Consider the following 142,430-nt stretch of genomic DNA (forward strand, 5'->3'; position numbering starts at 1 on the left):
TGCAGCTGTTTTTATTGTCAGCCCCCTTCAAAATTTGCCCACAAACAAGTGCCTTTGCAGGACGGGAGTATTATTTCGGGCAAGAATGGGCTTTTTGTTCGGCACATAATTAGCTGATTTTTTTCTCCCGGAGACAAAAAAAAAAAAAAAAAAAAAATAAAAAAAAAATCAGGCAATCCCCTGATTGTGGCAGCAGCAAGCGGAGCGTGATTGTGCCTGGGAAGTGGAGCAGGCGTGAGGGGAGCCCCACGGAGGGACCCCCACAGCCGCTGGGACACCGCAAGAGCCGTTCCCAGGGGGGCTAAACCGAAAGATGTCGTGGAAATCCATGCTCCAAAGGGTCAGGCTTGGTTAGGGGAGCACCTTTCCCCCGTGGCTGGGCCGTGGTGCGGGTACAGACCTGGTGCCACGTGGCGCCGACTTGAAATGTGGCACCAAAATGCTGCACCCGTGTCACCCGGAGTGGGGATTGGTGAGGAGCAGGTGGCTTTCTGGCAGGTTTTGTCCCCAAAAACCTTGCGAGGGGAGGAGCAGCAGGGATGTGGAGGCATCTTTAAAGCGGGCAGGTTTTGTGGGGTGGGTGTGACTCCCTCCAGAGTGCGGAGTGTGGGCTCAACAATCCCCCAAATCCAGGCAGGGAGCGGACGCAGCTTTTTGGAGCGAGAAAGTGAAAGAAGAGAGCCGGGAAGGAAGGCTGGGATGTGCTTGAGCCCTTCCAGGTGGGAATCCACAGGGCAGAGCATCCCTCCAGCCGGGCCTGGGAGCTGCCGGCTGCTCCCAGCCCTTTGGGCACCTCCAGGCTGATTTCCATGGGACACACAGGATTGGTGCCCATCCTCCCAGTGGGCACCACAGAGAGGGGACAGCTCTGTTTTCCAGCAGCTCATAAATCCCGTGCCTTTATCCAAAGCAAAAGTCGGGCTCGCAGAGGCTCTCTCGAGCTAATTCTTGCATTCGCCGGGGACATTTTAATTGCGTGGGAAACGTCACCCTACTGTGCTTTTAAAGTCTTTTTTTTTTTTTCCTCTAGGAAAGGCAGGTGAGCAAGAGAAGAGGCCCTGAGCAGAACTACCCCCCAAAAATCAGTGACTTCTTAACGATGCAGGCATCAGGTGCGAGCCAAAATCAGGGATGCAGCCGCGGCTCCCACTCCTCCAACCCGCGGGGAAGGGGGAGGCAGTTCCGTGCGTGGCTCTGGGTTTATTCCAGCGTTTTGGGAGCTGAGCGGGCAGGATTTGCCCGCTGGCTGTGCACGGAGGGATGCGCCCCCCGCGCCACGCGTGCCCGCGGGGAACTCCCTCCCTCCTTCCCCCTCCCTTCACAGGGGGGAAAAAAGAGCAAAGCAAACCAAAAAAACACCCCCCAAACCCCTCATTCGCCGCCTTATCCCATTTACTCCTTCGCGTGTTCCCATCTGAACCCCTTCCAGCCCCCCCCCCCCCCGCGGCTCAGGCTGCCCTCCCGAGGGGATCCCCCCAAATTCCACTCCTTATTATAACTCCCAACTTTTTTTTTTTTTTCTGGTTCCCCCCCCCCCCCCCGCCGTCCCCTCTCCTTTCTTCCCCCTTTCCCCTCCTTTCCCCCCCCTTTTCTAACAAATTTGAAGGCGCTTGGGATTTTCGGGTAAAGGAAAAAAAGAGGCTAAAATGGTAAAAATAACACCGTGCAGGTTAAAAAACCAACCAACCAAACCAAACCAAAACAAAACCAAAAAAACAAAAAACAAAAAAAAAAGAGAGAAAGAAATTTGGCTTCCAGAATCCCGGCTCTTATCCCGAAATTCGTTCGGAGAAGGGGAAATGGGCTATTTTAGAAATGATTTTAAATGGGCACATATTTAAACCACCGGAGTCCGAGTATTTTAAGAGCCTTACAGGAGACCTTAATCAAACACGTCGCTACGGAGAGTTTAGTGGGGGGCAAACCCCACACACTCTCTCATCCCCGGCTTTTCGTGGAACCGAGTGGAGAAATCCGCCGGTTAAAAAAAAAAAAAATTAAAAAAAAAAAAATCCCGACTAAAAGTCTAAAATATTCCCAGGTCAGAGGGGCACCGTCTCATTAAAACCAGCGCGGTCCTGAAACTGCACTGCAGACATTAAAGTGCAGTATTTTTCAATTAGAGCTGACGAATTCAATCAAAATTCCATAGATTAGGATGAAATGAGGCATGGGTCATTTACAGGGGAATTTAATTGCAGAGCCATTAGACAAATAGTATATTTGCCATTCTCACATTATCCATCATTTCAGACATCAATAGAAGGAGCAGCATCTTTACTAATACAGCAGCACTTCCCAATCTCTGCCTGTAAACACTCCCTTTCCCCATAGCTCCTGATTATATCTGATTTCATTTAAAGCCATGGGGGATTATAAATGTTCCTGCAATCAGGTTCATTAGGACTTCAAAAAAAAAAAAAAAAAAAAAAAAAATCTCATTTCTGATTCGTATCGCTTTGCGGATCACCCAGCGCAGCCCGCGCTTTAAAATAAAAAAATAAAAAAGGGGGGAAAAGATTAAATAAATAAATAAATAATAAAAATCAAACGCTCTTTCATTACCGGGGCCACTTCGGGGTTTGATTATCACCCTGACGAGCCCCTGTTCAGATTGTGAGAGGCAAACCCGGCTTCCCACTGGGATCGCCACCCCCCCCCGCCCCATCCCCATCCCTGGGGGTGGGGCTCGATCCTTCTCCAGAGGGTCCCCGGGTAAGGAAAAAACACCAGACGGGACGGCAAAACCTTTTTATTTTTGCTGTGGGAGGGGTGCGCATCACTCCTTAATTGTCCCCAGCTCCTTGCAATCAGAGAGGTGTGTGCAGCAGGGCGGGGAATTCCCATTATTTGGAAATTGTTTTGCAGCTGGACCATCGGTGGTTTAATACCGCAGGGTGGGAAAACGAGCAGGAGCAGCCTAACCACACACACACAGAGAGAAAAAAAAAATCCTCGAGGAGAGAGAAGGTCTCTGACATTTTTTTCCTTAATAGCAGCTTAATATTAAACGTCTTTCATAAAACACGCACATCCAGATCTACTTAAAAAAAAAAAAAAAGAAAAAGAGGGCGAAAAAAGAGAAAAAACACAGAGAGCCTTCATTTCCCCCAAATGTATGACGGGCGCAGCGCTGTGTTAGCTGCCTCAGTAATTTAATTGGAATGAAACGTGAAAAATGTGTCATTTTTTGAAGAATTTATGCATCGCTTCCTGGAAATCTCATTGTCTTAACTAGCAGCCTACTGTGTTCTGTTTAGCAGGCATAATCGCATTTTTATGTGTCTCCGTATTAGAAGTTAATGTGACCTCCCGTCTTTAGCTGCTGGAAAATAATAATAATAACAACAAAAAAAAATAATAATAAAAACGAGCCTTTCCCCAGAACATCTGCATCAAAACAAGGCGCCGCCAGGAAGGGGAAAAAAAATCTATATTTGGGGTGTATATATAGATATCTATTTAAATATATATAGCCAAACGCATCTTTAACCGCCCGCCAAACTTATCAACCCCAGCCCGGAGCATCATCCCACTCGAAGCATCATCATCATCATCATCATCATCATCCCGCCCGGAGCATCATCAGCATCATCCCACACGGAGCATCATCATCATCATCAGCAGCAGCACCATCACCACCATCCCGCCCGGAGCATCATCCCGCCGCCGCGCTCCCCCCGCCGCCGGCAGAACGGCGCAAACCGAGGGGAGAACAACTCCCCCACCCCACCCCCCCCCGAAACGGCTCGGAGTCGGATTTTTCGGGAACATTTTTTCCCTTGAAATCTCGTTTTCCGGGTGTTTTTGGGGCTCCCCAGTGGGGTCCCGGCTGCCCCCGACGGCCGAGCGCAGCGCGCCCCCTGCCGGCCGCGGGGCGCCGCGCACCCCCCCATCCCCACCACCACCCCACGCGTGTCCCCCTCCCACGGACACCCCTTGTCCCCTCTGTCACCCCCCAGACCCACTTATTCTGCCCCCTCTGATGTGCGTTCCACCCCCGGGGATTTGGGATTTTGGGATGAGGATGCGGTCAGCCGGCGGGACTCGCTCTCTGTGGATCCAGAGGTGAAACGCGACATTCTCGCCGCTCCGCAGGCCACACAAAAGATGAAAGGAGCGCCAAAATTTAGGTTGGGTTGCTTCAAACGAACGGGATGGCTCAGCCAGGTTGCGTTTTCCCAAAATCCCTTTCAATTCCCACCAAAACAAACCGTGGAGTCAAACAGCCACGAAAGGCACGAGGGGCCAGGTCTCAAGCGGCCACGGACATTTGGGATGGGGCATTCCCCTGAGAGGCACAAAAGATTGGGAACGTTGGGAAGGTTTGGTGATGCTCCTTCTCATCCATGTAGGGCGAGGGAAGTTGTGGAAGCAGCAGGTGGAAGCTGGGAGAGGGGAAGAATTCTTTTTCCTCCCCGTTTCCATGCTCCACGGGCAGCAGCTCTGAGAGCCAGGGATGCTGTCTGCTTTCCAAGCAAAGTCCAGCCAAACATGAAAAATGAGTTTATATATATATATATATATATATACAATAATATATAATATATATATGTATATATAAAAATATAATATATACAATTTTTTGGTGGATTTTTTTTTAAAGGAAACAACCAAAACTGAGTGTAATTCAGCACTGGAAGAATTTTGGGGAGCACTGTGGCATGAAGACAGCTGTTCTCCCAAGGGATACACGTGTGCACATCCTTTGGTTCAGCAGGAATTAATCTGGGGAACATGAGGGAAACAAATCCTCACTCCTCCTGCTACCTTTGGCCAGGTCACTGTGGGAAATGAAAGCCCCAGCTCCACCACCATTTCGGGTTTTCCAGCCCCTTCATGCGCCAGCCTGGGAACTGTGCTAGGTGCCAGGGATATGGGAGGTGCTGGTGCATCCCATGGACTGCAGGGAGCTGGAATATCATCCTCCTGTGTGGAATAACCACAACCTTCTTAGCAGCTCCTAAATAAATAAAATAAAAAAAAAAAATATTTAAAAGTTTATTTTAGGGTCTGCCACTGGACTTTGCATCCTGTTAAAGGCTTCTACACAGCACCCCTGCTTGTGCCACTCCCAGGTGAGATTTATCCCAGGGGATTTGATGCCCAGGTGGGCTGGTTTGGGTCACCTGGGCTGATTTGAGTCACCCACCCTGTCCTTCCCTTCTCACCCTGCTGCTTTGCAGGGATCCCCCGTAACAAGCACTGTTCCCACCTGCAGCCGGCTCCTTCCAGCCACCAATCATTTTATTCCTCTTTACAATCTATTTAAAGCACAATTAGAAGACAAAAAAAAAATCAAACCAAAACAAACCAAAACAAGGAAATTATACAAATTCCAGCCAAAAGCACATCTTAGTTCTGTTGTGAATCCCTGGAAAACAGCCGTCCATCATGGAAAGCGGCGCTCCTTGGCTCCCCTGGCACAAATGGATGCCGCTGTGCCCCATGGAAGGGCTGGATTTGGACCTGGATCTGCTCCTTCACAGCACAACTCCTTCAGGCTCCAGCAGCAGGAAGTCACGGAGAGCCTTGGGCACGGGCAGCAGAGGGATGAGGGAATGGCATTTGCTCCCAAAATTTGTCCGGATGGCGGAGCGGCACAAGTGCTGCAGGCACCGGGCCGTGCCCGCCAGCCCAAAAAGGGACTCGTAGAAAGACTGGTGCTGCTGCAAAGAGAGGGCAACACCAGCATCACCCACCTGGGCTTGGTCTTTTCCCGACTCCCAAAGAAGCTGGGGGTGTTTTGGGATGAAGATCTAAGGGAAGGAGGGAAGGAGCCCATGTGTGACTGTGGGTTAGGGGTCTGTGCATTGACACGGCTCCACAGGCAAAGGGTGGCTGAGGAATTCTGGAATTCTCCTGGATTCTGGAGGAAACCAGCCTTGGGGAGGGTGCAGCAGCATCCCACAGAAAGCTGGCGTAGAAGAGACCCCGTTCCTGAGACAGGGAAGCAAAGCAGGATTGGGCTGTGCAGCCTCGGCCTGTCCTCAATTTGGGGAAAAAAAAAAATCCTTTCTCCCATTCCCCAGAACAAGCTGAAGGGTTTTTTCGCATTCCAGAAGCCATTCCTCACCCTGTGGGGCCAGGAGCCATCCCAAACCATCCCAGAGAGGGCTGGCTGTACCTGTTGCACTTCTGAGAAGGAGATTTTTCCAAGCCAAAATGAGTGATGTGGGCTCCTGCTGGGAAGTGCTCTGGCTCCAGGGTCACTTCCAGAGGCTGAGTGGATTTTATGGCAGGTTGGGGCAGGGATGTGGAGTGTGAGGATGGTGGAGCCGAAGGGATGCAAACTTGGAGGGATCAGGTGTGTGGTGGTGCTCTAGGGAATATTCCTTTTGGTCTTTCTCTGTCCAAGTGAAGTCTGGGTAGGGGGAAAAAAACTCCACTCTGTGGGGAAAAGAAATCCCTGTTCTGTGGGGAAAAGAAATCTGTGTCCTGTGGGGAAATCCCCCTCCTTGGGTCTCAGCCAGCCCTGCCAAACCAGCAGCACTGTCTCACCTGGAACACCTCCTCTGGCACGGCCTTGGCCCACTCCTGGGAGACCGGGATTTGTGAGTAGGAATTGAAGAGGACTTCGATGACCTCCGGCACGGCAGCGCAGGATTTCAGCACCTGTCCAGGGACAGTGTGAGGCCTCAGACAGAGACAGGCAGGGCCAGAGGGGGACAACATCCACCTGCTGCAGCCAGGGTTTGTCCCACCCCAGCACGCTCCAGGCTGGGGATGGCTCCAGGCCGGGATCAGGCAGCTGTGGGGTTTCTCCTGGCACGTTTTGGAGCTTTTGCTCCATCTGTGGAGCAGTGGGAAGACCCCGCCCTGCTGAGGCACTTCATCCTCGGGATGCAGCCCTCACTTCTTGTTTACATTTTTGGCTTGTGCCTGACAAGGCAGGATAATATTTTCTTTATGGTTTGATGTAAAATCAATGGAACGCAGAGCCGTGAGGCGGCTGCACTGGCTGCTCTTCTGCCAAGCCTGTCTCTGACATTCCCGAGGCAGGGGAAATCCCTCTAAGCCACGCTGGCTCCATCCTGCCCTTCTGCTGGGCTTTCATTTCCATCACTCCCCAACGCCACCCAAATTCTCTCAAATTCTCTCCCAAATTCTCCCACCCCGCCACCTTTACACTTCCCAAAGCTCCCAACCGCAAGGCCCCCCGTGTGAGGGGATCTCCGGGCGCCATTTTGGGGCCGGTACCTTGACGAAGGCAGGGGGCCATATCTTTTGGGAGCCGTGGTTGAGCAGCAGCTGGATGGTGAGGTGGGGACGCAGATCCCTGTGGGAGGCAGCGCCCTGCAGGGCCCAGCCCAGCGGGGACACGCCGTCGTAGTCGATGGCGTTGGTGTCGGCCCCGCGCCGCAGCAGGAGCCGCACCAGCTCGGCGTTGGCCGCCCCGCACGCCCGGTGCAAGGGGCTCCTCCAGCTCTCATCCCGGGCACCCACGTCGGCGCCGTGGGCAACCAGCAGCCGGAAAAGCCGCAGGGAATCCTCGCCCGTGCCCGAGGCCTGCCCGCAGAGGATGCCCAGGGCCGTCTCCTCCCGCGCGTTGCGGGCGTCGACGTGCGCCCGGCGCCGCAGGTAGAGGTGAGCGTGGTCGCAGAGGCCGTGCCTGGTGGCCACGTGCAGGGCTGTGTCCCCTGCGGCCTCGCTCGGCAGATCCACGGCGGCCCCGTGTCTCAGCAGGAGCCTGGCACACCTGCAGGAAGGTGGGAAGGCTGGGGATGAAGCTCCAGGACAGGGTTTGAGGGGCGGGGTGGGCTGGAGCCATGAGGGATGATGGGGTGGGAGGTGGTGTGGGGGGAGGATGGAAGTCATGCTGGAGCTCAGTAGAGGCTGGGCAGGGTGGCACTGTGACCTGGTGCCCTCCACTGTCAGGGCAATGGTGGTTTGGGCAACGACTCCCTCCTGCCCTTGACCAGTGCCATTCACGGATGGTCGTCCTTGACTGTCCTTGACCATCTCAACCATCCTTGAGTGTCTTCAACCATCCTTGACTGTTCCTGACCATCCTTGACCACCCTGACCATCCTTGACTGTCCTCAACCATCCTTGATCATCCCTTGACTGCCCTGAGTGTCCTCGACAATCTGGACAACCTTGACTGTCCCTGACCATCCCTGGCCATCCTTGACCATTCCTGAACACCTTGACCATCCTAGGCCCACTTGCTTGGATATAAAAATGGATTTTCCTTCTCCCTTTGAGGGACCCAAACACCTGTGTTGTGCTCTTGGTCCAGAGGACACTAAAGGATTGTGTTTTCCTAGAATCATGGAATATCCTGAACTGGGAGGGACCCACGAGAATCATGGAGTCTAAGGGAGGAGCACCAATCTTTAACCCCCTCTGCCTCTTCAATCTTCCTCTAAAGGTGCTTTTCTTTCAGCTCAGGCGTCACCGGAGCCCTGTGGGAGGGTCTGGGCTAACACAGAAGCACCACAACGGGGAGAGAAGTCCCAGCCTGTTCCTTCCAGCAGCAGGGATGGGGAAGAAGAGGAGCCGCAAGGAGAAAGGACAGCACCAGGATATTGCTTGTTTTCCCTGGCTCAGGGAAAGGCTAACATATGTGGGGAAAATAATAAAATAAAGAAAGAATGAAAGAATGAAAGAATGAAAGAATGATAACAATAATAATAATGATAATAATAATTATAATGATAATAATAATAATAATAATATACTTGACTCTTCGTGGACCTGCCTCATCACCTCCCCCAGGATTTGATGGGAGGTGGGAAGATTTTCACTGTCCTTGGCAGTGCAGAATCTACAAATTCCTCCCTGGGCTGCTTTTCTCATGGATTTCAAGCCTGAGTTTGCCAGGAAAAAAATCCTGCAGGATCTTTTCCTGCAGCATGGGACGGTGTAATGCTCCCAGAGGTGCCAGCCCTCACCAGAGGCATCCACCACGGATGCTCTGCTTGGGGTCTGGTTGCATGTGAGTGGCTTTAGGTGGGGTTGTGCCATTCCCAAAACCCTCAGATCCTTCCTTTCCAATTTGCTTTTTTTTGGTCTAGGATGCTGAATCCCTTTCTCAAGGAATGTTTTATCTCCCTGAGGCTTTTCTTGGGGCTTGCTGGCTGCTGTTGGAGGGGATCACTCAGACACTCAGTCTCTTTCATTGGTCTTGTCCACCCTTGTCAGCAGGGAATCTGTAATTATTATTATAAAGATTACAAAGATTATAAAGATTCTCTTGGGACTTCTCCAGATTAACTTAGTCCTGATGTCACAAGCAGCTCTGGCACTCTAAAATAACATACTCAGGGCAAACCAAGGGATGGTTCTGCAGGGGAAAGTGGGGGAAAAAACCTGCTGACTTGGCTGCAAAAATGCAGCAGCCCAGCCTGTGAGAAAAATCCCCTTTTGTTCTGTTTTTCTTCCTTTTTTTGGGGGGGGGGGGGGGGGGGGTAGATCATGCTTAAAGCGTTCCCAGGCAAGGAGGCAGCTGTGCCTGGAGACCTTGGGCACAAACATTGCCCTGGTTTGGGAGAGAGTGCCCAGGCTGAAGCTTTCCACCCACACAGGCAGCACAGAGGGAACATTCCCCTGCCCTTAATTTCCAGGTAAAGAATGGATCGTCCAGCCCAGCATCCTTTCTGTGCCGTGGGGAATTTTCCCTCACAGAGAATTCCTTACTGGGAGCTCAGCTCCTCTTGATCTCCTGCTAGATATCCCAAATATTCTCCTGTGGAAATGCCATCCTTCCCAGCAGCTGCATCACTGGAGGGTTATTCTTTCTGGCTGGCAGGTTCAAAGGCTTGCTTGTTGGAAGAAACCCAAGCTGGTTTACATCGAATTTTCCCCCTGGGTGCTCCTCCCTTGGCAAAGAGGGAATGTTGGCAAGGAGCTATGAATAAGGGGTGATCTCTTCCAATGAATGTGAAAGGTGGAAGCCTGGGAGGAGCATTTGCCTCCTGTTTGGATGTCTGGGCATCAGCAGGTGCTGGGTAGATGCCCTTGTTAACCTTTAGAATCTCTCCTCGTGAATTCACGCACTCCAACACTTCACCAGCGTTTCTGGCTCCCTGCATTTTCATTCCCACCCTGCTTGTTGCCATCAGATTAGACTAAAATCCCATTAAACAAGGCCCAGTGCTGGCTTGCTGCTTTTTTAAGGGCTCCTCTCCAGTTTTCTGGGAATACTGAAAGAGCACGCTGCATTCAGTTTTCTGTTTAGCTCAGCAGCAATTCGGTGGCACAACAAACAGGTTGATTTTCCATCCATCCTGGTACCTAATTTTGACTAATTTAAACTCACTTCCAAGCCATTGCCAACTCATTTGCAGGTCATGGGTGATGTCTCCTTGTTTGGGCAAGTCACTTCTTAAGGTAAAAGAAATTTGGGGTGAGTGTTGTTAGTGCTCCACCCCTACCCTGCCCTGGGCTCGTGGATCCAATGAAATGGGAGAAAATTATTTGGGGTTGATTTTTTTTATTATTATTGTTTCTTCACCCATCAGAGAGTCAGGGCAGGATGTGCCCGTTGCCCTCCTGGATGCCAGGATGGCTCCCACTGGCTGGGATGAAAAGTCCCCAGGCTGGGAAAGTGGGATTTAGTTAGAAATGGGATGCGATGAACAACCAGCAGGAGGAGCAGGAGATTGGGGCAGCGGAGGCTGGAGGAAAATTCCCGTCCCGAAAACCCACTCAGGCCCCGGTTTCCTGAAGCCGAAAGCTCCTGTTTGTTTTTTCCTCCCGTCCCTGGGGTCGGAGCGAGGTTTATCAGTAAAAGCCCTCGTTTTGTCACATGTCAGAGAGCAGGGCCAGGCCTTGGGCTGTGCCCTGGGGCTGCTTTTGGCCTCTTTATTTCTCGCTCAGGACCCCTGAAGGAGCTGCTCTTCCCCAGCTTCCCAAACCGATGGCTCCAAACGCTCCGAGTGTTGCATTTAGCAAGGCTAAACAGAGCAGAGGATGAGGTTTAGCACTAGATGATGCTAAATGCTGGCTTTTCAATACCCTGGGCTTTTTTTCCCCCCTTTGCAGTGCTGCTTATTTCCCACAGCCACGAGGGCAGAGTGTCCAGGACGATGCTGGAATAGCTGGAGGGTGCCTGGGGCCGGGTCCACTGGGTCAGTACCCACCTCCCTGGCATTTGGGAGCCTTGTCTTGACCGCGGTGCCTTTTTAGGCACTGCCTTCCTGCCCAGCTCCCGTTTCCTGCTAATTCCTCCCACCCTGTCGCCGGCAGCTCTGGTGCTCGCTCCCCATCCCACTGCTCCTTGCATGCAGCCCCTTGGACGCTGCCTGAGCTCCTGCACTGACTCATCCCACCTTTCATCCCCCATCCCTCAGCTCTGGGGGCTCGGAGCAGGTGGTGCTTCCAGCTCCCAGGGTGGAGGGGAAGGCTCGGAGAAGGGAACTGCACAGCCGAGTTGCGTGGAAGTGGGGGTGACACCTCCTTGTCCCATCCCTTGGCTTCACAGAGCCCTCTTCCCTACGCGCAAGGCTGGAGAAGGGAAATTCCTCTCCAGGCAGGCTCTCCCCGGTAGCCTGGGATGTTCAGGGAGATCTGAAGGAGGACTCTACAGACGTTCAGCATCCCTTCCTCCGTGGGCACCGCGCTGGGAGGCGGGAGCCGTGTCCTGCATCCCTGCCAGGCGCCTTCCCGCCGCCCCACGCCCGCTCTCCCCTCCCCGCCGCCGCCGCCGAGACTCTTCCTCTCCCCCTCAATTATTTTTATTTTATTTTTTTTCGGGGTGCCAATAAAGGCAGGCTCCTTTAATCATCCCGGCTTTAAGAGGGAAAAGGGAGAGCGCCAGGGAGAGAGTGCAGTGAATTTAGAGACTCATCTTACCCCACCATGTTAATTATCTCGGCTGTAAAAAAGAGGTCAAGGAGAGGAACTCTACTAAATAGGCCGACGTTGGCATGAACAGCTCCTAAAGTGAAGAAGGTAAGACTGAACTTTACTGGAACTTTTTTTTTTCCATCTCTTCAAAAAGCCCCTAGATTAAAGCTCTGATATCCTTTTTGTTGAAATCTCATGGATTCTGAAGCTCAAATGGCTGGAAGGAAGCCCAGATAATTTTTTTTTATCCCAGTCACTGAGAGGCTCAAAGGTTTTAAGTCCTGCCCCCATGGTGAATTGCCGAGTATATGGGAATACAGAAGAACCTGGCACATAGGTGTTCTGGCCATTGTTATCGAGAGGGAGAAAAATAAAATAGCTCTCTATGTAGGTCAATGACCTGCTCTTTGTTGTCAGTAAAAAATTAAGGATGACCTAAAATCTACTACTCAACGAAAAAAATAATAAAATAAAAAAAAAGGAGGCGAGGTAAAGTAGTCTCCCCCTAATCAAAGAGGAAATGTTTGTGTTACCCAAAGCTTGACCTCCTCAGTCTCTAACTTTAGCAAAGTCTTTGCGATTGAAAAAGCAGTGGTCGAAACCTCAAACCCTGTCTGAAATGTCTATTAATTTTTGATCTTTCAAGGGAGTTGGCTTAGTTATTGTAGAAGCCCCCGTAGCGCCGGGCGCCGTAGTTAAGGGGCTCTCAGCATTTCCATTATAAAGCCCCAATATTCCAGGGCTTTACAACTCAGCTGTTCCCACGTTGGGGCTGTCTGATCCCCTTGGTGGCTGTGCTGCCATCCCCCTCCGCCTTCCAAGGGAATGGGACATGCAGATCGGTGAGAACAGCTCCGTTTTTACACATATATACGCATCTATAAAATCGTATTTTTTTCCAAGCTTGGAAGCAAAACCAGGGCACCTGGACCTCTGGGGTCCAGGAGATCCTCTGCACGCCCTGGGCTGGTTTGGTCACCCCATCTCTTCAGGGAATCAAGGAATCGCAGGGATTTTAGGATGGGGCTGGAGGCTGAAGCTTTAAGGTCAAAGGAGAGCTCAGGTGAAGGAATTAAAGCCAGCTCCTTGTCAATGGTAGGGCTGCTTGCAGCATCCTCCCTTTCCCCTCTTGCCCCTTCCAGCCCCCATGGCACCAAGGATGTGTTGGATTCATCCCTAGATTTTTGGCTGAACCAGAATGCCATTAATACTTGATTTTTGGACATCTTGCAGAGACTCATTTCTAAGCTGCGATCAAGTCTTTCCCTCTCTGGCTGCTTCCCTTCTCCAGAACACTCTCCCTGTGTCCATGATATGTTGGAACCTTGCTTTCACCACCTACTTCCAGTGAATCTTTCCTGCCTGGAGGGCGGAGGATGGAAGCCAGGCTGGCTTTTCACGCAAGCTGGCAGGTGATGGAATTCACTGTGGCCCTAAGCAGTTTGATCAGGATATCAAGTGGCTGAGCTCTTTATTTAAAAAAAAAGGAAAATATCCTGATTCCGTGTGTCTGATGATCCAGGCACTTAAAGTGTTACAGAAACATATTTTTCCATATTTCTCCATATTTTTTATGCTCGTCTGTGTGATGCTGATCCAGGGAGAGATGTGGATGCACATGGACGAGCCTCAGCCCTGACTACGAACCAAGGTGGATCTTGTGTGGGGTCAGGGGGTGGGAGGATTGCTCCACATCCCATAGACCCATCCTGACCATCTCCTGGGGGAAGTGAGCTGGATCTGGGATGCAGGACACACTGATTTTAGGAGAAGCAGTCAGGAAAGAGAAGGAAGGAAAAGCTGGGGCTGGGTTGCTCCTGTCCATGGGAAGAAGATTTAGGCTGTGCAATGTGCCTGGCTCCAAAATGTGCTTTTTTTTGTCTCTGCTGTGGCAGCTGGGAGATGTGGGAGCATGTGGGAAGCCTTGCCATGGATCATGGCATCTTTTTTTGCTTCCCACAGGCAAAACTCCTGGCCTCTGTGCACAGAGGATGCCCAGTGAGGTTATCACGGAATCCCACGCTGCTCAAAGCTCATTCCATTCCACCCCCTGCCACGGGCAGGGACACCTCCCACTATCCCAGGTTGCTCCAAAGCCCATCCAACCCGGCCTTGAGCACTTCCAGGGACGGCCCCAGCAGTGGGATGCTGATGGGCCCCCGTCCTTACCCCAGGGAGTCCGGGGTGGTGCAGAGGTGCAGCGGGGCCATGCCCTCATCGCTCTGCAGGTTGGGCTCGGCCCTGTACTCCAGCAGCAGCTCCACGCAGTCGCTGTGCCCAGCCCGGCAGGCCTCGTGCAGGGGTCCCTGTCCCCCCGGGGCCAGGTTGGGGTCGGCCCCGTGGCGCAGGAGGTGGCGCAGGCAGTCGGGGTGGCCGTGGCGGGCGGCGAGGCACAGCGGGGTGCTCAGCTCCCGCCTCTCCTCCAGCGCCCACAGCCCTGCGGGACACGGGAATGGGATGAGCCCCTGGATCACCATCCCCTGCCCACCGGCCTTGTGGCCGGACCAGCTCCAGACACCGCTTCTCCCGTTTTTCTCTGGCAGCTTTAGGTGTTCCAAAGGGGCTGGTTGCACTTGGTTGGCAAGAGGGGAAACAAAACTCCCTCAAAACTCCCTCGGTGTGTGCTCATGCAGGAGCAGGATTTCATGTGGGATGAGGTGGGCAAGCCAATGCCCTGCCTGCCATCAGGGCACGCAATCCTGTGGGCAAGAGGCTGGCAGGAGCTAAAAGGCAGCTCACGAATTCCCCAGGGAGGGAAAGGCTGTCTTTGCTGGGAATGAAGGCACCCAAGCCAAGTGGCAGCGTGTTGGGAGGGGGATGGAGGGCTGGGCATGGGATGTGCTGGGTTTGGGATCAGCCAGAGTGAGGAATTGCATTTCCCAACAGCTCCAGGACCTCCTGGACCATCTCCTGAGCATGATGCTCCATGAGCACCTGGGACCATGGGGAGCATCACCTCAGGAGGAGGCACCAGGTACCACTCTCCTGGGAGCCTCTTATCTCTCCCAGATAGGACCATGAGGAATTTGGGCTGTGAGCCCTCCTGCAAGCATTTCCAAACTACAGGGTGTCTAATCCTGACCTGAAAAAATCATGTAGATGCACGGATTTTACACTTCCACTGGGTTAGTACGTGCAGAAGAGAAGAAAATATGGAAAGTGATGAATATCTATGGCCAGACCTGTGGGCTAACCAGACACCATCCACCCTGGGAACACTTAAGGCACCTAAATGCACTGCACCTCTCCTGTTTAGGGTTAGTAAACGCCCATTTATTTCATTTTCCTCGCCTGGCCCTTAAAGGAAAGGTACCTGAGAGTCCAATAGAGGCTTGGCTTTTCACCTGCCACTGCAGCTCGTTTTTACTGATCTCAAAGACCAGGTTGACATCTTGGTGGTATCGCTCAGTCAGCACCTGGAGGCTCCTCAGGTCTCCCGTGACCAGGGCTGTGTAAAACCTGGCGATGGGAGCACGAGCTGCTAAGGGATGCTCCGGATCCAATTTGGAGGAAATCCTCAGCTTTCCTGTCCCAGCTCCTGGTAACTCGCTCATTCCAGTGCTTCCCGGTGTGCACGTCCTGGCTGGGGGGACAGCCAAGCTTTTACAGTTCATTGTTTCCGTCCTCTTGGCTCATTGTCTAATTATAATCCAGTCCAGGCTCTGCTGTGGCGTATTTATAACTCCAGAGGGGATGGATCACGATGGACACGGGGTACACTGAGGGTCAGGCGGTCACCAGGCCGTGCTGCAGCAGCACCCCTTGGATTAAACTGCTGGATTATTTGCAGGCTCCAATTTGGGACAGGGGTGTTTAGGCTGGGAGGAAAATGGTGCCTAGTGTTTAGGAAAGTTAAAAAAAATAAAGAAATTTAGTCACCTGCTGTCTGTCCATCCTCAATAACCTTATTTGTGTCCTCTGAGCTCTGGGAGGTTTTTCTTCCCTCTACTTTCTTTTTTTTTTTTTCATTGAGGTGCTCCTATGAGATTCCGGTCTTGTGGTTGCTCTCTGGAAAATCTGGGCTACGTGTTACTGGCCCAGCCTGGAATGTTGGGATGTCCCTGCAGGGATGCAAAGGCCAGCGAGGTACAAATCCTCCTGGGGCTTTGGCAGGGGAAGCTGCTCTCCCTGACAGTGCCTTGTATAGGAGAGAGAAAGCACCCAGACTCTGCTGCCGTCGGATGCCAGCACAGCTTTCCCTGTTCCCACTGCCCCGAGGCTCCTTTCCTCAAGGTCACCGGAGAAATCCGTGGTGGGGACAAGAATAGAGCCTGGCATCTCGTGACTCGGAGGCTCAGGGTGACAAACCCTCCCCTTCCCAGATTTCCCACCCACCTCTTTGGGGAATAAACCTGGTCAAAGCAGATTTTGGGATGTTAAACCAGAGCTGGAATGCTGCGTGGTTCCCTCTGTGTGGAGTCCATCTGAGCCTGGGAAAAAAGTTTGGGACCTTGCTGGGGATTCTGGGCATCCCTGGGTCAACCCCCCCATGCTGCCAGAGCCACGTGAGGTTCCTCTGAGTGTGTCCTCACCACCTGGCTGTGGTGACATCCATCTCTGGCCCTGGACTGTGGGAAGGGCATGGAGCCCCAAAACCTCCACACTGTGTCCATGCAGGATGGGGTTTGCTTGGGCAGGGGGTTCTTGGTGAAGGACCCCCCTTTTAAGGTCCCTATTCATGGGAAGCAGCATTGGGAGCTAATTTGAGGCCATCCTAGGTGGTCTTCCCTGTTTTCTCCTCTTCTCCCCTTTATCTCAAGACTGGCATTCCCACCTGGCTGTCCACAACCTCTTGGTTGGTTTGGAGCCTCCAAACCCCCTCATTTTTCTCTGCTTTTGCCACTTGTTGCTGTTCTGCTCCACCTAGTCCTTCTGTGCCCATTCCCCCCTCTGGTATGAACTGAACCACCTCCTCCAAGCACTGCTCTGGTATGAAAATCATCCTAGTTATCCCCCTGGGGTCCTTCAGCCAGCACAGGAGAAGGTCTGGAGATCCAGGGAGCGGCACAGACAGGGATCATTTACCTCAGGAACTTGTCCTGGGTCGCGTTTCCAGAGCCTGCCTTGCTTTCCCTCTTCTCACATTAGCAACCCTGTAATATTTTTGTGGTGACGTGGAGGAATCCTGCCTTCACATGTCCCTGCTCACGCCGAAGGGATCACCTTCCCCAGGCAGGGATTACCTCCCTGGGTAAATTTAGCAGTGAGTCCAGACCTTCTGGGTCAGACCTGGGCTAATTTCGTTAGGGGGGGTGTGTACGTGTGTGTCTGGCACTAAATTGCCCTTGAAATACCCCATGACCCTTCCCAATCAGCATCTATTTGCATATAAACACTCGAGTCTTGGGCCAGGATTAACTCATGGCTGAGGGAGGGGGTTAAAACCAGCCTGGGACAGCAAGGGTAGAGAGAAAAGGTCCCCTTGGCACACAGAACCCCAGGGTCTGAGCTCCTGCCAGCCCAGTCAAGTGCTCTTTCCACCCGGGAGCGGAGAGTGATGTCGGGATGAAGTCATGTTGCTGTGGATTTAAGGGGAATGCGGCTGTGCAGGCGGGTGGGATTTACTGCAGAGAGGAGCCAGGACAACTGTGGAACATCCTGGGGATGGCCAGGAGCCCCGGGGAGAACCTCCTGCTGGGGTTTAGAAGGAAAATGCAGGTGTTTCAACTGCTTGTAAAGCACTCGTTGCCTTCAGGCAGCGAGGAGTTTGGGTGGTGGAGGAAACTCCAGGAGCCTCTCCTCTGCCACTGCTGTGCTGCAGGGCCTTGGGCACACCACCTGTCAGCAGAGCTTTGAGATCCCTGAGGATCTGAGGGGCTGAGCCTGCAAAAAATCAGCCTGGGATCATCCTGCTGTGTCCTTACTTCAGCAAGGATGCCCCTGCACAGACCAGGGCCCCAACAAGGGGTGAGGGTGAGCACTTGTAGCCTCGCGCTCATCAATCTCCAACGCGGGGGGAGCATCTTCACCTTTTCCCCGCGCCCGACTGTTTGCAGAGCACACCTCATTGACCACAACATTAAGCATTTCCCTTCCTCAGATCAAGTCTATCTATTAATAATGGCTTAAATTGCCTGCTCCAGCTTCTCATTACTGGGAAAACTCACTCCTGGCACAGGCAGCAGCACAACACACAGCAGCAAAAGGGTTTGGAGACAGCTCGTCCCCCAAGTTCAGCTGCCACGTAACTCAGTCCTCATTCCGGGGGGAATCTCAGCCCTTGACCTGCTGGCTCCAAAAGCCCCACAAGACTGCCTTAAAACATCCAGATGTGCAGGTGTGCAGAGCTCCTGGCATCACCACCCTGATTTACAGCTGCCCTCTGGCAGCAGGGAATGGCGTTATTATCATTATCATCTTTCCAGGGAAATTTCCAGCGCCGTGCAGGAGCCCCAGGGCCGGCAGCCTGCAGCACTGCCTCCTCCAACATGGCTGATTTAAACTTTGTACCCCCTCCTAGCCCCCCCAAATAACTCAGATGGGGTTCCTGTGATGGCAGTGTCCTCCCAGCACCCCGAGGGGTGAGCAGGCAGGATGGCAATGCCCCAACCTACCTTGGAGCAATGTGAGGGCAGCTCTCCTGAGTGATGGTCACTCATCCCCCCTGGATCACCATCCCTGTCCGGGCAGAGCGAGGTGTGAGGTTCAATAATTCCCTCTCTGGGACCCAGGTGTCACCTTGCTAAGAGCCACCCTGCCCCCGGCACGTCCCCACGTTTATATTTGCAGCTCTCCATGTGACAGCACTGCCCAGTTATGTGGCTGGGTTGGACTGTGGGATGAGCCCCTGCCAACACACACGTCCTTGTCCCTGTGCCTGGGGAGGGGGTCATGCCTTGAACCCCCCCAAAAATACTTTAGCAGATGCTGCTACTGCTCAGCTCTTCTTTAAAAGCTGCTGCCCAGTGAAATATAAACTCATCCCGAGGCTGCATTGATTTTGCCCAGTTTTTATTGGAAATTAGATCATATTTAAGCATTTCCCTTTAACAGCTCTATATAATATGGAAAGGTCCTGTGCTGCAGTTAGTTTATAGTGGCCCATCTTTGACAGATGTAAATAATTCAATTAAAAAGCCCCCCCAAAATCTTTCCAGTTATAACTGCACTATTTTCCTTTTTCCCCCTCTTTCCCCATCAATTATAGGAATTTAAAAAAAAAAAAAAAAAAAGCTCTTAGCCTTAGTAAAAATCCAAGGCTTCCCTCCTCCCCACCTCCCTACTGAAGAGCTGCAGCTCTGTTAATTATCCTCTGGGAATTCAGTCCTGGGGCACATCCTCTTCTAAAGGTGAAGGGGAGACCTCCCAGTTATTTAACCCCTGAGTTATGGGCTCATGGAATGTCAACCCTTGTGCCAGGCTGGAAAAGCAGCTCGGACTGACCCTCCCTCACGTGTCTCCTGCACAGTCTCAGGATTAGAGGCTCCTTGTAGGCTCCGTAGTGCAGGATTCCCTCCTGGGATGGCACACACCAATCTGTGATTTGCCTCGTGTCACCATCACCACTCACAGACTGCCACCTAAAAAGGGTTTTATAAAGGATTATAGGGTGAGGACCCAGCACTGGGCACTCCAGGAGTCAGATCCCAGTCCTTTTCCCCCCACTCTTGGAATCTGAAGCAGATTCACTCCATGCCCTAGCTGGAATTCCACCACTCTCTTCGCTATGGGAGGTGGAAACAGGGGAGCTCGATGGCACCACGAGCTCCAACAAGCCCTGGACTTGGTTTCATGTCATCCCGAGCTGTTTTGCTCCTTAGCACAATTAGTTTTCAACACCTGAAAGTGCCCGGCAGTTGTGGAAGTTATTTATGGATTGGAGGATGTGTTTCCCAAGCACACCCTAACCAGAAAGTTACGGAGATAATTGCCTGCCCTCTGGGATGCAGAAGAACAAACCCAACTATCCCTGGTTGCCCACACCCCTTTCTGGGGGATTGATTTATCCCTTTCCACTGGACACATCAGAACTTGGCTTGTCAGCTTTAATTAGCGGGGCCTTGGCCCGGTTCATTACGGCTCCCACCTCTCCTTGGAGCAGCTGCACTTTCAGCGGGGAACCACCTGGTTTGCCTGCCCCCATCCCTGCCCCCTCTTCCCATCACCTGTGGGGTAGGGGCTGCAAATTACAGGTTGCTGTGGGGTGGGAAGAGCAGCCGGTTCTGGGATCATCCGTCACGGCAGGGCCCTGTCAGCACATTGGCCCCACTGCCACCCCCTGCCCTCCCCGAGCTGAGCCCCACTCGGGATGTGGAGGAGCGAAGGGGGGCCAGGACTTCGGGATGTCCCTGGCATTGCTGACATTGGTGAAATGCGCTGTCACCAGCAGGCCAGGGACATCCCAGGAGACGGAGAGATCTGTGGGAGCAGGGATGGGTTTGTAAATAGAAAATGGAACGGTGGCTCAGGGCAGGACCCTGCTTTAGGGTTCTGGGTGGGTCAGAAAAGAGCCTGTGAGGACTGGGCAGGTTTTGGGACCATGTGTGACCACACCAGTGACCCTCCAACCCACCCTGATGGGAGGGGAAGGGGCTGCTCCCCACGGGGGTGGTGTGGGGGCTACCACCACACCAGCACAGGCTTCCATCGGGCTTGGAAACGACACCAAACCCCCAAATTTCAGGCGGGCATGGTGGATTTTAGCGTGTGTCCCTGCCCAGCACCCCCTCCCTCCCTGAGAGGCTTTTTGGGAGCTGAGTGGTGGCGTTTGGGATGGAGCCGTGGGAGTAATTAGACTAATTATGGGTGTAACTTCCCAAACTTCGTGCTAAGCGGTGCTAATGGCTCGTTTGCGTGATTCCCATCTCCTGCTGATCTCCCTGCCTATTATTCACTGCCCCAATTATTCCTAAGAGAGGACAGAATTACATCCAGGCCTTAATTTCTGCTCCAGCTTTCACTGGGGTTTAGAGCCCACCACGCCCTGTCCAGGCTGATGATTTTCTTCGCTCTCCAAATAGTCTGTCTTGGCATTTTTTTCCCCTCATTTCACCCCATTCACTTTCCCCTCTCTCTCTCTCTATTTTTTTGATTCCTAGAGCTCGATCTTGAGTTATTTTTACTCAGAAAGCCAACCCCCCCCATCCATTGGTGGGAAGGCACGGTAGCTTCTCCTTGCTACAGCACAGTCCCAGGGCCTGGGACAAACAATGGTGTGCCTGAGGTGGGAATGCCTGTCCTTGTCCCATCAGCCGAGGAGTTGGGGTTTCCCATTTGCACGTGATCCACTGGGCGGATAAAAGCCTTGGACCGAGAATTCCATGCTTTTTGGTGGCCGGCTGAAGGATTGAGGTGGCTGCTGGTGGCCGAAGCAGCCCTGGGAACCCTTTTCATTGCTGCTAAGCACACACCGGCTATACCCATGCAGAAGCTGTGGCCTTTCAGGGATAAGAAGGTGAGTTCCTTGCGTTTGTTTTTCCATGTTGCTGGGACCTGGCTCTCTTCTCCAGTCTCTCCTGGGTCCAGTTCCTTGGTTGCTGTTGCTTGTTTTGTGCCCTTGCCTGTGCCGTGGGTCCCTTCACCCATTCCCGTGTTTGCATTAATCCTGGCTGCCTTTTCCCGGTGGGAAAACTGAAGCAGGGTAAATCCTAAAGCAAAGAAGCTGGAAAAGGGCGTTAGGAAATGCTGGTTTGGAGCTGCCCTCCCGGGAAGGGAACAGCCTTATTCTGGGCTTTTCTCCCCCTTTGCGTGCATTTCGTGGCGTGGTTAATGCTGGTTTTCTTGCTAAATTGAGCAACTTGAAGCATCAAAACTTGTCAGGAGGTGAGAACCCAACCTGTAGGAAACTGCGTGGTTTTGTTCGGAGACGTGCACAGGAGTTTAGGGAATGGGATAAGTTGTTTTCTAGAGAATCAGGAAAGTTGGGAAGGGTGTGGAGTTGGCATTTCCAGCCTTTGGCTTTAAGGCTGGGTAGGCAGGTGGGAGCAGAGCCTGGCAGTGCCCTGCCCCAAGGTGGCACCGGGTTTGGGGTGGGATGTGACCCTCTCCCTGCTCCATGCTGGCACATCCCTGCTGTGCCAAAAAACCCCAGGGATTCCAGCCAGGAGCTGTAACAGCCGAGGCTCGTTCGGTGCTTTTTGCAGGAGGCAGTGCCAGCCGAAAAGGGGCTGGTGCTGGTTTGTTCAGCAAAAGACTGGCTCCACTTCCACAGTGTCCTTTTGTCGTGGAGCTTGGGAATTATCTAGAGCCATGTGGGCACCATGCCTTTGGTTGTACCAAGGTTTGGTGGTGGTCCTCGAAAGCCATCACTGGCTGGGGACATCCCAGGAGGGACGGAGAAAGTCCCCTCTCCTTGTGGGGAACATCCCCACGGGCACTGCCCAAACCCTAACAAGAGCCCCAAACGATTTGGGGATTTTATGTAGCTTGTTATCTTAGGTGTAGGGTATTTTTTAAATTTTTTTTTTTTTTATTTGAAATCCCAGCACGAAATAATCCTCTTTTTCTGGTCGGAATAGAAATGGCTTGATGCCACGAGGCAAAAAAAAAAAAAAATAAAAAAAATAAAAGGCAGCTCTACCCGGTGCTGCGCTGATTTGCAAGGCTAGTGAGAGACTACAGAAGGCGTTTTCAAATAGACTCCGATATTTTCAGTGCTTGAAGAGGGCCCGACTACATGACACCTTTTTTGAAGCCCTGATTTACAATGGCCCCAGGCTGAGTGCATTATAATTTGCTGCGAGAAGTTCCAAAGTCGCAGTACTTTCAATAATGAGGAGAGAAACCCTAATACGAGAAGACTTTTCCTTTTTTTTTTTCCTTTTTTTTTTTTTTTTTTTGGTATTGTGTTTAATGAAAAGCTAAAAATGTGCTAATTTGTAAGTCCTGTTGTGGTAGTGGCATCAGAGGCTTTTGAAATGCGTTACTGACTTGGGGAGTATTAAGGAAAAATGACATTTTGCTACTAGCAGAAAAGTCAATTATAATGTTTCCACACTTTAGAAAATTGCTGATGCAGGATGGGAGTTAATAGAACAGTCAGCTTCACTTTGTGTTACCGGATTTGGGGGGTTTTGCTGAGAAACGTCGGCTTGTTTTTTAATTCTGATGGCAACTTCACTAACGGGCTGCCGCAGGTGCTGTGTGGTTGGGAGTCGTCTCGGTGAGGGTGTGATGTATTCCCTTGGGTTGTTCCCACCTGGAGCTGGTCCCTGTGCCAGCCTGGCGTGCTGCAGACTGCACAGGGGCAGGGAGAATCAGCATCGAGAAAGATTTAGCGTTTTGCTGTGGCTGTGATCCCTCCCTGGTGGTGCAGGAGCACTGAGGCTGCTGCAGTCTGTTCCCAGCGCCCTGCAGAAGAGCCCTGCTCAGTTATTTAAAAACATCTAAAGCAAGAAACAGGAGGAAAGGGCTGTCCTTCCCCACTGTGCTCTCGATGGAGTTTTCCCCCCCATCTCTTGGAGAAGGAGACAGCAGAAAACTTTTCCTAAGCTCTTGGGGAAAAGAGGGTGGGAGTTCTCACTGTGGTTGCCAGAGAGTTTTAGTGCTGCTGTTGAAAACCCCGGTGCTGGAGCTTTCAGGCAGGCAGGGGCAATCCCAGGAATCCCATCTCGGGGGGTACAGGTGAGGAGGTTGAACAGCTCATGCTCATCTATTTCCACCCCCCTGCCATGGGCAGGGACAGCTCCCACTGTCCCAGGTTACTCCAAGCCCCAGTGTCCAGCCTGGCCTTGGACACTGCCAGGGATCCAGGGGCAGCCCCAGCTGCTCTGGGCACCCTGTGCCAGGGCCTGCCCACCCTCCCAGGGAACAATTCCTTCCCACTATCCCGTCTAACCCTGCCCTTGGGCAGTGGGAAGCCGTTCCCTGTGTCCTGTCCTGCTCCATGCGTGGGTTGTATTTAAAGCACATTAAAATCCACAGGGAGGGAAATGCCCGGGCTTTATTTCTTCTGCTCCCTCTCCCAGGTGTTCCAAAGAGGGGTTCCTGCTTGGTGTGGCTAAAAGTGGAGGATGGGGGAGTGAGCATGAAGACTTTTGTAAAAGTCATGTCATATGTATTTCTCCTGCGTTTGCAAGAAGCAATTAAGCCAATTAATTTATTGGTAAATTATCTGATGATGAAGTACAAAATAACTGCAATGAAACGCTGACATTCACATTAATACCGAATTAGTTACTGTATTATGACTGTTCTTACAATGAATGCCCAGTAATTTAATAGTAATGGGACATTTAAATAATTTAGCTGATAATTCTCTGGATCACTTACATATATAAATGAGCATGACAGCTTCTTCTCTCAACTTTGCTGCTGCTGGATTGCTCCCACCTCCACACCAGGAGGCAAAGCAGCCTGGCCTCCCTCTTTGCTGTCCCTCAGAGCTCACCTTTGGCTGGGTGGAGGAGGCAGGATTTTCCCCCTCCATCAGATCGTGGGAACGCTGTGGCTGGAGAGCAGAGTGCAGTTGTGCTGGGCTTAGCAAAGCCACAACCTTTTTATCTCTTTCCGTGAAAGATCTCTGGGTGGAGATGTTGGAGGAGCATCCCTAGAGGGGGTTCCTCTGAGAGCCAGTGGGAAGGGTGTTGGAGATCCAGCCAGGGCCACTTCATTGAGTAATTCAGACACTGAGATTACTCCATGTGTTGGCTCTGCTTGATACAACTGCTTCATTCATTTTACAAGTAGCTGCACTCTCTGTAATAATAATTACAAACAGCATTAAAATTGCTCCTCATTCTTCCCTCCCCGTGAGGAGCCTCTCCTGAGGAGAGCAAGGGCTTGGCAGCCACACAGGGCAGAGCTTTTCTGCTTTATGGGATGGTTTGGGTTGGAAGGACCTTAAAGGTCATCCCATTCCACCCCTGCCATGGGCAGGGACACCTTCCACTGTCCCAGCCTGTTCCAAGCCGTGTCCAACCTGCCGTGAACGCTTCACCACCTCTTTGTCACCTCCTGCACCCACAGAGCTGTTTGTAGTTAAACTGGCTGTGGCTTCTAAATCCCCACAGAAAGAAAGAAATGCGAGCAGCCACCAGTGCAAGCTACACCTAAAGGAAAAATTCCCCAGTGTTTTTTTCCCCCATGAACTGGTGGCTAGTGGGGAAAACCTGCGAGTTTTCCCCCTTGTGAAAGGTTCTGCATCCTCCCTGCACGGGGTCGGCGTTGTGCCCTGGAGATGGATGTTGCCAGTCAGCTGCTTTTACTTTGCTATTGAGATTGCACTGAAGCTGCTGAAATATGAGTTAATGGGCTTGCTTACATCCTCCCGAAATGTGGTCCTTTCATCACATCACGCTGTGCTGTCAAACCTGTTGTGGAGAGGAGGGTTCCACTGTCGGCAAGATTGAGGGCAGAATTATCCAAATTAGTTTCCCTGCGGATGAGAGCAGAGATGAGGGGTTTTAAACGCAAACCCTGTCACCTCTGTGGTGAACCTGGCTTTTCTCCCCAGGAATGAAGTTAAGAGCACCTTGTTTGATAAAACTGGGGTGTGCTGCCAAATTTGGGGAGCCAGCAGCCTGCTCCAAAGAATAAGGGAAGGAAAGCCAACGTTTGTAGCTGCACTGTTGCAATGGATTGAACGCAGGGGCTGGCAGCTCATGGGGTCTCTTGTGTGGGTCATGCAGAGATTCCAGCAGCTGGATTACTGCTGGGAGAGCTGGGGGAAGGACTGGTGTCCCTCAGAAATGTCCTGAGGGGTCGCACAGGGGAGATGTGACAACAATTTCCTCTCTTACTGCTTGGTTCTCCTTGGCAGGGCTGGAGGTGCAGCCTCGAGGTTGGAAGGGTGAAACCGTGGGGAGCTTTGTACCAGACAGCAAAATACAGCCAGAAAGGACCACAAAAATCCCAAACTGGGGTAGCTCTGTCCTGTGTGCTGCAATAAGCCCAGAGGGAGAAAATTCAGATTATTAACCAGATCCATCCAGTTCTCTCCACTGTGCACAACGATACAGCTGGTTGAATAATTTTCTGTGCAGTTAGTTATGTGCAGGAGTCCTCCCAGACCTTTTTTCTCAGGCATTCCTCTTCTCAGGAGTGTCTTTTTCCATTTGGGTTCCTCTTAGGAGCAGGAGGGGCTCAATACCATCCCCTTCCCAGCAGGGCTTCCTACAGCAGTGCTGCCCAACGTGTACCTCCCAGCCTGTTGACAGAGGCACAGAGTGGTCCCTCAGCTCCCTGGGGATGGTGGGCCTTGTGTTTCCAGGTATTTCCAGTTACCTGTTGTCAAGGCCACACAGGAATTCTGTGATCAGAAGGAAGAGTGGGTGTTTGTGGCTCTTATTTATAGAAGACTATGGTGAATGGGATCCTGTGCCTTACGTGAAGGTGGTGCTGGCTCCATCAGTGTCCTGTAGGATGTCCCAAAGCTTTAGGGTATTCTGAGCACTCCTTGTAAATACTTTGCCCTCAAAATCGCTGATTCGTGAGCAAAGTGCATTAAGCAACAAATGCATTGCTATTTGTGCAAATAGGTTAATTAGTTATTATTTTCTATGGCAAAATAGATTAAAACCAGATTTTGGTGTTCATCTGCCCAAATTAGCACCTGGCTGCTTTGCTTTTCTCTGCTGACACCCACATATATGAATGTGTTCATGCTAAGGCCTCAAAAGGTGCAAGTGCTGTTCCTTGTGCAGCTGGGTAAATATTCAGCTTGTGGTGGATTGCACGAAGTGCCTCTTGATCCATCCCAATTAAAAAGCAGTCTTTATAGCTGTAATCGTTTTATTGAGGACTGTAACACTTTAGACCCACAGATACATAAAGCAGTTAGTTTTATAAAGCATATAGGATATTAAAGTAATGAAAGGCATGAAAGTGACATCAATTTTTAAGGAGAGTTACTTGCCGAAATAAATGAGTATGGCCTAAAAGTTGATGGCATGTTACAGGCCTGAGTAATGAACCCTTCTGCCCCCTAAAATCTCCTGGAATAAATAATGCTTGAGCAAGTCAGTGGTCATTAACTCTTTATCCTCTGAGAGCTACATGTTACATCTCATCTGATGGGGTTTTTTTTTTTTTAACTTGTAAAAATCCATTCAGAGAGGAATCCTCTTCCCTGGAATACCTATAACCTGAGGAGCATTAATCTGCCATGCCTTCGCAGTGAAGTAGAGCCGTGACTGCTATGGCCAGGTGAAAAATCCTTGAGGAAGTTACTTTTTCCCTTTTCCTTTCTTTCCTTTTTCTTTTTCTGCTTCCTTTGCTGCCAGTGCTGCGCTCCATGCTTTCCCCAAAGGGGTCTTGGCATACCAGGCCTGGAGAATCAAAAAGCATTTGTATGCTTTAATAAAATTAAAAAAAACATTTAAAAAGGCAAGACAGACCACTTAAACATTTTACTGCTATAATGGAGCATTCCTTAAAAAACCCAAACCTCTTAAAACCCAAGCTGGCTGGTGGAGAAGCCAAAATGAAACCCTCAGATCTCTTGAGAACATTATTACACCAAGAAGTGCAGCAATTGATCGAGCTGAGTCTCATTAACAGCAATACTTAGCTGGGCCATTTGTGTTGCTATAGTTATGGAAATGTTAAATTCCATGATCAACCCTATTTCCAGAGAATATAGCTCTTGTCAGAGCTCCCTCTGCTCCAGACTTGGCAGCAGACAAATCATCCCCTTCTCGTGCCTCTGCAAATCGATCCAGACAGTTTTGATTTCAATGAGGGGGCTTAGGAAGCAAAACAAACCCTGAACATTAAGAACCTGTTTATTGCTTTCAGATGCCTGTTCACAGGCCTGTGACTTGTAAATGATTTTGGTGGAGTTGCTCTGCAGACTCGCCCGGCTCCTGGGCTGTGGTGTCAGGGAGGCAGCTCTAGGCTGTGTGAGAATAATGTGAAGTGAAGGAGAAGGGAAGGCTTTAAAGTCAGCACTGGCTGGGAATCACTCCTTCTCTGTATGTACAAGAACCTTTCTCAACAAAGTCCTGCCTAAACCAGAGATTAAAATGCCACCAGGCATTGCCTGTGGTTGATAAAATGCCTTCCTTCTTGACCACTGGCTGCTATTTAACACCACAGCTCTGCCTCCTCTGCCCGTGTCATCTTCAGCCTCCCTCCCAGTGTGGCATCCTGCAAAGGCTTTTCCATCTGATCCATCCCAAATGCTGCCTCCAGCTTGAGCCTGGTCAGGCATCCTCTAGGAAATTGCCTTGTCCAGTTGCCCAGTGTGTGTTAGAGGAAGAGAAGTTGGGAGAAGAGGGATGGGAAGGGTATAGGGAAGAAAAACTCAAGGTGTTCCTCTCCTGGTGCCAGATGCTCCTGCTTGGTGTCAGCTTTTCAAGAGTTCTTTCTGGGGTCTGGGAAGGGCTGATGATGACAGGCACCCTGCAGATAAATACTCTCAGCAGGTGGTTGACAGGGGTCAAGCATCCATCTGGCTGCTGGACACTGCAATTCTGCTCTAATTACCCAAATTAGCTGAGCACCTCTCCTCCAAAAACCCTGTCCTCACTGATAAAAACATCCTCCAGCCTCCTGTGTGCCCACATCTAGGCAGGACATGGGTGGTGGTGGGGAGGAACCCTGGGCTCTGAGTGCAGCTGAATTTTGCTGCCTTAGTCCCAGACCAAACTATTCCTGGTTTTGGGAGAACAGCAGAGCTGGATCAGGGTGTGTTGCTGTTTGTGGCCCTTCCCATGAGTGGGATGAGAGGGGTGAGGTGGTGATGGTGGGTTTGGGCTCCAGCAGGAATTGCCTTTCCCCAGCAGCAGCTGTGGGAAGCCACGAGAACCCGGTGATGTGTCTGGCCCTGGGTGAGACTCCACAAAGCCACAGCGAATTTATTTCCCCTCCAGTTTTGTGTGCTGGGTGTAACACCCTCCAGACCTTAAGTGGGAGGTGGAGAGAGTAGGAAAATCTTGCCCAGAGCTTTCTGGGAGCATGGTGGGGTCGAAAGAGCTGTTTGGTGGGGTGATCATCTTCCTCCCAGCTCTGGGTCACTGGCAAAGGACTCCGAAGCATTTGGCAGGAGAAGCCAAGAGACTTGGGATGTGTTCTCTTGTTCTTTTCCCAGTTCTTTGTGCAAATATTTCAGTGCACAACAGTAACTTTTTGCCTCTTTAACTGGTGTAACTGTTCCATGAGATGAGTGAAGTCAGCTCCTCAGACATGCCTAAAATAAAAGTCCCTTTTTCACCAGCATCTGAACTGGGGGTGTGAGTTACTGGCAGCAGTGACTGATCAGAGTTAAAATGTTTGGTTTTTGGAGGAATGATGCCCATAGGCTTTGGAATGGGTTTTCCTATGTATTTCTGTAGCTGTCCCATCCCTGGAAGTGTCCAGCTTGGATGGGGCTTGGAGCAACCTGGGCTAGTGGAAGGTGTCTCTGCCCATGGAATGGGGTGGAACAAGATGAGATTTAAGGTCCCTTCCAAGCCAAACTATTCCATGATTTTGGTCCAGTCACTACCAGGCAGAAGTGGTGTGGTTAGCTGGCTTTGCCTCTCTAGAAATCCTTTCTGTGTAAGGATTTGTACCAACCACCCTGGTGCACTAATTTATAATTTCAAAAAATGTGGATGTGTAATTGGGGCAGAAATTTGAGTGAATGGAATGGAGAAATCACATTGTCACAAATTTTGCATTATTTATATTCATTTTGGAACACTGGCAGAATATAAATGTCAGACTAGGAGATTCATGCTTTCAGGGAAGAAAAATCAAAGATTCATCACAGGGCTAATCTTTACTTTGAGTGCAGTGTTCTAGCTGCCCCACTTCCACAAGGGACAAAGCAAAGCAAGGGGAAAGGCCCAGAAATGGCAATGATTAGAAGCTTGGGAAGAGGGGCTTCTGTGTGAGGGGAGGTGGGGATTACTGGAGTTAATTAATGCACGAGGCCATTTTGACAATCCTCTTCCCCTGTGCCGTATTACAGGTGCTGCAGCAAGGCTCCATGACATTTAAGGGAAACAAAATTCCAACAGATAAAAGGAAATACTTTCTTAAGGGCTGTAATTAATGCAAGGAGAGATGATTGCCGTGGGATGCTGAGGATGGGATCATTTGAGCCGTGTTCCAGATGAAGCACTGCCCAGGCACTTGGTGCTGTACAAAACAGGCACGTTTAGAGTGACTGGGATAATATTTTCAAGTTAAACTCGGACTAAATACTTGCTCTCATGTTGCAGGGTACAAATGGATTACTACTTGGAGCTGGGAATGATGGAGTATTTTTTTTTCCTTTGCTGTAACACTGAACCATTAGCCTTTCCCTAAGGAGAGATACTGGTTTAGTGAGGAAGCATGGTGGGGGGAAAGAGTAATTTGCCAAATATCACAAATGCTGCCTGTGTTGAGCGAGCCAAATGGCTCTAAATGGAAATTGGGAAGTACTCAGCAGGGCTGGGAGAAATATGCACTATCATTAGGTCAGCAGTGGAAGAAGCCTCAGAGAAAGCTGTGAGAATCTGCATCCTGTCTGTGATGGGAGGTGCTGGGGGATTCAAGGAGCAGGACGACAAGGAAACCTTTCAGCCAGGAAAAGTGGAGGGTTCATAAGCAGTAGAAAACTCTTTTGGGGTCTCCTGGAGCAGTACAGAGGTCTTAACTCATTTGGAGCTCCTGGTGTGGGCTGCCTGCAGCTCCTTGGGGCACAGCAGGGCGCTCTGCCCGGTGGCCAAGGATTTTGTAGCATTTATTAGGCTTGAAGGTGATCCATGGATATTTGAGGCACACGTAGAATCACAGAACCAGAGTCTGGTTTGGGTTGGAAGGGACCTTAAAGCCCATCCCATTCCACCCCCTGCCATGGGCAGGGACACCTTCCACTATCCCAGGCTGCTCCAAACTCCATCCTTGGACACTTCCAGGGATCCAGGGGCAGCCACAGCTGCTCTGGGCACACTGAGTGAATAAAAGACCCCTCAAATGCTCTCAGTTTTGCCCTCAGGATTTTATAGCCCCGAGGGCAGGGATAGAAGAGCGATGGAGCTTGAGGCAGAAGCTCATTTATTTTAAAGCCTGAAATGAAAATTTTAAGGGAAATTCTTGTTTGAAATGATTTAAGAGAAGGTCTCAGATCTTGATCCCTGTGTGGACATTGAATGCCCAGGTTTTTTGCCTTCTCAAGGTGACATATCCAGGCTTGCTGAACAGCTCTGGGAGGAAAAGAACAAATGCATGGAATTAATGGCCCGTGTGTGTTTTATCCATGCACGTGGAGGCCACTCTGCCCATGTGAGCTGGGTGCCAGCAGCTGGTTCACCAAAGCACTCTGCCAGCCGTGTTGCCAAAATAACGACTGGCTTGGCACATCCCCAGATGGGAGAGATGGGTTTTGGTGCTGTTGAGCCCTAAATCATCATTCAAATAGTGAGGTGCCAACCCACCAGCACAATGAGCAGGTTCCTACATCAAGTGTGGCTGGACAGGGCAGGGGATAATAAAAGACGGGCAACAGAGCTCTGGAAGTCACCTGGAATGTTTCTTCCTCCTCTTTGTACACCGGGTCGTGTCTGGCCAGAGAAGTGACAAACTCAGCAGTCCTCAGTGGCTTCCTGGGCATCTGCAGCAGCCTCAGCTCGCTCAGGACAGTCTGCACTGTGTCCACGATGTGTCCCTGGGTGAAGCCATCCGACACGTGGGCCAGGCAGTTCAGGTTCACCAGCTTGGTGAGGGCCCCGCCGCTCTGCAGGATGTAGTGCTTCCACAGTGCTGAGCATCAGGACATGGCAAAGACAGGAGTTCAAGGAAAGCAGGAAAGATACCTTATTGTTATTATTAATTTTGAAACTGGAACAAGAAAATAAGGACTATTGATCAGGAAAGCCAAGATACAAATTTTTTTTGGTTTGCTTTCTTTTATCTTCAGATTTGCAGCATAGGGGCCTAAATAGGCACATGTGTTTTTAAACTCTTACTGATCATTTCTGGCTACCAGTCAGTACTTTTCAGCAAGTCATTAAGGGCACATTAAGTGGGGTGGACATGTGTGTGAAAAAGGAAAGAAACTCTGTGTGCGCACACAGAACATGTCCAGCGTTCCCATTTGGATGTGCAGAGTTAAGTACCTTTACCAACAGCCTGTTTTTATTTCTGTGACCCTCACCACAGCTTATTCCTGCTGAACTCAGGGCTGCTCTGAGGACTCCACGTCCCAAAGGCTTCCAGCCATGCAGGCACGTGTTGCAAGGTGCAAATTTTCTGGATTGGGGTTTTGCTTGTTACTTGAAAAGTAAATCTGGTTGTATCTTTTAGCTGTGAACCTCTGTGACATGATTGTTTTCTTTGGGGTTGTGAAGTGGCTGAGATTTTGCTTTCAAAAAAAAATAGGAATAATACCACTCTTTCGGTTTATGTTAAATAAGGAGCTGTTTCAGAGAAATTTAGGAAAACTTTGATCCTGTCTCCTCAGGCTTGGCTTTAAGGCATTATATAGAAATATTTGGAAAAAAAATAGAAGGATTAGGGATAAGAGGTTAAAAAGCTTCTTGAATGAGACATATTTGAGTCTGGTGTGCTTGAATGCTCAGATTTGGCATGAAGATGTTGGGGAGAGGCTGATGCTGCTGGCAGAGCTGCCTCGTTCTTCCTTGGGTTGCGACGTCGATACCGCGGGCTCGAGCCCGTAACTATTGACAGCTCTGCACTGCATTTCTCACTCGAGCAAATTGTGGTCTCCCACTTGAATTGCACTTGTGCTCAATAAATATTGGCTGAATCACCAGTTCATAAAAGAGGAATTGATGCACACAAGAGCAAGCACAGTAATATATTGTGTGCTGCAGCTCCTGGTGCAGGTGTGTAACACAAGGCACTGCCTCGCTGGGTGATTAATGGCAAGAAGTCAGTATGGGATTGTGAATCTTCCAGTTTAATGATTTCCATTGTATATTTACTGTTCCCACTGAGCCCAGATTGGAATACTCTGGTCTGTAACCAGAGGGAGGGCTGCAGCAGACAGGTAGTTGTGCACTGTGGCTTGCAAGAATTTGTTATGTCATTATTTTTCTGTCAAAACAAGTTTGTTTCTTTCTCAAATGGGGTGTCAGGCACTGAAAATTGACAGGATTGGGAGGTGAAGATCCTGTTTCCATAGAACTTCAGGGAAGATTGAACCTGAAGAACAAGCCAGGCACTGTCTCAAATGGGGGCAACGTCAAAGAATTAAAGCTACAAGTTTAATCTGCTTTAAAATGCCATGAGTTAACTTTTTGGGGTGTTCTTAAGTGTGCTGTTGAAATCCCTTGAGCTGGCCCTTTTTTTTTGGACTCCAAGTTAGTGGTGAGACTCCCAGAATGTGGCAGTTCAACCCCCAGAAGTGAGCACAGCTAAATTCAGCTGCTATCACCTCCTTTCTCTAGGTTTTACTCATGTCCCCTTATCTCTCAGCAATTTATCAGAGCTGTAACCTAACATGAAACACATGTTCCCTTGCTTGGTGACCATTTCCCATCCACACCAGGAAAGTTACGGAACGTGGGAGAGATTTACAACGTGCTAGGCAGCCAAAATCTGTCTTGGGCTCGCCCAAATGTGCATCACCTCGGTGCCCTGGCTGCCTCTGAGGGATGCAGGATGGAACTGGACTGCACAGTGTGTTTGTAAGAGTTTTGTAACAAGGTGACAGTGTGGACAGAGCAAAGAGAACCTGTGTGGCAAGGTCCCTGAGCCAAATGTGTTTTCTTTTCTTGCTGTTTGTTGCAGACTTCAGGGTGCTTAAAATCGCAACACATTGGAAGTTTGTCTTATTAGACCAATTTACATGGCTAGAAGAAAAAGCCACTGATTTCCTTACAAGCTTTGAGTCTCAGTACATGGAATATTCCATGGGTTTTTTTCAGACTTTGGGAGCTGTCTATCACTGTAAACATTTGACAGACCAGACGTGCAAATTCTTGGCTGCCTCTACAATTTCTCTCGCGATCTGTAAGTGCAAAATGTGGAATTTGGCAGTGAGAACATTTAGGCCTCCGGACATGGTTTGGTTTTGGAGAGGCCTGGAAGTTGTGTTGTTTAGAGTTTGGAGACCGGAAATTCAGAATTGCAAGCTGGAACCAGAAATTCAGAATCACTGTGTTTAAAAAATAAATAAAAGCTTCAAATAGAAAATGTGTGCTGAAGTAGGATCTTGTGCTTCAGACGGAGGGGAAAACCAGCTCAGTCTGAGCTTGGTGCACACTAAACTCATGGAAAAATGGGAATCGCTGCTGAAGAGTATTTTAAACTCTTCTCCCAACTTCCACTTCTATTATTTGATCTTTGGGATAGCCTGTATTGATTTGACCTAAATTTTCAGGACTTGAGGTGCACCAGGGGCATGACTTGAGTTGAAGGTCAGTTCTGAGGGTAACTAGACAATAAACGTGGACTTTAAACAGTAGGAATAACCACGGGGACTACGTGAAATACTTGCCACATCTTGTCAGGTAGTCGGGCTTAGGAACGAGAATGATTTTCTGGAAGACTTTGCAGAAAGGTCCCAGATTGGCATCGAAGGGCCTGGCAGTGGTCCCCACGAGCAGCACCCTGTCCTTGGGTTTCAGAGCCCTCAGGAACGGGGGCAGCATCCTTGCCAGGCGTTTGGCGTTCATCTGCAGCACGTGGAAATGCGAGGAGGAAAAGAGTTGTTAACGATGCTGACAGCTCCGAGTTAATGAGCTGGAGCTGTACCTGCTGCCTGCAACAGGATTTTGGGAGGGTTTTTAGTGGCCTGGTTGTATGTGGTATGAGCAGAGGAGATACCAGCACAAGGAGGAAGGTTCTGCCTCCTTGAAATCGGGTTAAACACTTGATTTCTGTTTCTATTTTTGTGGGTTTGTGCCGGTGCCTTTCACTATTGAGTTTGCTGCTCAAGTTATTCAAAGGTGGAAGGAAACAACTCACTTAAAGAAGGAAATCCTTATTTCCAGCTCAAGGAGAAATACTGCAGGGACCTGCAAACCTGATGAACCTCAGCAGGCAGAAGATTGTAACCTTGTTTGGAATCCTCCCAGCTCTTGGAGATTACGATTTTCTGACTTCTAAGTGTGAAAAATACACTTCCTGTTTTTTGCTGTGGTTTCTAACTTGCTGAGGTTCTGAGAACAAAGGTTTTGGGAGCTCAGGGTTCATGTCTTTGCAATAATTTACTACTTGACTTTGTAACACATATTTAACTACTTACAGAACAGATGAGTATTGAGCAAAACCTGTTATTGGAGAGTTTTGTTTGATAATGTTCAAATAAATATTGGCTGGAGAAGCCTAATCAGATTGCTGTGCTGTCACTACTGTTAATCAGTAAGCTTTCCCATAAGTTTTGGGGGGTAGAGTAGCATTTTTTTTTCCCCTAAATATGCTTGTCTTAACACTATATATCTGGTGGATCATTCCTTTTCTTCTCATAGTCATGCTGTGCATTTTTCCAGGTGTGCCAATTACTTCATCAAGATAATGAGCTGAGGGTGTCTTAGCCCCAGGGCTGGGCATGGGCCTGCTGCTGGCAGGGGTGACACTGCCAGCTCATAGTTTTGCTCCTGGGTGAAGTATCCCTCGGTCCTGGTGGCAGGAATGTCACCCTGGGGTGAGATTCAGAAGCTTTGGCTTCTGAAGGCTGAGCTTAGCTCATCTTGGAGCAGCCTGGTCTAGTGGAAGCTGTCCCTGGCCATGGGGTTGGAACAAGGTGACTTTTAAGGTCCCTTCCAGCCCAAACCACTCCATGACTCTCCAGAATTCCAGCACTCCTAAGGAAGGTTCCCCAGACTGCCACTGACCTCTGTCTGTCCCTCCAGTTTCATGCTGTCCCCTCCAAATGCTGCATGTCCTGTGAACAACTTGGGATGTGTGGGATTCCAAACCTGGAGCCAATAGACTCCCACCCAGGGAAGAGACCTTCTGTTAAATGCCTGCAGGTCTTGGGATGAGTAAAAGGGGCAGAGGTGATACCTTGGATTCTGAAGTGGGCAGGACAAGAAATCCATCCCCACTGATGGCTAAACAGAGCAGGATCATGAGTAATCCAGGCCATCTTTGGTCCCTAATCTTAATTTTAATCCCCATCTGTACTTCCTGCCAAGATTTGAGCCCAAGAGAAAGGTTCCCCCTCGCTGTGGGGACTGCTGAGGGCATCGATCACTGCACACCCATCTCCTCATGCAGCCCTTGCAGAAGGAACAGCCCCATCCAAGGTTGGGTTGCCTCATGTTGCCTTTCCAAAATGCAGGCTTGTGACCACCCCACAGACAACCTAAGAATAAAGCTCTAAAAGCAAAATATGTTGCAGGGAGCAGGAATTGGGGTGAATTGCCCTCTGCTGTGGTTTTGTTGCTGTGACTGTTGGGCAGTGTTTTAAAATTTTTTTTTTCCAGTGGAGAAGCTCCACAGAAGAGGGAAGAATGGAAGCAGTGGCATTAGGACTCCTGGGAACCCAAAGAAAATAATCTGTAATTGTAACTATTTAACACAGGCTCTTTGTTTTTGCAGTGGAAATTTATCCTTGTTACTTTATTGTTCACTTTGGCTCCATCCAATTTCACAAATTAATAGAGCTGAACAATTTAAGCTCATCTCAACTTGGAGCTTCTTGCCTCATATTTTGAAATTCTCCATTATTCCCTTTTACTTTCCAGTGCACTGATGAGCAGTGACTGGACTATTTTTAAATAAAGCAAGGATAGGTGGAAGAGAGAAATGTGACCTCTTGGGGGCTCTTAAGAAGTCACAAGACTCTCTTAAAAGCTAAAAAAAAAAGAAATGTTAGTGAGACAAGCTATTATCAAGCAAGCTTTGGCAGGTCTGGTCATAGTGGTATGAGCTCAGCTGAGGAATACACTTGTTCCTTTGTGTGGGATGTCATGCAACAGGAGGAATTACCTGCACTGAAATAAAGAAGAACTCACCTCTTCCTCTCCCTTCGGTGTCCCTTTGGAATATAATCTCTCTGTGCCTCCAATCCACACAACTGAAGGCTGCAATTCCTTGCCCACCTGTGAGAAAACGGGGGAGAAAAGGCCAGGAGTTGATTAAAACAGCTGCAGTTTCATACCTGGGAGCCTGGCACTGTGCTTTTGAATCCAGATTTCAGCAGCTCAATTAGCCTGGCTTATTTTTTATGCCCAGGAATGTTCAGCACTCATGGATGGCACTGCTCAGCAGCCTTGGCAAATCCAACTCTTTCCAGTTAGGAATTGAGCATTAAGAGCCCATCCCAGACTGGAGCATTTTGTCTGCTTAGCTTTAATTCCTCAGCACAGATTCAGCTGCGTTCCTGCAAAAGGAAGCCCCGATTTGGTATTCAGTGGAAAATTATAGTCCAAGGGCAGCTTTAGGTTGAGGCTGGGATCCCACCCTGGTTTTCTGGATGGGGAGACAGGCAGGACATGGCTGTTGCATGAGAGGGGAGGGCACTATCTTTAAGCAAAATAGTTTGTCAGTCTTCTGGTTGAAACCCCAGCATTGAATTTGCAGTGGGCCCAAGAATTAAATTTGAAGGGAGTGGGGGAGTGAGTCCAAAAATGGGTTTTCCTGCTCCAAAGTCGGAGGCACGATACCTCTGGTTCACAGCAGGATGGCAGCAATGCTACAGGCTTTTTCCACATCCTGCACTCTTCCCCATTGCTATAGAAACGCCAGAGGTTGAGCCATTCCAGAGGTTTAGACATTCTGCTGCCAAATTTTAATCACTTTCCAGTGGCTTTCAGAGTTTGCTCAGCAACAAAAGTGATGGCTCGAGGAGTCAGCGGTAACGAGACAGAGAGAGAGAGAGGCACAGAGCATCCTTCTATCCTGCCTTTTTTTTTTCCCCCCCTTTAATTCCCCCTAGTTGAAACCGCTGCTTTCAGGAAGGCAGCTTACAAAATCCATGGGCTGTGTACATCACAAGCTCCTGTCTGATTGACAGCCAGGCAGGAAGAATGAAGTTGTGAGCATCATTGCTCGCAGCACCGCAGTTGATTTTTGTGGCTGTGTTTCAAAGAGGGAGCGTGGCTGTAGAGGAGGGATGGGGAAGGGGACAGGAAATGAGGGCTGTTCATTTTGTTTGCTGTGCTGGTGGTGGGCTGAAGTGGGAGCAGTGCCAGCTTGAGCATGTGACACTTTTGTTGATGGCAGCTGGTCAGTCCTGGAACATGTCAAGTGATACCTCCAAATCCAGAACAGCTGGATTGTAGAATCATGGAATGGTTTGGGTTGGGAGGGACCTTAAAGCCCATCCCATTCCACCCCCTGCTGTGGGCAGGGACCCCTTCCACTGTCCCAGGCTGCTCCAAGCCCTGTCCAACCTGGCCTTGGACACTGCCAGGGATGCAGGGGCAGCCCCAGCTGCTCTGGGCACCCTGTGCCAGGGCCTGCCCACCCTCACAGGGAAAGATTCCTTCCCAGTATCCCATCCATCCCTGCCCTCTGGCACTGGGAAGCCATTCCCTGTGTCCTGTCCCTCTGGGCACTTATAAAGAGTCTCTCTGCATCTTTCTTGTAGCTCTTTCAGGCACTGGAAGGGGCTTTAAGGTCACCCCAAAGCCTTGTCTTTCCTAGGCCAAACAAGCCCAATTCTCTCAGCCTTTCCTTGTAGGAGAGGTGGTCCATCCCTCTAATCAACTTGGTGGCCTCCTCTGGACTCACTCCAACAGGTCCACATCCTTCCTGAGCTTCTTCTTTGTTGGAAGGCAGGAACTCAAATATTCAGTGTTAATAGTGAAGATAAAAAAAAATGAAAACAACACATCAGAAGAGATAATACCAAAATCTTGCAGGAACTGCTGTGTGGGCTCAGCGGTTACGGGGATCTTTTCCTGCATGTACAGCTTGAGGGGTACCACTGATTCCAGGAGTGTGTGGAGCACAAGCTGGAATGCAGTGACAGATGAAAACTGTACAGCAACAATCCCTGCCTTTTAAGGCTGGGTGCTGTCCCATCTATCCCCTATCTATCCATTTCCAGAGGTACGTTTCGCACGTTCCAAAACCTCCACACACCCCCCTACACCTGCAGAGCACAAGGGACATTTGAGACGGTGACTTGTGGCTTTCCTTGAGTTGTGCAGCAGCCTGACACTCTGGGAATTTTGCTGGATATCCTGCTGGCCAAGGGCTGGGACACCTGTGGGAAATGCAGGCCAGTCCTACAGATTTGCACTTGCATTTGTACATCCCTAAAAAACCTGTTCAGTGCCTGATGCTGCAGTGGGGTGTGAGAGGGAAATAAGGGTGTGGGGGAGGTTACAGAGGCTACAAAAGCCATTGGCAAAGGTTGGACTCTGCTTGTGTCCTTGTTGCCCTTTCGGTGGGGTCACCACAGGCTAGGAGGTGCAGATATTCCTTGTTTGGCTTGGAGATGTTTTCTGGCATGAGCAGCACCCCTCAAATGCAGCCTGAAGTCTGAAGTTGGGTTATACCTTCATTTTTAACTCTTACAGAAGAACTGCTCGCTGTTGTGACACCTTCCATCTTCTTTGCCCCCTTTATTTCTGTGCTAAGTGGAAATATAATGAATAACCTCCATTTTGGCACTTCGAGAGAGAATTCTGTGTTTTCTGTTTTGAGGCAAAGAGCTGAATGTAGAAAATGGCCTGCATGTATTTGTTGCCCAGAAAAGCTGTGGGTGTTCCATCCTGGGAAGTGTTTAAGGCCAGGCTGGATGGTGTTTGGACCAACCTGGGATAGTGGAAGGTGTCCCTGCCCATGGCAAGGGGGAAACTGGATGAGCTTTAAGGTCCCTTCCAACCCAAACTGTTCCATCATTCCATGATTTTTCGGGTGTTAATAGACATTAATACAACCTAATTCAACACACTCTGTTTGGGCCTGGCTGTTTCTTCTTGTAAATCCAGCTCAGACACCCAGAATCCATTGGCATCTAATTTAAATGGTTGGCAGATCCGTAGCAGACTGTATATCCCCCCGTGCAAGGGCTCCATTTGAATTATCCACGGACAGTTTGAATCCATGGATAATTAAATGCACTGTACATAATTAATTTGTAATTGAAATTTTATTAGCTTTGCTGCAATCCCACAATTTGTTGGAGCTGCCAGCAGATGGCCCCTTAACCCTTCTAATACCACACTGAGATTTGCACTTCAGAAAAATCATTATGGAAAAAATAAAAACCCCTCTCTCATCCTGTTCTCAGCAGTCATCAAAGATCAAACAGCACTTTTGAGAGCCTTGGGTTCAACTTTTCAAACCTGAGAGCCAGAGTTTAACAGTTAAATTGTTACACTTGAAAATGCAGAAATTTGATTCTTGCCCAGTGCATGTGCACAAGGCTCCTTCAAACTTAAAGGATTTGATGGAATTTTTTATTAAAAGGCCCAAGATTTTCTGGAAGCTCAAGCTATTGCTGAAAACTGCTCAGGGCTCTGTAGTTTATACACCCAGAAATGCTGCACTGAAACCTGTGATTAGACCTTATCAGTGGGAGCATCACCAGGTAAATATTCCAGGGCTCCAGTGATGATGCCACTGTATTCTGGTTTGTGAGGCAGCAAATGACTTGGAACAGGATAAATTTAATTTTTAACGTTAGGGTAACACAAGTTAAAGCTGCTTTCTCACAGAAATAACTGCAGATTTGAGCACTGGTGATAAATTTATCACTTCAAGGTTCTAAGGATTCCAGCTGGCCGAGCTGCACCGAGAAAAGAATTATTTTGGATGTTGGAAGAAAGACTCACTGTACTATTCCCAAATTTTAGCTGTAGTGGAAGAGTCTGGTGTGGCATGGAAATGCTAAACATACAAAGAATTCTGCCAGTGTACCAGGACAAGCTGTACCTGGCTCTTCAACCTGCCTGAAGGGACCATACAGCAGGGGTCATGAACAAATGAACATTAAAGCAGTGGGAAAAAAAAACAAATGAACAACAGAATTCAAAATTCTGTTGCCTCTAAATGCTGGGGTTGTATCATTTAATCTTAAATAAACTCCATCACATCCCTTTTTTTTGGTGTAACACTTAGACAATCAGCTCTGACTTGCTGAAGAGCAGACCCAAAGAGCCTGATAAGAGTCCCCCAGCACTGATGGTGTTGAAATATTTCTGGAGCTCGCTGCGCTGCGGAACTCCTGCACAGCACACGCACACAGCTTCCCTGCTGGTGTTGCCTCCTGGCCACCTCTCTCCCAACCTTTTTCAGCCTGGTCAGTGTTGCACTAACAAGGTTTCCCCCACGTGTGGCTTTGGGCACAATGTGCTCTCTGTGTGCTGCTGTGGCCCTGGCAGAGGGGATGAAGCCCCTGAGAGGGGCCGCGTCCCTCTGGTAGTGATTAACCCCCCGGCTGCCTCGTTTTGCTTGTCGTTTTTATTGCCCTGCAGTTAAACCTCATGAACTACCTGCATTTTTGTGTCATTGAGCTGTGCATTCTCTCCTCTCTCCTCGATCCTTTCTGGATCTGATTTTGTTTCCGTGCATCCTTCGCTGCCCTTCCTCGCGTCTTTTCTGTGAACTGTTGTGCCTCGGTGGTGTTTTGTGGGGACATAGGAGAGCCAAACGATTGCTTGGCACAAGCTGGTAGCCCAGGCTGGGAAATGGGGCTTAATTGAAATATTCCAGCATGTTCTGGTTCATGCTTGAAAGGGTGAGTTTTGTTTTGGGGGGGATTTCTGGGAAGTGCTTCTCTATTGGAGACAGATTCTCCCCTTTTGCTCCAAAGCAGAGCTGACCTGGCAGGATTTGCCATGGCTTTATGGAGAACACAAGTGCTCAGGCTTAGTGTTTGCAGCCTCTTTCAATAGTTTTCCCATTCAATATCAATCCCCCTTACATCTCCTCTGAATAGGCAGATTGAAATGTTGGTGTTTCCCTGCTCTGGTATGAGAAGTCATTTCCTCCGTGTGACATTAAAATGCCTGCCTGGACTAACACTCCAGCCTCTCTGGGATCAGGGCTGCTGTGTCTCCTGCAAGTCTCCTCCCTGAAAAAAGGGAGGGCAGGGGGGAAAAAAGAATATGGCTTTTGCATCTGAAACAAATTAAAGTTTCATTTTTTCCCCAATCCTATTCACTTGTTTAGGGCGTCTCCCACGGAACAACTGCCAGCAGCCAACACTCGGTCATGGAAGGGAAGTTTCCGAACGGTCATTTTATGCTCTCCAGAGTTTCCTTTCATTACAGAAACTCTTTTGTTTGCACATAGGATAGGTAATCAAAAGTGTGAGGTGACTTCACCTTTATCACGGAGCACCATTAATCCTTATTTACTAAATCCTGGTGTTTAACAGTGGTTGTGTGGATCCTAAGATAAGAGGGAAAGAACTGTCATGTTTCCTGTCATTCACTCTCAGCTTGGAGTGGAAGGTCTGTATTTTGCTTGACTAACTCTCCACAAAGGCACTTCTGGGAAGCTGGAGTACAAAGCTCACTTGACAACAGTTGCTGTTTCCAAAAAACCTGCCCAGAAGTGTCTGATTATGGAGATAGGGGGAATTTGCAGTGATCTCTGCACACAGGGCCCTCTAACGAGGGGTACTGTGGTGGGTCAGACAAGACTTGAGAGCTGGGAATATTAATTACGAAATGTCAGCTGCAAGATACCAGCTTCCATGTGACTTCCATGGTTTGTCTGCCACATGTGCCACTGTCCAGTGTAGTCTTACAATAATCCAAAAAACCCCCAGATTTTTCCCACTGTTTGGCTTTCTCTTATCAAGGAATTTGTTTTGAATGTGTGTTGCCCCTGTGCTTTCTTCAGCTTGGGTAACTGAAAAATCCTGCAAATCAGGATATAGGAGATTCCTTGTCCTTTGATTCCTTGTAGAACTTTTTCCTTAATACTTAAACTATTTTCCTTGCTGCTACTTGTGCCCATCTCTTTTTGTCCCATCGCTGTGCACCTCTGGGCAGAGTCTGACTCTCTTCTCTGTATTATCCCATGAAGCCCCTGAAGACAGCAGTTAAACTCCCTCTCACTCCAGCTTTGTTTTAGCCTGAAACAACTGGATCTGTCCAGATGTGTCTCACACCCCCCTTATCTCTGTGGCTCTCCTCTGGACCTGCTTGTCAAGGCCTGTGTCTAACAGGGCAGGCCAACACTGGACACAGGGTCCAGCTGTGGTCTCATAAATGCCCAATAACAGGGAATAATTAATTATTTTAAAGTGTTTGCTATATTCTTGCTGATACTGGCCAGTATTTGGCTGAGTTAGTGCTGCATTGACTTGAGGAGCAGAGAGAGGGGAAATATGAGGTACATGTGTCATTGTCAGGAATAAAAGAGGTGGATTGTAACTGCACAAGTGAGAGCCTGTGTTGGGTGCAGGACTGCTTCCAGCCTGGCTCTGAGAACCTGCAGGGTCTGAGCTGAAATCCTCAGCATGGGGACAGAACGTGGTGGGAGAGGTGAAACAACCTCTGGGAAAGGAACTGGGAATGAAAATTGAACACAGTGGGTTTGAATGATGCTAGGACAGGCCAGGGTTGTGTCATGGGGTCATAGACTGGTTTGGCTGGGAAGGGACCTTAAAGCCCATCCAGTTCCATCCCCTGCCATGGGCAGGGCCACCTCCCACTGTCCCAGGCTGCTTCAAGCCCCATCCAACCTGGCCTGGGACACTGCCAGGGATCCAGGGGCAGCCACAGCTTCTCTGGGCACCCTGTGCCAGGGCCTGCCCACCCTCACAGGGAAGGATTGAACATCCAGGAAAGAAAAACTCTGTGCTCTGCCATTGGCTCTGCTGTTAAAGCAGCACAGTTTGAAGCAGTGCTGCTGTTGCAGTTGGAATGAGTCACCTTTTGATAAGCAAGTGCCTGGACAGCCCCGATTCCATGGGATTGTGAGCGACTCCATCCCTGTAACTCACAGAGGTTCACTGAAATGTCACTGTCTTTTGCAAGAGCTTAAGTAGAGAAATAATCTTGGACTGCTCCCCATGATTTTGAGGAAGGGTTTGGAGAGTGTTTCCATTTGTTTTTAAGTCACGTGGGGAAAAGTAAGGGTTTGTATGTACCTGTAGGCACACATATATATACACGGTGTGTGTGTATACTTACTTATCAATGTGTATAAATACACATTTTATGCATGCTTCTCCTCTTATTGTACATATTATTTTCGAGTATGTAAAAAAAACCCCTTGCTATCTTCAGCTGGAACCTTGTCCAGGAGTAAAAAGTCTTCCCTCATTTCTCCTATGCTCAAAGTCCTTGTGCTCTAGCAGGGACTCTGTGAGGGCAAGGATGGCGTGTGCTGTGCCTGCAGCCAGACCTGAGCTCTGCCACTGATGAGGGCAGAGAAATGAAGTGGAGAAAGGTGAAATATGCAGAGGAGAGGGACTGCTAGCTCAGGATAATGGCTCTAAATTGTGTCAGGGAGTGCTAGCCCCAGTGTCAGTGCCACAGCATCAAAGGTGTGTGTGATCACAGAGCTGTCACCCTTCCCTTGGCTTTGCTCTAGACTGTGAAACGTGGCTTTTCTGGGCATGGAGGCAGGCACTTGTCCCAAAACCTTCGGTAAGACTGGATTCCATAAAATACAGCTGATAAATCCCCAGCAAAGCCAATTCTAGTAGACCACTGGCACTGGAAAACTATTACTGTTTGGCTTTTTCCTACTATTTTTTGGTCTGGAAATGTTTACCAGCTCCCATCCAGAACAGAAATGCTGAGGACTTAGAATGTGGAAGAAATCCTGCCAGGATAGTGTCTTTTTAAATTTTTTTTTTTTTTTTTTTTTTTTTTTTTTTTTTTTTTTTTTTTTTTTAGGAGGGTTTGGGCTATGTCCTTCACAGTTCATATGCCTGCTTTCATTTCCAGACTTCTCATACATTTCTGTTCCTGTAATCCTGAACCAGGATTCCTCCTTTTGAAGAGCTTGCTGATAGGTAAACAGAGAGCAATATAGGGGAGAGAGCTCTTGTCCAGCAGCAGTCCCAGAGAGCAAATTTCTGACCACCCCCAGCCTAGCATTTGATTAAATGCTGCATGGCAAGCATTCCTGGCTGATGTGCACATAAACAGAGAACAGAATTTTCTTTATCTGTGCTGCTTTTCATATTCAAGGTAACACAAAGCTCCCATAAATCCTAATGTGAAAAATATGGTTGCTTCCAATGATTTCTCCAGGGGCATTAAATCCTCTGCAGAGCTGCACACACTGGCTGTCAACAAGTGGTTTCACAGAGTCACAGAACCATTTTGGTTGGAAAAGACCTCTAAGATCAAGTCCAACCTTCGGCTTATCACCACCTTTCAACCAGAGCAGAGCACTGAGTGCCACGTCCAGTTGTTCCTGGACACCTCCAGCCATGATGGGGACTCCACCACTCCCTGGGCAGCTCCTTCCAAAGGCTGACAGCCCTTTCCATGAAGAAATTCCTCCTGATGTTTTGAATGCTTGAAGGCAGGGAAGGAATTTCAGTTGGGTTGAACAGCTTTGTCCAAGGTGTGGATGTTCCTTGTTACGGAGAAACTACAATTCCCTGTTTGTCCCACAAAAGAACCGGGCTGCTTTTGTAAGAGAATTCCCCAAGACACACCATACCTTGAGGATCATGTGAAGCATCAGCAGCAGGCCATCCCTGCCTGGATATTTCCCAACAATGTTGGAGGGTGTGAGGTTGAAGAGGTTGGCTCCTGTTTCTGTGCAGATGGCATGGACCAACATTTTCTTTCCAACACCAGCGGGTCCCGCCAGCAGCAGGGATTTCACCAAAGGAGCATTCTCATGGACGGTTTGGGAACCTGTAAAAAGTCATAAGGCACTATTATTGCTTTCATTTAAATCTGCCATAAAGGTAATGGAATGATTCCTCCTTTTTTATTCACCATACATAATTGATAACGTGAATTAATTCTTTCCTTGCTGTGGCATGAGTGCTCTTGAGCTTGATCCTGTATAACCAGAGCTGTGAGCCCAGCAGATTTAACATCCCTGTTTGGAGCAAGGCTCATCCACTCCTATTTGTACCTTCTGATGGGAAAACTTCAGTTTTAAACTGATGTGAGCTAAAAAAATGATTGGGAGGCCAGAGCAAATGCGAGTGCCAGGGTTGCTGCGCTTCCCTTGTGTGCCTGCAGCAATCACTGCTCAGCATTTCCAGCTCTGTCTCCGTGGCTGCTCCAGGTGAATTCATCCTGGGCTGTGACAAATATGATCCATCACCTGGGAAAGCCTAGCATTGGGAAAACACAAGCACAGACAGATTTAGGTGGTTGATGAGGATGGCACTTGTCTTCCCTGCAGCTGTCACCACATGAACTGGGGATGGGTGAATCTCCAGAGGTGGAAGTAGCAGGAAATGTCAGATGCTTTATCTGTGCCCACTGGGAGTCCAAGCTCACTTTGCTTGGATGCCTGAAGATGTCCTGTATCAATAGTGGTGGTGCTTACACGTATTTGAAAATCTGTGTGAGCATCCACTACATCTGGAGGTCTCTCAGACTGGTGTCCATCAGACTGTGAGGGGGAAACTGGCCCCAAACGTGATGGGCTGCAGAGGGAGCCTTTGCCTTAGCCTGGAGAAGCCCTCTGGGTTAATGGAGACTGCTGGCATTTAGAACAAATCCAATCAGGGTGGTTATCTGTGTCCTGATGGTTTAACATCCCAAATAAATGACAGTGAACCGAGCACAGAGACGAATGCCATTATTCCAGCATGGTGCAGGGCGTAGGAAGTTGTCAGCCACCCAGGCTTTATTAATATTTGGTCATTCCATACCAATCCATTACTATTCCACAAAGATTTATTGGGAGGGGAGCAGCAGACTCCTCTGTGTTAAGGATGAAGTATAGCTTCTACTATTCTTTCTCCTTTCAGCTGCTTATAATTTTCTTAATGCCATTTAAGCTGGGGCTTTCCTTGCCATCAGGTGGCTATTTTGAGAAAAACCTCCACTTCTATGATACACAATTATCTCATGATGAACTAGTTTGGAGACCAATTAAGTGAAATGTCATCCATAACGTATCACCCCAAAGGTGAAACCATTCCTGTGCCCTTTTTTTTGGCTCATGTAATATCTATTGTTACTCAAAGGCATTTTTCAAACTGCTCTTGCAAATACCTTTTGTTTGTTTAACTAGTCCAGGGTCTCCTCTCCCTAGAATTTTTGGGTTCTCTTGATTACAGGGTGTCTCAGGGCTTGATTTCCCTAGATTAGATGGTGTTAAAACACAGCTTTGGAGGAGTTTTGGGATATGTGAAATACATTGTGCAGACAGGGATAACTGCTGAGCCTTCTCAGCTGATTGCAGTCAGACCTTCAGTCAGCCCTTGAGGGCTCATCCCAAACCAGCTGAGGGTGTTCTAGGTGGGAAGAGCCCCATCCAGGTGATGCCTGAAGAGGCCACCTAAAAACAGAGGCTAGACAAGAATAAGGGAATAAAAGAGGTATTTATTTGAAACGCCTTCAGAGGTACCCCCTGGGGGCCAGAGGCTGCTGCCAAGAGGGACCCCAAGGTGGGCGACAGGTCATGAGCTCTTCACACTTTTGTAAGTTTGGCATTTGCATAGCAGGGTTAATTCTCCAATTAAAGCTTCAGTTAATGATGTCATTTCCCCAAGCTTGCCCCCCCTTTAGAAGCTTTTGGTTTATACTTTTGGGCCTAGGACAGTCTGAGTGTCCTTGGAGAGCAGGCCTGGAGAGGCTCTGTTATGTCTGCCTGGCATGAGAGAGCAGAAGTGAACAGGCTACAAGGAACTTCAGAGTTACACACCAGGCAGTGCAGGATTTGAAAAATAGAAAAGTTAAAACCTAAGGCATCACAGGTTGAAGAGAGAATAACTTGAGCACTGGCCTTTGGAAGGAGGGCAAAGCAGAAGTTCTGTGTCAGCTTTGCTCTGTTTTCCAGGATGGGAGGCAGGCAGATGTTGGTGATTTTGCCCTCTAAAGGGGATGAGCAGACACTGACACAGGCTGGGGGAGGACATGCTTATAGTTAAAATCTCGCTGAGATCCAGTCAGGAATGAGAAAGGATGCAAGTGAAGTATTGAGGCTGAAAAACCCAATCAGGAGTGGAAAGGGACACAAACGAGGTTTTGAGTGAAGGCCCCTGAGACAGGCACTTCTTACAATCACTGGAGTTTGGCATAATGCCATTCCCAAGTAAAATATGGGATAGATTTTCCATTAAAAGCAAACAACCTGACCCAGCAAAGCCTTGCTAGATACTGGCTGAGCCTGGCATTGAAACTGCAAGGGCATTTCCAAGTGTTCTCTGCGAGGTACAAAATGTATCCAGACAAATTCCTTAAACGATTGCGTTGTGCTGCGCTGAGGAACATCAGCCAGCTTGTAAAAGGTAAATTGCAACCTTAGCCCTTCCCTTAACTTGATTAATTCTGATCACTGGAGCTTGTTTCAGCTATTATCTTTCCCCAGTGGTTCCCTTGCTGTGCTGCCAGTCACAAGCTGTTGCCATGCAAACAGAGATGGGCTGGCGAGGCGAGACCTGCCCGTGGCACGATCTTTCCTGCGCTCTTAAAATGATCCAGCCTTCACTCCGAAGGCTTCATTGACAAACAACTAGACTGCAAAATGCTTCGGATTACGACTAATCAGGCCCTGTCAAAGCCAGGAAAATGCATGTTTCTGACAGCAGGCAAAGCCCCCCCCCCCCCCAGCCCCGATGTGTTTTGCCCTCTGGGAATTGCTGGTGTGCTCTTACCCAAGGGCAGTATTCCATAGAGTGCCACGAGCTGTCTCACTTCTGGGATTGAGGGCATGGGCTGGGCACCTGCCTGGCGAGGGATGTTCCTCAGACAGTCGTAGTAGCCTGTGAGGAGGAAGCAGGAGCTCAATAAATGTGACACTGCTGTTGTAAAGAGCGCAAGTCAGGGAATGAGGAGCTGCCACAGAACAGGGATGTAACACATAACCCAGCAAAGCCAGCCTCGGGGACTCAAACTGGGCAATATTCTGGTGGAATGTGGCCCTGAGAAAGGTGAACTGCAAAGGAAAATTTAAACTGAACAGGCTGTGGAAGTTGTTCAGCAGAGAGCAGTCGGTTTCAAGTAACCTTTTAAAGAAACTTTGTGGAGAAGAATCATTAGCAGCACCATAAATCACGCTGCTGGCAAAGGATTCCTGGATTTGGGATTTTGCAGGGCTAGAATCCCAGTGAACCATGCGCTCTCAGAAGGATTTCAAAAAGGGGGAAAAGCTATTTTAACAAGCTTTTCCCTGGCTGGGTCCTATCTCAACTCCTTGCTGGCTGTGTTAGACGTGTAAGCGTGTCACCTCATTTGGTGGGGCTCTCTGCTTTGCAGTTCACCTCTTTTTTTCCCCTCTTTTGTTCAAAAAAACCTCCACAAAACAACCCAGGAAAACTAAAAAAAAATCTCTGATGTGAACTGAAACGATTTAATCTTGCCTTGGCTCTGGTTACAGAGCTGTAATCACATTGCTTGCCCTGTCAAAGTCCATATCCAAGACGTGCTGGAGAACAAAGATCCAGGAGGATGGGCCACAAGCAGGAAAACCAGTTGTGATGTAGTCAGGGATTATTTTTAGCATAAATTACACGTCATCGTGGTGATTATTATTGAAAAATAATAATATATTATGTTTTACTGGAGATGAAAAGGCAGAGGGCAAGAGGCCTCTGGAGCAGAGGTAAATTAGCGGTGGTTAAGAAAGTGGAGGTGTAATTTGGGGGCAAAAAGGCAGACAAGCCCTGGTGCAACTGCCCCCTCCTCTCTGAAGAATAAAACTCATTTCAGGTTTTATCTTTTATTTAAGGAGAAATCAAAAGAACGGGATAGGAATTAATCTTCACAGATTTAATTAGAAGGCATCAAAGGGTTTAATTGCAACTGCACATAAATCACAGTGGATATTCTCTGACTAATTTAGATAAGGTCACCAAGAAAATTAGTTCAGTGATGTCAGTTTGTCATAGAGGGGGGACATTTCAGTGCCTTTACTGGCTGTGTAGCACAGTTCCACTCTTTGTCCTTTCCCCAGGAACTGGAATTGACCTTCCTTAGGCTTCAGCCCTGGAAGGCTGAGCAGATGAGGACTTCTTTCTCTGCAGGCTTTGGACCCTTCAAGAGAGGCTTTTCTGGCTTTAAAAAAGGGTTGGAGATGTGCTGTTTTAAAAGCATTTTTGGTGCGGGAATGTTTGTTGGACAAAAGTGACCTTGATGGGCTGGGAGAACAAAGGAAGAATGGAAATCTTCCTTTACTTCATGGTCTTTAATGAGCATGAAATGGATGGGATACTTGTTAATTCAGAGAATTAACAACTCTTCAGAGGAATGGGCAGAGGCTCTGGAGGCTGAACTGGTACTTCTAAGAGTTGTGGCATTTGGAGGTGGTAGAAGAGAATCTGGCTTTTCTGTCATGGACTTGTACTATCAGCCTGTGGCACTGCTGCTTCTGGATGGCTGCAAATTCAAACCATGGCCTTTGAAACTACTGAATCTTGGGGGTTTTTTGGCTGTTAAGCTGCTGTGATTTCACTGTGTGCCACCAAATATTCCTGGAGGTGGTGTCAGACCCCTCTGCAGTCTGAAAATGTGGGGTTTGGGGTTTTTTACCCTTTTTTCTGTGTAGAGCATAGATAAGCAGGTCTGGCTGCAGTTGCTGGTAACGGAAACCAGACAAGAGGAGTGTGAAATGCAGAACTAGGCAGAGACACATCTTACCCAAATGAAGGGCCAGATATGCCTCAAAGCACTGCTCAGAGTTCATGGGCAGTCAGGGAGGTGCAGGGGAGGGGTTGAGCCCCTTCTCTGCTCAAGAAACAAAAGGTGGAGGCACAATTTTTGCTGTTCTCTGGGAAATGTTCTGCGTGGATTATGACCCCTGCTCTGTTAGACTTGCACTGTCTTGCCACTGCCTGGCAAGGGCTCCTTAAAGGATGTTCTGGTTCCACCTCAGAGTGCTTGTGATACCCAGAACCATTCAAGGCTTCCAGGTGTTGGTGCCTGGAGTTAAACACCAGCTCTGCAAACAGGTCCTGGGTTCAGGAGCAGAAGTGAAAGGCCCTGAGCACCCTGCAGAAACAGACTTGATTTGCATACCTGGCTTTAGATATTCAAATTCCTGAAAGTGCAGCGACTCTTGAACTCAGTCTTGACTGGAAACAGGGGTCAATGAAGGTGGAATGGCTGCAGGTTTGGTTAAATCAAACACCACATTAGCTGTAAAAGGGGTACTTTACCAATGTAGTCAGAGAGATTCACATTCTTGACTTTGATGAGCAATCCTGCCTCTGCAAGTTCCTGGTACAGGGAATCAATGGTCCTGCAGGCAAGAGACATCACTCAGAAATTTGTCAGGAAAAGCTCAGTCCTCTCAGAACTGAGCCAGCCTGAGAGTTATTTATGTTTGCCCAGCTTTATAAATGCACTTTGTGGCTCGGAGGTAGCGGTGATTAGTGCCATCAGTGTGAAATCAGTAAGCCCAGTTTTCTGTGTTGTGGTGAGGAATCTCTTTCACTCCCTCCCACGCTGTGTCCCCCTCTCCTGCTGACTCCATTTACCCATTTCCAGGTGATGCCAGATCAGTTATGACTTGTGTAATGGACTCGTTCATTAATATCAATTACTGGGAAATTATTTTTAAATTACACAATAATGGCAATCCTAACACTACTATACCTATTCACTTAGCTCTCCAATTAGTACTAATTCATTAATTCTTCTTGGAATTTATTGTGTTGGCAGTAGACAGCCTCATCTCCCTGGGAACACACTGGGAATGCCTCGCTCAGATCCACCACCTGCAGTGTTGTGGTCACGCTGGCCAAAATGGGGTTGGGGCAAAAACATTCTGTGGAAGTGTTGTCCCATCCCTGGCAGTGCCCAAGGCCAGGCTGGACACTGGGGCTTGGAGCAGCCTGGGACAGTGGGAGGTGTCCCTGCCCATGGCAAGGGGTGGCACTGGATGAGCTTTAAGGGTGTCTCTTCCAACCCAAACCATTCTGGGATTCCATGAAATGGGCAAAACTTCCCCAGAGGAAGTTTCTCCCTGTCTCCATTAGTGGCTGGAAGTAGCTCCCAATAATGAAGGAGTTAAAATGCTCAAATTTGTGTGTGCTTTTCCATCGGTGTGGATCTTCTCCACTCTCTCTTTTGGAGTTCTAAGTATTAATTTCAGTGACACTTTTGGCACTTGGTTCTATAGATTGACACTGCTTCAAGGATGACATAAACAGAATAAACCTTTCGGAAGTTCTTGGTGTACTGACAGCATAAACAATATTGATTTTTAACCTTTTTCGATCTCTCAGTGGTTTTGTACATTTTTCACATTCTTTCCCCTCAATTATTCTTTCTCACCTGTCTTAATTAGGATGTCCTGGTCTGGCTACAATAAACCTGCAGGTATAATTTGAGGTCTGCAGCCTTTTTTCCATTTCAGCTGAGGAGTTTTATGTTTATGCAGTCTTAGTGGCACAATTAATGTAGGAGTAGCAATAAGCAAATCCAAAATTTAATGCACCTTCAACAAGGTTGATTTTGCTGCTCTGACTCTTGCTTTCATCCTCAGTGGTTTTATGTTGAGAATGCATCATTAGACAGGCAGAAGATGGAATGGGACTAACCTGGCAGCTCTGCTGGGAGCAGGACTTCTACTTTTCCTGGTTTATTATTTTTACTGTGCCAGTTAAATGATGCATGTCCTGAGCCTCCTCCAAGGGAGTGTGATGTGACCCGTCTTTGTTGACTGGAGCTCCCTATGCCCCCTCCACTGGGCCAAAATGGAGATGAAATCTGAGTTATTCATCCCTTCTCTGGGTTATTCCTGAAATGCTCAGCAGGGAAGAGCAAAGCATGGAGCCAAAGTGCCAGATAAAGAGTCAGCTACTAAAAAGCTCGTGTTTTCAGCTGGCTGCATGTAAAGTTTATATATAAAGAAGCAGGTATGTGTAAGAGTAGTTTTAAAAGCAGGGAAATATGTGCATCCTTATTAGACTTTGGCACTGTTCTTTAGGAGAGGTCATGCTCTGTTATAATCCATGAGACATGGATTTTAAATATTTGCTTTGAGGGGGGAGGGATTTTTTTTATATTTTAAAGCAGGTAAGGAGATCTTCGGCTGATTGTGTGGTGCCAGTGATGCCTTAGGTTTTAACTTTTCTATTTTTCAAATCCTGTACTGCCTGGTGTGTGACTCTGAAGTTCCTTGTAGCCTGTTCACTTCTGCTCTCTCATGCCAGGCAGACATAACAAAGCCTCTCCAGGCCTGCTCTCCAAGGACACCCAGACTGTCCTAGGCCCAAAAGTATAAATCAAAGAGCCACTAAGGAGGGGGAAAGCTGAGGGGAAAACTGAAGCTTTAATTGGAGAATTAACCCTGCTATGCAAATGAACCAAACCTATAAAAGTGTGAAGAGCTCATGACCTGTTGTCCATCTTGGGGTCCCTCTTGGCAGTAGCCTCTGGCCCCCAGGGGGTACCTTTGAAAGCCTTTCAAATAAATACCTCTTTTATTCCCTTACTCCTGTCTAGTCTCTGTGTCTAGGAGGCCTCTTAAGGCATCACCAGCACCCAAATGATGGAGTCCAGGTCTTGCTGTTCTTGCACAAAAGGGTTTTTGGTGTGAATCCCACTGGTGGTGTTTGTGGTTGTGCTGTTCTCCAGCCCTGCTCCTGGATCAGCTGGTCCCTGTGGTGACATCTCTGTGTAGGTGTCTGTGTTGTGTGCACAGGTGAAAAATGGCCAGATTATCAGGGAACACATCACTCCCATTGAAAATGGCAGCTCAGGAGGAGAAATCCTCTCTGATCCTCCAAATAAAATAAGGGTGCTTCAAAAAGCAAGGGTCTGCCAGAAATGGCCAGGTCTGCCAGGATTCTTACTGGTCCATCAGACTGATTTATGACATGTACACTACAGCTCAGCCATGAAGGGGGATTTAAAGAGTGCAGGGGCCTGTCTGTAGCATCCCTTATCAGGCTCCAGCTGGGATGGAAAATCTGACAGTAAACAAACCAGCCAGGTGCTTCTGCACCTGCAGAGAAGGGGGAAAGAGGTGCATGGGGCCAATATCCTGCTGAAATGCTGCGTGTGCTTAGCTCTGCAAACTGGAATTAATCTGCCTGGAGGTGATGGGGCTGGTCCTGGTGGTGTGTGGTAGCAGAACGGGGATTTTAATTTGCGTTTGTTGGTGAAGATGAGGAGAACCGAGGTTGCTGTTGGAGATCTGATGCAGAGAGGTTCTCTCTTTACCTGTCAGGAGTCTGATCTCTCTCCAGCTCGGGTATCCTTCTCTTCCCGGGTGCCTTGTTTCCCTGAGGACCACAAAACCAGGCAGTAATTAGTGACTTTAGCACAGATAAATATTTTTGAATGTACTGAAGCAAAGTGAGGGCTGGAACAGCCAATGTTTCAGTGTTTGAAAGTAGCCCAAAGGGAAAAACCAGATCCTTAACCAGCAGTGCCCCTGCTTCCAGTGAGGCTACATAGGAAAGCATCCCAGGGCCATTTTGCTCCAAGGGAAAAAAGCTCCTCTCCTTCCTTTTGGTTGCATATTAGACAATTATTTTTTACTGGCACAAGCTTCCCTGGGCAGTGGTGAGTCCCCAACCCTGGCGGGATTTAAAAGCTGTGTGGCTGTGGCACTTGGGGACACGGTTTAGTGGTGGCCTTGGCAGTGCAGGTTTAAGGGTTGGACTCAATGATCTCAGAGACCTTTTCCAATTGTATGATTCTTATTCTCTGACTTTTCTGGAGCACAATTCTGTGGGTGAGGGGGGATACAGCCCTTGCCCAAGAAGGAAGCAGGAAGGAAAAGGGTGTGGGGTCCAAGTAGCTGCTCTAGGGACTGTTCATGCTTTTTTGTTTTTAATATCTATATATTGAAGTAAAATATATAAGCAGCTTCCCTGAGGGGAAAAGCTCCTGAGACTGGCTATTCTCCTAACCACTGGACATCCTTGTCCTTCCTAATGCATCAAGGAAGAAGCTGGGAGAGGTCAGAAAAACACAACCTGCTCTTTTCATATTTTCACCACACTTTCACCACGGAAAGATTTCGACTCGTGCGCCTCATTTCTTTACAATTGCAAAAAAACTCATGGCAAACATAAATAAGGAAGATGTGACTCGGGCTTGTCAAGCCCCTCCATTAATTACAGCTCAGGAGCCATAAATATGGTCAGGGATAATTAGTAGTGTGGAGAGGGCATCATTAATCCACGTTAGTGCCCACCACTGGTGTCTGAGCTCCCGTCCTGCAAAGCATTTCAGGATTGCTTCAGTGGAACTGTTTACTCAGAAACCTTGGTGCACCAGGGGATTTCTCCAACAGCTTAAATTTAAGCACGTGCTTAAATGCTTAGTTGAACAAGACAGCTTATTCTTTCCAAAAGTTTATGTTCGCTTTCCTGGGAATACAGTCATTTACTTTGCTTTTTTTACAATAGTGAATACTTCTGCAGAGCTCTGGAAGCTGCGTTGTTGAGTTAAAAAATCCTATCCAGTTATCTGGAAAATGCTGGGCTTTTTCACAGAAATAGATCAGCAGCCTCCAGGAATACATCAATTTTAGGTTTTCAAGGACAGGCACAACATAAATAACCTGTGGTGCAATCACCTGTTACTGTTCATGATGCCACAAAGATAATCCAGATGAAAATGCAGCCTAAACTCAGCACTATATGGATCAGCTAAGTGGGAAAAGGGGATGTTCTTAAGTCTTGGGTTAGGATAATACAAACAACGCTGTATCTGCAGAGCTACACTTCGGGTTTTGTTACGTAAATAAGTTTGGCAGCAAATATTCATCAGAATGTGCCAGTGGGATTTTGTTTTGAAGAAAAGGAATGGGAAGAAGAAAGCATCTACCATGCTGTTTTAACAACTGAGGAAATATTGAGGCTGTCACTGGTTTATTTTTGCTGTTCCTCCTGTTTTGTCTTTTTAACCTCTCTTCCAACAAGCCAGAAATTACATATATTGGGGTCCAACTGGGAAGAAAAGCTTGTTCCAACCTATGTAAAGACACTAAGCATATGTTGAATTTATTGGCCAACTGGTAGTGTCCTCAAGGCAGCTTCACCAATAAAGTAACTCCAGAGCAAAACAAAAATGAACTGTGCGGAGGAAAAATGTGTTTTCCTAATTAACAACAGCATTTGTGGGGAATTTGGCACAGGCTGAGATGCGATAAGGGCAAATACGAATTGTAGACAATGGCTTGCCTCCAAAATGTCTTACTGGGAACGGCTTTTATTTAGCAAATGATAATGTTTAATGAATGTGAACACGCTCGGCATTTATAATGGAAATCTCCTTGCTCCTCTCTGAGATCTCAGTCGAGCTTCTGTGTAGCTATCCTTTGGTGATTTTGTGCTTTGAGAACTCCCACGGAGTGAGCTGGGACACAGGGCTGTCTCCTGTGCCCAGCAGGGTGCCTTCTCTTGCTGTGTGGGCTCAGCAAAATGGTTTGGGTAGCTCAGAGGTTGGAGCAGACCAAGAACCTGATTTCAGACCAAATCCCAGAGCACTGTGTGCTGCTGGAATGGCACCAGGAGGGAGAGGGTATCCAAATGCCTCACAGAGGGAAATTGTTGAAACTGGAGGATCTGTGTCACCCTTTGGCTATGATCTCACAAGTCCTGGCTGCAGCTGCAGCCACCAAGGGCCATGGAATCATGGAATGGCCAGTTTGGAAGTTTATCCAGTTTCAGCTCCTTGCCATGGGCAGGGACACCTTCCACTGTCCCAGGCTCTGCTCCAAGCCCCATCCAGCCTGGCCTTGGACACTCGCAGGGATGGGGCAGCCACAGCTTCTCTTGGAAATCCACTCCAGGCCCTCCCCACCCTCACAGGGAGCAATTCCTTCCCAAATCCCATCCAAACCTCCTCTCAGTTGGAAGCTGTTCCCCCTTGTCCCTGCATTCTGTTGTAACAAGTCCCTCTCTGTGATTCTTGTTGGCTCCCCGGGGGAAAATCAACAAGAGGAAAGTGCTCCCATGGTTTAAGGGAAACCAGCAGCGGCTGATGCAGTTTTTTACTGGATTCCTTGGATCATGCGAGATGCTGAAGATGGGAGGCTGAGCAAGGGCAGATTTGGGCATGGCTTGAGGAGTCTTTTCTGGCAGTGCTGAGATAAAACAAGCAGCTTCTGACACTTGTACTGAAAAAGTCCTTAGACGAAGATGTTCCCAGTGATGAATAAACTCTTGGTGAGTGAGGGGCTCTGATCTGCAATCCCTGTTGGATTTAGGCACAGCATCCAAAGAGGTTACAGCTCCCACAGCTGGCTCAGAGCCTGCAGCAGGTACAGGAAATCCAACAGGGCCTGGCAATCACAGCCCTCAAACCCAGCCTCTCCTCTGTTCTCACCCAGCTTCTCTTCTGGTCTCGTTCTCGATGGCTTTGTGCTTTTCAGTAGTTTTGTCAGAGCCATTTGTGGTTTTTCTTTGCTTCTGCCCGGCTTCACCAAAAAGGCATCTCCAAAGCTTTGTTGAGGCCTATTCCAGAAGCAGGTTTTACACACCTAGGTTCTCATGTCCCCCTTTCCTGGGTTTTCTGTGTCTTTTTTTTTTTTTTTTCCTGAATTCTGGCCATGCCTTTGTGTCTGTGTGGGTGTGTTCATTCCCAAAGCATTGCTTTACCTGCAGTGAGCATCAGAAAGAAATCCTTGGGGGAGCAGAGCAGGAAAAGCAGCACAATGGGCTTCACAGACAGCACCCTGATAAGCTCTTAAATGTAACTTCCAGGTCAGTGACTGCCACGTTCCTCACTCAGAGGCCATCTCCTTTCCAGCCTGTCCTTTCACAGTGCTCCCAGTCCCAGCTTGGTGATCCCTGGCTGAGCAGGGGATGAGCTGCCACTGTGCAAAGAGAAGGGAAATGCACTTTGCAGCAGAGCTGACCCCCATTCCTCTGTTTCTGTCGTATCCTCATCCCCTCTCCTGTGACAGTCACCAGACCAGGAGCTATCTGGGGGAATAGGAGATTCCAGGAATCCAGCAAAGTGTGCTTCTTCAACAGGACACTCTGCTCTATCCCCTGTCAGTGCTGGGCCATAAAGGTGGGGCAGTCTGTGGGTGTGGGAAGCTTCCAGCTTGGAAAGAGGCACAGGCTCTGTGACTCCAGTAAGAGCAGTGTGGTTTATTGAGTATTGGGTGCAATCTAATTAGTTTGGGTATTTCCAGACCAGTCTGCTGCTCTGGAGACCCACTTGGCATGAGAAGAACAGTTTTTTCACCCAGGCTCATTCTTCCACAAAGCTGGCAAATGGGATTCTTATCTTCAGGAGTTCTAAGAGCAGCTCTTGGTAGGGTTAAGTGTCAGCTTTTAGCAGTAAGTGGTATTTGAAGGTTTGGGAATCAGTGATAAAGTCTTTATGGAAGTAAAGGAGTGGCTCTGGGTATGCCTGGAGCTGTTACATATTGGGGTTTTTTTAATCTAAGAGCTGAGGTGTCTGGAACACTGACTGGAAGGGAGAAATTTCCCTTTAGAGTTCAATTCCAAAATGTCCTCGCTGTATCCCCACAAAAGGGACTTTCAAACTCAGATTGGTTCCTGTGGGTCAGGCAGATTTTGGGTTTTAATATGGATTTGACAGAAACTTCCTGAGTTGTGAACTACTCATCTTAAGGCTTGGAAAGGCACAGAACACCCACCTCTGGTAGGGACTATACCCTGACAAAGAGAGCAGAAGAAACCCCTCCTTAATACAGAGGGAATGGCCGAACATGGCATCAGGAATTTGGGATGACAGTCCCTGGACACAAAATTCCACCTGTAACACTTCTCTTAAAGAAATTACCCTTTCAGTGCCTGCTGCCAGAGTGCAGGAAAAGGTGTGATTTCTCTGAAGAATGCTGAATATCCCAATTTTTTTTTTTGGCAGGGGGATGTTTCACATGGTACTCCAGACATGCTCCTGGCTACAACAAGGACCTGAAACAACCACCTGTTATTTCATGCTGCACAGCTGAGGGGGAGACATATGGGACTTAGGATGTGGCTTGAAAAATGAGAGGTTTTTTTGCCGAATAAATAAATTAACGAGCTATTTCCAAACCTTTCCAGCTCACATTATTCTTATTATCTAGAGCAGGTTATCCTAAAGCAGATCTGCAGTCTGTGTGCACAGGTATGTGCTGGCTTGGTTTATGACTGAGATATTTATGCAAATACTAATTGGAAAAGGCTTTTGCCAATGCTGAATGGACAATTTGAGTGGCTTTGCACAGGGAGGATGTGTTTTGGCTAACACTGCATCTTTTTCCTTCCATTCCCCACTCCTCAGATAGAACTGTTTTGGCTTGGATGGGGTGTTTTGAGATGAAACCTGTAAGGAATTTGTTTTATCTAATTAGTTCTTCTTTCCCTGCCTCATTCTCTCAGGCTACTGGCACAACTTGGGAAAACAAAAGTTAAATAACCTCCTTCCACCCTAAGCTATTCCAACCTTACACTGAAGGGAAAAAACCCCAAGCCAGGCCCTAACATAAAGCTCTGTAATTCCAGTGGGACATTTTGGAGCAGGGCACTGTCCAGCTGATCTAAATGTGTCTGCCCATGAAAACTTGGGGAAGATTGTTGCAATATTTTGTCTGTATATCTTAAGCCCCCCCTATTTTTGAAACAGATTTAGGAATCCATTTGGGATCAGCTTTCAGAGCTGCCCCAGTCTTTTCTTATTCGAGTGTCCCTGCATGTTTGTCAGGTGAAAGAGCATTTTTAAAGATAATTTGAGTAGAAGTAGAGCAACAGCAAGTATTTGCTTGCTAAAAAGGTATTACAGAAATGAAATACAGCACGAGATTAGGGTTGGCTATTTGCCCTGAGGGTTTTAAGTGGATCTGCTGATTGAGTGGTGGGGTGTAAGCTTTGAGTTATTTTGCACTGACATGATCTCTAATTTAAATGCTTGGGCAAGGAGTTTAGAGAACCACAAGCTATGGAATTCTTCATACGATAATGCTGTAAAACGAGATGTGAACATGACATGTGCTGTGTTGGGGGGGGGGGGGGGGTTAAACCTATTCTTTATGCCTAAATAAACTTGGCTTAATTGCAAATTCCCAAAGCCTTCAATAGGATGTAGTAACCTAATGAGTACCTGGCTGTGTGTGATCTATGTGGTGTTACAGACAAATGAAAGGTTACATCAAACCTTCCAAGGGAATTTTTTTTGGTGTACAGTCTTGAAACATAATAACCAGCCTTTATTTGGGAGGGGAACAGTCAGCAGCTGGAAAACTTAGTGGCCTCCAGATCCCTGTTTTCCTTGGAAAACTATTAATCTGAACTGGTCACCTTAAAGAGAGGGATTGCTTCCATTTTGCTGTTTGACTGCATCCAGGGATTTCAGGAGGGTGAAAATCTGAAATACCTCATAGTGATTTATCTCTGGAATAGCTCAACTTGTCCTAAGCAATATTTATAAAAAGTTAAAGGGAGTTAAGGGAGAAGGCCCTGAAAATAGCCACAGGTGAAGAGATTTTTCAGATGTTTCTGACTCGAGATTCAGGAAATGTTTAGGGTTGATATTTGTACTTGAGGTTTGCACTGACCGCCACTGTCCCTGGGCAGGGAATTGAGACTGCCCCTCCCTTCTGCCACCTTGCTGCTCTTACCTTTTCACCTTTCCCAGCTTTACTCTGTCTGGCACCTGTCTCTCCATCCACAGCCTGTTTGAGTTTCAGCAGTTTCTCTTGCATCACTTCATCGACCTGCTCAAGACAAACACAGCTGAATCTTCCTCAGTTTTCTCTTCTGTCACTTCACCCCAGACAATTGTTCAGCTGAACGAGTGTGAAAGCAAAGAACAGGTAGTAGGGACTCGGGAAGGAGGGAAGGTCTGTGCCAGGGCCAGTTCTTACAGCTGGAGAAAAATATACACAGGTAATGCACATGATTAGTGTCCTCTTGCTATTGTATGCACACCTGCACTCTGATCTCGTCCTCCACTTCTTCCCGTTCCCCTTCTTTGATCAGCTCCGGGTCGTGATCCTGGAGAAAATCCGATCTGTTATCTCTGTTCTCCCAAAAGACTGTTATCCAAAAGAAAGAAAAAAGGGGAAAAAGTTACAGAAGCCATTGTTTTCTCCAACTGCTTCTGGAGGCAAAAGAAAGGGTAGTTGTAGGCAGGCTTTATTAAATTATGAGCTGTATGAAAGTAGCAGGCTCTGGGGACCCTTACCACGTGCAGAGCCCTGTTGCATTAGGATCTGTAGATCTTGAGGTTAGGGGATTTCTTCTTTTGCCTCGGGTTGCAAAAGGGTATCAGAATTCAGGAGGATAATGGGATAGTGAGGTTGTCATTTGGAGGCTGTAAAGCTGAAAGCCTGGAGTGTTCTCAATCTCCAAGAGCCCTGTCCCGTGCCCGATGCTGGCATCATTTTATTCTGTTCAACAGCACAGTGCTTAAATCTTTTCCATGAAGAAGGCACAGGGATGGCTCCTGCCCTGAAGGATGTGCTCTCCATGAGTGTCACTTGGCTGGCATGACACAGGCTTGGGGACCAAAGGAAGGGGGTTAATTCACACCACAAAGTTCCCTGCTCTCCCCGTGACTCAAAGCTGCTGCACCCTGGTGAGTTGGCCTTGGTAGTCATTCCCAGGAGGCTGAAATACGGGGAATAGGGGCACTGGAATAGGAATAAAACCAGCACTGAGCTGGGGAAGTGGGAGAGAGGGAGGGGACAGCGGGTGTGACAGAACAATAGCCTGCAGCTGGCCCACAAGGGATGCACGGCCACACAGAGGCTTCCCTTTGGGGCATTTTAAGCTCGATGCAGAAATTTGAAGGCAGTTAAGCCCAAAAGAGACAAGACCCACCTGATCCAGCCCCTCTGTTTTTCAAAGTACTGTGCAAAGGAGAAGTAATAAAAAGACCTAACACCCAGCCACAGCAACTTTGTGAAACTGGTGATGAAAAAAAGCTCTTTATGATAAAGTACCTAATGATCCTGAGGTGCAGCTCGTTATTTTTGTTGAGGCAAACTGCAATTTGCTCTTTAGAAAGAAAACTAAATGAAGTCTGACGAGCTCGGTGCATATCTGAGCTCTCTGCTATTAGCAAAGTGCCTCATTTTAATGGAAACACCTCCTTTTTTCCTACACTTCTCGAGCTAATTTGAAGGAAGACAATTCGTATCTCGCATTTCAAGCCCCGATAGTATCTTCCAAAATGACAGCTAATCTCCAGCTGGATGTGCTAATTCAATTTCCAGATGATGTGAAATGACAGTTTTCCACTTTAAGATGTTGGCTCTTCTATGAAGCTGTTTTGTACCAGATATTCTCCCCTGTACCCCTGGCCTGCTGAAGGCACCGTACAAATTCAGAAAGGTTTTAGCATCTAAGTTTTTGTTAATCCAAGACTGGCTGCTCTTTCAATCCACAACAATTTTTCAGGGCCCAATTCCATGCAGAGGATTTGTAGTTTTACACAAGAGGGAATAGTTCTTGCAGGTGAGTGGTCGTAATTTCACCACTGAAAATGGTGGGGACGGAGGAGGATGGGGATGTTTTGGTAATGGAAGAAACTCCAAAGTCCAGACATTTAATTTCTTTAAATTACTTGTGGGTCATCAGAGGCCATGACAGATGTCATGTAATATTTCAGGAGGAGAAACTGATTTGCCCAAGGTAGCTCCTCCAGCCTGGAATTCCAGCCTTGGGGAAAGGGGACGTTGCATAGGAGTTATGTGAATTTTTAAACACTTTCCTGACTGGGTCAACAGGTTGCAAGTGCTGTGTTTTCACAGGAGTACAAGGCTTTAGATATTTATTTTTCATAGAGGGATCCATAGACTTTTCAGTTCTGTTTTGTTCATAATTGTTTGTTGTCATTGTGTAGATTGATTAGTGGTTAATACCCACTGCAGGCAAACCAGGGAGAGTCCCCCCAGACTCTGATATTACCTGGCAGTGAGTTATCTGAGTGTTATATTAACCACTGGGTTAGAGGTGCCTCATTTTAGTGGAGAGATCAATAACTCATAGGTGTTAGATGCTCTGTTATTCTTTTATAGATCAACAAAATGTTTCAAAGTTAATTTTAAAGGGGGGTCAGGAGGCTAAGGATGTTATGTTTTCACTGGCTGGTCAGGGGAGCCTGGTATTTCGTTACAGGCAGGGGTCAGCCAGCTCCAGGAGCTATTTCTGTGCCTGTGTGTATGCAGTGAAATTTATGTCACCTTTTCTAAAATAGTGCATGCTTATTTTGGGATTATTTTATATGCACAGCTAGCTCAGGGCTCAAAGGCAGCCCAGAGCACTCCTGAATCAGCATCCCAGCTCTGCAGGCTGTAGGGAACGCCAGTATCCCTGAAATTCAGAGAACAGCTTGTGACTAATAATTGCAATATATTTATTTGAAGCATGAAGCTTCTCTTGAAATGGCCGCTTTGAACCTCCTGGCACAAGGATTTGAATCTTTTGAAGGTTGGTTAAAAATATGCAATATCACCACACCCTAAAAGGAGTATTTGGACACACCACGGAGCGTTTGAACACAAATATCCTCTGTGACACTGAGCAAGTCATAAATATCAACTGGTCCTCTGTGGAATGGGGGAAACAGCACATTGCTGCCTCACACTGCAAAAACACACCCCAGGAAGGGGGAGGTAATGCTCAGCCTTACATCTGCCCCACATAAACTCTGGCTATTCCAGTGTGAAAGGAGATGTCACACAGAGTGGCTGCTTCCAACCACATCATCTAAAAGAAGTGTTTTGGAGCTCAGCAAGTGTGGTTTAGCAACCAGAAAAACTGCCAGGTACGGTTCTGGGAGGAGAAAAGGCTTCATGAATTCCAGTGAAGTTTAGGCAGCCAGCTCTAGCTTGGTAGAGGAGTTAAAACCACAAAGTGAAAAGTTTGTGACTGAAATGTTTAGATTTTTGTCCAAATGGATGTATATTTTTAAAAAATATTTAAGTAAACTAGGAGTAAAGCACCAGTTTCAGGGGATCACTTTCTTAACATTAAGCGTTGGGGGGTGTGACAAAACAAAGATGTTTGTGTTTTTGGGCAGCTGTCATTTAGGTAAACTTTGGACACAGTTATAAGGGGCTTTGAATTCCTCCTGATACAAACATTTCTGAATCAAGCTCTGTTATTTCAGTCATCTTTTCAAGATTTCTGCACTAATCAATCTGAACTTCTGTGCAAATGCTGATAGCAAGTGACCTATTTCTACCTAAGAATAGGAAAAAAGTTCTCAGTGTGGAAAGAGCAAACTCAAACCTATTTCTTCCTGCATAATTCTGCTACTGAGATGAAAGCAGCCTAAAATTAAAAATACAAGAGACTGCTTGCATTGTTCTGGTCAGATGTTGTTGTGGATTTGATTCTGATGGCCAAATGGTTAGACTAAAAATAAAATAATTTTGGACAACCCCCTGGTAGTTTTGTGTTAGTGCCCTGCAATACAAAGCCCAAAGTGCTTGTGAACGAGGCAGGGGATTGTGCTGCAAGGAGGAATTAACAGCTGTTTGTTAAAAATAAGTGTGGTGTCAAACAGACCTGGTTCACCAGGAAAAAAAACCCCACCTGAAGTTTAACTGCACAGCTCTAGACTCTTGCTGTGCCTAAGACAGAACTCCAGGTATTCTTTGAAGCCTGCAAGAGAGCTTTTCCACTCCGAGGGTTTCTGGTTGTGCTCTGTGCAGCAAAGGGCTCCTTCTCATGTTCCTTCAGAGCTGGGGAGTAGCTGTCAGCTCTGGCAGGATGGGCTGGAGATGTGTGGGTGTTTAAGTGGGAAATGGGAATCCCAGAGGCACTCATGCTGTGTGAATAAGCCCCAAAAGTTCGGTATTTGCAGGGCTCAGAGCAGGGATCTTGCTGGGAACGGTGGTGCTGGTGTTCAGGTACAGTTTGGGTGACAAATCCCCCATCCCCTCGTAAACCCCCTGCCTTATTACACGAGGTGGTTGTGAAATTTGGGAGTCTCCATGCCTATCAAAGTAACCTGTTGACCCCTGTGGTGTTTTTACTCCTCACTCTGGTATCCACTGCTGTGCTGAGGTTACAGCCAAGCATGTTTGCTCCAAGGCAAACCCCTCCTGCCTCCCTTTTGCTGCTTCCACGCTGCTCCTTCCCAGCTCTGGGGACTTGCTGGGTGGGAACCCCACTCTTGCCATGGCTGGTTTTGAGTTCCAGGTGCCATTTCATCCTTGGCCAGCTATGGAAAGAAGTATGGATGGATTTGATCCTTATCTAAAGCTCCTGCTGCCTTCAGCGGGGTTCTGACGTGGTATTTGACACTAGATGGGATGAAACGCTCCTTTTCTAGCCAGAAAGCTGCTCTATGATTTATAATGTGTAAGAAAATCCTAATTGTTACAAGTCAGAGGTCAGGCCAAACTACTGATGCACATTTAGCAAGTTGTTCACTTCTTTCTCTCCAGCCAGCTCAAATCAGGCAGAAAACTTGACGCCAGTGATTTGTCAGCAGGAGGGAATAATGGAGACTTTTCATATGAGGAATTTCAGCAAGGCACTCATTCTGAAGAGTGGAGAGCAGAAAAGATATTTTTCCACATTGTATCAGAACAGAATCTGCAGAGATCCAGCAAAAATAACCCCCTTTCCACTTCAGACAAGGGAATGACTTTCATGCCAGCTTCCAGGTGATTGCTAAGTCACTTGTGAATCAGGCTGAGCACTGAACACAAGTGTTGAAGAGATAAACAGAAGTATCAAGAGCAGAGGAGAGGATAGAGGAGATCTGGAAAAGAACAAAATGTCCCTTCATGGTTTTTATTAAGAAATCCCTGCTTTTGGGGATTTTTGCTGTCTCCAGGTGGAAAACCAGCCAGGCCCCTTGCTGAAAGTCCCAGTTATGTTTTAATTTCACACACTTGGCATGAAGCAAGTACATTCAAACATATAATCAAAAATAATTTGAGTGGCTGTGGATGCTGTGAAGGAATCCATGGACTCTTTCCACGAGTTGTCCCTCTTGGAGGAGACAGGACAGGGGAAACGTTAGTGCTGAAACTCGATGTACAGTATCGTGCCTTTGAATTATTGGCTATTCTGATGTCGTTTTTGTTGCCCTCAGAAAATCAAAAAATGCCTTTTTTATATGTATCGAAGCACTTTACTTTGTGTTTGTTCACTTTCACCCACAGAAATGTCCCTTCCTGCATGATTAGCTCAATGGTTTTGACAGATTCCTAGGAATCTGAGAGGCTCCCTTCCTAAATACCATTTTTTAATCTAACATCCTCATTTTTATAATGTTCCACACTTTGGGCAGCTGCCCACTTGACCTTACAGGAATGACATTCAGATTAAGCTGATCTGGGAGAACATTCCAGCTGGAATTGTTATCTTTTTGTACTGACCTTTGTACTGAGAGCTTCCTTCCTCCAGTATCGAAAGGAAATTGCTTGGACCCATTTTCCAGCTTTCATCCACTATCTAGAATGGGGGGGAAGTGAAAAGAGTAATTGTTGACAGCATTGTTTCACAGAATTACGGAATGGGTTGGAAAAGGCTTGAAAGATCTAATTCCACCTCCTGCCATGGGCAGGGCCACCTTCCACTAGCCCAGGTTGCTCCATGAGCGAAGGGGTGGCATTTTATCAACTGAAGTCACAAAACTGAACAAGAATTAAACCTCACCTTGTTTGAAAGTGTAATTTAGGGAGGAGAGTTGCAATATTTAAATGGAATCCCCTTTTCAGTGATTTGTCAGGGATTTTTCCATTCCATTCCATTTCACTGCTATTTTCTCAGTTCCTTTTGCTGCTATTGCCACGTTCCTGAAACAATTTCATTTCATTGAACGGTGTTTCTGAGGGAAAAACTTCCCAGAAAATGATCAAAGTTTCTTCATCTCGTATCAGTCATAAATCTCAAAATGTGGGTAAGGTAATAGTTGATAAAGGGAGATGAGATCACTGGTTTGGGGAGGAGGTGAATGTGGATTTACATGAGACAGCACAAGGTGGATCAGGATCTTGCTGAATAACCTGCAAACCACTTGTTATCAGCGAGATATAAAGCGCAGCTCCTGGGATAATTAAAACTCAACACCCCCCTAAATAACCCCTGTAATTAGGGGCATATCTGCTACCTGCAGGTACAGTTGCAACCCCATTATGTGAGTTATCAAATATCTTTTTAATTAAAGTATTATTACAGTAATTACAGTTGGGGCCCAGAAGGAGAGGCAAAATCTAAATACATTTATCACTTCCACGCTATAGATGCATTTGAAAGAGACTCAGGAGTTTCTTGACTGAACATCAAGAACTGTTTTGGTAAAGTATAAGGAAAAGTTTGAGGATTTGAGCTCGAATGCCCAGTTACTCAAATATATTCGCAGTTTTGCAGGATGTGGCACTTTGAGGTTCATCTTTGGCTCATTTGCAGTAGGCAGAATCCTTCTTTTACCATTTTTCCATGGTATTTTATAGAAAATTATTAAACCATGGTGTTCTGAGAGGAAATGTGTCAACTATTAAAAACCCCAACAAACAAATTGCCCCCAAACCAGCCTAAAAATGGTGTCTTCATTTTTAGCCTCTTAATGGAACAGGACACATCAACATTTTATTGTTATAAATAAGCCAATGAATCATTTTAGTTATTTGCTTCAGTGATTTTATACACTGACATAAATAATACTGTTGTGTTAATTCAGTTGTTTTTAATCAAACCCACTCTCTTGTGTCTAAGGGACAGTTGCAGGATGCTGTTCTGTTTTCCCTCTTGGCTCAATTTAACAGCCTAAGAGTAAATATAATAAAAAGAACTTTTCCTTCTAAGCCAGTTCATGTATTTTTTGATTTTCAGTTGATTGGTTCCATGCTTGTTCTGTCTGAAATGTGTTAAGGCACCTTGAACCAGCAATATATGTTTGAATTTAAGCAGAAACGTGGGAGTAAGAGTTTCAATCTGTTCCTGAGGCTTTCCAAAGCCAGCTCTGCACCAGGTGATTCCCATTCGACAGCAGGGGAAACTGAATGCACTCCACTGTGCACATTTCCTAGGGACATTTTCCTGACAGGTTTCACTGAGGACAGGAATGTGCGCCCCTGTCAGAGCTTTCTGGGTGAAATTCAGGGATGCACAGCCGTGCTCACGTTCAGTGAGACAAGCTCCAGCAGGTTACTGGGTGAGGCGGTCCAGACTGGTTCTGCTTTTGGAAAGAGGGATTATGTGGGGGTGAAGCCGTGGTTGTTTTTTTTCCTTAGGTGCCTAATGGGAAATCAAATCAGCACCTTGCAGAGAAAAGAAAGGGGAGTTGCTTTGATATCAAATACTTTTTGTAAAGATTACTATCAGGCTTTTCAGAAATACTTAGATTTCCTTCTGGGATCAAACTTTTGTTTTCTTTAAGAGCTGAAATTGGGAGCACAGTTTTTTTCTGCCTGCATCCCTATGACTTACAGCCTATACTTATTTTAATAAGAGTCCTGCTGTTAGAACTTCTCCAAATACTTCTCAACTGGTTTAAGATACTCCTTTTTTTCCCCCGTCAATGCTATAACCTTGGAGAGAATGTTCCCTTTGTTCTTTCTCAATGAACCATAGAGAACCTGATATAATGGCTCAGAATTTTACTTGACAGGACTTGTGTGATGGCTGAGGAGATGGGAATGACATGAAGTTATAAAACCCCAGAGCTCTCTGCTGTTATTTCACCCCATTTCAAAACAGCCTCGCAGAGGCTGCGAGGGGATCGAGACACATTTTTGCTGTTGTTGGTTCTAACCTACTAAAATGTGCAAAACCAAGAAGGAATCAAATTTTACCCTGGGAAAGTCAGGTTTTTGAGCAGATGGGGGAGGTGCCATCCAGTTTCAGGAGCTTCACCAGTGCTGTGACAGTGTCACCCAACAAACTGGTCAAAATAACAAGTGACTGACTGGAGTGTGCCCAGAGCTTGAAAACATCTCCTGTTTGCACAGGAGCAGCCACAACCCTTCTTAGTTAGCAAATTTAGGCAGTCCAGCTTAAAGAGCTTGAAAAACATTTATGTATTTGCTCCTTCAGCCTGCTGTGTATTTTCATTTACAAAGGGGGAAAAAAAACCCACTCCAAACCCCCAAATAGTGTTTTCAAGGTGCTCATTTACAAGTTACCATTTAGGTATCTACCTTGTGATTAAATTGACTGATGTTTCCTAAATTCATGTAATTTAGGTTCCTGGCTAGATGTTCTGAGAGCTTTGGCCAGATTAATGGATGTTGTCCAAGAAAAGCATCTTTTTTTTTTTTTGATATATATTTGTTCTAGGGTTAGGCCTTCAAATTAATTTGTGTAAAACTTGCAGTGAAGAGTAAGCTTTGCCCTAGAAAACTCCCCCTTCTTCTCCACATATTTAGTGAGAGATTAATGACCCTTATTAAAATTATATATATTGTTTCAACTTTTGTTTATTCTACACAGTAAATGAGAAACAAAAGCTGCTGCTTCAGCAAAAGCCTACAATTTTTGTTGCACAGCTTGTTTTTGAAGATGCCCTTTTTGGTCACTGTTCTGTTTCACAGGTGTTCTGCTCTGTGAAATTGCTCCAGAAATAATTTGGAAGCGTGTCTTCTGTGAAAGCAGCCCTTTTTCTCCAAGATTTCAGGGGGTATATTGTACATTAAGTGGTGGCTACTGACATTTGAAACAGAAATAGTTCCTACCCTGAGAATGTGGGCTGAAAATGCATGGCTTATTTACAGGTTTATGAAATGCTGGTTAATGTGGTTTAAAAATCAGTTTGAAATCCACACAAGCTCTGAGGTGGGATCTGGATGAGACTAAGGCCTTAATTCCTAATTCTGCAAGGGGTGGCAGTAATGAACTTCTCTGTACCCACATTACAAGTGGGAATGCTTGGTTACCTCTTGGTTTACCTCTCTGACTGTCCTGGCAATGATCTCAAAGCCCTAAAGTGTATTTTGCCCTCATTTATGTCCCTGACAGTCTGCACCTCCATCAGCTCTTCCCACTGAGCTCAGTCGTGGCCATTCCTAAAATATGAGAGGTAAAAAGTTCCCCAGAATCATGGAGGTCATGGAAAGGCTGAGAGAGACCAACCTTAGCCAGTTCTTAGTCCCCTGAACCCAAGCCTGGAGCTTTGGTGACCAGTTCAGTGTCACTGAACAGCCTCTGCCCACACCTGAGCTTTGTCTCTGGCTTCACAACCTGCTTTTATTGCCTTACTTGCTTTCCAACTTTTGGTGGCTTTTTTACTGCTGGCCTTTCCTTTTCTTCTTTTCCGTTCTTCTCCTTTTCTTTTTTCTCTGCCTCCCTTTTGGCAGCCAGTTCTTCAGCCACCTGAAAGACACAGGGAGGAATGTGATTGGGAAAACACAATATCCAACAGGCTGCACTCTCTGAATTCCAGACCATTAAAAGAAGCCTTTTTGTGCTGAGGGCACCTGCAAACTCCAGCAGAGGTGCTGACTATCCCAGTATATCATCAGGAAAGGGCTGATTGCTCTGTCCCAAACCATGAGGGCTTTTATGGAGCAGGACCAGTTCCTGAAGCCATCCAGAAGCAGAATATTCTCATGACACACGACTCAAAGTTCCCTCTGGACTCGGAGCCAGATTATGAATTTGTCCTGGTGTTTGTAAGGTAGATTGATTTTTATAGGGATGGATTTTGAGAGACTGCCCCAAGGTGTGTCTAATTTCAATATGTAGCTAAAGACTGAATTGTTCTAGTGGGTGAGAGAGGTTGGATAGAGAGATTGTGACAAACTCTGACAGATCCACATGGATAGCTCAGCATCTTTATCCCTGCAAGCAAGCAGCAGCTGATAACTGGGTACAGCTCCATCAATTCCCTTCTCTTTAGTTCCTGGCCATTTATACTTTATTATCTGAAAAAGGCAGAGGGTGAAAATTTGCTGCTTCTACCATTCTCTTGTTTCTAGGCATCTTTCTTGTCCCTGAGAGGGATTCTAAGATCATTTACTAATGAGTCTAAATCAGAAAATCCATTGAAGTTTATTAATGGACCACTAATATTGGCAGTACCATGAAAGAGTAGCAAAGTAAACATTTCCAACTGTAAGGTGTGTTTCCTGCAACAGTGAAAATACCTGTTTTCTCAAGTTATACCTTTGAATGTACTGGGTGCTGGAAGGGGACAATGACAAGGGCTGTGCTTTGCAGCCAGGGCAGTTCCATTAGTGGCTCTCCCCAAGCATTTCAGTGTCTTACATTTAATTAAATATGGTAATTCAAACCCCAAGCAGCGCTCCGTCACATCTCGCTGTGATAAGCAGCGAAGCATTTCATTCCCTGGGATAGATTAACAGATTGACTGGAGTTCAAAACAGGTTTTTAGTGTCCCAGTGGGCCTGGTGCATCCAAAACCAACAGAGCTACTCTGTGGATACAAAAATGCTGCTACCAAGGATTTTCTTGCTATTTTCTAAGCCCGTGAGAGATTTTTCTCGCTCACAGAAGAGGCAGCAGAGTTATGTAAACAACCAAACACCTGCAGCCTTGAAAAGTCTTGTTTATAGTACAGTAGAAAAATATTTTGACAATGGATGTTTTAGGATTTTAGCCAATCACCCCAAGGGGTGGCTGATCCTTTGTCCAATTAGAGTATGAAGAAAAAAGTCTAGAAAAGAGTTTGTAAAATAATTAAATAAATCAATCTTGCTGCACAGTTCCTGCCTGCTGGATCTTCTCTCCTCCTCTCTACGGCTGCAGGACGCGGTGATATAACCTAGGACTGTGGTAATACTACTCCAAGTGTATCCTTTCCTGTAGTGTTCCTACCCAGCCAGAAATCCAACCTTGTCACCTCCACCTCTGCTCTGCTCTGCCTGCAGAGGGTAACCAGAACCACTCCCAGCATCTCAGGGGTGGCTTTATCCAGCAGGGTACCTGTAAACACACACGTGATTGACAAAAGGTTTCAATTTGCAGCAGTGCCTCTGCGTTCTACGGGCAGCATCTTAAGTGCAGCCAGACTCCAAATGGAAGGATCTGCTGTCATGGTTTTGCACAGATGAACGGTACTGGAAGGGGTTAGACAGAGTTTCTGTTCGCATGAACTTGCTGTGGTGGTACTGAAGTGTCCTTGTCCTTCTGCCTGGCCTTGCTGCAGCTTCTCCAGCTCTGCTCCCACCTGTGCTCCAAGCAGCTCCAGGATTGCAGGGGGCTGGGAGCTGGGGGAAGTATGGGTGTATCTAACCTTGAGTGCCTTCTGCTCTGTCCTACAGAACCACTTCCCCTCCAGCTGCAAGGAGGTGCCTGAACAATCTGACAGAAGAGGAGGAAAGAAAGGCAATGGCAAGCAAAGGTTAGTGTGAGATGAGTAGGCAATTCACCCACATTTGGGTATGGGGGTTTTTTCCTTCATAGTGGAAAGAGAAGCAGATGTCTTCCTAAATTGTTTTGGACTCCCCTTTTCTTTGCTAGGTTGCCTATTTTTGAAATGATGCAGAAAGCAGTTAGCAAACTCTTAATACTGAGGAAGACACTGTCATTCAGTGGGAGCAGATGAATTTTAGCCTCTTTGTATTTTTTCCCAGTCTTTCCTAGGACTTCTACTGTGCCAGTGATGATTCTTCTCCAGTAGCATTTTCTTCAGAGACTGAAAAGACATTTTCCTTTAAGCTGATACCCCATAAAAGTTGAATTGACTTTTCTACATCAGTTCAACCATGTTTTCTAAAATCTTGCATTGCAAATCTCCATTTGAATGAAAAGTCTGATGCTGTTTTATATGAGCCAAGTATAAGAAAACTTCCAGCTGCCAGCAGGACTCACTTGTTCTGCTGTCCTCAGCCACAGGAAGTTTGGTGTTGGCTCAGGTAAGGTAATATTGGAAGTAAATGTTCTTCTTAAGGAAGAAACCCTTCCCTTATTCCTTGAAAGAAGACCTTACTTGAACTTGCCTTATAGAGTTGTGGGTATAAAAGAAAAGCAGGGGTAGAGAGTGAGTTGGGGAATGCTGGATCTCCAGCTGTGTAGTGAGAGTGATGCCTAGAGAGGCCACCTAAAAACAGAGGCTAGACCAGAATAAGGGAATAAAGGTAGGTATTTATTTGAAAGGCCTTCAAAGGCACACCCTGGGGAGCCAGAGGCTACTGCCAAGGTGGACCCTGGGTCACCAGTTCTTCACCATCTTCATAAGTTTGGTTAATTTGCATAGCAGGGTTAATTCTCCAATTATAGCCTCAGTTAATGATGTCATTTCCCCAAGCTTGCCCCTCCTCTTTAAAGGCTTTTAGTTTACACATTTTGGGGCCTGGTGTCCTTGAAGAGCAAACCTAGAGAAGTTTGTTATGTCTAACCAGCATGAGAGAACAGCAGCTGACAGGTCACAGGAAACTTCAGGGTTACACACTGGGCAGTGCAGGATTTGAAAAATCGAAAAGTTAAAAGCTAAGGCATCAAGAGCAGCCTCAGAGCCTGGCTCTAACATCAGCTTGAACACAAACACTTTCCAGGGGCACAGCCCAGTGTTCCTGGAGGGAAAAGTTTCTCTCTTGGGATATTAACTGTACAGAAGGAAGTTTGTTGGAACCTAGGAAATGCTGCTTCTTTATGGAGGAGTTTTGGTGTGGGTTTTTAGGGAAGGTGGATTGCTGTCTGTAGGTGATATTTTAAGTGTTGTGCAGTTTAACAGAGGCCAAGTACAGTCTCCCTCCTCCTGCGTGGTTAACTTGAAATAATCACAGTATTTAAAGGCTTTGAGTCCTTCTCTGACACCTTTCTCTTTTTTTTTTGGAATGTTATTTAATACTAGAAATGAGGGGGAGCTGGGAGAGGGGGAAGTGCCTGCTAAATGGCAACTCTCTTGGCTTATTTTCATGGTGATGAGACTTAACGAACTACAGGAAAAGATCATAATTTTCTTGGCAGCAGGATAAGGGCAAAGCTAAAAATTGTCACATCTGATGATTATCTGTGGAGCAAAACATAAAAAACCATTAGGGATAGAAATCTGGAACAGATGCAGGGAGATTACACCGATGTCCTGGAATGTTGAATTTCTCTAGAAGAGTAAGTAAAGCAGAGAAAAGCTTCTTTTCAGTCAAGGGACAGCACTTACTTTGCTGACTGAAGCACCAAGTACTCAGCTTCAGGATGTCTTTGGCAACATCTTTTGGAAAGGTATTTGGAAAATGTCATGGAAAAGCAGTTTGTGCAGAAGGCCAGCTACATTCCAAAGTCAAGTAAGGTCAGGGTTGTCAAAGGATCAAGAAATATAGAATGTATAATAATGCAGCAATGGTTCGTGAAGTGATTAATTTGTATTTTATTTTCCCCAAAGTGTCTTTACCCAAGTCTTATAAAATGCTCACTTTTTAAATACAGTTCAGTCTGGATTTTTCATGGAGTTTGACTTGGGACTAACCAACCCCTGCACAGGAGCTAAAACAGACAAGAGATGAACTCCTGTCCCCCCTGGAGTCAAGGACAAAACTCCCATCAGCTTCAGTGGGGCCAGGATTTCCCTTCCTATGTTGCCCAGTAGACCAGTGTGGAACAAACCCAGGGATTTTTAATATGCAGCTGACTGCAGGTCATTAAAACATTTTAAAAAAAAAAAGTTTTACTTGTCTGACATTCAGGTAAAATCATGATTGCACTGAACTTTCTCTGGCCAGCTGCACTGTGGCGATCTCTTAAGGCTGTGACACACATTCTGCTGGCTAAAAAGGGAGAGAAAACAGGCTCCAAAACTGGTGAAAATCAGATAATCAGTGAAAATTTGTTAGGAAAATAGAGGAAGGGGTTTTTTTCCCAGGGTGCAGGGAAAACAAGCTCTGAAAGAACCTCTCCAGCCTTCTGGCTTTCATTTTTTCAGGCAAAGAAAAAGCAGATGCTCAGGCAAGGCAACAAAACAGCTGAAGGTGGGAATTGAAAGCTGGGAGCAGGACAGGAAGGTTAAATCCATTTCTCCAGAATCCACCTCCATATCCAGTGTTGCTCAGAACAATTCCTTGTAGTATTTTCTTCCCTAGTTGTGTTTATCCTTGGTGGTAGCAGGTCTCATTAGCATCACACTCCCCAAACCCCTCTCCAGCATTAAGCCCCACTTGCTGGGTGGCTCCTGGCTGCTCCCAGCCCAGCAGCCAGTGAAGCCTTCTTGACTCTGGCACGTGTTTCTGCTTTAGGGGCTGAATTGAGGATCTCCTTCCCTGACTGCAGACCTCGACCTCAGCAGCCCCTGAACTTGGCTAAAACCAGGAGCATGCCCCAAACTCCGTTTAAGAGAGGCACAGGGAGCTGTTTGCAGCAGTTTCCCTGCATTTTTAGCACAGTAGCTGATGGTTAGGGCTGTGCTCTGTACTGTGCCTGTCTTTACACCCTCCCCAAACCACACAGAGACTGCTGGGTGCCCCAGGTTCTCTTCCCTGTGATCCCAGGGAGGGCTGAATCCAAAATTCCCCATCTGTGGAAGCATTCCAGGCTGGATGGGGCTCTGAGTAACCTGGGCTAGTGAAAGGTGTCAGGGTGGTTGCAAAGAGATGATTTTTTAGGTCCCTTCCAACCCAAACCATTCTGAGAGTCTATAAAAATCCTCTTTTACCGCACTTGTGTTAGAGAACCAGTTGCAGAAAAATCATGCAACAGTCTTAGAAGTGGAGCTTTCAGGACCACAGAATTCAGGTTTTGACGTCTTAGTTTTCCTAGCCCAGCACACCAGTTCACTCAAGGGCCAAATCCTGCTTCCTGTTTTCCCCCAACAGACTCATTATCCTGCTTGGCTCATCGGGATGGGTGGAAATGGCTCCAAGTGCCGACTACTGCCTTCAGCTGGGCTTAATCACTTTCCCTGCATGACACCCAGATGATCAGAGGAAGAGATTATCAGCCACTTCCATTAGCCAGAGAGATCAGGAGAGGGATTTACCAGGAAAAACAACCGAGATCACTACAACACACAAGATAAACTAAGATACTTCCTTCACTGGGATGTTAAATTTGCTTAATGAGCCTTGGCAGTAAATCAAGGCTGAGGCCTGCCTGCATAAGAAACTCTTCTCTGCTGTTGTTCTCTACTTCTTGTCCATCACCTGAGCACCTTCAGTCGTGATAAGGTGGCTGCACAGCCTGAAAGGGAACAGATTTTGGTACCTGATTGGAAACACCCTGAAGAAAAAAACCCCGTCCTTTCACTTGCAACAAAAGGCTTTGATCCATAAGATTCTTGGAGAACTAGAGCCACAGTTAGGAAAAACTGCTGCTTAAATAAACACACATGTTTTGTGGCAGTTCCTTCTCCAACCTCATGAAATTTTTTCATGAAAAGAGGGGCAGTACCTGCTCTGGATGCTTTTCGATAAAAATAGCCTTGGAACCGCCTGTGTTCTCAGGGGGATAGTCAGGAAACCTGCCCGTGATATGCCTGTGGGAGAAACAAAAGTGGAAAGGGAATTAAAATCCATCATTTTTCACCTGGTTGACAAAGATTTTAAATAGTGGGGAAGCTTCTTATGGCAGTGGCTTTTTGTCCTGTAAATGAGTTAAAACAGTCATCAATCCATGTCTGTTATCCCATGGTCCATCAAAACCTGCAAATCCTTAGGGCTGCACATTACTTCCTGGCTGACAGATGTAGATTAAAGTGTTTATAGCTGGAAGTGTCCCAGGCCAGGTTGGACAGGGCTTGGAGCAGCCTGGGATAGTGGAAGGTGTCCCTGCCCATGGCAGGGGGTGGCACTGGATGGGCTTTAATGTCCCTCCCAACCCAAACCATTTGGGATTCCATTATTTTATGTTCATAGCCCAACTCTCTTTGCTTTCAACATCCAGCTTTTTTTTTTTTTAGGGAAGAGTTATTTTGCTTAAATCAGGTTTTAATCTGCAAGTTCCAGATTGTATTTCCATGTGAGGATTACCACTCCTAAATTTCCGATGGACTTGCACAACTGGATGGTGATGGAAGCTGTGAAGGGGCAATGAGTGACTTTGTGGGAAGGGTTCATGGATAACCCAGGGAGCTTCCAGGCCTTTCAGAAAGAGATTAAACGATACAGATAATCATTTCAGCCCCAAAGGCCATTTACACTGATAAGACCCTTTAACTTCCTTCCCTTTTGCTGCTTGTTGGAACATATCTGTAAGATTTTCTGTTTCTTTGGTAACATCAGGAAGGTTTTTCTGTTCCAAAGAAAATCCTGACAGTGCAGAAAACCCCTCGTGCTACTTTCAAACAGCACGGTAATGTTTCCTCTAAATGAAATTAAATTTCCCTGGAGAAGAAAAGAGCTCAGAAAGGTCAACACGATTCCTAAAAATTGCTTTCATTTTTTTTTAAAAAACAACTGGTACCTTAAGGGACTTTCCTAGGCTGCTGTTAAGCTGCAGGCTCAGTTTTAAGCTGAGATCCTTGGAACAGAGCATCTGTTCTGTTTCTGCAGCACCACGTGTAGGGTTGGGATCTCTTGCTGCTATTAATGCAGCACCAGTTAGGGCGGAATCAACAAACATTCATCCGTGCTTGGGAGCTCTGACTTGTTCAACAATTACAAGTTCTATATGCAAACAGATGCAAATCCTTGGCCACTGCATTCCCAGAAACCAGCCTGCATCAACAAAGGGCTGTCAGTGTGCTTTAAAAAAAATCCATTAAGAACGGGAATTTGGCCTCAAAACCCTGCATGATCTATTATTTAATGTTAGCTCATGTTCCATTTTTTACAAACAGCCAGAAAATAGCTCAGTTCTCTGTTAAATGCAGCCTTAAATGCTGCTACAAGTCTGGTTTACAGTAAAAAACTTCCCCAAATCTGTTATTGAGGCTGTTGCTACTTCAGTGCCAGCTGGGAGGAAGGAAAGGCAAATGCACTGTGGGTGAAAAATCAGCTGGGAGCCCACTGAAAATGATATCAGGGCCAGCTTTCAATATTTATTGATGTTACATTGGGTATTTGTACTCCCTTTTCCACCTTTAAATCATTTACAGCTCTTGGAGATGGCGGGGATTGGAATTAGGTATTTTTAAGGTTCCCTCCAACCCAGACCATTCTGTGACATTTACCTTTGGGTATGTATGATGAGTACATCTGAGTGCTGTAGAAATTCTACCATATCCTGAATTTTGGGAAGGGGATTCTGGTTTATAATCTGTATTTTCTGTGTGATTCTTCTCCTCCCAGCTGGTGCAGCTGTTTGTGGTGATGTGGCTCCTCTCACCTTTTTTATTTTTGTAGCAGCTACAGCAGGTGCTTGTGTGAAAAAATGAGGTGAGGAGAAGACAATGCCCATCTTTTCGTGGAAAGAGGGTCAGGCATTTATTAACCAGTCAGGGATCAGTGGGGTTTTTGGTTGAGGGTAATGCAGGATGTGCTTTTCCATGGTCATCAGTGACCCGAGAGCAGGCAGTACCAAATATTTTGGTGTTCTAATTCTTGCAGGGCATCTGCTTTTTTCTTGTGCATATCCACTGCTGTCTGATGGCCTGGAAGCAGAGCTCTTAAATCTTATTTCCCTACCCACCCTCTTGTGGGTTTTCCTCTTTCTCTTCTAGGTTGAAATGACCACAGCTTCAATCTTGTGATGCCTGGGAATTCCCATGCGTGACCCCGATAGGCAAATTCCTCCCTTTATGAAACCCTCCGAGTTCAGAGGTTAAACCAGGGATTCGTTTGGCCTGTAAATCTGCCCAGAAAAATGCAGCCATTCATCTTCCTGGTCAAAAGTCCACTTTAAACGTAATGAATCTCAATTTTCATTCCCCCTTCACTTTCTGGCAGCGTTCTGCTCAGAGCCATCACAATGGGTTGTCTCATGCCTTTGCCTTAGGATGTAAATTTGGACTCAGCTGGACCTAAGTTCTTTGGTTTGCAGTTGGAAAAACACCAGGATAAAATGAGCAGCCAGAGAAGCTGTGGCTGCCCCATCCCTGCAAGTGTCCAAGGCCAGGCGGGATGGGGCTTGGAGCAACCTGGGACAGTGGAAGGTGTGGGGTGGGACTAAATGATCTTCAAAGTCCCTTCTAACCCAAACCACTCTATAATTTTAAATTCCTGTATCTTTGTGCCATCAGATAAGCTACACATCACCTGTGGCTCAAGGGGGTCCCACCAGACATTTCCCATGAACAGCTCTTGAATTAGGAGGAGGTCCCCAGACATTGTGGAGTGATTCTGAGCTTTCCTCACAATAATATTTATCCAAATAATTTTTAACCACCTTCCCCTTTTGAAACTTCCTATAAACGCTGAAATATTCATGGGTAGAGGCAATAATAGGGTAAGAAACTGAACCCAGATGATGCAAGAAGTTGCAAGAAGAAGCCCCAGCAGGCTGCTTTGTTTTGTGGGAAGTGCGGAGGGGAGCTGTGTGATGGGAATCCTGCCTGGTTCCACTGTTGATGAGGAGAGGAGAACATAAAAAGCTTAAGCTCTTGATAACAGGAGCATTAGAGTGTGTAATATATTTGAAAGACATGGTGCATGTCAGAGACACCTAGATCCGAGTCAGAACTCTGTGAATCTGGTACTTATTACTGTCTCAGTGTTCGCAGAGGGGGAAAAAAATATCCAGTTGTACTTTTCCAGTGTCTCATAAAAACGTGTAAATGCCAGAACTGGAAGAAGCAACTCTTATTTTCAGTGTGATTGCTTCAGTGGGAGTGCTGACAGCGCGTTAAGCGCTGCAAGCGAAAGCAGAAGCAAATTGTCCTGGATTTCTGAGGGAGGATGCAGTTCTAGTAAAACCAATTGACTAAAGGAACAAATGAAGTTTGAAAAATCACGTGGCGGGACTGGACTCAGGGGCTGAACAGAAGTAAATAAGGTGAGGAGGAAGGACAGGGCTAAGAAGAAACCTCCTCTGTGTGAGCCAAAGCCCAGCAGCAGCCTGGGAAGGCCCTTACAGCCTCAGGAGCCCAAAGCCTGCAGGCAGGGAGCTGAGGATGGCTCCTGGGGGTGACCTGCTCCCTGCTGTGTGTTGCCAGGCACTGAACAGCAGGCTGGGTTTGGGAGCTGTGCTCTGCTTGCTTGTGCCGGAGTTCAGAGCAGGCAAAAAGATCCTTCTCTGGGTCAGAGCCACTATTTAGCAGCACTGCTAAAGTTTCTGTGCTGAGGGAGATGCTGTAGAAGAAGGGACCTTTAGAAGCCGGTGTGTGAGAAATCCATTACTTTTCTGGAAAGCAGTGAAATCCTGTCAACGGAAGCAGAGCAGGGGCTTGGAAAACAGCTTTACAGAAAAGCCTTCTAACTGGGATGAATGGGGGCCCTAAATCTGAATCAAAGCAGCTCAAGTGGAAGAGTAAAGGGATGGACAAGGATGGAGGGGTGAAAAGATGTGATCTTGCACTCCCAGCTGAAAAAGAAAAGGATGTGATGAGGTTTCTGTGCTGTTTCTCAAATTACATTATGTTCTCTGGTTCACTGTTACTACTCCAAACCTATTCCTCTTACAATAACTCAGTCCTGTCAAGTGTAATTGAAAAAGAATGATCTTTTATGGTCTGCAGTGCAAATCCTTTAGTCTCTGATCTGTAGCAAAGAGTTCTGGCTCTTCTGGGCTCAGTATTTGTTACAGCACAAAACCCCACATAAATGTCCAAGTTTTAACTAGGTTCAAATGGTTCTCTCATGTCTCCAAATCACCACCAGACTGGGACAAGTCAGTGTGATTGGCAAGCTCTGAATGCTGTGGCACCTCCACTCTCACCTGTAAAATAAATTCTCTGCCTGGGAGATGACCCTACATTGTGCTTGTCTCATCTGCTGCTTCCTCCCTTCCTCGTTTCAGGAGCTTCAAAAAATTTTTAAAGTGTATTCTCTCAATTCCACATTGCTCAGGGATGGTTATAGTTAGGGCTAAATCTGGCTTTTGATTTATGAGAACACACCATTGATTTAAACATTTTGTCTGGTAATAGACTCAACAAGTTCCTACCTACTCTGTTCTCTGGCGTGGTTTTACATGTGTTATTCTTTCTTTTTGGCTATGGCTTCTCCAGTTAATTGCATAAAAGGCCTTGTCAGGAAAAATAAATTGTTCTTTGGAGGAACAAGAGTGCTTAACTCTTCTCAGGGGAAGAAAGGATGTGGGCTGTGTGCAGAAGAGGAGGCATGAATGATGGTGTATGCGCTGAGTGGAGGGACAGAGGGGTGTTCCGTGCAGAAAAGGGACACAGACAAAGAGGGGGGAGCTCTTTAAAGAAATAAAACCCTCATCAGTTTTGTAGTTCTTGCCTGTTTCTGTAACCCCACCTGATATGGATTCTCTCAGGCTGCTTAAATAGCAGTGCTGGTTTATTTTAGGTGTCTTTGCTGCGTTGTTTTGGTTTTTTTTTTTTTCCCTTTTTGTGTGTGTGCTTTCTTTAGCTCTTTGAAAACCACTTCCAGGAAAAATAACCTGGGCAAATACACTATTACTTATAAAGCAAGATTGATTTCCACAGGCTTCTTATCATCTTTAATGAGTTTGGACACAGACACATTGCAACTGATGTTTTATCTCAGGTCCTGATCCTCCCAGTGTTTGCTTGTACGCGTGGTTGTTATACATGGAAGCGTTTCAGTGGAGGGTAATTGGAGGATCAGAAACTTTATTGTTCTGGATAAATATTCAGCTTTGAAAATCAGAGATCGAGTGTTGTGAGGCCAACAATGTGCAAGGAAAAGCATTCCCATGGAGGAACGAAGACGCTTTTTGGGTTTTTTGTGGGGAAAGGTGATATCCTTTATTAGAGTAACTATCGTAATTAGAATGGTCTTTGGGGTCCCCGGTGCCTGCCTTAGATCTGAAATGGGAGAAGGCAACTTCAAAGCCAAGCAATAGCTGGGAACAGTTGTTGGAGGGGACAGACCTAAATGAGGAATGTGGTAATTCTCCCTGATAGTTTTATTCCATGTGGTGTTACTGGCCAGGAGAGGTAGACCTTTGGCTGACCCAGTGGGGTTGTTCATAAGCTGCTTGAGTTCCTACAGCAAAAGAGTCTGTTCTGCTTTGTCATAAAGTTATTACCTTTCCAAGGATCCTTCTGGTCTTTTAGGGATAGCAATAGGTAATTAGCAGAATGGAAAAACAGGAATCTCTGTTCCCCTTCAGGTAGGCTGGGGTATGAGCTTTCTCTGCCAGGACTCCTGGTTATCCCAATTCCTGCTGTAAAAACCACGAGGGAAAAGGATTGTTAAAAATTTTCTTCCCTTCAAAATTTTGACAAATCATTCCTGGTTTAAAATACCAAGAGATTTTTCTCCTTGAGATAATTGGAGACATGGATGGTAGCACTGCAAATTACTCCTGGATTTCTGAATGGAAATTAAAGGCAGCTTGGGCATGAATAATGCCAAGGAAAACCAACAAGACTTATTCTTCCAATATCAGCTTAAGGTAAAAGAAAACCTGCAACAATCAGAAGAAATATTTTGTAATATTGACACTCATGAAACATTCTGGTGCTCTGATTTTGCATGTCCCTCCCTCCACACACTCAAAAAATGTTGCCCAAAGTTTTCTCAGAGCTCAAATTTGAATTCAGTGAGGACTGGGAGAAATCACGTCCTGACTGATACAACTGACTTGCTTTGCAAGAGCTGATACCAACTAAGCTGTGCTGAAGGCTCAGACAAACCTAGAGGACATTAAATACACCCACCACAGCATGGAAATGGGAAGAAGATTAAAGGGACTGGAAAGCAGATCCCTGGAAGGTTATTTAGGGCTTTTGGCTTGACTCCTGCAACGCAGAACAGCCTTGGGCAGAGCTGCTGGTTAACCTGGTGTGAGGTAACACTGAAAGATCCTGACGGATCTAAGGACACCTGGATGTCCCATCCCTGCCCCTGGAGGGAAAACTGACATCCAGCACTGCCCCCGTGCTTGGTTTGAAGATCCTTGAGTGTGTTTCCTTCTTGTTGGGAGTTGCTGATCGTGCTGTGTTTACCAGAGCTGTATTCCTTGAGGAATTGTCTCCAAGGATGGAGGGCTGCTCCCCCTCTTTCCCAGTCAGGCTGTCCCCAGGCTGGTTTCCAGTGCCAGCTTCCTGTTGCCTGTCTCCAGCCTTTGGAGGAATGCCCTCCTGTCGAGCCAGCAGCGAGGAGAGGAGAAGTGGGGTGTGCAGCCCTTCGTGAGGAGGCCCTCAGGGACTGCTCCAGGGCTCTGGGGGCCTTGGCTGATGGAATGACAAGCACACTGAAGCACACAGCTCCCATTAAACTCTCATCTGGTTTGATTTTGTCCCATCTTTCCATTCTCTTCAGAGCAAGGTCAGAAATACAGAAGCTGGCTCAAAGAAACGCTGGGTCAGATTCCCCCTGCGTTTACTGAATTCCTTACCTTTGGTCAGCTTCTCCTGCCAGCATAGAACGCCCGGTCCTGACTCAAATTGGGCAGAATTTCCAGTGCTCAGCATTAAACTTAAGAGACTGAAACAATTATGGGCAGTTTTAAGCAAGATTACTTTAACCCAGACTAGAAGCTTTGTGAGAATAGTTTTCCTGCAGAGTCAGCCAGAGGGAATCAACAGTACTTTATTAACACAATATGAATCCTGTAAAGAGGAAAATAAAGCATGCCATTTTTTCTGGCAAGGCCAGCCAAAAGAAATAACTTGCCCTCCAACATCACAGGTTTCTTTGGGATTTGGAGTGAAATGGAGAATAAGAGAGCATTTTGTTTTATGGGATTTGTTTATGAGAAATTCGAGCAATTGTTTTTGCTTCTTAGAAGTCAAGGTGGACCAGAATGCATCTCTACAGGAGGGCAAGAAGGCTCTAACCTGGCTGCTTTACACTCCTTCACTATGGCCCATCACCTAAAACTGAAGATAATGCTTCTGGAGAGGGTTCAGAAATGGTGGCCTGGACAGGTCACCCAGCTAGAAAAGCATCCCCGGCTCTGTGTGGGCTCTCGCAGGACTTTGCCCTCTTCCTTGTTCCAAAATGGTTTTACATCTGCTGCATTTCTTCTGCCACACCTGCCTGTGAAAGGTGGCTGAGGTATTTCAAGGGTATTGGCTGATTAAAAACGCCCTGGAAGGTCTGTGCTCTCCCTCTTGCTCACGTGCTGGATGGAGAGTTGTGTGCATGGATAATCAATTCAGTGCTCTTGGGGCATGTCAGCCTCCCTGCGTGTGCTGTGCAGCATGGACAGCCTTTATATCTGCCTGGAAAACTGGGAATGAGGGCCTGGAATGAGCAGAGAAGCTCTGTGCTTTGACCCACCCCTTTTTTCAATGCTGGAATAGACAGTAGAGCATAGAAGTGCAATATGGTGATTAGACAGCCCTGGTTGTGGGTAAATGATGAGATTTTCATTGGAATTTTCAGTGATGTAATTTCTTCAGTGTGATGAAGACAGATGGATCCAAGGTGGCATCAAAGGTGGCATCAGACACGTTTCAGTAGCTCTGCCTCTGCCTTACACCTGTGCTATCAGTGCAGAAATACAGCCCAGGCTGGCATAACTCATTTTTTGCCTCCCTGAGTTAAAATGCTCTTCAGCCACTGTGTCATGGCTGTCCCGCCCATGGATCACTGTGCCCCTGACCTGCTACCTGCCCATGATTTAACTTGAGGAGTTTCTAAAGGACAGAGTGTGACTAGCTTCATCAGGCATTGCATCACTGCTTGGGAGAGTGGCTTGATAATCCATTTAAAACTGGAATCACTATTTGCAGCTAAGACTGAACTGCCTTGAAGAGCACTTTTGATGCAGCAGGAAGGTGTCAGTGGGGAAGGAGAAGCTGAAAATGGTGCATTGCAAAGTTTTTAGGAATGTAACCAGACACTGCTTTCCCTTTCACTGCTCAGAATCCCAGAATGGGTCAGGTTGGAAGGGACCACAGTGAGGTCATCTGGTCCCACCTCCCTGCCCCAGCAGGGTCATCCCAGAGCACAGGGCACAGGATTGTGTCTGGACAGCTCTGGAATATCCCCAGAGAGGGAGACTCCACAGCCTCTCTGGACACTGTTCGGTCACTGCACAGGAAAGAAGTTCTGCCTTCTGTCCAGGTGGAACCATCAGTTTCTGCCTGTTCTTGTGTCCCACTGCTGAGCCCCGTGGAGCAGAGCCTGGTCCATGCTCTGGCACCCCCATTTTGCATAATTACACACATTACAGAGGTTCCCTGTCAGCTGTGTCTCCTCTTGAGGAGCCCCAGCTCCCTCAGCCTTTCCTCATCAGAGATGCTCCAGTCCCTTCATCACCTCTGTAGGCTCCACTGGACCCTCTCCAGGAGCTTCTTGTCCTGAGGAGCTCAGAGCTGGACACAGCCCTCCAGATGTACCTCTCAGGGCTGAGGAGAGGGGCAGGATCACCCCCTGACCTGCTGGGAATGGTCTTCTTGATGCACCCCAGGATCCCACTGGCCTTCTTGTCCCCCAGGGAACACTCATGGCTCAGGGACAGCGTCTTGTCCACCAGGACCCCCAGGGCCTTGTCCACTTCAGGAGATCTGTGGGTCTATAAACTCCCTCTGTGGTTTATGTGAAAGCATAAATGACCTATTTAACAATAAATCGGAGGCAGTTTCATACAGATGAAAGCAGTCACAGTGCTTGATTTTTCCATGTTCATCCCAGTTGGCTTGTGCAGCCTCATTGGAATAAATCCCCATCAGGTGTACAGAGAGTGTTAAAACCAGGGAAAAAGTGAGAATGTCACAGAATCCATCTGTTAAATTAGAGATGTTTGCACTCCTGGCCAATGCTAATAACCAAAGAGCTCACTAGAAAGAAAAATAATTCAGAACCTCTACTTTGGCATTTAAAAAGCGTAGGAAAGGACAAGGAGAAACATTCCAGATGAGCTCAGCTCTAAGCCAGGCATGGTATTAGGAGCTGCCATTTACCAGGAGTTTTAGCTCAAAACCCCAGTCATGTCTGCAGTCCAGGAAACACAGTGTAATGCCTGGAGATGCCAAGTTCCTTAACTCCCACTTTTTTAGTTTTGGGAGAGAAAAGTTGGAGTGGTCTAGTCCTGTAACTGTTCGGTGTGGCTCTGGTGCATGACCTGTAGTCTCCCGAAATTGGCTGGAGTTGTGCAGACTGACAGAGTTGGATACTTTTTGCAGGACTCTGGCATTGCCTCTCCAAGTGACTGAATCCTTCTGCATGTTACTCAGTGGGATACACTCAGATTTAATCAAAAATAAGCACAAAGTGCAGCTTTTTTATTATTGCTAATTTAAACGATGGCTTCATAATGTGCTTTTAATAATTCCTTTGGTAGACAGGGTTGGTGCTGCAGAGAACTGCTGGCAAAGGGGCTGGAGAGCCGGGGATATAAGGGATATTCTGAGGGAATTTGGAGCTGGAACCTGCTCTTGGAAGAAGCAGAGAGCCCAAGCACAGGTAATTTCCCCACAGTGGTGGAACAGGCAAGGTGGGGTGGGAAGTGCAGTTTGGAGACGAGCCCTGCAGGGCAGCTTTGCTCAATCCTAGGGTTCTTTTGTGTTGTTTTCCAGCCTGGAGATGTGGCTGTGTTGCTTCACAGGCCTCTCCAGAGGATCAGTTGTCTGGAACAGCCTTATTGCAGGATAGCAGAGCTCCCTGAGGCAAAGAATGGGAAGGTGAGGCTTGGGCAGGAAGGGAATGCAGCACACACGTGGGAGAGGCCCCCCGTCAGCCGCTCCCATCTTCGCTCCCGCTCGTTCCCAGGCTTCCCAAACTGCCAACCTTGCAACACACAGGAACAAACCCACGTGTTAGGTGTGATTTCCCTGGAGAGCATGAAGGTGGAAGGATACTCTGGGCACAGAGTTACCAGCTCTGAGAGCTGAGGCCGTGATGGGAAGCGCATGTAAGCACATGGCACAACTCCGGCTCTGGAATTTGCTCCCTTGGAGCAATTGTGTTTTGACTTGGAATACTTGGAGGACTCCTGGAGCTACACAGACTGCAGCCTTTAACTCACAGCCCTGCTTTAAACCTGCATCTTCAGAATTGGTTGCTGGATTGGAGATGCTTTCCAGAAAAAAAAAAAAAAAAAAAAAAACCAACAAAAAATCTGGGAAGAGTTGTTTTCCCTGTGTGACGGGGAAGATAAAGCAAGAGAGTGAACTTCCTTTCCAAGCCACCAAAGGATTACTGAGTCAGTAAGGGGCTCTGGAACTGATTTCGGGGCCAGGCAGTTTCCTGCTATTCCATAAATGTCTCAGTAAATACTGAACCAGCTCTTTTATGGTTCTACATCCTTTGCTCAAGTCATGGAATCATGGGATGGTTTGGGTTAGGGGGACCTTAAATTTCATCTTATTCCATGCCCTGGGCAGGGGACACCTTCCATTAGACCAGGCTGCCCCAAGCCCTGGCCTTGAACACTTCCAGGGGTGGAGAAATTAAAACAAGTTTGTATTTGGCACAAGATCTTACTGGTATAGTTCTAATTATTGTTGATACAGTTATTTTGTACAAGTAGAGCCTAAGAAGACCCACTAAACTCCCTTATATGCTATTAAATGTCTTTTATTCAGCCTAGGGTGATCCTAAGTCTGCCTGACACAGCACATAAACTATAATAGCTGGGTGTTTTTAGAGTAAATTACTGTAAATAATTAGACTTTCTGTTGTCTCTGCACAGGACTGAAATGCAGCATGACTTAAAAGCCCTGGACTCTGACCTGGATAATAAAAACAACCTGCTTGATGGAGTCTGACTCATCTCCCCCACGCTGAAATTCCCAGTAAAACTGAAACACATTGGCTCTGGAAGGAATGGATGCGACTCAGGTTTCAGGCAAGTTCTTGCTCTGCCCACAGAAATACCATCTCCCAACCTTTTCAGCCGTGAGCTGAGATTTCAGTCTGAGTGTAGGACGTATAGGATTTGGATAGAGCAGCTTTAATGTGAATTTTGCCTTGGGGAGAGCTTCCCTAGGTACTCACCAACCCCACGCTGCCCACCTAACAAAGGAGCGAGGGAAATAATTAAATCAAATTAAAAAAAAGAAAAGCTTTGTCTCATGTGCCCTTGCCATATTTCCCAGCCCTGGGATTGCAGTCAGTGTTCTGCTGTCACCTAGAGCCTGTTCCAGCTATTTCACCATGGAGATCTTGAGGTTTATGGGATCACCTGCTCCTGTTGCCTGTGTCCTTCTCCCCTCTCAGCTCCTCCTCGTTCCATTTGCAGTGTAAGACTGGAATTTTCTCTGCTAGACGATGCAAGCCTCCTGGGTGTGGAATCCACTTGGAATTCAGCACTTCAGGAACTTGTCAGCAGCCTGTTAAATTATCCTGTTGGCACACTGGAGCCATAGTGCCCCGAGTCAGCCTTATATTCCATCAGACATTCCACTGCTGTGCTCCCCAGGGTCGGGAAAACCCACTGCCAGTGGAAACAGGGAAACAACTGGACTGTGGAATTAAACATACCCCTCTTCTCTTGGGAGAAAGTATAACAGCTTACCACATTCCCAGCCACAACATGAATCCTTCATCTTCTCCATAGTCAAATCTGGCCCCTTGGCAATTGAGTCTTTTTTTTTATATATTCACCTGAACTTGCTGCCACAGACATGTGGGAACTGCTCTTTTGTCTTTGCCTTGGAAACACTTCATATTTTCTGTCAGTCTTTGGTCCTAACTGTGCCTATTTATCAAAATGGTAACTCATAGGGGTTTTTTTCCCCCAGTTTTATGTCTCTTTCATCCCTCCTCTTCTGATTCTGCCTCTCCAGATCCTCATGACTGTTTCTGCTATCCCTTTGCTCTGCTTGTGTCAGTGCATGCCACGGTTCTTTTTTACCCCACTTGCCTCCTTTCTTCTTTGCATTCTACAGAGCCAAGGCTGAAAATGCCTTTTGCACCTCCTCTGCTTGCTTCTCCAAAGAGATCCATCTGTGGAGCAAGGGCTGTAGCTTGGGAGCCACTGCTCTGTGCTTCGTGCTCATTTTTATTCCTCTTAGTTCTAAGCTTTTCCTTAGTCTTTCTCTTCCTAGAATATCCATTAAACACCTCTCCTCTGCCAGCCACTGGCTCTTCAGTGCTTCTACCAGGCACCAGTGGGACTCCTGGCTCTTTTTTCTTTGCCTGTTTCTTGTTCCTGTATCCCAGCAGATCTTTGCTTGTTGGAAATGGGGAAGTGGGGAAAATTGGTTCTTCCTCCTGCTCTGTATTAACTTGCTGGAGAAGACACCTCTCCCTGTCACAGTGGAGTGAAATAATAGCTGGGCTGGGCCTCTTCCCCTTTCTCTTGGGATTCATTCCCTTCTTTCTTTCTCCTTGATTAGGACCACGGTCTGCCGGTTAAGCCAAGGATAGATCAGATGGCAGAGCAGGCTCCCCTGGGCCAAGCCTAGTAGGTATCTAGCTGGATTCCTGAAAGAGGAACCAGCTCCAAGGTGAACATCAGGCCCCAGTTAGCAGTTTTAAACACCCCACTGCTCTGTTCCTGCCTTCAGAAATGCAGTCTGCTGTGTCAGGACTCTGCTTGAGAAAGGAACAGAGGAGGACAGCAACTTAACGCACCCACTGAACGGGCACAGCCCGCAGGATTTTCCAGGGAAAAAAGCCCAATCCTGCCTTTCAAACAAGTGGAGCTGTATTATAACAAGCTGCTGGCTAGTGGGAGTCCCTGGGTGCCACTGATGTTTGTGTCTGTGTGGGTATCTATGACAACAAATAAACCTAATGTTTGGGAAGTGTCCTTGGGAATCTCAGTGGGGGGTGGGATGGGGGGGTTGCTGCATTAGGTCGGGAACACTTTGCATTTTCAGACTTTTAATTCCTAAGTATTATGGAGATGGGTATGAAGTGCTTTAAAAAAACGAACTAATTAGTTACCAGATTTTATTTTTCTTGTGTGCAAATGGGCCAGCTCAGACTAATGCTGTTTACTTTAGCTGATTCCAGACTTTTAGATGTATAAAGGAGTGAATATTTTTAGGAGCTTTAATTCTAAGCAGGAGGCTTAGCCTCAAGGTCAGTGGACTGTGGGTATCTGTGGGTCACTTGCAGCCATTTGAAGAAGGTAGAAAATGGAATCTAACTTCAATTTGTTGTAATGGTCAGTTTTACTTCTATAGTGCTACAAATCAAAAATTGGGAAGCCCGGAGTCATCCTACAGAGCAGTGATCAGGATGGGCAGATCAGGATGTAAGAACAGATCAATGTAGTTAAAGACATAATAATTATGCTAAATAAATGGAGATGTCTAATTGCACCCATCTTTCTGCTCACAGGATTTAGAACAAGGAGTTTTATCTTTCTATTTGGTCCTCGTGCCTTTTGGAACAGAAATGTCTCTGCTATCCCTGTAAAAATCCACAGGCTGAGGACAATCTTGCCTTTGGTCTACAGTCACCAAAGTGTTTGGAGCTTTGCAGGTGAAAACTACAGAGACAGAAACTGGGGCAGGAATGGGATGGGGAAAAGGTTAAGCCTTTTTGGGCAGAGTGATTTGGGAGCAAGCAGGTTGAGGAGAAAAGTGGAGGAAGAGAACCTGGTCTGTAGAAGAACCGTGCTTGTTGTGGCTTTGCTGACGTTTGACTGTTGAGATCCGAACGAGCTTTTGATGTTGCTATTGCTTAATTTATGTGCAAGCATGGCAAGAGGTGTGCAGTGCAAATCCTGCCTGATGGAGAGGTGGAAATGAGCTCAGAAATGCTTGAAGCTCTGAGCATTCCTGCAAAAGAGGCTGAGGAAAAAACCCCATCATAGGCAGAAAGCCCAAAATGCCACGACACTGAAATCCTTTTCCTTGATTTTGCATTGGTGAACTGCTTGGAAAACAAGACTCTGTGATTCTACCTGGTTGTAACACCCTTGAAAAGGGCTCAAAACCAACAATGTCATTCTTTGAATCCCCTTGGAAGTCAGTGGGAGTCTGCTTAGAATGAGGGCGACTAAATAACGTCAGGATCTGACCCTCTTCTTGGTGTAAGCAAAACATTTCAGGGAAGGGAGAGATCAGCCAGGGAAGATCGCTAAGAACTTTGTGATTTGAGATACCTGAGTGTCTACCTGGAAGGGAATCACAGTGTTTGGAAAGCTCAAGATGTGCTTACGTGCAGCACTGGTGCACTCGGTGATTAAATAAGAGTTCATGAGGACAACTTGTGATGTTGAAAATCCCTTGGGGAGCTTGATTTGCACCTGTGACGTTTTAAGAGAATCTTCACTCCTTAGAAGTTTGGATACTTGAATGAGCAAAATCCAGGGTTGCAAAGAGCCCTTTACATGTGCTTTCAATCATTGCACGGAGGTGGCAATCATAAATGGAAGCGTCAAACCGCAAAGACGACGTATCTCGGAGTTCGTGGTGATTTAGAAAGCAGAACCAGCGATCTTATCAATGCCTCTCTGGAGGTGTGACACCAGGGTTCAAGTGGTCTTGCTGCTTCAGATCCCTGCCACCAAGATTTATCTGTGTATGGGAAATAGATGAATCCAGGGGCTTCCGGCTGGTCCCCCCCAAAGCTACCGAGCTGCCTCCATTAATGTCAGCACGCTCGTAAATTCTGAGCTTGCACTGAAGGAGGCAACTTCTGCCACTGCACAGAAGCTTCCACAGGTGTCCCCTGCCTCCTGTAAATCCATGGACACCCAGTAAAGTAGATTAACTGCAGATGGACTTTGTAACAGCTGTCCCTCCTTTGGAATTAGAGGGTTCACACTTTTTTTTAAAAGACAACAGTGCGGTGCTCCTATAAACCAGAAGGGCCCAAAGGGTTTTTTTGGTCGTCGTTTTGTTTTAAATGGCTTTCAGGTTAGGTAGTTGATTCCAGTCGATGGGAAAACAGGTTGCAGAGCTGTTGGCTCCACTCTCCCCCGTCATAAACAAACAATCCTCTTGTTTCTGATAACTTATTTTCCCTCTATTAAAGGAACACGGTGGGTTATTTGCTTTGGTTTGCTCCTCCCGTGAGCCAGTGGTGCATTTGCATTCCATTCCCTTGCTCCCTCCAGCCCTAAAGATGCCTGCCAAAATTAGTCAACAGATAACTACTCAGAGGAAGCTTTTAAGAACGTGTTAGGAAAGGCTTGAACATTACCCATTAATGTTTACAGCTCCTAATTACGTTAATTAATCAGTCTCTGAGGTTGTCTCAGCCGGGAGCGCAAAGGCAGGATTTCAGTTCCCACAGATGTAGTTTAAGTCTCTGCCACAGCTGCTTGCAGTGAGGAGCTCAGCACGCTCTGCCTGCCAGGATATTTATGCTGGGTCCTGGACAGGTTTTTCTGGGTTTTTCCTGCTGGATTTTGAAACTCCCAGCATCTGGGAGCAGGCTGAGCCGTGTTTAGGGAGAGGGATGTTAAGTGGAAGCTGTCCCTGCAGAAGGGCCTTTTGGCAGGGGAGAAAGGCACTCAGAGAGCACTCTGCACCAGCACTGATGGTTGAGATACAGAGATTACTGCCTTGGCAAAACCTGTAATTGCTGGCTCTGTCAGAAAACAGAGGTGAAACTACTGATAGAAAAGCCCCCAGACATTGCCTCTTCTCATAATGTTTCTTTACTTTTGCAGGAAGACCAAGTGTTTGGGCAGAGGACACCCACAGTTGTGCCATCCTCTGTCAGAGCTTCATTTCCATAATTCAGAGCTTGTTTTTATTCTCTTGAGGAAAACCAGAAGATTTGGATAAGAGACACAACCCTGCAGAGGGATTCAGAAGGAGAACCTCCTTGTTTTGTGAATTTGGTTTGTGTAAATGGCGCAAAGTACAAGAGGGGAGGAGAAGATAACATTCATCTCCAGATGAGGACAGGAGAAAATATGGTGCAGACACAGATCTCTTTCAGATTTAGTCCAGTTCATCCTCATCTGGTGGAATTAGCAGGCAACCACTCATTTATCCCCATATCCTGATTTTTACCACGAGCTCACAGCTGCTCCTGGCTGGTAACTTCTGCCTCTGGAGTGTCACATGCAAGTGGTTTGTGAGCATGTGACAATCCTGTAATGGTGACAGGGAAAACAAATAATGACAGCTTTCAGTAGGTGAAAAGAGAATGGTTCTTCATCCATCTACAAATGGCTCTTGTGGGCAGCAACTCCTCTCTGTGCTGAATACCAAGTGCCAGATGCCAAAGAGGCATTTTTTTGGGTAGGTTCCTACAGCAGGAATGCCCCTGCAGGAGTGGCAGAGAAGAAGGGAATGGTTTTTCCAGACTAACAGGGTATGGAAAGAGGCCTGTGCTCAAGGGGCTGGTGATGCCTTTGGTTGTGTTCCAGGCATCTTCAGGCTGGAGCTTGCTCTTGGACACTCTGTCTGCTGGAGTGGCTCACGGCACCAAACCTGGTTTTTAAGCAATTTTCCCATCAGCTGTTCCATGAGTGGCTGCCATATTGCGTGGAGGCTGCAATCCATGCTCCTGGCTCCTTGGAAAGCACTGCTGGCAGGTCGAGGTGAGCCAGATGGGACTGGAAAGCAACGCGCGCCTCGATGGGTTCGGAGCCGCGATTCCTCGGAAGCAGAGCGGAGGGGGTGCTGCTGTTGGCACTGCTGAGATGCCATCCCTCTCTGTCCTGTTGGCTGGGCTTCACTGCTGATGGATTGCCTGGCACCTTTGCCACTGACTCCATAAAAAGCAGAGCGGATGGAGTGGGAAATGCGATACGGGCAGTGCCTGACACGAATGAACACTTTCCCTGCTCTGTGGAGTTCCAGTGCAGAAACCTGTCTCCCCATTCATCTCCCTCCTGCCTGCCCCTTCCCCACCCCCTGCTGCCCAGGGAGCCCTGGGAACAGCAGTTTTGGCAGTAAACTTAGCTCCACAAAACAGGCTGGGGAAAAAAGGGAAATACAACACCATCACTTCCTATTTCTTTCTCTTTCCCTCTGCATCAAAGCCCAGGCTGACTGTCAGGAATGTTCAAAATGAATAAATAAAGCACAGGAACCCCCCTGCTTCGGGAGGAGTCTCATTCACTCACCATGAAGCTTGGCCAATTCCTTTTCTGACAGTACTCGAGTCAGCAGGCAGAGCAAGAAGATCATTCAAAGCTAATCAGTAAAGTGTAAACCTATTATGAAAGCACATTTACCCCTCGCCGCCTCCTCCCTCCCAAAAACCAATCCCCAAATCTGTGGGAATAACACATAGCCTCCATAAAAGTTGCTATTACTTAGATCCCCTGTTATTAGGTCAGCGATGCCACTGATGAAATGCTCCCCAGAGCTCCGAGACGTGGCAGATAAATCCTCCAAGAAACTCATGGAGTAATTTGTTACAGCTCGAGGGCATGAGGCACATCACAGCAGAGCCCTGTGCATGAGGCTCTCCCCTGTGATTCTGGAGGCCATCTCTGGTAATAAAAACCTCATCTTGATTTCTCATCCTTTGTATTGATTTCTGTCAGGAAAGACTTGTCTTAGACAAAGGTACTGCTGTATTTCTCTGGATAATAAAGGGATCCTTCTCCCCTTTTGTGCCCAGCCCTTTTTGAAATTCAGTTTAGGGATGACTCTAAGAAGACTCATAATTTGGGAACTGGTTTATGCACAGTGGGTAAAGAGTTGAGAAGATGATGACTGGCTTTGCATATTCAGTGCACAACCCTAAATGTGAAATTACAGAAAAAATGGGTTTGGTTTGGAACTGTACAGGAAATTGAAGCTAAAACCCCAGCTCTGCTATATCTTAATATGAAACTCTGTTATTAATTGAATGGATGGAATGTGTGGGAATCAAGTGATTACCATCCAGACTCAGATGTATATAATCATAGCAGCTGCTGATTTTGGATCATGTGTACTCCTGCACTATGAGCCATACCTTGGGGAAAAAAAAAAAAAAAAAGAAAGGCAGGTCTGTAGGTAAACTGCATGATGCTTCCTCAAAAAGCTTTCAAAACCAATTCTCTTTCTTTTCTAGTATGGCTGGACAAGGCCACGTGGAAATCTGGAAAGCTTTATGTGAATAATTTGCAAGCCAAAAAAGAGCAGCTCCACAGAAGTCAACCCGGGTAAACAGAAGCACGGATGGTAAGGCTGGAAAATGCAGTGTTACATCAAAATTATTTTGTCTCCTCTGCAGCAGGATTGTTATAAGCAACTGGAACAATTTCATTTAGTCTAATCCTTTGGGTTTTGCTTTCCTTGGCTTTTTTTATAACCTCTCTTCATGAGAAGCTGGTTTGGGTCTTGAAATGACTGAAGCTGTTCCCTTGTGCAGTGAAAGCGATAAATATTTACAGCAGTTCTTACAAGCTGAGAAATTTAGTATGTGCTCATTACTTTTGTAATCTAAGAGTAACTGTGCTGAAAGACAATACCTGCTAATTGTATTTTCTATCACAGTCTTTTCAGAGTGAAGGATAAAATACAGAAGCTTGGGTTTATTTTCTACTCCACACAGCAACATTTATTCAAAAGAATCTTTGTTCCCCTTTATCTGTTTATTTAGTAGACTATGGAAAATGGTAAACTCGGTCAAAAAGCCTAGGTGAAGAATAATTTATAAGCTGCTTAGCTGTTGATCTCTCAGACTGGCTTAGGGGAGAGCCAAAACATATCCTGGCAGGTAATAATTAATGCAAACCTTGACACTTCAGGCCTGCCCCTCTGCTGAGCAGGACACAGCTCCCAGTTCTGCAGCGTCTCTGGCAGGAAAGCCTGGCTCTGCAGGACACACACACTCCCCTTGTGGAGAAATCTGCTGATTTTTTTTGGTTGTTTTTAAAGCTATTTTGGATGCCAGCGAATGTGTCTGTGGGGAAAGCGATTCTGGTCACTTAGACAGAGGCCTGCTGTGAAGAGCAGGACTGTAGGCAGCTCGCTCTGATTCCTCTCAGCTCCGTAAATCACCGCCTCACTCAGCCAGATTCAAATGAACTCCAGTGTTGGGCGGTGTCCAGCCTGTGCTGAAGCTGATGGCAGCTCTCCCACTGCCTTCACTGGGGGCACAATTTCATCTGCCACGCTGCTAAATCACCAGAAGAGCTTTTACCAATGAGAGCTGGCTGGTCTTGGCTGAACTGTGCACTACTGATTTTCAGGGATCACAACAGACAGTGAATCTGAGAGAAAAGAGTAACAGAGAGTGTGATGGGGCTTGGAGCACCCTGGGATAGTGGAAGGTGTCCCTGCCCATGACAGGGTGGAATGAGATGAGCTTTAAGGTCCCTTCCAACCCAAACCATTTTGGGCTTCTCTGATCAAACACTGACTGCAACAAGTGTGTCGATGCCCCTCTGCCACCAGCGGTTCTATTTTGATAGAAAATGGTTAATTTAAAAAATATGCTGTTGTTTCGGATGGGTGGGTTATTGTACAAGGTTGGAAGGGAGCTGTTTTCTCACTCTGTCTTGGCTGCAGCAGAACAAGCCTGACTCGAGGCTTATCTCCAAGCACCCTGTGTGTGGGTGTATCTTAGTCCCATCTAATATAATCCCTTGCTCGGGATTATCCATAAAGCTGTCCGAGATCAGTTAATGTGGATCTTATCTGCAACATCTGCTTTAATCTCTGTTAGTTTTCAAATCTAGGTGAGATTCAAGACTACTGAACCTGACTAGCCAGGCCAGAAAAGGGAAGCTAAGGAAACTTTACAGCTTGTTTAATCAGGTATTCATATGCTAGGCTACTGATTGTGTGCCTCTAGCCTTGAATCTCACCTAAAGATGAGATACAAGTGTAGCAAGGAAGTCCCATTCCGCTTCAAGGGCTACAGAAAGAAAGCTCAGCATTTTACATTCCACCCTAGACAGGTACATGAGACTGAGGGCCCTCCTGCAGCAGGCAGCAGGAGTTTTGATGAACTGCCCTCAGCCATCCCTCTCCACCTCCCTCCACTGAACCATGGCTTCAGCTTCCTCAAATGGTCCTCTGGATGGCTTAGGCTGCTGGTTGGCTCTGGTCTTAAGTGTCTCTGTGGAACAGATTTAACTTTTAATAGTGTCTCATAATACCTTTGAAGAGGTTTATGGCTCAGCCTGCTTCTCTGGGAGATTGCCCGTTCCCTGCTAATCTGCTACAGAAACACTGCCATTGGTTCCTGCAGTATTTCAGGGAGTTCTCCCCCAGCTCCAGAGCCAAGTTAATTGGACACCATTGACCTGTGGTAGAGAATGACTATTAGGTGAGGAATATTAAGCAAAGGGAATAAGATCTTTCTGTACCTCAGAACATGCTGGGAGCTGTGGGGAATGGCAGGAAATGGCAGCTCAAGGAGTGTGCAGAGCAGGCCCTGGGAGAGGGTTGATTTAGGGAATGGGAAAGTACTTTGCAATAACTGAGGTTTGTAAAACCAGCAGCACTTTCTAAAGGAGAGTAAAAATACACTGGAGTCTTGAGAGTCTGTAAGAGGCAAAGGTGCAAGAAAGAAGAGAAATAGGCTGTGGCAGACCTGTGAGAGTGCTGCTTTTGATCATTCTTCCTTTTTTAACAAACACTTCACAGTAGCACAGCTGCCCAAACCTGATTGAAGGAGTCAAGGAACAAACAGAGCAGGATTTCATCAGAATGCATTTGTGTTTCCAACTGGAAACTGCATGCTGAAGGCAAGTCCAGTACCCTGAGCAAACACTGGATGATTAATGGACATGACACTGGTCCACAAGATAAATACAAGCCCTGTAACATCACGGAGCAGCTCAAGACACAAAACCAGTTTGCAGAGCAGCTTTATGCAGAGCAAATGAAACCTTGCTGCTAAATCCCGGAAGTTTTGGGTGCTACTTCCCAATTTACCAACCCACTGGATGGGGTAAATCCCAGAAAATGATAAAACCAGCCTGTATTCCTTAGGACAAGGGCTTCCAGTGTCAGAATTGCCAGTCTCAAAACTTCTTTGGCTGAAGTAAACTTCGTGGGAGACGCAGAGGTGTCAGAACCTGGTTTAAGACTGTGTAAGTATGTGCTTAACTCTACTGAGACGTGAAGTTTCCCTGAGATCAGCAGCACTGCTCGAGGAAAGCTACATTTGGAGGAGTGGCTCCAAGGTCAGGCCTCAAGTACAAAAGTGCTTCAGATTCATGTGGGCTGCTGGATAATACCAGCAGCAGGCACCTGGATGGCAGTCCCAGTGACGTGATGTGATTTGCTATGGCAAATAATGGAGCTTCCATCTCATGGAAGAGTGAGTTCCCTCTCTTAAACCTGATGTGTTCAGACAGGGAGAAAAGTCACTGTTCCTGAAGTTTAGAGTGTGCTGCCTGTAATTCCAAAGACTGAGCCCAAGGTAATGTGCAAAGTGAAGGTGTCCCACTCCAATGTTTGTGGACCTGATCCACAGCCAGTGACTGAAGGAGCACTTCTGACCCCTGCCAGCAGCGATGCCTGCTCTGGTCTCCCCAGTCAGGAATCCTCCAGCTCAGGATTTTGGCTTTGCAGCTGGTGCAGAACTAACTCCTCCTCTGGGACTGGCATCACTACCTTAAAGATGCATTCTGCAGTCTGTAGGAACTCAAAATCAGGCTCTTTGGGGAAAATGGACTTTTTAAGGGGTAAGTGTTTCTCTTTGCTCACCGGCACTCGATGAAGCACTGGCTGATCTGGTCCTGGAGGGTTTCCTTGATGTGGGACCCCTCTGTTTGTCTCAGCTCTTGCCTGAAGGATGGCTCCTCTCTCTCCTGGACTTCACCTTGAAGGACATTTGCCTTCCCAGCACCTATCTGCAAACTGCTCATGGCCTCCAAGTCAGGAGGCAGGCTCTGAAAACAAGAGGAGAAAATAAAAGGTATGAATGAAAAGAAACTTAATATTTACTGGAATGCCAGGGTGACAGTGAATCTGAGTTTAAGCCTTAATTTACTTGCAGGAAGCCAGGAAAAAAAAAACAACCCTGTGCTCATAAAAAGTGCCTGGATGCACACAATGGTCTATTGTTGGTATTTCAGCATTAATTAACAGCATTGCAATGTACAAAAACAACCTTTGCAGCGTGGGATCCTGGCATCTCAATGAGACAGGTGAGAAAGCTGCTGTTCTGCAAATGCCAGCTTTATCCATGTCAGAAGGGTGCCAGAGAAATTTTTAATTGAATTTTCAAATGTCTGGACTTCCCATTGGTGCTTTTTAATTAGTCAGTATTGTTTTTAATTTGTGCACTGAAATTTTTATATGCACTGCTTGCTCAGTGGTTTCCTGGTATTTTGTTGCAGCTGGTCAGACTCCTGTAGGAAATCAACTTCCCTTGAGAAACAACAACAACAAAAGAGGAATAAACAACCCCCCCAAACACTATAATAAAAATCACAGCTCCCCAAGTTTCCCATGATTTGATAACCTTGGCAAGAAGGGCTTCTCAGCCAGTTTCAAGTCTTAGAATGATTTCTGCTCGGTGATTGATTTTGCACGTGTAGTTTGAGGGAGAAAAATGAAAGTCTTTCTGGTATTCAAATACAGAAGCATGAAAAAACCCATCTGTGTGGGTGGGCTGAAACTTTGCATTTTTCAGCTTGCAATCATTGATAAAGTTAAGATGTTCCCAGTGTTTTGTGAGCTACTGCTACCTTGCAAGTGTAGAGAAAAATCTGATTTTAAAAATTAACCTGTGAACTAGATTTGTGGGTTTAGGCTTGGGTTTTTTTTAATTCTAGAACAAATTGGTTTTTTCACATACTTGGAAATTATTAATCACATTGTCTGATGGCATATGGCAAATTTAAGAAGGGAAAAGAAGAGAAAACATGTCAATCTGGTTTTGTAGTATGATTTTATTACTTTTCAAAGTTAGTGACTGACATATAGGTGGCAGCATATGTGAACAGAAGCTGTTGGTTGGCATGGAAAAAAACCAACATAATTTTGCTCTGGCCTTTCAACTTCAGAGCATACAGAAATTGTCCTTAATTGGCCTATCTCAGACTAATTCAGTAATGCACTCTTTTTGCTCTGGTGATGTATTTTCTGCTGTGCTCCAAGTCCCAGTTCCAGAGGCCTCCCGCAAAGACAAAAAGCTCTGTCAAAGCTTTGGCCAGCTCATATTTAAGATCTGTTATTCCCTGTTTTTCCGTGCTTCCACCAGGTTCCAAAAATCACTGACAAGTGCCAAGCAAATTTGGTTTCAGTGAGCACCCAGAGGGATCCCACAGTGTCCAGAGCAAGCATAGAAGCCCTGTTCAGGAAAGCAATTGACTGCCTCCCCTGCATCTGGGATGTGTGACTCGCACTGGGCTACAGGAATCGGTCAAGGCCACCAGGGAGAAAATATTCAGGAGGAAATAAGAGCAGCAGTGTGGTTTTGAAAGGTGCCTGCACATGTTCCCTTCCTGAATGTGTGACCCAAGTGCTGCCTCTTACCCTGAGATGTTACTTTTGCTCAATTCCCAGTTTCCAGGGGAGTCAAGTGTTTCCAATCTTCCCCCTCACCAGCACCTATTTGTAAGTACAACACAGCTACTATTATCAGTGTTTATTTGTATTTCACCATTGTCTGCCTTGCTGATGTTAAATGAAGCCCAGGACAGAGCCAGATGTGATGCTGCTCTCTTGGGGGCTGGTTTGGAAAGTGGAGGTCCAGAAACAACGCCTCTCTTTGTCTCCCTACAGCAATCCTCAGGGGACTGCTTTCCTGAGCAATTCCCATCAGATGGGCATGGGGATGCCTGCAGCTTTAGGGAGGCTGGTCTGGGGCTGATGGAGAGAGGCTGAACATTTAAAGGTGAAATGTCCCCAGGTGAGCAGTTTATTGGGGCTGGGAAGGGTCAGCTCCCGCTCCACCTGAACTGCTGGATGCATGATCCCTCCCTTCTCCTACTCAGCCTCTGGCACTCACCTGACCCTGCAGTGAACCAGTTCAGCTCCCTAAAAAGCAGAAAAGAATCCCTTTTGTCTTTTTCTCTCCTCCCCCCCTCTTCAAGTTACTCATTTCCCACTGTAACAAGGTGAATCAGCCAGCCCAGGAGCAGCTGAGGGCCAGTGCCGCAGCAAGGGAAGTGCTGGACAATGGGACCAGACCACAGGCAGCAGAGCTCCTCCTTGCCATCCCAGAACCTTTCCAGCTCCTCTGAGCTGCCCTCTACTGCGTCTTGAGGGAGCCTTGGATGACCAGCTTCTCTCACTGCCTCCCTTTCACCAGTCCCAAAGCCAGATGAGGTAAGAGCTGTTTGAACTGGCAAGAAGGTGCCAGTGTGAGTTCAGCAATAGGAAATTCGTGTCTCAAAAAGTGACCTGCTACAGCCCGTATCTACACTTGAGCCCAGAGTCATGGAGCTGCTGTGGACACAGTCCAGGGAGCTCTGAACCAGCTGGCTCAGATGCTGATAACAACAAGGCCATGGGACATGTTCTGGCTGGCAAAACCCAGCGGAGCCCTGAGTAAATATTTGTGCAGCTCCCTGTCTGAGCACCATTCAGTTATCAATACATCTGCTGATAGGAGTTTATGAGCTGTACTCAGCACTGAGGCTGAAGTACAGACAGAAACCTGCAGAACAGCTTATGAGAAGAAGCTCTGTTGTATTTACCCTTTGGTTTTTTGTTTTTTTTTTTTAAATTTCCAGAGTCTGTTTTACTACAAGAAAAACGAGAATTAATTCTAGAACAAGACTTCAGCCATTCACCTTCAGTATTTCTCCAAAGAAAAGCATGAAAGAGAACAGGGCAAGTTGCTAAGGCTGTATATTCTCCACTTTCCCCCCAATCCTCCTGGTTTCTTGTTTGGCAATAACACACTCCAGCTGCGATGGGCGAGGGGAGCATGAAATGGAGAGCACAGCTGGCTGTGATAAATGAGGCCTGAAGGACTCAGGGCTGGCTAATGTGGAACATACACAGTGTGCCCTGTTTATGAGGGGAGAGCAGGAGGCCAGCACGTGTCAGGAACGTAAGGCTGGCTCCTGTTCTGGGAGAGCAGGAGAAAAGCACTGACTGGCAGCGAGGGCATCGTGCCACAGTCATTTGATTTTTAAATAAAACAGCACAGGTGAATGTACAGCTGCCTTGACTCACCATTCTGTGACTTTGAAATCAATGCAGTTATGTCAACAAAAAATGAGTGGACTTGAGAAAAAAAGGATGAGGAGACATCAGAAGAACTTAGGTGTGCTTGGGCTAAAAGGTAAAATGGGGACTGTCTTAAAAGCAGCTTCCTTGGACTATAAGAACTGATCCAAGTGTGTGGATGCTCAAGGAAGTGAATCAATTGATAAAGTAGGGAGGGAATAAGAAGATGAACTAGACAGAACTAACTATGGAAGGGAATTTAGCAATATAACCTCAAAATAGACACTGGGGCAGTGGGAGCTGCTGAAGGAGATGTAAAAAGATGTCCAGAGGATGGAATTGTACCACTGTTTTAGCTGTCAGCTCTCTACCATTTGTCAAGGATTTTCATAGAAAATGCCTGTCTTTTGTCGAGTAAATGATGATATAAAATGTTCTAGACTATTAAAACACTTGAAGAAAAGAAAGTAAGCGATGAATAGCATGGGCGATACCTTCCTGCTTTGCAGCTGAAGAAAGCCACTCTGTTAAACTTGTTTTATTTTGTTCACAGTGTTCTTGACCTAATTGCAGAAGTGTGTGTCCCCCTAAACCTCACCAGCTTCTGAGTTTAACACATTCCTGACCCAGTCTCAGGAACGAGGAGCCAACTGCACAACCTGGGGCCGTGTGTTCACCTTCAGGTGCTCTTGGGCCTTCAGGAGACAGAATCTCTCCAACAGCCCTGCTAGAGGTTCTGTTCTCTTGTCAACGAGCAGAACTCAGAAGAAAATAGGTCTAAAAAGCTTTGGCCATCTGAAGATGCAAGAGGGAATAGGAAGTGAAATGGCAGGAGAGTGCCAAGAGAGAGGATGAATTCCAACAGCTCCAGCAGGAATGCTTCCCTGCTGGCCAGTCTTGGACCTGTGCCTCCTTGCAGTATCATGGGAGAGCTTTCCATGTGTCCACATGGCTGTTGTGGAGCTCTGAAGTTATCCTGAGTGTGCTTCCATAGCCCTCTAATGTGCATGTAAGGAAGACAAAAGCCAATTTATTTCTAACATCCCTTCTCTCGGTGCCTCTAATGTTCCTGCTTCTGAATCAAAGGGAGGCATTCTCCAGGAAGATGCTAATAAATAGCTTTTCCTTGGGGGAAGAAGCATTTTCCCATCTTTAAGAAATTTCTCTGTCCATGTGAAATTCAAATTTGTTAACTTGCCCTACAAACAGCAACTCATTTAGAAACAAATTACAAATATTAGATGGAGACAGTGAACTTGATAATGCAATGCTGCCACATCAGTTGTAGAATAATGCATCTTAATGAAGGCTTCCCATGTGAATAAACCATTATATTTACAAGCTTTTCACAGTTAATGACCCAGAACTGGATAACGAAACTCACATTTTTAGTGTGGTCCTCTGTCAGCAAAAGTATACATATTAATAATTGATGTTGCTGTAAAAATAGGACATAATATGAAGATTCCTGAGTTTGTGGGAAAATAGGACTACATGGTCCATTAACTTAAAAGGCTTATCTAATGTTTGATGGGCTTTGTCTTTAAAATCCTTGTTTAAATTAATAAGGCAAAATGGACATTTGTCTAAAAGAGAATTTTATTCCAACTCATCAGTCACGAGCGTGCTGATGAGATTCTTCTGCTCTTCTCTCGTTCCCCAAAAGAATTCAGGTTTTAGGGAAGGGGAAGATGTGCCAGTAGAAGGGAGAAGACATTCCCTACACCTCCCAGGTAAGTCAGTGGGATGAGGGACCGTGTGTGTGATAAGGGGACTGGAGATAGGGTGAGGGAGTTGGGGATGTTCAGCCTGGAGAAGAGAAGGTTGTGTGGAAACCTCAGAGCCCCTTCCAGTGTCTGAAGGGAATACAAGCAAGCTGGAGAGGGCCTGGAGTGACAGGACAAGGGGGAATGGCTTCAAACTGAAAGAAGGGAAATTTAGTTTAGATACCAGGAAGGAATTCTTCCCTGTGAGGGTGGGCAGGCCCTGGCACAGGGTGCCCAGAGAAGCTGGGGCTGCTCCTGGACAGTGTCCTCAGGCCAGGTTGGACAGAGCTTGGAGCAGCCTGGGCTAGTGGAAGGTGTCCCTGCCCATGGCAGGGGTGGAATGGGATGAGCTTTAAGCCTGTTTCAACCCAAAGCACTCCATGATTCCACAAAACTGTGTCCGTTTTCCCTTCCCAGCCTGGGACTTTGATTGCTCAGATCCCTTTCCTGGCTGGAAAGCCTTGCCTCGGTGCTGAGTCAGCTCCCCAGCCTTTGTTGTTCATTATAAAGCACTTGGAGGTGTGCAGGCTGGCTGAGCACGCTCAGGGCTGCTCTTCCTCACAGAGGAGGAGGAGGAGGAGGAGGCCCTGCTGTGGAACTAACTGCTCCTCAATTGTTCCATTACAGCTGCGCTTACGAGGGAAAGAGCCTTCGTGGCAGTGAAATAAATACATTTCATTTCACTCCACGTCGCAAGGCTAACGTCCCTATTATGCCTGAGAGGTAGATTTACTGCAGCTTTTATTACTGGGTACTTAATTTAGGACAGCTTCTTGTCGTAGGCCTGGAACAGCAGAGCTGAAGCACATGCTCCGTGGTTTTATGGGGCTCCAGGAAATGTTCTGCCACAGCCAGGATTGCCCGTAATTGTAGGATTTCAAAAGATGGACCGGTTATGTGGCGTTTTTTTCAGTAGGTTTGCAGTTTGCTTCTCTGGGGGAGAAGCTTTCTTTCCAAATATTTTTAAAGTAAATAGTTGTACTAGTCACTTATTTTCGCCAGTGGTGAAAATGAAATGTTTTTTTTATACATTTGGATTACATGGGCATGTAGACAAAAAGAATTTACTGTCAGAGCAACTGGGGTCCTGTTCTTTACTTACAACTATTATTCTTCAGGTGGAAGGTCCCTGCCCATGGCAAGGGGTGGAATGAGATCATCTTTAAGGTCTCTTCCAACCCAAATAATTCTGTGATTTTATGATACGATTCTATTGAATTTTAAACCATGATCCAGACTACATATAAAAGTTTGCTGTAGGATTGAGCTGCAGCCTTGCTTTATTTCCTCAGTATAATTTGTCAGGCTGAGGGAAGAACAGATTTTAAAGAGGTCTCTTATCTTGTGAATCATAAAGTCATGGAATGGTTTGGGTTGGAAGCACCTTAAATCCCATCCAGTTCCAACCCCCCAAATGAAAATTGTATTAATAGAGGTTCCACCATTAAATGGTGATAGCCACATCAATTATATGGCTGAATTCCTAAATTAGGCACCAAAAAAAAAAAAAAAGGAACAAGTAAGCAAAATATATTGCATTCATTAAAGCTTCCCTACTCTCTGACTCACTCCAATGGCTTTGCCAATTAAAATAATTGTCATATGCATTCCAACAAAGCATTTGTAGCAGGAGGCCTTGTTCAAGAAATACTGAAAACGGTTGGTTTAGAGATTTATATATTTAGAAATACATTTACATGCAACACCTTTTAGGAAGATAAAAGAAAATTTGAAGTGGACAAAAAGTTTACATTCAGGGCCAGATGAGTTGATGTAATTTTGGTTATGTTTATTTCTGATACGATACCTGGGCACGCTGTTAAACTTGTACTAAACATGGCAAGCATGTTTTAGGCTCTGAAAGGCAGTGATTTCATTGTTAGTATGACTGCAGCCAACGAAAACCACGTTATTTAGCATGCTTCTTGCTTCCCAGAGTCCTTCTGTTTCAAAAATAAGCAGGCTTAAAATTTCTGTTGAAAACAGGACAGATTAGTTATCGCTGCTGAGATGTGAAATAACAGAGAACTCTGTGCTGACATGCAGGCAAGCAAAAGTCATTTTAATCTTAAGCTTGGCAAAGCCAGGCCTGATCTGCGGCACTGCTATAGCTGCCCACTTTCAAGAGCTGATGAAATATTTTAAATTTCACTTGATGGAGTTTGTAGTTTGTTAAACCCTGTATAATATTTATTTAGCCATAGTCCATAATGTTTACACAGAAAGCTATTCTGGGTAATGCTGATTTTTATTTTTTTTTTTTCTGACTGGGTGAAATGAATTATATTTATCAGGAATTCAGAGAAGGAGGAATGTTTGGCAGGCTGTTTTCCCAGATATAAATAAAGCATTAACTGAGACAACATGCCTAAATTAGGCTGTGTTTAAAAGAGGTAAAAAGGAGAGAACAGCTTTTTATTTAACACCACACAGATCCTTTAATGTGAAAGGATCGTGGAACCAAGGAATGTTTGGGTTGGAAGTGTCCATAAAGCTCATCTCATTCCTGCCAGGGGGTGGAATCTTCCACTATGCCAGGTTGCTCCAAACCCCATCCAAGGTGGCCTTGGATATAGAGGAAGGAAGGATGGTGGAAATAGAGTCATAGAACAGCAGGTATTGCACCACTAACTCTTGGGGAAGGGCTGGAATTTCAGGATAGAGCTGTGTAAGTGTAAATCCACAGCTGTACCTGTGAGACCCTAAACTTGTTCTTGCAATATCTTGGAAGTCTGATATTCTGGGAGATGTGTTTTTCTGAGCACCTTTAGGAGAAGCTGAATCTGGTGTGGTGATGCGTGAGGAGGAAAAGCTGATGCTCCAGTGGGAACCACAGTGGCTCCATAGGGCTCGTGCATCCTGCTGAACTGTATCCATTTGGAAAAAAAGACATAAAAGAACTATGAGGCTTTGTCCTACTAAAAGAAGAATTTCTTAAGCTATGGAATGTTTACTTTTCTGAAAGGATGGGTTTCTGGATGTGGTACTGCTGGAATTGCAGTTCTGGTGAAAATTGGAAGGAGGGGCTTTTCTGAGTCAGCCCAGCCTGGGGAGAGGAGGCTTGGGGAAAAATGTATCAGAGCAGTGCAGGTGGAGAGAGGGACTTGCCTTTCTGTATTCTTTTTTCCTGGACCCCTCTAATTCCTGCTCAGCAGGTTTAGGGAAGGTGATTTGATTTACTCTGGGTGGTGCAGAAACAACAAAATCCTCAGGAGGTTCAATAACAACTTTTCCTTGCCAACTTTGGAACGTTCTGACAAAATAAAGGCACTTGGCAAACTTGAACTTCTCCAGACACAACAGAGCACTTAGCAAGGCATTGACTGGAATTTCTTGGTCTGGCTTCCAGAATATTTTGAGAAGAAGAAGGTCGAACTGGACACAGCACTTGGTGCAGCCTCACCAGTGCCCAGCACAGGGGAGAAATCCCCTCTCTGGTCCTGCTGGCCACACTATCCCTGTGACAGGCCAGGTGCCCTTGGCCTGGGGCTTCATGTTCTTCCCACCTAGATGCTTTAAGCCAACTGTTCCTCCAGTCCCCTACATCCTCCTACTCTGATAAATCAGTCTGATGGCAAACTGTTTATCCTAATGTTTCGTGTTAAATGCAGCCTTTCCTCTTTCCAGTAGCCTGTGCTCTGAGATTGTAAGTACAGCTTCCTGCAGGAGAGTCTGTGAGGGAGAGTGCTGAGGGTGGATCCAGGACCAGGCTCGGGCTGTTCCGTGCTCCCCTGAGACAAAGCAGTTGCCAAAAGCCAGGTCACACACCCAGCTACACCGAGCTCTGCAGCAAAACTCAACAATCAGAACCTCCAGGTGGGGTTTTTAGTGACAGGGAATCTATAAATGCCAGAAGAACAGAGCAGTTTACAAAGCTGGTGTGTTAAATGGAGCTGAGGTGGTAAAACAGAGCAGGAAATGCAGCTTGGCTCAGACACATCAGGTGTGTGTTTAACTCGGTGTGTTTTCTTGCCACATCAGTGTGGTTTGAACACAAGCCTGTGCCTGGAGCAGTGGTTCTGGTGGTCGTGCTGGAGCTGGCAGCAAACAGCCCCGTGGCAGGGATGTGAGGAAGATCAGGAAGCAGGTCAGGCAGGATACAGTTATCAAGATATATGTGCTCTTAGGAGGATTGCTTCTCTTCACAAATTAAACTGGGACTGCAAAGTGTGATTTATCGGGGCTTTGGAGAACGTGTGCTGAGGGAATCATGCTGCTTCTGCAATTAGGCTTTAATAAATAATAATAAAGTAAATAATAATAACAAAAAGCTTAATAATAATAGTAATAATGAGGCTTTACTTTTGAGTCAAGAAAAATCTCTGGAACACAGGCTTGTTCTCCATCACCAAGCAAAAGACGAAATAGAATTGAATTCCAGAAAAGATACATAAATTTTTTCTGAAGTAAGTGGAGAGTAAAGAAAATAATGCTGAATTAAGCAAAAGACTGGACAATTCCTGGGTTTGACACCTATTTTCCTATTTTTTAGGCCAACACAATTGAATTTTTCCAGAAATCTTCTACGTAGAACTTTGAATGGATGAGCTCTTTGTGCAAAGCAGTCTTTGTCTGAAAGTAACACAGACTTTTTTTTTTTAAAAGAAGCCCTGATTATAAGAGAAATTATATTTATTGCAACAAAAGTTGAGTCTCCTTTGGGATGGACTTGGAGTAATGGATGGTTGGGTCTTCTAATTTATCTAAGTCGTGCAGCATTAGAAAAGCAAATTCAACATATTTACACATGAAGATCTGTGGTCATTTTTTAGAGGGCTGACGTGATCATACATCAAAGGGACTTGACCTTTGGAGCTCCCTGCCTATCTATCAGTGGGAACCAATGTCTGCTTCCTTTGGAGACCAGGGAAGGGAATGCAGCATGGAAAGGGAAAGGGAATATAAAAACCCTGGAAAGATGAACAGATTTTTAAAAATTTTATTTAGAGTTACCAATTTTTTTCCCCCACATGCTTTGATTATAAACTTGATGAAGAGCAGTGAGTCAGAGTGCAGAGGAGCAAACATCAATTCTCTTGCTTTTAAATGGAGGTCAGGAACTGAATGCACTCGATGTGTTTGGTTTTAATTCCCTTCATCCCTCTGATCACATAGATTACATTATGCTCCCCATAAACCAGGATGTTCACATCCTAGTTCCCAGTTCCTCCCACACTGGGCCACCATGAAATGAGGGCTTGGCTGTGAACCCTCAAATAACTGACGCCAGATTTGGATTTCCTTCCTGAGGACTCGACAGAAACGTCATGGGATTTGACAGGAAACAATCCCTTGTTTTGCAAAAGGTGGCATTTCTAACTCATTTTCAGTACCTCCCAGGTATTTAAGTCTGCACTAGTTAAAATCTCTCGGAATTCTGTCTTAAACAGGGGCAGAACTGGCACCCAAGGCTCTGTTCAGCTGTTACAGACCAGCAGATACTAAAGGCAGTAATCCATAAGGTGTTACCTGGATTTAACAAGGCAAAACTTAGGTAAATGTACATTTTCCTTCCTAAAAGTAAAGTATGAATGTTATTTTTAACTAATGTGAGATGTATTCTTTAGGCACAATCAGTTTTCAGAACCCTATAAAATAGCAAAGGGCAATTCCATTGCTGGGCAAGAAAATCACCCAAACTGCCTGGGAAAAGCAGAAAGCCTCCTTTAAATCAAAATTAAATTATTCGTTTATAAATTAATCACTTCAGAACTGTAGAACATGGAAGCAGAAATAAACTTAACAAAGGCAGAGCAGTGCTGAATGTTTCTGTGATGTGCTGCTGCTGTACCAGAACTTTACTAGGGCTTGGTACAAGGGCTGTGCTGCTGGAGCTGGGTGAGGCTTGACACCTGTTAGTGCCTCCAAAGACTTGGAGGAGGGCAAAAAAAGATGTCAACAGTAAAGAAGTTACTATTTTTTGGGTATTTGCTGCGAGGAAGGGGGTGGGAGGAACAGATTCCTTCTGGAAAGGGTGCTTCAGTTTCTTCCTTTCACCCCCGCTGTTCACTTCCCTATGCCTCTGCAGTAGGGGGTGAGGAAGATTTTGATTATTTTTAGATGGACTTAGGGAAATATTGATGGATTATTATGCCAGTTCTTAGGTTTCTCTTCCCTGCTCTTGACATGCACAGGCAGTGGTTTGCAAAGGGGTGGGAGAAGAGGATTTTGCTTCTTTAGTTGAATTTAATATTAGGAAAAATGACTTATTTTAGCCCACTGGAAGGTCTGTCAAGCATTCAGCCAGGCTACCCAGGGAAGTGGTGGACTCACCATCCCTGGAAGCTTACAAAAAATGTGTGGATGTGGCACTTGGGGACATGGGTTAGGGGTGGGCTTGACATTGCTGCATTGATGGTTGGACTTGGTGATTTTAGAGGGCTTTTCCAACCTCCATGAATTCTACTCCAGACACAAGGCAGCTCCCCAGTCTTGAAATCAAGACTGAAAAGCTGATTAATAAAACTTGCTGATCACGCCTAGGTCAAATTCCCTGGGACCCAGGGCAAATCCTCCACAGCCAGTTTCCACATCTGCCACACACATTGGAGAGTGTACAGACAGCACAAACCCATTCAGCAGAAGACAAATTGTGCTACTCCCGGGCCATTTATCATTTCAGCTGAGTTCTGTGTTCCTTGGAGACTCCTTTTAAGATAGGAGGAATCGTAGAAATTATTTTCTCCTCTTGGGTTGAATTCTAAAAGTCTGAAGAACAAACAAGAGTGTGGCATTTTGTGTTCTCTAGGCACAGCCCCACTTACCATGCCCAGAAACACCATTTCCTCCTCTCTCAGTTTCTCTGTTTCCTTGCGCTGGCGGTACCCACGCCAAACCTGGATTGTAAACAAAACTCTAATGAGATAAATGGGCCCTGGTACAGCTTCCTTTTCTGGGGCAGACACAGGAAAAAACAAATAGAGGAAGGAAAGGCACAATATACCATTGAAACTATTGCTTTTTAACAGCTTGCCATCTGCTTTTTTAAAAAAATTTTTTGTTGTTTTTAAACAAATTCTGAGGTTTTTTATCCCCTCACACTGCTATGGGTGGCTTCTAAAAACTGTCACTGCTTCATGAAGTTTAGACATATGATTTAGGAATTATTCATATGTAAGGACTTCTTGTGGAATTTAGCACTGACCTCTGTCCTTTTTTCTAGATGTGGAATGAACTCTTCCCCTGGAGATCACAGAAGAAGGCATGAATTCAGAGATGCACTGAATTCCAAGGGGATGCCAGAAAGAGCAACTGAGGTCGTAAAAACCAGAATGGGAAAACAACATGTAAGTTATAAAGTCATCCTGCATTGCCAGTGCAGGACTGGTTTCATTGATCTCACATCTAGGGTCCTGTCTCATTTTTAAAGTGGTTTAAATGATGTATTTCACCTTGCTGGACACCCTAAAAAGGATGTATCATTTCAGAATGCTTCCCATCCTGTGAGCTGTCTTTCTGTCTGCAGCTGCTCTCCTGACCAAAACATCGTCATTTGGCTTTGCCAGGATTGTTGCCACATCAGAAACTCACCTTTTGAATGCAAGTGGCAGCATCATCTGGATTTTTACCCATCTCTTGAGCCTCTTTTTGACTTTGTCTTTTCTCTTCAAGGTAAATTCTCTTCATGAATGCTGCTCGAGCACGGCCTTGGCGAGCCCGTTCTGCCACCTGCACCACTTTAATGCCTTCTTCAAGTGTCATGGCCGTGACAGGTTCCTTCAACAGCACAGCCAAAAAAAAAGGGATGAACAAAGGAAAGTTAATGTTTGGTTAACTGCCTGCCTCAGTTAGAAAATGAAACAATGAATCAGCTCGTAGAAAGGTCCTAAGATGAAAATATTGTAGGAAACAAACAGCAGAGACTCCTGTTGATGTGTGATGAGGAAAACCTGCCTTGCTGGCAAGTCACAGTGGCTCACGGAGTCCTGCTGAACTTGATCCATTTGAGCAAAAAGACACAACCATGAGGCTTTGTCCTACTTAAAGGAGAATTTCTTAGGCTGTGGAATGTTTTCCTTTCCTTTTCTGAAGGGAGGGTTTCTGGATGTGCTGCTGGGATTGCAGTTCTTTTGATGAAAATGGAAGGAGGGGCTGTTCTGAGTCAGAGGGGGAAAATGGATCAGAACAGTGCAAGTGGAGGAAGGGACTCCCCCCATCTCACTCCTGAGAACCCTCATGCTCCCCCTGGAAAAGCTGAATTAGTGTCCTTTCTTGATGTTCACCTCCCAACTGGAGGCAGCTCATATTTAATTATTATATTTATACTGTGTGGCACTTAACTGCAGCAGGGCTTTCTAGGACAGAATGACATAGATTTCCTGAACAGAATTACACAAATGATGTGCAGAGCAGATTCCTGACATAAACTCCACTGGTTTTGATTTATGTTGGACTGCTCCTAACAGCACTGCCATGGACACTGGAGAATTCCAGTTGGTTACACAGCAGCCAGGATTTCCTGAGAGGACAAGGTGCAGAAGTGCTGACAACCCTGCAGCAATCCCAGGGGTGAGTGAGCTGGAAGTGCAGCACAGGACATTGGATTTACACTGGGTGAGGTGATTTTATTGCTATTTATTGGATCTCTGGCTCCCTGTGGCGGCCTGGTGCTCTGGCTGAGCTGGCTGCTCACTAGACAACCTCATGGATGCCGTGCTGGAAAGCAGCAAGAGCAGAACTCTGGGAAGCAGAAAGGCTCCAGGATAAAGTGTGCTGAAACAGGATCTCCCCAGAGCAAGGTGAGGCGAGTAGAAGAGCAGAGAACTCACCCGGAGCTGTCCTGTGGAGGAACAGGGAGGACTGCAGCTGCCCAACAAAGCATCTGGCAGTGCTCTGTCTCTGCACTCTGCCTGGGGCTGTTTCCATCCCTGGGGACTTTCCCTCTGTTCTTTCGTGGGATCAACAGGCACAATCACTGCTGGAGAATTCCAGGCAGCACTGTGGGCCATCAGGACTGTCTCTTATGGCTACAACATCTATGAATCCAAGTTACCCAGACATGTAGGCACAGTTGTTTACTTCCAGGGGTCAGCAGTGCCTGCTTGGAGGCAACATGCCACTCCCAAAAGGTCAGAAGTATATCAAATCCAGAGCAGCCTTCACTGGGGCTCTCGTGTACTTGTCTGTAATGACTTTTGCTCTGCCAAAACTCAGTTTCTGCTCCTCCCAGCAGCTGCAGCTCTGTAGCTGCACGAGAGAAACTGCACTCATTGTTCAGAGGTTATAAACAAGTGAATGCCAACAGTGCTGCTGACCTGAACTCTTGAGTTCTGGCCGCTCCAGTGAGGAATCCTGGGCCAGGAGAGCTTGGTTTCAGTAGGACTAATTACATGGTGAGGGTTAGTTAGACAAATAAAGCATTAACTTGGCCACAGTGCTGCTCTTTCTGACACTCTGACACACAGAAAGCAGAGTAGAATCATTTCAGTGTTACCCAGACTCGAGATGTGACTGGATATTGTTTGACAGGGAAATCTAAGGTTACTTTCTGCCTGTGCCTTATCTGTAAGCACACTTCTACTTCCTCGCTGCTGTAGGAGTGCTTCTCACTTCAGTGGCTCATGTGTTCAGACACATGGGGCAGTAAACTGAACGAATCAAACATGACACGTAGGTGTGGGGTACATTTACCTGTTCTAGCAAACCAGCATTCAGCAAAATCTCATCCAGGAATTTCTCCCTGTCCTGCAGGATGCTCAGGTTTTCTTTAATGAAATACTTTGGGATGGGTATGTCTATGTCTTCCTAGAGGAAGAAAGGCATGAGATGCTTTTTAGGAATGTATTTAAGTCACATTACTGATTAATTGAATACCTTTACAAAGCAATAAAATAAGGACAGAGGTTGTTGAAAAATTTTTGAGTATTGGGGAATTTGACCTTTGTAACAGCTGCTGTTACTTTTCAATTACTTTAGGCCTAATTCAACAAAAACAAATAAATCAACCCAGTTTGTGAACCATGTGAGCCCAGAAATCTTTCTTCCTATAATGGCTCAATTATATTATCAAATTGCTAAAATATTTGGCAGGGTTGCCAAATTTAAACATGATTTCCACTGAGCTGAATACCTTTGGTTGTGTGATCATCCCACTTCTTGTTTTAATCAACATGAAAAATAGATCTGTTCTCTTGCCATTTTTTAACCATTATAAGGAACCAAAACACAGTTCTAAGGTTTTTAATAGGTATTTTGAGCTGTAGACAAACCGCCTGCCTTTGACTGTGGCATTTCAGACACTTCTTAAAATCAGGCATGACTGGAAGTGCCTGTCTTTACTCATTTCTGTAATTAAAAAGATGTAACTGATTTACATTTCTCCCAGTTATTCCCCTACAGGATTTCAGTCCACAACAAAAAAAGACACAGAGAGGAAGGCAAAAAAACCCTCCCCAAAAGTTAAGGTGCTGTAAGGGATGACACAACCTGTTCCTTGTACTGAAGACTGCAGATAACTCCTCAAGAATAATTACTGGCAATTTGAGTGTGTGCGTGTGGGGAATGTGTCTTCTGGTCCAAGTTCCCTAAAATCCTGTTTTCACTACTCCCTGATCCGTCTGCTGTGGAAATTGCTGTGCTTTCACCTGCTCAGGGAGACCTTCTGATCCTTGAGCCTCAGTGCCAGCTCTGGAGTGGACAAGGAGGAGAACAGCACTGGCTGGAAGGAACAAGCTCCATTTCTGCCCTGCCTCAGGCACATGGTAAATGTGCTGCTCGGGACCTTCCAGTTCCTGGAGCAAGAATCTGCAGGGCTGTGGCCAAGAACAGCCTCTGAAAACTGCCAGCTCACTGATTTCATTCCCCATTCCCTCAGCTGCACGCTGAGGGACGTCCCTACCATGGCAGCGTCAGAAAGCTTCCATGTTGGGCTGTGTTCACCCCTGATGATTTTATCAGTGCAGAGGTCTGGTCTGATAAAAGTTTCTGAGTATTTGTCATGCTAAACTCCCTGTTTGCACCTTCCAGCACCCTTGGTAGTTGATGGAAATGATTCTGTGCTGTACTCTTGAGTGCAAATCACTCTGGGTGGATTAAAATCTTGAATTATAAAAAAGGGTTTGTCTGGATACCCTCCTGTAGGATGAGAGGATTTTTAGGCTGCCAGGGAGCAAAATGAGTCAGTGTGGGAGTATCTCTGATGTCTCATCTGGCCTTTAATTCCAAGTGATTCTGGATTCTGATTTTTACTGACTGGAAAAAAGAGATCAAAGCCCCAGTGCCAGGGCTGGAAGGGGTGAGGAGCCTGCTTCTCTTCCTAATCTCTTTTTGGGGCCCAGCATTGGAAAGTCAGGCTTGGGATATTTAACCTTGAGTCAAATTTGCAGCTTTTTAGCCACTCCCAGCTCCCCATGGGATTTACGGATCCAAATAACCTTCACAATTACCCCAGGAAATGTAGTGGCTGGATGTTGGAAGGCAGCTGCACAAAACCACGAGGTACAGAACTGGAGAAAAAGGAAAGCTTGGCCTTGCAGTGACATAGTACAAAATAGGCAATATCATCACCTAAGATACAAAATGTTGTGTCCTCTGCCTTCAGTCCTGCAGGATTTTAGCCCCTGATAATACAGAGAAAGGAATGACTGGAGATATCCTTTCAGGGCAGATTCTTTGAGAAAGGGGAGTTATTCGTCCGCTAATTCTGTTCCGTTACCAAGAATATGTAAATATTTTATTTAAAAGAACACCCCATAAATCTGTATTCTTATCTAGTATGGAAAATGTTTTCTTTGAAAAAACCTGAAATCTCTTCAGTGATTGATTTCTTTTGTGGTAGGTAGGTATGTAATGCCTTCTTAGAATCAAGGTGTGGTGCAGGAATTTGAATTTATGCTTGTTTTTGAGGAGGTGTCAGGCATGGCTTCTCAGACTTGCCAACTTTTTGCTGCAGATGGATTTACTGCTGAGTCATGAAAACGGCAGTGCTAAGGATTTCAAGATAGGATTTGAAGGATTACTTTCCCCGGAGATGTGTTCATACTCTCTCAGTTTAAAATAGTTTAAAATAGTGCTTAATGTTGAAGGTAAAGGGCTGGTGAAGATTCCTGGCAATTCCTATCCGAAATTTGTAGATGTGCAGTGGCAGACAGAAACACAGTTTGCAAATCTCACAATAATGCTACAATGATATCAGGCAATTTATCTCGGAGCTGGGATCCTGGAAAAAAGCAGGAATTTCAGCTGGTTTTAGCACAGCAGCGGTACCTGAATGTGACAATAGATGGAGCTGTCTGCGAGAGAAGTAACCAGCTTTGCCAGCTCATTTTTCCTTCGTCTTTTAAAGCACAGCTTCCACGCTTGGCCTCATTGTCATCTTCACGGTGCTGATTTCACCGTGCCACGGAGGGCAGCCTGTCACCTGTGTCTCCTCTTGAGGAGCCCCAGCTCCCTCAGCCTTTCCTCATGAGAGATGCTCCAGTCCCTTCACCACCTCTGCAGCCTCCACTGGACCCTCTCCAGGAGCTTCTTGTCCTGAGGAGCTCAGAGCTGGACACAGCCCTCCAGATGTGCCTCTCAGGGCTGAGGAGAGGGGCAGGATCACCCCCTGACCTGTCCCTTTTGCTACAAGGGTGTATCTCCGATGTTTTCCTGTTGCTTTCTGTTATCTCAGGAGCCCCTGGCTTATCTCTGTAAGACTGCAGGTGTGCTCCAGTGTGGCTGAGTCAGAGACACCTGCACAGAGCCCTCACAAGTATCCTGTCCCTCTCATTTTTCCTACTATCCCACAGCTTGCCAAGGGCAAGCATGATACCGTTCCCCTCCCCATCGTATCTAGTTTAAAGCCCTGCCAGTGAACCCCACTAGTTCCCAGCCAAAGACTCCCTTCCCTGGCTGAGAAAGGTGAATGCTATCTGATGCCAGCACTCCTGGCACTCCACAGGCCATTCCATTTTCAAAACCCCCAAAATTATGGTGGTGACACCAGCTGGGGAGCCATCTGTTTCTTTCAGTATTGCTGCTTTCAACTGGAAATGTCAGGAGAAAACAACTTGTAGCCCAGAATCCCTTACTAAATGTCCCAAAGCCCTGAAATCTTTTGTGATCACCCTCAGACTACGTGTTACCCTTTCCTTGTCCGCTGCATGGAAGATCACGTCCGTGGCCTGTGAAAAATTTGGATGTTTCCTGGTGACATCTTTGAGCCAGACCCCAGAGAGGCACCAGACTCTCCCTAAGGGCTGGGTTTGTTTGGCATGTCAGGCTTACAAATAAAACACCTACAAATAAAACCCTATGAATTTCCTATGAATTAACTCATCATCGAGGCCGCCCTACCGGGACACGCTGTAGATCCATCAGGATGTCATCCATGTGGTGGCACTCGGACTTCTCCAGGGCCACCATCTCTTTCTTGATCTCCAGGATGCGGCCAATGACCCCATCCAGCACTTGCCGAACCGCCGCCCGCTTCTGCTGGTGGATGAGGTGGTCGTGGGCCTCCTCCAGCTTACGGAAGATTTCCAGGTATTGGATGTAGGCAGTGGCCAACATCTTCATCACCTTCTCACGGTCCTCCACTGGCTGGAAGAACTCCTCTCTTTCTCTCTGGAGCATGATGTCCAGCTCCCTCTGCGTGTCTGCCCACAGCTTGACGTAAGTGCTGGTTGGAAAGAGGAGACTGTGTCAACCTGACATGAAAGCAAGAGTTAGCACACGGCGACGCCAGGGCTCTGTGGGTGTGGATTTCTCACACAGCAAGTGTGAGCCATTACATTTATAAGGAGATTTTTAACTACAAAGTATTCTGAAAACCATTAGCAGAAGGTTCTGGGTTTGTTTTAAAAATAGGACTCTTCAAATGCTGTTTTATTAAAACAAGCTTAAAAGCTTTTCAGCTCCATTCTAAAACGCTTGAAGCATCCTTCAAATGTTTGAAGTTACAACCCCCAACAGTGCCAGGAGTTTTATTCAGTTGTTGCTAATTGAGAAGATGGTTTAATAGGAAAGGTGCCTCCCCCCAATGCCTTTCATTGGAGGAAGGACTCCCCCAGTTTTTGAGGCTCTGCATGTTTGGGATAAGGACCAATTCGTGTTTCTAAAGCTGGTGGTGCTGTTCTGCCTTTCTGAAGTGGTTGCTTGGAGTTAACTGCAGGTTAAGGGTGAGGCTGGTGCCCATGCTGGAGTGAAGCTGTGGGCTCTATTTCAAATGTGAAGTGAGGAAAATAATTTATTTCTATGGTAGCACCTGTTGCACTCCAAGCAATTGCTAAATATCTGGTCTGGTGTCTATGGGATTATGTGGCATGGAACATGTCACATGTCACCTCAGGCCACCTTCATTTCCAGGATAATCCTGCTCACTTGATAGTTTTGGTAGGAATAGGTGGAGTTCTGATAGGACCATGGACTGGCTGTCAGTGGCTTTTCATGGGAAAAGCAGACCAGAATATCCTGGGAAATCAACCTAAAGGAGCACGAAACGAGCAATGAGGTTTTTATTCAGAGAAGGGCTCAAACAGCAGGTTTGTCATGGGAAGGTGTTAATAACACCTGTGGCAGTGAAGACACTTCTAGGTCCTGTTCTCCTTTGCCAGATGGAACCTCTTGGCAGTGATAAGCATTAAAAATCTTTGAAAATGCCTCTCTAGGAGCAGAGCTAAGAAATTCCTTCTGCACTGAGACTCGGCTGAGTTGGGAGAAAACCAGTTCATTCATGTTGTCATGCTGAGGGGAAAACAGTGGCTATGGGAACAGGGACAGCTGACTTGTTCCTTAATCCTAGGAATAAAGGCCATTGGCCTCAATGGTGCAATCTAGACCCATCCATGTGCTTCACCAAGTTGCTGTTCCTAGAGCTTGCCAAAGAGGGATGAGAACAGCAAAAGGCCGTGCCTGGTGTTAGATGAGCTTTCAGAGCAGACCTCATGTTGAGGGAGTGCTGGTGTATTTATCCTGATTAGAAAGCTGGACAGATGTTAGCATTGTTTGTGCATGATAATAAATGTTGGAGCTCTGTGAGCTGATCTTATCATTCCCAGTCCTGGAGGACAGAGTGATCCAAGGCTTGTGCTGCAAGAGGGACGAGTGGGGTGGGACAGGACCAACTCCAGCCCACGAGTGCCTCGAGTGTGGAGTGTCCTGTATGTCCTGGATGGTGACAGGGCTGTGGGACTCCCCCCTGAAGCCAGCAAAACCACCACCAACCCAAACCCTGCTATTGAATTTGCACCATTAACGTCTTAAAGGGCGTATTACACTCCTCAGCTGACCTGGCTTGCTGCAGGATGCAGCTGGGCTTGCTTTTCCTAATGCTTCTGCAGCCCACCCAGGTCTTTCCCTTTCCTTTTTTTTTTTTTTTTTTCCTACTGCATTTACATCCCGTTGCACCACCCCTATCAGTCAATTGCAGCAATTAACCCAGGTGCAGGAGATAAACAGAACAAACCCGGCAGAGGGGAGGAGATGGGGACAACCAAGGCCAGCATTAGCTGGAGCCAGGATACGGAAGGATGTGAGGCACGCGGGTTTTCCAGCGCAGGAGGAAACGGCGCGGTGCTGTACGTACTTTGTGTGATTTCTCACAGATAGTGGGGAGGTTGTCAACCTCTGAGGAAGCCCAGCCCTGTGGGGTGTCCCCGCAGCCATCCAGCTGATTTATGAGCCGTGGGGATGCTCGGGCTGGAGTTCTCCCGTGCAGGTTACTGCTGGAGACACCGGATTGCGCCGCACTGAGAAGCGGCCGTCGGTTCCAATTGACAATAATCTCCCTCTCTGCCTCCTCTGACTGAGGAATGTCAAGTGGTTCCTCCTGCTGAGCCAGCTAATATCCAGTTTCTTTTTATATTGTGAGTGGCTTGTGGAGGGAGGAGGGGGCTGGAGCGCTGCAGCCCTTCGGAGGACGTTACCACGAGGCATTGCAGATAGGACGTAATTGCTTCCATAAAGTATTAGTTTATCAGATAAGCACCGAGATGATTGCAAGCACAGTTGCTGTGGGTCAGATGTTAAGACTACGGATATTATGGGATGATTGTAGCTTTTGCAACAGCGGTGTTTCGGGTAAATGAGGGCAAAAGAAAGGACACGCCCGCTGGAAAATGAAGTGTTGAAGGAAAAGGTTGATGTGAAAGTGATAAAATTTTAGCTGATAGCCCTATGTACCTGCTGTGTTCAGGGTGACTGACACCTTGAGGGGACCTGATCCCCAAGTTTGTTAGGTGTGGCATGGGGACATCAGATACTGGGTAACAGGACAGGGCGAGCAGAAATCTGATTTGAGTGTTGCATCGCTTCACCCTGATTAAAAACTAGAGGATACATCCCCAGAACAGGATTAAAATAGTTATTTCAGGTTTTACTGGTGCCCAAATGGGAGCCCTTGTGGACTAGTCTGAAGGATGAGATGTGCTTGGTGTTTATAGCTTCTTTTGGAGGACTTGGCAGAGCTGCTGTGAACCAGAGGAGCCCTTCAGCTTTAGAGACAAACGTGTTCAGGAGGAGTAACTTCAAGGTTATGCCTTAAAAGCAGAGGAGAGCACTGCCTCTCCTTTGCCTGTGAATCAGACAGCGAGTGATCCCTGAGTCCCTATTGGAATTTTTGCCTGTTTGCTCAGTGTCCCTTTACATGAAGTTGTGAACTCCCTCAAAATTGCTTCCACACACTGAAGGGGGAGGACAATGTAGCCTTGAATGCACTGGGGTTTTATTTACTGTTACTGGTCCATCTTGTAGGCTCATTTCTGTTCTGTACTGAGCTGTGTCTGTGCCTAAGGATATTACATCAGACTTAGGTTGGATTAGAGCCTCTAATTCACCTGTTAGTGCAGGTAACCGGCGGGACTGAGCCTAACTTTCCTATTCAAGGTTTAAGATTATCAAATCCTGGAAAAGAAAGCTGCCTCTTGATCTCTCTGTGCATATAGCACTGTAAGTAATGCTACAAATTGTCATAGCAACTCCCAAATAGGGGTGTTATGGGGAAAATAAGCAATGCTGTAATGGGGATGAGGAAGAAACACATCAAGTGACTAAACTCCAGAGTCCACAGAGGGACTTCTGGCAGCTCACAGCTTGGAGGGGAGGTCAGAGCTTTAACTCCTCACTGATGTCCCTTCTCTTCACTCCCACAAAGTAGAAACACAGTCTAAAACATGGGCTTAAGAAGTTCCTTTTGCCCATAGCCTGATTGCCAGTTCAAATCTCACTTTTATTGCTCAAAAGAAAGCCTGCTCTCCTTATTTAGAGTGAAGCTTAGCAATATGGGTTTTTTTTTTCCTGCTCAAGTTATAAAGAGATGTTGAAAATCCTGCCAAATTGTACATGCCTTGTTTTAGTGTTGTAGGGCCCTCTAACTCTGCATGTTTGCTTGACCCATCTCTCCTGACACTTGGAAAAGCTCACTGGTTTTGAGTCCAGCTGAGGTGAGCCTGCTTACTGGAGCTGGACTGGTTTTAAGGCTTAAGCATGCCCTTCCTGGAAGGGTTTGTGCTGAGCATGCAAACTGTCCCTCAGGCCACTCTTGAGCCAGGAGAAGAATCTGGCATCAGTGGGGTTACCTTTGTGTGGCTTTTCTTTCTCCCCCCAGAGCGTCTCTGTGTTTTACTCACTGCCAAAGGGAACACTGTCCCTGTTATTGCAGGACATGGCACAGTTTGTCTCTGGGTTTGTGCATGGGCTGAATCCCAGCTTCTTTGATGCCTGGTTTTTCTGGGCTGCCCTCAGGAATATCTCGTGCTTTTCCATGCTGAAGCTGCACTAGTGCAGTGCTGTGTGGGTCTCACTGGTTTGTCCTGATGGATGGAAGGAGGTGGAGGGGAAAACATTTGACTCTGACTCCAGCTTTCCTCACCTCATTTGGAAACTCCTGTGTGATTAAATGAGCTAAATCGTGTGTGTTAAAGCATCGCTTGAAGGAACCTCTGCTGCCACTGCAAACCCACCTTGTATTTCTTTCTCAGAAATGAGACTGGGCCGTGCTGGGGCCTGGAGAAAGTGCCACAGGGTTAGTGTGAGAGCAAGGGGATGTGGAGCAGGGCTCAAGCAGCCTGGCACCTCTTCACCACGGCCCAGAACACAAGGGCAGCGGTCACAGAGCAGAGGGGACCACGATGTGGGGCTGGTGACAAGGAAGTGCAGGCAGGGGCCACTCCTCAGGGTCCCCTCACCACACTTGGGGCCTGACAGGTCAGGCATTGTGCTAAGCCCTGGGCAAACACGGGGGAGGGAAACCCTGCCCTGCAGCCTCTGGAAAATAAAGAAACAAGAGACAAAGGTTGGGAGGGGAAAGTGAGGCCCTGAGAGGAAAAAGGGTTTTTAATGCTGCTGCTTTTTCTTTTTTATTCTTCTCTCTTTCTAAAAATCACCAGGCTTAGGATGACTGCTGGCTGATTCAGGTCAGCAGTTACCTGTACCTTGTAGGAGTAGCCCCCTCTTTTCTCTTTTGTCTTATTACAGACAAACACTTTTCAGGTTGGAGAGGTGCAGGCAGAATCAGCGATCAGTGTGGCCTTATGACACGACCTGTCTGAGTTCAAGAAGTGTTTGGACAATGCTCTCAGGCACAGGGTGGGGTTCTCAGGGTGTCCTGTGCAGGGCCAGGAGTCGGATCCCTTCCAACTCAGCATTGATTCTATGAGCCAAATTGACTGAAATGTTGTCGGAATTAATTCCTGATTTCAAAGCCTTTAGCCTGCAGTCTGGAGCAGTTCAGGCTCATGAGCCTGTTTAAGCCTGCCTTGCTCCTAAAATAAGATTAGTCTCACAATTATGCCAAACTTCTCAGCTGGTGGTGAATGTGACTCTGCCAGATGACTTTTTAAGCATGCTTGCTCCAGCCACGATGTTGTACAGAGTTGGAAGCATTTGGGGGAAAATAAAGGATAAACCTCAGTAGGCTTTGGTTGTGACAAGAGAAGAAAACACACAGCCTGCTGGCATTGTTAACGTGAACAGCTCTGTGCTTCTGTCATCTCCAATTTCAGTCCTGGGTACTATGACAGAAAGTGAAGGGGGGATAAAAGATATGTGTGGCAGAAATGTAATGGGAAACCGCAGGGAAGGCGAGGAAGCAGCTTCATGGAGCAGCAGCAGCAGCAACACACCTCAGCAGGTCTCAAGCACCTGCTCCAGCCAAACTCACAAGGCTGGCAGGAAAAAGAACTGTTTTCTTACAGTTTTCTGACAAAGCCCTCATGTATCCTACATGGCAAAGCAGTTAAAGTGTGGGAGGTGCTATTTTGGGCTGTCCAACGCTCCAAAGGCTGCCCTCCTGTCCCTCAGGCTGCAGCTCCTGCCTGGGCTGGAAACTGCCCTTACCTCTGGGGTCAGCAGGAGAATCGTGCCCTGGGCTGATCCCACAGTGTGGGCAGCAGGGGAAGGGGGAATTCTGTCCCTCTGCCCCTGTGCTCAGGTGAGACCCCACCTGCAGAGCTGCCTCCAGCCCTGGGGCCCAGCACAGGAAGGACCTGGAGCTGCTGGAGAGAGTCCAGAGGAGGCACCAGACTGATCAGAGGGATGGAGCAGCTCCATGGGGAAAGGCTGAGAGAACTGGGAATGTTCAGCCTGGAGAAGATTTGGGGTCACCTAACTGTGGCCTTCCAGTACCTGAAGGGAGCTTGCAAGAAAGATGGAGAGACTATTTACAAGGGATTGGAGTGACAGGACACAGGGAATGGCTTCCCACTGCCAGAGGGCAGGGTTAGATGGGATATTGGGAAGAAATTTGTCTCTATGAGGGTGATAGGGCCCTGGCACAGGGTGCCCAGAGAAGCTGGGGCTGCCCCTGGATCCCTGGCAGTGCCCAAGGCCAGGTTGGACACTGGGGCTTGGAGCAGCCTGGGATAGTGGAAGGTGTCCCTGCCATGGCAGGGGGTGGAATGGGATGAGCTTTAAGGACCTTTCCAACCCAAAGCATTCTGTGCCATATGAACAGCAGCCTCCTCTCCTCTGCAAGCAGAATTCTTCCTTCCAAGCAGTATTTGCCTGTATCACACTCTACTGCTTGTGGCAACAAAGTTTATTTCAGCTTTAACCATCCTATGTGTGCCGGTTTTTTCTTTTTTACCCCTCTCTTCCTTAGAAAAGGAAGGGGCAGTTACCCATCCAGCTGCCTCCCAGTTCCATGCACAGAGGGCTGCGTCTGGGTGCTGCTATACTCCTGCCAGGAGCAGGAGGCTTTAAGCTCAAAGCTTAAAGACACAATCTGCTCAGTTTCTTGAAAACTGGGGCCTTTTCTTTCCCTGTTTTCTAGCACAAGTGCTGCTGGGAGACACTGAATGAGTAGTACACAGGATCTTTCCCTACCTGCTCATTAAGGATGAAGGGAGGCACAGGAGGGAGTTGCAGCTTTGAGTCTTAGCTGTGATCAATTCGATCCTGTCTCTGATTTCCTGCTTTAACATAAGCAAGATGATGTGCTAATGCTCACCAGGGGTGGAAAGAGGGGCAAAGATGAATCTGTGACTGCTTGGGAGATGTATGAGAGAGAACATGCAAGGAATGCCCAGGAGGAAGCTAATAATTGTGGCGTTTGGATGGAATTTGAAGAATATGGCCTGGGGCCAGACGCTGAATGAGGGGATAAAAAGAAATATTCAACAACAGCCCAATGGCTGAATGAGGCTGGGGCCCCGTGGGAAGAAAATAGGATGTGATCACAACATCAGAAACTGCATCATAACGTGGGGGAGAGGAGAGGGGATTAGAAGTTGCACCGACATTTTTTCACATTTGGGTTTTGCAACCTTAATTTTCTTCAGCTGAGCCTCGGGGATGTGATATAAAACAGAGAGCTCTGCTTTGGTTGTTGCTGTTGGAAGCAGGAGGGGAGATGCTCAGGATCTTGTCTTAGATCAATATTTAAGCAGTGAATTAATATAAATTCTATTTGTGACACGAGATTAAATTTTAAAGCGCTTTGATTGTTTAAAGCTCCTTGGTGGCAGTGGCAAATGTCTTGTAGCTGATTAAAACCTGGCAGGAGTGGTAGCAGTGCCAAGACTCGGCTTTGGACGTGTCTGGACTAGGGCTGTCAGGGGCGAGGTAAGAAATCACTGGTCAGGATCCCACGGGTCAAGGAGATGGTAAACAAATCCATAAAAGAGGAGGAAACACAGCAGGAAAACATGAATGCAGCAGCATCTCTGTGAATCTCCAGTGCCTGGAACGGAAGGTACGTCTGCATGCAAATGATGGGGCTGAGTGCTTTGGGAAGTGAGATACTCCAGCACTTTTTAATCACCCTCCTCTTAATGGCTCTGCTCCCTCCAGAGTGCTGGGACTGTCCCTGGAAAATGCCAGGCATGTCTGGACATGCTGACTTCTCCCTCGGCTGCCTGCTGGACTTACTGACCCTGAGAGAACATTGCCGCTTTCTGAGCACCCTCTCTGCCCTGACACACAGCTTCCTGAGGCAGTGGGATTACATTTTGTGCTTTAGCCCCACACCTCTTAGAATCACAGGGCCTTGAGGAGGGCAAACATGCCTCAGAGCTCAAGGTTTACCTCAAGCTCAAGGAAAGCTGTGTAGCATTTCCATTTCTGAAGAACCAAAGTTCTTTCTCGTAACCCCCTTTCATCGTTAGCTCTTTGCTTCCCTACCTTCAGGTAAGGCAAGTTGTTCTAAGACATTTTTGTCATGTGGCATTTAAAATACGTTGGGAACGGCCTCAAGTTGTACCAGGGAAGGCTTATGGAATCATGGAATGGTTTGGGTTGGAAAGGACCAGACAGCTCATCCCATTCCACCCCTGCCATGGGCAGGGGCACCTTCCACTGTCCCAGGTTGCTCCAAGCCCCATCCAACTTGGCCTTGGAAACTGCCAGGGATCCAGGGGCAGCCCCAGCTTCTCTGGGCACCCTGTGCCAGGGCCTGCCCACCCTCACAGGGAAGGATTTCTTCCCCAGATCCAATCCAAACCCATCCTCCTGCTGAAAGCCATTCCTTCTTGTCCTATCACTTCATACCTGCGTGAAAAGTCCCTCTCCAGCCTTCCTGTAAGCCCCCTTTAGCTACTTGAAGGCTATAGGATAGATTGGATGTTAGCAAAAATTTCTTCATGGAAAGGGTGGTCCAGCCCTGGCACAGCTGCCCAGAGTAGTGGTGGAGTCCCCATCCCTGGATAGATTTAAAATCCATTTGGATGTGACACTTTGGGACATGGGTTAATGGTGGCCTTGGCAGTGCTGGGTTAAGGCTTGGACTTGATGATCTTAGAGGGCTTTTCCAACCTAAACAACTCTGATTTATGGTACACAGCCAGCATAACCTCCCTACAACCAACCACATTAACAGTAGCCTCGGTACCTTAACTGAGATCCAACTCTGACTGGTGTTTAGGAAGGGCTGGATTAGCCCAGCCATAAATCCTGTGCTCTGCACAGCTACAATGTCATTACAGCAACCTGAACCAAGGAGTTTCAACACCAAAGTGGAGTTCCTCACCAGCACCTTAGGGCTCAGAACCAGGACTGGATATGTGTTTTTGTCATGTGGGGTGCACATATGATCATGTTTATATGGACTTGCTGTTCAGTGCTGGCAGTGCCATAGGAAGTGCTAAAAAGCCCTGTCTCTATTAAAATCAAACTCAGCTCAAAGCAGTTGAAGCACAAGCATTTTTCCAGCTCTGTTCAGTTTAATTCCTTTGGAGTTAATCTGGCTCAAATAACAGCAGCCATGATTCAGAGACTGGGTAGCAGTGAGATTCCGAGATAACTCTGAGGAAGAGGTCAGACACTACTTTTGTGGGGCTTTTTTCCCTTCATCTCTTTTTTTTTTTTTTCTTTTAAAGAGCACAATTCAGATAACTCCCCACTGCACTGTGATCTTCCCTTACGTGATTCCATGAGACTGTTAGGCATGATTTATACAAGCCCTGCATTGGCTCCACCAGGGATCTAACCAAGCTTTCCTCAAACTTATGCCCACTGGAGGCTGTGCTGGATCTGTCCTCGGACACAGCCCCAGACAGTCTCTGCCCTGCCCTTGGGGATGTTGTTCTTTATTCCTCTCACCCCACCTTTCTCTCCTGAACCAAGGAGCTGCCTGGCTGGAAAGCAGTGGAGTTTTCAGTGGTGTATGGCTGGGGCTGCCACTGTGTGGAGGCAGGAGAGGAGAAAAGAAGGCTGGAGAAAACAATCTCAGGGGAAACCTGATTGCTCTGTGCAGCTGCCCGAAAGGAGGCCGTGGTGAGCTGGGGCTCAGCCTCTTTTCCCAGGCAACTGGTGCTAGGATAAGAGGAAACAGCCTTAAGTTAAGCCAGGAAAGGTTTAGATTGGATAATAGGAAAAATTTCTTCACTGAAAGAGTGGTTAAGCATTGGAACAGGCTGCCCAGGGAAATGGTGGAGTCACCATCCCTGGAAGTAGATGTGGCACTTAATGATATGTTTTGGTGGTGTTTGGTTGAAGCTTGGACTTGGAAATCTTGCAGGTCTTGTCCAACCTTAATAGTTCTATGAAACCCAAGCTGTTGGTGATGAGGAGAGCTGCTCTGGTTATGAACTTGGAAGGATGTTTTAGAATCTGAGGGGGTTTTACCTGACAAAAAACTGGGAGTTTGGAAAGAGGATACTGAGCAAAAGAAACAGGGGGCTTTGAGGTTGGTAGCACTGAGGCCAGAGGAAGGAGACCATGGCAAAGATGCCAGGAAAGGCTTTGCTCACAACCTGCTGGGGCAGCAGTTTGGATATGGTCAGATTTGAGTGTGAAGGAGAGGAGCAGAAGGAGGTAGCAAATACCCAGGAGGTGCTTAATTTTTTTTCCTCTAATGTGCTATTATTTATTGAACTTGAACAAGCCATATCCAGCTCAGAACTGGGAAAAAGAGCCTCCCCAAACTGGGCTGTGCTGCCGGTGCTGGAAGCAGCAAACAGCACAACACTGATGGATAACATCATGCAAGATGCTCACAGTTCAGCTCCCAGCACTGTAGCACAGCACCAAAAATAATGGTAATACTTGCTTAATATGTGGGCTTGGAGTGATGTTTCTGGGGGAACGAGCACAGCTCCTCGCAGGCACTTTGATCCAATGCTGTCATCGCTGTCTGGTTATTGCAGACGAACTTGTAAAGCTTTGCGCTGTGCTGAAATTACTGGGGGGAAACAAGACATGACGCGCGAACTGTGGGCTGCAAGAGAGGAACTTCCTGCAAAAAAAGGGCCTGAGTGGATAATATTAATATTTGCCTGGTTTTCCTGAGATGACGCCGTCGCTTTGTGGGGGTGAACCCGCCTCCCCCCCGGGCTGTGTTTTACCCTCTCTGAGGGGATTTCCCCCCCTCAGCCCCCGCGCCCCGAGGTACTCACGCCTGGGACATGCTGAGGGCTGGGTCGGCACCGAGAGGGAGCCCACGACGAGGGGCACCGGCACCGGCAGGGCCGCGGAGCGAGGGGCACCGAGCCCGAGTCCCGCTGGGCCGGCACCGGCACGGCCCCGAGCCCGGCCCGAGCCGCCCGCGGCCGTCTGAGGAAGCGGCGGTCGCGGCGTTACCGTGGACACGGCCCGGGGGGGCCGAGCTCTGCCCGCGGCTTCTCCTCGGAGAAAAGGGAGCTTCAAGCTTTGACCCCCTTTTTTTTCCCACCTTTTCTTCCCCCCCCCCCCCCCCCCCACAGAATCACGGGATGGTTTGGGTTGGAAGGGACTTTAAAGCTCATCCCATTCCACCCCCCTACTATGGGCAGGGACACCTCCCACTGTCCCAGGCTGCTCCAAGCCCCAATGTCCAGCCTGGCCTTGGGCACTGCCAGGGATCCAGGGGCAGCCACAGCTTCTCTGGGCACCCTGTGCCAGGGCCTGCCCACCCTCCCAGGGAAGGATTGCTTCCGTGTACCTAATCTAAGTATTTTCTTGGTTTTTAGTTTAAAAGCGTCCATGGTCATCCTCAGTGTCGTGTCCCTCCCCCCCCTGCCCCCCCTCAATTTCACTGTGCCCCATTAGTTTCATTTTTTTGCCCTGTTACTTTCATCCCTCCCCCATTAGTTTCCCTCCCCCCTCCTTATTTCCCTCCCTTTATTTTCCTTTTCCCCCCCTTTCCTGTATTTTCCTTTCCCCCCCTTTTCTCCCCTTTCCTATATTTTACTCTCCCCCCCCTTTTCTTCCCTTTTCCCATAATTTCTTTTTTCTCCTTATTTTTCTTCCCCCCTCCCTGTTATTTCACCCCCCAAGGGCTCCTCTCCCTCTCCCTCTCCTCTATCCCTCTCTTTCTTTCATCTTCCCTTTCTTTTCCCTTTTTCTTTCTTTTCCTTTTTTCTTTTCCCACACACCTATCAAGGCAACTTTCTAGTGGTCTTCCATTCCCTTACCACTTAAACACCAGTTCAGAGGACAGGATCACAGCACAGGTTTTTGGGGGAAAATGCACTCCTCCACAGAGCCAGCGAGAAGGGAAAAAGCAAGAAGTTTGGGAGAATGAGTGTTTTGCCAGTGATCATATATTTTGCCACATATCTCTGTGTGTCTGCATTCCTTTTATTTTCCCCCCCCTTGAAGCCCCAGTTCACATGATTAGGTGAGACTCTTGGCTATCAAGTTTTTGAAATAAAGTTCTTAGGCCCCCCTGGTTTTGGAGGAAAAGCTTGAAAACATGAATCTTGAAGACAATAATAAAAGCATCTAAGGATATTATTTTTCAAGTCACATGATGACTGTGCCCAGCATATAATTTCTTTAAGTGTATTGGATCAGTGGGGTTTTTTTAAGAGAACCTGTTGCATTTTCTTCGTGCTGAGGCTGAAAAATGCTGTAAAATCCTCTTGTAATATGCTGTGTTGATATCAAAGTGGTTCTTCACGCTGAAATTTCACATGAGAAATTTGTCTGTTTCCTTCCAGTGCTTGATCCTCATCCATGTGCGGGTCTCGCATGCAGTACGTACCTTGTGTTTTGTTCTATTTTAATAACATATTCCAGTCTTTGCCCAGATAGGAACCTTGCATATTTATTTCCATGAATGCTGGCATTCATACCCCACTTTTTATGCCAAACTGTGTTTTTTCAGCCAGAAGTTTTACCTGCAGAGTCCCAGCAGTGCTGTCTCCATCAGCGTGTGTGGTTTTAAGGACTGACTGACCTATTGCATGTGTGTGCAGTAAAAAAGTAGGAACATTTCCGAAGCAACTGAAATGAGAGCACCGAGATGGCCTGATAAGGTGTGGATGTTAATTATTAATCTGAATTTATTGCCCTCTGTTAGCACCTCGTTGTCACAGTGCACAAGATCGTCTTTATTGTGCTGGAAGCTGTATTAACGATGAAATAATGCTCGTTGCTCACTTCCCCACCTGCCTTCTCCATTCCCCCCCCAAAAAAAAGCTGGAGGAAAGCAAATGTCTTCCTTTTAAAAATGGGAAATTAAGCTACAAAGAAGTGATGTACATGAGAGCGTGCAGGGAGGCTGAGGGGATTTTCATTTTCATCAGTTTGTAGAGAACTTGGGAAAAAAAATGAGTTGTGTTGCTGGGAAAAGTCATGCAGTAAAATTAATTATGAAATGAGTAGAGTTGATTTTTTTTTTTCCATGGGAAAGGAACCTGTTTTTGAGCTGAAATGGGAGCTGTGTATGACTGAGAATAAGTAATTGGTTTAGCCTCAGAAAACAGACGTTTATAAAGGGAGAAAGCAGGGAGTTGGAGATGTTTTGGTTTGCTGTTGGTTTCCAGTTGAGTCCTTGAGCTTTTCAGTAATTTGAAGTGAGAGGACACAGGTCTGCCTGGGCTGTGCTGTCCTCAAAGCTCATCCTGGAGCAAAGGAGGCTCAGGGGGGACCTTGTGGCTCTGCACAAGTCCCTGACAGGAGGGGGCAGCCGGGGGGGAAGTGGGGCTCCAGTCCCAGGAAACTGTGACAGGATGAAGGGAAACAGCCTCAAGCTGTGCCAGGAGAGGGTCAGGTTGGACATCAGGAGGAATTTCTTCATGGAAAGGGTGGTCAGGCATTGGAAGGGGCTGCCCGGGGAGGTGGTAGAGTCCCCATGCCTGGAGGTGTCCAAGGATCTCCTGGACATGGCACTCAGTGCTCTGGGCTGGGTGACAAGGCGGGTGTTGGTCACAGGTTGGATTTGATGATCTTGGAGGTCTTTTCTGACCAAAATGATTCTGGCATTGTGTGGTCACTGCAGGCAGAATTGCAGCTGAGGTCCAGCAGACCACTGCTGGTCAGTGAACACCATGAAGCATCTCCCTGTTTCCATTCGGGAATCACACGTCTCCGATAATCCCTGCAGGCACCAACCAGTCTGAGATGTCGAGGTAAGCCCAGAGATTAAAGGGATTTGTAGTTGTTATCCCACTCATTGTACATTTTTTGTACAGCATCACTGGCCACTTCCTCGTTCCGCTCGTGTTGCATTAAAAACTCCGACTGTGTTATTTGATCTGTCCAGCAGGAATAGGGGATGGCTTTTATACAGCCTGTGCCTTTTGGCATCTCTCATTCCTTAGGCTCTTGCAAACACCGGTTTAAAAGTCCTGCTGCCTTGGAAACTGGGCGCCATCATTTTTCAAAAAAGGCTTTTATTACGAGCTTAAGAGGTGACTGGTGAGCTTACAAAGGGGGTAAAATGTAAAACTGGAGGGTCTTGTTCCTCTCAACGTGGGTCCCTGGCAAGGAGCTTAGTACACCTGTCTGTTACTGAGCAGGGCTTAAGGAAAGCAAGCAACGTAATGGGAATAACATCCTGCCTTTGCAACTTGTATTTGAAAGCACTTCCAGAGGTCTGGACTGCCCCTCGAGGCACAGGGTGGAAGGTGGGGTGGGTTTTTCATGAGTGTTGCTGGCCCAGAGAGATGCAAAGGGAGAGGCTGTGGGTCAGGGCTTCCTCTGTCCATGGTGTGCTGAGGCTTTAGGCCACCTCTTGGGAGTCCAGGATTGTGTTTGCTGTGTGGGGACAGAATGGATGTGAGAGCCTGGGATGTAGGGTGGGATGTGCTCTGTGAGGCTGGGCAATCACCAGCTGTGTGAAGCTTAACAAAGTGCTGCATTCTGCAGCTGGGATGGGGCAGCCTTGGGTGCATGGGCACAGTGGGGAATGAGAGGCTGGAGAGCAGCAGGGACATGGGGATCCTGGTCAGTGGCCAGTTGGATCTGAGTCAGCAGTGCCCTGGAGCCAGGAGGGACATCCCTGTCCTGGGGCATCAGGCCCAGCATGGCCAGCCAGGCCCGGGAGGGGATTGTCCCACTCTGCTCTGGGCTGGGCTGGCCTCACCTCAAGTGCTGGGGCAGTTTTAGATAAGAAAGATCTAAAGATGTCAGAGAGCATCCAAAGGAGGGACAGAAGATGGTGAAGGGGCTGAGGGTACTTGGCTTGTTCAGCCTGGAGGACACTGAGGTCAGACCTCACCAGGGTCTGCAGCTTCCTCTGAAGGGGCTCTGGGGCACAGGGTGGGATTGTTGGGGTGTCCTGTGCAGGGCCAGGAGCTGGGCCTGATGATCCTTGTGGGTTCCTCTCATCCTGAAGGGCTCAACAGAGGAGCTCTCCCACAAGGGCCCGTGGCTGTGACAGCACTTACAGCAGGAGAGCTGTCCCCAAATGGGGACCTGGTTGACACTGAGTTGCACAGCAAACCTCTGAGTCTGGAAAGTGAGAAGCAGGACCTTGTGGTGGGCAAGCCTGGGGATTTGTTGCTCAGGGCTTCACAGAATCCCATAATGGTTTGGGTTGGAAGGGAGCTTAAAGATCATCCCATTCCACCCACTATCCCAGGTTGCTCCAAGCTTCATCCAACCTGATCTTGGACACTTCCAGGGATGGGGCAGCCACAGCTTTTCTGGGCACCCTATGCCAGGGCCTCCCCACCCTAATTCCTTCCCAATATCCCATCTAACCCTGCCCTCTTTTGGTTTAAAACCATTCCCCCTTGTCCTGACACTCCAGGCCCTTGTCCAAAGTCCCTCTCTAGATCTCTTGGAGCCTCTTTAGGGCTCTGAGGTCTCCCTGGAACTTTCTCTTCTCCAGATAAACACCCCCAGCTCTTGCAGCACACCTTAGTAGGAGAGGTGCTCCCTCCCTCTGACCATGACTTCCTTGCAGATGGGTCTTTGGTTTTCCTTCAGGCTTGGATAGAAGTGAGTAAAGGAGCTCTGGGTGGCTCTTTGCAAACCTCGGGGACTTGGGTCAGCCATGTGGCCTCTGTGCTGGCTTCCAGCTCACGGTGACACCCAGGAGGGGTGCACTGACCACTTCATTTAGCCTTGTGACCAGTGGTGGGGCTATTTTTTCCAGTTAACACTGACTCCTGGATCTCCAGGAGGTTTGCTGCTGACTTCCAGGCTAAGTGAAGGGGATTTGTCAGCACTCAGGTCTGTTAGGCTTTGATATAACAGCGTGTTCATCAGGCCCGAGCGTGGTACATGGCGGAGGAGGATTGCAGCAGAATTAGAAGGTATAAAGTTCAAATCTAATTTGAAGAATTTTCCCTCTATCACTTAAATGTGGGAAATGTTCCTGTGGCTTTAGGGATAAAATGTCACACTTCATAAGGAGCATGCGTTTTAAATCTCAGCCAGATATTAAGTGCCGTGTGCCGCACTCCACTTCCCTCTTTGTTAAAAAGCAAAACCCCAAATCATCTCTCCTGAAAGAGTGTTGTTTGATAAAATTAAAGCTTTCCAAAGAAGCTGGTTCAAATAGTGCCAGCTCTGTATCATTATGGCACAATAGGGAGCATATTGATTTTATTCTGCATTGACAACAGTTCGTCAGCGCTCAGCTATTTAATTCTAGAGGATGCTGTTCCTAGAGATGCCTACAGCACCAAGGGAGCAGTCAATACAGACTGGCAACACTCGCCAGATGTTTTTTGGGTGAGAAAGAAACAGAAAAAGGCATCAGACTCGGGATTCTGGCAATTATCCAAGTAATTTGTAAGCAGACTTTGGTTGGCTTGAATGTTTGGCTTCAGCTCAGGAGTTTTTAATAAATTCACACAAACCCTCTGTCAAGCTTTAGTCACTTACAGGGGCAAAGTTCACTTCTATATCATCCTCCAACCCAAATATTGGAAATAAGTAGCATTTCTTGTGAAGATATATTCAGTATGGCCTGTGGAATGGCACTTCTAGACAGACCTTTTTCAGTTCTGCTAAGATACACAGATCCTCTGACCACTTCCTCACTTTACAGGCTCACCATCAGCAATCTGAAGTGTTTTATGTGCTTTTCTCATGATTTTGATGGCAAAATGACAAAGTTTGGCTGTTAATACCGGTTCTGTGTGCACATGAATCTCTGAAAGCTTCAAGAAATTCTCATGCAAACACTACACAGCCTCAGCTGCTGTCTGCTCCCTCCAGCTGCAGTGGGATTTTAGCTGACCCAAGCCCCCTTGTCTCATGCTGTGGCCAATAGGAGCTTTGGTGGGACCAGCTGGAGAGCCCCAGGTTGATGAGAAATCAGACCAGCGACTCATAACTTGCCTTCCATGGCCCAAAGGGGAGGAAGATGCCGGTCTCTGTTTATTCCTGTGCTGTCTGATGGTCTTTCTGCTGATGAAAAAAGAGCTGTGAGGTGTTACCATGAATTTACAGGGCAGCAGTCCGGGCTTCAGCCATCCTACTCAATGCACAAGGCACGGAGGCTGCTGGAAAGTCCTTTGCACTCCAACTGGTGTCTCTGAGCATGACCAGGGTGCAGAGGACCACGAGTCAGGGGCAGTGGAAGCAGCTCAACCCTTCAGAAGTTAAGTCTGCATCAGGAAGATCCCCTTCTAGACCTGACCAAAGGGAAGCATTTGAGCTCTGGGACTTGAAGTGTTTAAAGCCAGAACTGAGAGTGACTCAGGGCTGGAGGAGAAGGGGATGTTTGCCATCTGCTTTAGCAGTTCATTCCTCAGAAAAGGAGGAGGAATTCATCTGCCATTCGTGCACGTAGGCAGTTGTTTCATTGTGTTTTGTTCTGTTTTCCCTCCCACTCTCCAGTAAAACACCTGTTGAGTTAATCCTCTTTGACTCAGCTCAAAAGCAAGGAAGTCAAACTCCATGAGAAGCTGGGCAGCTCACTCAGCTCTCATTTCCCCAGCTTTCTGAGAGGGGGGCTCTAGCTGGGGTGTTCTGAAGGCTTCCAGAAGTGAAACTATTAAAGCAGGGAAGGGAGGACATGAGGTGAGGGAATACTTAATTTTCCTGGACATAAAGATGACTTGAGTCACAAAATGTTCATCTGGAAGGCAGAGATACCTTGGAGCTTCCTGAGTTGCTCTTAAGGATGGTGAGAAACATTTTGGAGGTTTCATTGTGGTGCATCTTCAATGAATTGGAATGAATTTGATTAAAAAAAAAAAAAATCTTGTTACTAAATGGGATGTGTCCTGCTTTGTTTAAAACTTAAAAGTTGAAAGCAAGCAGAGCAAAATGTCATGAGAAAGAAACCCCAAAATTCTGTAGGGGGCCACAAGCCATCAGCAGGTGAAATTTGGTGGCAACCTTTGGTTTCTGCAGATGTGTTTGAGGCACTGTGCAAAGGAAGAAGCTCCTTCAGAGGGGCTCCTCTATGTCTTCTCCAAGTTCTAGAAGAGCCTCTTGCTCTGCTGGCTCTCAGGATCCAACCTGAAGTGCTGAGGATGAGGAATTTCCCTGATTTCCCCCCCCCCCCCCCCCCCCCCCCCCATAATCTCTGTGAGTTTAGGTTCTGGGAACATTATTTCCAGCGTGTGGTGACTCAGTTTCCCTCTGGGGTGTCCCAGAATGAGTCAGGTTTAACTGACACGGTGGCATCGATGAAGCAAACCCAGCAGGCAGTGCCCTGATCATTAATTAACTGCAGGCAGAGCCGAGGGGTTAATGAGATCCCACCCAGAGCTGAAGGGACAATACGAGCACAGCGCCTGCCACGTTGCACGTGCGTCACTCCTGCGTGGAAATGAGTGAGAAACCTCTCACTTCTTTTTTTCCTCCTCCCGGTTCAACTTCTCGTGCTATAAATAAACAGCCCAGTGTGAGAAAAAAAAAAAAAAAGAATGACAAGGGGCTGCAGCTTTTTAGGTGCCTGTGGCAGGATGTTTTCCTGCTTATCCTGTTTCTTGTAAACACAGCGATGACTTTTGTGGCCCAGATGTAGAGGCAGCCCTGCTTCATTGTTCGAACACCTGCCAGCTTTTCAAATGGACCCAGCGCAGCCCATTGATAAAAATTCAGACTCAGAAACCTGCAGCACCAGGCTGAGCTCCTGTAGATAGCTCCCAAAAAAAAAAAAATCCTTGAGGATCCAACATCCGCCCTGTTGAGGGTTTTTTTTTTTTTCCTCTATTATATTTGATTGGGAGGGGAAGGGAAGCTTAAGATTATTTTTTTCCCTTGCTCTTGTTCTCACAATAGCAATAAAAACAATACTCCTTGGCTTGGAGGTGGTAAACTGTGAGAAATAACAACAATAGCTCACTTTGTGGTCGTGCAGCCAAATTTATGAATGGAACTGGTGGGTGCAATTTAATTTCCAGGCCTGGCTCTGCTTTTGGTGTGATGGAATGAAATAAAAAGGCCAGAGAAGGAACAGCTTATAACTGCTGCGGGGTTGTCACTGGGAATGAGCACAGGGAAAGGTTTGGTCTGAGTTGGAGAAGGGCTTTTTTCTGCTTCCTGCATCACAAAGTATGAAACAGGTGAATTTGCTCAGTTAAACAGTGGCTTTGCAGCATTTTCTTTATTTGACACCAGTGTGTGGTGGTGGGACACCTTTGAGGCAGCAGTTCCAGCTCTTCCCAGGTTGGCTACGTGGGGTAAGTGAAGCAGGTGGGCCCTTGCTGGGATAGGCCTGCTTCCTGAGGTGCACAACAATGCCACCAGGTCTGGGAGGAGGAAGGGGGTAAAGCTTAGAGAAGAAAAAGCACCAAGGACACTTGGTTTTGCAGATAAAGCACAGATCTTTGCCTGAGTGTTTCTTTGGATGGGACTTGAGGGCTAAAACCTGCTTTTTGGGGAGGGCTCTTTGTGTCTGGAGAGGGAGGTTAGAGTGGAGGTGTTTGGGCAGGACTATTTGTGTTTTAGCAGCCTCTTCTCACCCAGGAGATTTGTTCTGCACAGTGCTCAGAGCAGGATTTTTCTTGTGTTGAGGTCTCTTGCATCCTTCCCCGCTCCTCACGTGTCCCGCACCTGTGCCTTTGGCTGCACAAGCAGAGGGGACGTGCTGGGTTTGTTTCCTGCTGCTTGGAGCAGGGATTTGGAGCAGATGGGCCTGTGAGGATCCCTTCCAGCCTAAATGACTGTACACTCATCCTGCCAAGAGAGGCAGATGCCAACAGTGAGTCCTCCCAAAGGCCCGCGACGGGTCAAAGGCTTTCTCCCCCTCCCACCTCTGAAAATGAGATGTGGGACTCTGAAGGAAGCAGTCCAGCCCCAAAATAATCCTTCTGCCTGAGACAGGTGAAACCAGGTGGCCAGGCCTGCGTGTGCCGTGGCCAGATGTGGCCAGCCCCAGATGCTGTGCAGAGAGGAGGGCAGGGTTTGAAGGATTCCTTGCTCAGAGTGTCCCTGGGGTGTCCCAGGAGAAGGATGAAGCCGTGCGGAGACCCCTCTCCTCAGCAGCCCATTCTCTGGCTCTCCCTCCTTGGTGGGGACCTGTGGAGGGAAGCACCTAAGGATAAACATTCCTACAAACCTCCCTCTGCATCTGCCTTTCATTAAGGCCCCCCCAAAGCTGCAGAGCAGCACGTGGGCGTGCGAGTGGAGCGCATCCCGGGGCTGTGGAGCTGCCGTGTGCCAGGATCTGGCTGCCACCCCATAGGCACTGTGGGCACGAGCCAGCTCCTGCTGGATCATGGGACACAGGAGAGCCTCCCAGCAGCCAGCGCCCGGGAGAAATTTGGCTCTTAAATCCAATTATATTTGCAGACTGAGCTCTTTTGTCCTCACTGCTGTCAATGCGTGTGCAGCCTTTGCTTTTTACCCCCGTTTTTTTTTGGTCGCTTTGGACTTGTTAATGGCCGTGTTTAAAAGCAGGAGAGCAAGGAGCTGGAAGGTGCTTCACGTCCTCAGCCATGCTCTTTGCGAGGGGAATGCCTGCTTGCTGATGTCATCTCGTGTGGCTCAATGTCAGAACTCTGCTAGAAAAGCTGTGCTAACCACACGAAATGCTCACATGAATTTTTCTAGCGTGCACGGGGAGGTGTCCTTGATGACCTTTCACGGTAATTACAGCAGTTAGGAGAGGTTTGCCCCAGGCAAACTTGTCTCTAAGGTCCTCAGCGTTGTGCTCTTAGTTGTTTTGGATTTCCCCTTCCACGTTCTTCTGGAAAATAGCAGCGTGGCCTCTAATGTCTTACTTTTCCCCTACAATCTCTCAGTCGCTGTTGGGAGGCAGTGAAAGCTGCTGGGGATTTTCACAAACAACCCGAATATGGGTGTAAGGAAGCATTTCAATTTCCTATTTATGGTGTGCTTTTAAACTCCGACTTCCAGAAACCCTTCTTTTCCCAAGAAAAACCCAGACAATCAGACTAATGTTTCTTTTAAAACGCGTGAAAGATGAAGGATGAGGCGTCGAGTTTCCTTTCAAGCAACTCTGAGCGAAACCGAAGCCTTTTTGAAGTGGTTTACTGCAATTGTAGTTTGCTTTGCTTCCTGCTCCCGCTTTGGGCACACCTCCCGGCTCGTTGTGTGTGGCTACAGGCGCTTGGGGGGAAGTTGGAAGGCCAACAAAAGGCAAGGGGGCTCTAAAATCTTATTTCTTTTTCTATTTAGAGTGCTGCCAACGAGACGTTGCGTTTTATTCCTTCCTACCATGGAGGCACAATATCTCCCCCAGCATCAGCACCGATGGAGGCAGGGAGGGGTAGGGATGGAATGGGAATAGATTTCATGCTGGATGAGTCTCCAGTTAGGAGTCCAGACTGTGGGCAGAGTAAAAAAAGCTTTGTTTAGTCTGCAGTCAGTAGTTTTAACAGGAGCCCCGGGCCCAGAGCTGGGAAGTTGGGTGTCCTCCGCTCAGGCTGACGTGATTTACAGTGTTGGGATCTGACTATGGGATTGACAGAGCCAAAGCAGAGGGAGAAGTGTGCTGGAGAGCTTGTCTCAGTGCCAAAGGGTGGGAAGCAAGGGTAGAGTTGCTCCTTCCCTGCGCCACATTTCTCCTCCTGGCCAGGTCCATCTTTCCTGCCGCCGTCTGCAATATCTGGACTGTTTGCCACCCTGGAATTGTGCTGGCAGAGCTGTCTGAGGGACCTTGGGATGCACTGGGTGAGGATGAAGGAAGATTAAGATGGCTTTGATGCTGCTGGATGGTTGGGATGCCGTGAGCGATGAAGGTTAAGGACATTCCTGCCCAGGTCCGGCTGCCTCCACGAGAGTGGGAAGCACCTCCTGAGCCCCTAATTCCTTCAGTAAATAGGATGTTGTCAGAGCAGGACTCCACCAGCTTGGTGAAAAGCTGGGACTTGCAGCCAGGCTGTGGCTTTGTACCACCACGGTCTTGCCAGTTCCTCCAGCAGTGTAAAATCCGTTGCTTTTGGTGCCTGCTGTACTCCATCAATTTACACCACTGGAGGAGCTGAATGCCTGAATTTTCTTGGCGCTGTTTCAGAGCAATATCTGTTCTCCTTGCTTGATCAACATACCTGTTAATTACATTAAGGTAATCTGAGCCCAGGCTCTTGCAAAAACCTCCTCCTGCCGCTGAAGGTGGTGGAAACCCTCCCTGAAGTGAGCGACGAAGCAGCACATGTGGGATCAGAGGGTGGCTGGGGGATCTGGGTGCATCCAAGCCCTGGAAAACACCCTGGATGGTGAAGATGTGTCAGCTCTCTGATATCCTGGTGGTTTTGGTCTCACATTGGCCTCACATCCCTGTGCAGCTCCAAATCCAGAGGTTGGCAAAGAGCATGCAGTCTCTAGGAGATGCAGCTGGCATTGCTGAAAAAGCCTGGAAAACTGGATAGCAGCCTTTCCCTTTTACTCGTGCCTGGCCCGGGGACGAGCAGGATGTAAGCGTGTACTTAAATTTCAGCATATGCTTAAGTGTTGTCCTGAACCGGGACCCTCTTGAGCTTTAGCTGAAGTGCTGTTCTGAACCAGGGCCAGCACACTGTGGCAGTCACCTCTTGTTGCCTCTAGCCCACTGTGTTTGTGCTCAGTGCAACTCTCTGGCTGTTTACTACAAGGAGAAAATCACTTTATTTACTTGCAGCTCGCTCAGTAACTGAGAGCAGGCAGGTTGGGAGAGTCTCACATCAGCTGGGAGCGAGACATCTGACCTTGTCTCTTGTCTGTCTTGTTTCTATGATCCTAATTCTGCTCTAAATTAATTCTTTTGTTTAGCTGCTGGGTTTTTTTTTTCCTCCTTTTTGTTTTCGCATGAATGCTTGTCTCTATATTTAGGTCTGCCGGGGCGGGATGTTATGAATAATTGTTGATTGATATTATTAAACACTAACACGCTTGGCTGTGTTGCACTAATGATGGGGCTTTGGGGATATGCAAATCAATTAATTGCAGTAATTGCTGTAATAGCTGTTTTGGAGGAGGCTGTTGAAGAGCCCTTGGGAGAGCGGACAAAGACGGAGACGTTTGGAAGCGCAGAGGAGAAGGGGTGCTCGAGTGTCATTGGACAGGGCTCCTTCGAGTTGCCAACTTGGGAAGTTGGGTTTGTTTTGCTCTCCAAAACCCACTCACACCAAATCCTCTCTTGCTTAGTTTCAGAGTTACCCCTGTGTGGCTTCTTCTGGACTTCTCTGCTGCTGCTGAAGCTCATGAATGAGACAGAGCCTTTCCCAGGTAATCTCTTGCCTTAGAAATTTAGGAGACCTCCCTGGAAAACACCCGAGGGGGGAAAAAAACATCATCAAGGCTAAACCTCCGTGTCACCTCGCACTCAACAGCTTTGGTTTGTCAGCTGATTCTCATTCACGTCAAAGCTCTTTCTCCCCTTCTGTGGCAGCATCACGGGGCCTCACAGTGGGTGCAAAGGGACGTGAAGTGCCTCAGGAGCCACAGTGGGAAGGCTGTGAAGGGAATGGGATTTCGGGTATTGTGAGGATGGGGAGGAAAAAGTCTCTTCTGGCTTCTTCCCCATGCTATATGTGCTCTGCCTGCTTTTGTGTATTATTGTATATTCTTTTGTCTGGCTTTCCGTATGCAACGTGCCTCAGTCTCCGTGCTCCGGGGCGGGCGTTCAATGTGGTGCACAGATGGTGCTCCCAGAAATCCCGTTATTTGCTAATGGGATTTTGTGCTAAGCATTTCCACTGTTCTTTTCAAAAGTCTGCGTGTTTGTGTCAATATGCCCAGACCCCCATCTTGCCGAGACCTCCTCTCCCATGCAGCTGAGAACACGACTTCATTTTTTAATTTGCCTGGCTTTTTAATCCCTGGGAAGGATGTCAGGACAGCTTCTGTGGGAGGCAATGGTTGCAGGACCCAGGCAGCTCTGAGATCACCTTGCACAGTGAAGGAGGATAATTGGGGTTGGAAGGGACCTCTGGAGATCCTCCAGTCCAACCCCCCTGGGTCACCTGGAGCAGGTGGCACAGGAACGCATCCAGGTGTGTCTGGATGTCTCCAGAGAACTCCACCACCACCCTGGGCAGCTCTGCCACATGTCACAACCCTGCCAGGTGGCCTGGCCAGGCCCATTGGGGCAATCCAATGTGCCCTGGTCACCTTGCTGGTGGCCCTGCCCTCACATTTTGCACTGAGAGGTACTTACCTATTCAGCAGCTTCCCCCGGGGTCCTGCAACATTTCAGTAATGCAGTGTTCAGCTATTATGCAGCCGTTCCCAGCTATTATGCAGCAATTCCCCTCTGTGCCCTCCATTCTCCAAGCAGTGCTCGAAATCAGGATATAAATAGCAAAAGCCTGGAATATGTTGCTTTTATTACCAGAGGCCTTTCAGAATAGGTTAGATGTGTGCCTGACGGGGATAATACAGTGCTGACTCTTCCAACGGGGCACAGAGCTGGACTAGGTGACCTCCCGAGGTCTCTTCCAACCCTCATTTTTCCATCCCTGCGTGACATTCCCTGCTAGTGGGTAAGTGGAGCTTTGTTTTGTGTCACGCTGGCTGGAGCGGGGTCAGGGGTGTGTGTCAGGAAGTTCCCTGTCTGTCTGCATGCCCATGCATGCGTCATCCTGCGAAATGCTCTTCTCCTGGATGCTTCTCAGGCTCCTCTGCCACGGGAAGGTGAGTCAGAGCAAGGCAGAAGTTCTCCTGGAGCTGGCCAAGGGCTCCAGGTGGTTCCTCTGAAGCCTCATCACAGGCATGGTTCCCAAAGTCCGGGCAGCCCAAGGCAGGAAAACTGCCAAGGACTGTTCCTGTTGTGGTACAGGGCCACGGAGATGGTGAATTGGGGATCAGGAGCTGACAGTGGCTCGCTGACCAGGCAGAGAGAACCAGCTGTGGGATATTGCTATGTGCAGACAGAGGATTGACCCTTAGAGCCCCACTGTGCTTCTCTAAAAGGGGGTCTGAGACTCAGGAAACCCTCCTCTTCAGCTCTGTGTCTGTGCCAGATTCCAGCTCTGGGCTGGGGAGCTGTGCTGACAAAGTAACACTTGTGGTCACCTCCACAGCACCTGGATCTGCCTCCGAGTTTTGTTTGGACCATCGCTGCACCTCTTGAGCATCTGGCTGGCATGGTGTCAGTCCATCTGCAGTGATTGTGACTGCTTTGTCCCAAATTTACGAGCTATGGGGGATTGTGGAATACCGCCCTCTGTGTCTCAGAGCCCTCCTCAGCAGCAGAGGTCGGGAAATAACATTCCTTAGGTCTGCAAAAGATGGCAGAGAACCCGCACAGACACTTCTCTTCAGCAGTGCCCCGCTGTGATCCCATGTCTCTGCAGGGAAAACAGCTCTTCGGAGGTGTTGGCTTTCTGTGCCCATCAAGAAATACCTCTTTGCCTCTCAGCTGTTTTTGCAGCCTCTCAGCTTTGCTGATTTTATCACCCTTCTGATAAGGGCGATTAGATCTGATTTGTTTGAATTGCAGCCCGGCTGCTTTCAGCTTTCACAGACACAACACGGTGCTGCGCTGGGTTGGAGCAGGGAAGTGAGGAGGGAGAGCCTTTCTCCCCATCTGATAATAGTTAGCAGATGTGATACCATTAGCAGGTCAAGGATCTGAAATCGCCCAGCAGCAGGAAAAACGCTGTGCTCGGCTGGCACTCGAAAGCTGTGCAGGGAAGGATGTGGCAAAGGCTGAATCATCCCGTGCTCAGCAGCAGCTCAGAGCGCTGCTCTGCAAGGTTTCACAAGCCGTGGCGTATTTAAGCAGTCCTGGTTTGGTGGTTTGGCCCCAGGAGCTGTTCTTTAGGTTTGGAATCCACAATTGGTGATGTCTTATTAAAAATTAAGGCTGCCCATGGCTCGTTTACTGCCTGGAAGCCGTGTGCAGTCAGTTTGTCAGCGTGTCTTGTTTTTCTGGCGGTGTGATGTCCCATTTTCCCCCCTTTTTAGAGGCTCCTGGGCTACCAGAAAGACTTTTCCCCCTGAACCAGATTTTGTGCCCTGCTGTGAGCCGCACCATGATGCACACAATATTAAAACCTGG

At 47.2% G+C, this 142,430-nt stretch overlaps 2 protein-coding genes across 2 annotated transcripts; both read right to left on the reverse strand.

The window, feature by feature from the left end:
* Window positions 1–5,483: 5,483 nt before the first annotated feature.
* ASB18 (ankyrin repeat and SOCS box containing 18) lies at window positions 5,484–18,481 on the reverse strand (the record flags this gene model as incomplete). Its single annotated transcript, XM_082285585.1, has 6 exons — window positions 18,348–18,481; window positions 15,107–15,629; window positions 13,963–14,230; window positions 7,201–7,699; window positions 6,502–6,615; window positions 5,484–5,669 (listed from the first exon to the last, which is right to left on the reverse strand). The coding sequence occupies exons 2-6, from the start codon at window positions 15,405–15,407 to the stop codon at window positions 5,484–5,486; spliced, it is 1,368 nt and encodes a 455-aa protein (XP_082141711.1). The 5' UTR covers window positions 15,408–15,629; window positions 18,348–18,481.
* Window positions 18,482–24,990: 6,509 nt separating this feature from the next.
* Window positions 24,991–117,884, reverse strand: DRC11 (dynein regulatory complex subunit 11; the record flags this gene model as incomplete). The annotated part of the gene is made up of 19 exons (XM_082285229.1): window positions 24,991–25,108; window positions 26,902–26,999; window positions 31,166–31,404; window positions 34,109–34,283; window positions 36,570–36,656; window positions 45,148–45,347; window positions 48,275–48,382; window positions 50,774–50,856; window positions 53,787–53,848; window positions 60,157–60,252; window positions 60,467–60,573; window positions 65,881–65,956; window positions 75,782–75,866; window positions 97,833–98,017; window positions 109,783–109,854; window positions 110,549–110,734; window positions 112,649–112,762; window positions 116,294–116,618; window positions 117,880–117,884. The coding sequence occupies 19 exons, from the start codon at window positions 117,882–117,884 to the stop codon at window positions 24,991–24,993; spliced, it is 2,421 nt and encodes an 806-aa protein (XP_082141355.1).
* Between the last annotated feature and the right edge of the window lie 24,546 nt (window positions 117,885–142,430).

This window comes from Coloeus monedula (assembly GCF_965178545.1).
Source record: "Coloeus monedula genome assembly, chromosome: 7".
NCBI lineage: Eukaryota > Metazoa > Chordata > Aves > Passeriformes > Corvidae > Coloeus > Coloeus monedula.